Source organism: Pinus tabuliformis, chromosome 2_1 (genome assembly GCF_031772625.1).
Source record: "Pinus tabuliformis cultivar Carrire ecotype Pingquan chromosome 2_1, CPIR1, whole genome shotgun sequence".
Lineage (NCBI taxonomy): Eukaryota > Viridiplantae > Streptophyta > Pinopsida > Pinales > Pinaceae > Pinus > Pinus tabuliformis.
Window position 1 is genome coordinate 36729003 of NC_142299.1, and position 144179 is coordinate 36873181.

At 39.7% G+C, this 144179-nt stretch overlaps 1 protein-coding gene across 3 annotated transcripts; it reads right to left on the minus strand.

Moving 5' to 3' along the window:
* Window positions 1–5011: 5011 nt before the first annotated feature.
* On the minus strand, window positions 5012–94664 carry LOC149198657 (uncharacterized). Of its 3 annotated transcripts, none has more exons than XM_089402100.1 (6): window positions 94351–94664; window positions 93395–94028; window positions 40753–40871; window positions 40400–40471; window positions 6689–6844; window positions 5012–6281 (listed from the first exon to the last, which is right to left on the minus strand). In XM_089402100.1, exons 2-6 carry the CDS (start codon window positions 93678–93680, stop codon window positions 5844–5846), a joined length of 1071 nt encoding a protein of 356 aa, XP_089258226.1. In that variant the 5' UTR covers window positions 93681–94028; window positions 94351–94664; the 3' UTR covers window positions 5012–5843. The 3 variants fall into 3 exon arrangements, with proteins under 3 accessions (XP_089258226.1, XP_089258224.1, XP_089258225.1); XM_089402098.1 differs by having other exon boundaries at window positions 6680–6844; window positions 94351–94658; XM_089402099.1 differs by lacking the exon at window positions 94351–94664 and adding an exon at window positions 94246–94267 and having other exon boundaries at window positions 6680–6844.
* Between the last annotated feature and the right edge of the window lie 49515 nt (window positions 94665–144179).

Sequence of the window (144179 nt, forward strand, 5' to 3'; positions counted from 1 at the left end):
GGGTTGGCACTACATGGGAAATCTCGATTTTTGTTACGTGGTCTTGCTTCCCGACACCACCTACATTGCTCCCTTTCCACCCACTTGAGCCTCATTCATCTATTTTCCCATTCGGGTCCACATGTGTCCACTAGGTCCACAAAGGGTTAGCCTCCCCCTCCCCTTGCCCATAGCTTGGATCGGGCCTGGAATGATGCCCGAAGGTTGATGCAGCTAAGAAGAGAAGAAGAAGCATAATTTGGCCACTCTGAACAAGAAATGTACCACAAAATGCAAAAGATAGTCGGGGTATACTAATTTAGCAAGTGGGAAAAAGTCAAACATGAGCTCTACCCCTTATCCATGGCCATCACCCTAGTTCCTACGGGCCCCAGATGAGCCCCCTCTATCATTAAAAAACCCATGATTCTCCTAACCCCTAGTGGGTAATGAACCGCCCCACCTTAAGGGGGTATCCACTACTATATATTACACATCATGCTCTCATCCCCTGGAGCCCCGAGCAATTATGAAGAAAAATCAATAAAAGGCAAAAGGCATATGAAAAAGAATGGAAAAACAAATATCGGCGTAACTCATGTACAACAGTTTGCTCCCTCCTATTGAAAAGTGTAACTAGGTTCGGTCTTCATAATGACATGTAATTGTGATTTTATGTAATTGATGAAAAGAAGAAAAATATAATTATTATTGTAATGCTTGTCTCAAGGGTTTCATGAGCAAGGAATTTTATTTTAGTGGTGGCTCCCATTGTGAGTCTTTAAGATAAAGTAATGTAGTCATAAAAGTCAAATTGAGTCTATGTCATGTAAGAAGGACCCTTCTTGGGCATGTTACATTTTATATGAGTCATTTAATAGGTATGAAAATCCCTCCAAGACAAGCACAAGACCTCTCCTTGATGTCGGCTACAAGATAGAATTAATTATCTCCTCCAACAGACATGTCGACTCACCCTCTTCATGTCAGCTAATTTGAGGGGGAAACCACTATATATAAGCAGCTCGGCCTCAGTTCAGATCACCAAAAATTTCAGAGAAGTACAAGTTTACAGTTTGAAGTGTGAAAGGGTAAAAGGAAGAGCCTCCCAACCAACGAAGTAACTAAAGAGGAGAGTGAAGTTCTTAAGGGTATTTTTGGGATTGTTTTTAGGACAAAAAAACTTCTATACGTGAAGTCTGTTGCAGTGGTAAAGGAGAAGTATGTTGCAGCAATGAAGGAGAAGTTTGTTGCAATAGTGAAGGCCGAAGTTAAGTTTGTTGCGGTGGAAATTGAGGAGAAGTGTAGTTCTCCTCAGAAGCCGAAGTGGAAGAAGGGCTAGTCAAGGAGGCCGAAGTGGTCTAAAGCAGAAAGAAACCAAGGTTGAACAAGAAGCCAAGTAGGAAGAAGGAGCTGAAGGATGACTATCATTGACTAAGGTTCTTGTGTCTTCGTCTTGGAGTGGCAAATAGGTCAAGGGTCTTGGTCTTGGTATTCATCAATTAGAATCTCTATAAGAAGAAGAATTTGTTCGGATTTTCCCCTCAAAAAGTGAGAGGTTTTGGCCTTGGTTGATAGCCTATATTCTGTGTCTCTTATCTCTTTATGGTTTATGCATTGGTAGTTGTTTGATGAAGAACACTAATAACCTAAGTAAAAGAAGATCCTAATCTAAAGAAGTAAAAATCACTCACAAGTAGTTACTAATAGAAGAGAAATCATTTAATCTTTATGCCCTATATTTCTCAACACCTCCCACATTCACATACCCAGGTGTGGGCTTCTCTCATTATAGCTACCTATGAACCTTGACATGTGGTCTGGATGATTCCTCTCATCCCCATTCCATTCCGTTATTATATCATTAGCCACCTACCTCTTCAAAGATGTATCATGGACATGCCACCCACTTTAGAAGTTGAAACCACCTAATAAGGTCCTTGGTTAACCCCCTATTGAGCTTGGAGACACTTGTACATGCCAAAGCCCACTATGGAAGGACATGCCACCATGAAGTGCCCCATTTACCCCATGATTTGTAAGCATTATTACTTGATTATTTTAATGATTTGTTGTATTGGAGGGCAAGGGGACGCATTAGATCTTATGCACGATTGTAGGTGGGTCTTCATTTAGGGCTTGGTTTCCCGATATGGGGTCCAAGCCCTCCAAAGAGCCACATTGGCATTTGTAGGGTGAGCGTTGAGAGCCATGGGCCTCCACCATAGTAGATATTACTTTATGGATCCCCAACAATGTTCATTGATTGCATGTGTTCCATTTTTGGATGAAGATGATGCACCTAGTCTACCTTGCCTGACATGCTCCACAGTTGCACCATACACTTGGAAGATGCCTCCCGCTGCAAAAGGAGGGCTTATGTCATTACTCCAACCCTTACAGATTGTCTACAGAGATATTTGATCCATTTGGAGACCCATGAGGATGTCCTTGTGCCCCCACACCCACATGGGAGCACCATGGGTTCTTGATTGGAAAACAAGGGGCCACCCCTTTGTCCACCATGTTTTGAGTCCATTTCTACATCATGGCACCCCTTGGACTTCATTAGGCCTCCACAAAGGCCCAACGACTCACTTTGTTGATCATTCGACCTTTTTGAGAGGCTTATCTTTACATTATTGAGTTATTTGGTGGCCTTGTCACCAAAAGTTTTGTTATTATGCACATTATTTTATTTGAGGGACTAAATTAGGCCTAATTAGCTAAATCGAATTCAATAGGAAGTGTATAAATATAAACGTGATGAATCATTTTGATCATCATCACTTGGATTGGATCATTCTCTCTTGTGAGATTTTCGCTATTCTTTTTGGAGGACGAAATTGGATGAATGGATGAATATATATGTTTGGATATCTTTATTTTTGTCTTGGAGCTTCACTATTGGCATATAATGATGATTGGATATACTTTTTCTTACATGTAAGTACTATTTTAATGTTATTTTGTCATTTTCTTATGTCACATGCATGTTGCTGGGGATTTTCGCTATACTAAGCTGAAATTTATTGTTTTTCTTATGTGAAATTGTGGAAATTTGCCTTTTTATAGTGTTGCATCATGTCATGGGCCATGCATGAATAAGTGAATATTCCTAGAGATATTTTGTCAAAATCTTATCTCGATAAGCATCAGATATTGCATATCGAAGTGTAAAGACCTTTAAGCAATTATACCACGCCATAATTGCCATGCGAAATTGTTCTAGAGGCCTCCTTGACTAAGTAAATTAATTCCAAGCATTGAAACATCCTTGACCCCATTTCTTCCAAAGGATTAGGCACTGATCCTCCATAGGTGATCACCTAAAAGCGTATTTTTCTCACCCTTTTGTCTTTCTTTCTAAGCCTAGCCTCCATAAGTGACCTAGGGCATCGTTTTTCTCGCAACTCACCCATCAAAAAAATTTGATCTCTTGCCCTCTATTGTGTTGTTGTATCTCCTAGGAGCCCCTCCAAATTTGAGGCAATTCTAACGGTGGGATCTTGAGATAATCCAAGCACTAGCTCTGAGATCGATTTTTGCCCTTGGTTTCCCTTGGTTACATTGGGATCATTGCATCAAAATTAGTGAAAATTTCCCCTTTCATCCCCTTCTCCCCCTCAACTAGGTCAAGAACACCCTTGATTGATCAACTCTACCCCCTTGACCTAATTATGGGTCTACTTGGTCCCATGTGGTCCCACAACTTACTAAAGATAATTTCACAAAGACCATTTGAAAACCAAGTTTTCACAAGGGTTTCTAGGACTAGGTCCCTCCTTTACGATTATTATTTGCAAACCCTTGCCCTTCAAATCCCCTTGGCCCTTCTTAGAGAACTTTACACTTGCTTCTCAAACAAGTAAACCATGCAATTGAGTCTCTCTTGTGAATATGTCGTACGGATCACTCCTTATCCCTTCATTAATTCATCCATCTAGTGATTCCCTTCATACTGGGTCTCCTCCCATCAATGAAAGTCCGAAAAGAGCAAGAAACCTTTGCTGAGGTGACAACGGGCTATCGCTCCATTGTTGCCCTTGACCTAGTAGTTGCCCTTTTAAGATACCCTCCTAGGACACCCGCTAGTTTGAGCAGTCACAGGCAGTAAGATACACCAATAACATAAGTGAACTAGACTGACCCCACATGGATCCCACACATGTGGCTCCTTGAGTGAAAGAATACGAACCCAATAAACTTCAAAATATTAAAATACGTCCCTTCAGAAATTTAATAGCAAATGACAAAGTAAATAAATAGATCAAGAGTATGCCAACTCATCCTAACAAGGCTAGAATGTCTAGTATCTACTTGCAACAACATAACATGGTCCTAGTTTCCCGGCAGTATGGTATACAAATAAACAATAACAACATATCATGTAAGACACCTCCCAAGGGAAATTAAGCTGCTCACACCTATTTACCAGTGGAATCAAACAAGCAAAGCCCTGGACTTTAAATATGCAAACATACATATTTAGATCACAAGCACCAAAAGAACCCACATGACAAAGTAGATCAACTTCCCTGCGATTATATTGTGGGAACTTCACAACTGATGCCCAATCATAGGAATCAGATTTAGCCTGCATCTACAAAAGACGGAGAAAATGAAACGAGACCTTAGTGAAACGAGACTTTAGACTGCTCATCTTGTTTCCAACTTGAAACAACCTTGATATGTTTCTCTAAGAAAGTAGCAAAGCTTTTTCTGGATGAATAATCAAAAGACAGACCAGCACCATTTCAAAAATTCTTATATGGCTAAACCATTGAACTTTGTTCTATTGAATAGTGTAACCAAGAATAAGATGGGCAAATTAAAGAATGTTAAATGATGAATATATCATATAGCAGAGTATATAATCCAAAGAAGCTGTTGCTTGAAATATATTGCAGAGAGACAGTGGATAGCATTAACGCCTATTTATATACATTCAAATGCATTAAGAAAATACAAGACACAAAAACGTGGATGACTAATGGAGCTAATCAAGCAAGCATCTAGCCTGACACATTGGTCAATTGTAAGTCCTAGAATATCATAATAAAGCATTATATATAACTGTTTTGTCCCATATACATGTAGTTTACATCATAACAATGTTATCACAATACTTCATATCATTCTGAATCTAAGCACACATACCATAAGGTTAAAAATACATACCATGATGTCACACCAAATACTTAAGTCTTCACTGTACTGATCATGCCATGAGATAATTTTTGAAAAAGAGAACTACTCTTCTGTTGTATGTCTAGTTCTTTGATTACCATGCCCTCACTATGGTAATTGTGTATGCCACTGTAGTCTTAGAATATGTGCAGATAGCAACCCGTCCAAACATCAAAGTGTTAATCATACTTTCCTGAATAAAATACTTTCTAATTTAAATCGTGACATGATCAATGTCTAACGGTAACCAGCCAAGAATGATTTGCCTCTTAGAAATACCAGATGGTGTAGGTCAATTTATTGACCAACACTGGAACACTAAATCACAGTACTACTGACAGTCAGCATTGTATCAGAAACATGCTCAATTGTAGCAGGTATTCCATCTGGTTACTTCCATAATCAGGCTCTCAAATGCACAAGGATCTGACCAAAGCTGCCAAGATATTTTTACATCAAACGTCATCATCCCAAAAGAAACCTGAAACAGGTTGCTTTCTGATATGATAACATTGGAAAACAAAAATAAATCTGCAAGCTTTAGTTCAGCTTCCTCCCCTCCCAGTACCATAAGTTTCACTTTCCTTGAACTGAAGTAAAATTATCTCATACTCCAGTGTTATAATTATATGAAACATGATACTGAAACAAATGAGAGCCCAACCAAACTGATGTCAAACTTTCATTGGATCACAGCAGTTATCTGCTGCAACCCATTTGATGCTATATCCCATACCTTGCCCACTCTCTACTTCACCACTTCCATCTGAAAGAGGACTGAAACCCAATAAATGGAAATGTGAAAGATACCCTCCATTCCCTTGATTATAGCTGTAACCTGTTCCATCAGGGCATGATTCTGACATGCTTGTAACTTCTGATCCTGACAGACCTGAATTACCATGTACCTCTGAAGAATTCATATTTCCATTTTCAGACTGCAAAGCTTCAGTGCTTGATGAACTAACAGTCTGTGCATGTTGTCCATCTGTTAATTTCCCATTGTCAGCATTAACCTTTTTTGTCTCCAACAATTTTGTATTTAGGAAGCGACCACCACATCCCCTTGCTCTTCGCATTGCATGAAGATGACGAGATTCATGGAGATAGGGCTGAAGAGCAGACATCATAGTATGAGAAACAATACATTAAAAGACAGAAAACGTGCCAGCATATCAATAACTAAATATGTTGAAATGCTTACTTCAGAAGATGAAATCAATACAATTTGGCTAGCCAAAAGAGGATGAGAGAAAGTGCATTTGAACCAGTGTTGTGAAGGAGCAGGGATTCTGACACCTGGGAGTGGTCCTTCCCCAAAAAATCTAGGGAACATGCCAACCCAGGAGCATTCTGTAGATATGATTACTAGAATGTGTGTGTGTGTGGTCCTAGGAGTGGTCCTGGGAGCAACCGGGAGTGAGAGATCCTCAAACACTTCAATGCAACACTGTTTTGAACAAACATGTTAGGTATTTGAGAAACAATCATAAACACAACTGTTCCTTACCTTCCTTACTTTGATGAGCTTATTTCCTAATTCTGCTTTGGCTCGAGATTGTCGACGTCGCAAAATTCCACGGTATTGTTTAGCATTGACATAGACAGGTTCGTCTTCAATCACATCAGATGGCAGAGGCATGCGACCCTGATGGAACCCAAGTATTTGAGGATTCTGTAATGATAAGTCAATACTGTTGGTTAACACAGACAAACAACATATATTGAACTAAAAAGATAACTTTTAGATTAAGAGCTGAGGCACCTATTAGTTCTTGAATGTACAATATATCTATAATAATGATTTGGTAATAGTAGAAGTGATCACATTATAAACCTTTTTATATAATCATTAAAATAATTTTTTGCAATGGAATTTAGAGCAAGCTTTAATAGCCTTTGCACTATATCTATCATGATTCCAGTAAAGAAAAAAAGCAGAATTATCATCTGACAAAATTAGCAGCCAAATATTTGAGCTCATTCCCTGGGAAATACATTTCATATTAAGAAAATAGCAAATATGCACTAATCATGGTAATAGGAAATACATGTTATATCAAGGACTGTATCAAACTGAATCATTATGAAAATCTGCAATTGTCAACATCCGGATGCCAAAGATGATAGAAACAAACTACTGATCTCAAAATTAATACCATGATTTCAGGAAGTTCAATCATTGGTGCTAACGAGGATAGGCCAAGGGCCACCATAACAATTTAGCGTTCAGCAACAGAAGAATCAGATGTTCCATGACAAAATAAAACAATTTGAGATACAGCAGCATTTCATCAGAGAGGTGTAAGATGGTGAAATCAAACTCAGATACTGTTTCACACATGATCATAGTTGACATCTTCACCAAGCCTATAGGAAGGGATAAATTTAGAAGGTTTAAAGATAGGCTTTGAGTTGGAAACTCGGGAGGCTTCACGATTAGTTTAGATTTTCCTTTCAATGATGCTTGTGAAATTAGTTGGCTTCATTCCCTCTCAATCAGGGAATAAATCCTTGCTCCTTTATCATTTAAGGAGACTTCTTACTCCCTCAAACATAAAGGGGATTCCTTACTTCCTTTCAATCAGGAAGTCATAACCACAAGAAGTTCTTTTATTGTGTCTGCATCAATACATCAGATACTAGTTCTTCATGGAGATATTCGAGTAGCTGCATGGCTCCTCCTTTCCCTTTGTATCTCAATATGTAGAGTTTTTATCTTTCTGGAGCCAATCTGTGACAGGGTTCAGGCCATCAAACTTTCATATCACTTTCTTCTAGTCATCATCAACAGAGGCATTATATTGTGCCAATCGAAGTAGAGCTAACCATAGCTCCCTTTAATCATGAAAGTGATCTTCATCATCATTCAAACATACACATCGGGTTATCTTCTTGTACTGCACCTTTCAATCCCAAGATGATGTAGACATCTTGATCACATAATCCCCTTCAAGGATTACCAAAGCCATCCTCAATCCATGAATTCATTGAATTGATTCCAAGAACAAACAGTTGTAGATACACTTGCCTCAACTACCATTATGCATTTCTGCAACATTTTTCCAGGTAGCAAAACCATATACCAACCAGATAACCAATGTTGATTTGAGGTAGCATCGGATGTGCTCTAGCCACAAAAATTGGTGGAGACGCTAAGGCACATGAGATCTCCAATACCCAGAAAGGGTTTGGGCAGATTCTAAACAGTTTGGGAGATAATAAAATAATTAATATTTTTAATGAAGTCCCTAAGTCTAAACTTAGGGAAATAAAATATTAATGTGAATTAATATAAAACTGTGTTAGAATGCTCCAAAAGTCATGGATCAAGCCAAATATAATCTTAGCCATTGATTAGGGACTTAATCTCGGCCGTTGATTTGTCAACGAGAAAAGTATAAGAGGAGGCTTGAGGGTCACTTGGAGAACACACTGAGGGAGACCAATCAGTTCAATTTCTGGAGCGGGGTTAGCTGAGAAATTGAACCAGTGGTCTGGTGAGCAGTCAAGAGGCAGCAAGTACGGAACAAAGAGATGGGATTAGCCACTAGAAATCAGCACTGAGGCAGGAGAGGTAGGCGCAGGACAATTTAGGCAGACGCAAAGGCAACAGGAGACTGCGCAGTCATTAACGAGGCCTGCCTGGGTGACGCAGAGAGGCCCAGGGCTGACGCAGTCAAGAAGGGGCTAACGCAGAGGGTCTGTGAGCCACACAAAGGTCAGTCGAGTTGACACTAGGATTGGGAGAAGTGTTAGAAAATTTTTCCTCTCTGTGGGTAAGCCAGTTTGGCACCCTGTTGTACTGAAGAATTGTTGAATAATAAAAACCTCCCTTGTTGCACCGATTTTCCCACATTGGGTTTTTCCGAGGACTGTCGTCCAAAATAACTGTCAAATTTCAATGTGTTGATTCTTGTGCATATGTTTGTTTCTGTATTATGGTGTGATATCTGCAGCAGTATTTATTTTAATGTTTATTGAAGTAATTTCATAGCTAACTTATTATGAAATAAGTAGGAAAAATAAATTAGTTGCTGCAGTGATATAATTTTCACAACCAATACCAAAACATCAATATCCTAATTACCTCAACATGATGGTCTTTTGTCAAGATATCAGATTTTGCTTTGTTTTCTTTGAAATCAACATCCTTCCATATGGTGTATCTCCATATTGTACAAGAATCCTTCTCCATGCTTTCACTTTTAATCAAAGTGCCCATGGAGCAAGTTGCAATCTCTTTCTTTCTTCATAAGACCATATCTTATGTTGATCACTATCATCAAACAAACTCTCCTTTAGCCTCTTCACATGCTTTCTGCAATATGTCCTACCAGGGAGCCAAGTCATATTCCGAGTAGCTCATCAGAGTTGTCAAATGATAATATCCTTTAGTCAGAGTTTCATATCAAATTCTACTACTTGCTCCCTCGGAAGTCAACATTCCTTTGCATGCTTTATCTTCACATTGCAACAAGGTCTCCTTTATTTGTCAATCATCAATGTGTTCTTGAAATGAACTCATCAATTGGAAGCTTCCACATCATTTCCTTCAAGGTCCTTACAATTCTATCTTTCCATCATACTCATCATTTTCAAGGAGTCATCAACAAGCACGAGTGCAGCTTTGCTTTGTTCTTTCATTCTTCAATTTGCTTCCATAGTGTCTTCATTATGTACCTACAATTCTCAACAACAAGTACAACCAAGCAAAATAAACAAAGACAAGAGCATGATGTTAATTCTGTTAATCTGGGGTTTCCATGGATTCTCAAAAGTGTACTTCTAGAGTTCTAGTTATAAACCCTATATTTCTTAATCTAACCCTTATTAGGGTTTTAGCGGAAACATTAGCCCTAGGGTTTCGACTTTAAAGCCTAGAATGTATTTAATTCAACCCTTGTTAGGGTTTTACCATATACCCTAGATTATCCTTTCAAAATTAGATCTACAAACCCCTAGATATTATTTCCAAATGATAGGGTTTTCTAAGAGGGAACAACCTATTAGGGTTTTTCATTCCTAGGGTTAGTTAATTCTAGGGTTTAGAAACCCTAAATACCAAAAGCTTTCTAAACTTCATAAGCAAGGCCTACAAACCCTAGATTCTCAAGATATGCAATATATATTAACTGCAAAACCCTAAGCACTTTTACAGACCCTTTCTTAAGATCATAACCAAGACACTTAAAATGAAATGCACATAAACATTGTACATATCTCTGCGATATAACCATACCTTCTATTGACAAATGTAACTAATATCGGTCTTCATAATTGTTTTCTTGTGAAATTCTTATGTATTTGTCAAACGAAAGAAAAAGAAATATTATTTATAAGCATGGGTTTCATGCTTCATTTATTTTGTTTCTAGGTCAAAGCACCCATTGAGTGCTTCTAGGGTTTATGTCACGAGTCATTGTCCTTGTCATCATGTAATAGACCCTTCTTGGGCTTTGTATATCAAGAACGAAATTTGCAAAAATGTAATTTATGCCTCTGTTGAAGTATGTAACTAATTTCAGTCTTCATAATTGTATTTGTCTCATGACATAATGTAATTATTGTTATACTTGAGAAAAAGGAATTCTATTGTAAAAGAAATTGACTTATTAAAGCATGGGTTTCATACTTGGGTCAATGGTCAATAGGTCAAGCACCCATTGTGTGCTATAGGGGTTTTTGTATTAAGTCAAGTCAAAGTCATAATGTAAAAACCCTTTGAGGGTTCATGTATCTGTTGATTTTGGGTAGTATCTAATGCGCTCTAGCTCCAAAATTTTGTGGAGGAGCTAGAACACATGAGATCTTGAAGACCCAAAAATCATTTGGTGAAATTCCACCCATATTGTGTTTTATTAAAATAATTAATATTTGTATTGGGGTTCCTAAGTCTAAACTTAGGAAAATAAAAATATTAATGTGTATTAATGAAAATATGGGTGAGAAGCTTCTAAGTGACGAAGATCAAGTCTAATTTAATCTTAGCCGTTGATTAGGGACTTAATCTTGGCCATTGATTCATCAACAAGAAAAGTATAAGAGGAGGCTTGAGGGTCAGTTGGAGATACACCAAGTTGATCAGTCAGCTCAATTTTTTGGGGCATGGTTTGCTGAGAGAATCGAACAAGTGATCTAAGTTGCAGGGACAGGAGCGGAAGTAGAGATTTGTATCGGAGAGGAAGTTCCAAGCCATAGAGTACGTAGCAGAGAGGCAACCTGAGCATCAGGGAGGCAGCGCAGAGGCCTACGCAGCCCAGGAGAGGCTCACGAAAAGCTGATGCAGTCTAAAGGGGCTCTTGTAGTGGCAGTGTAGAGTATTCGTCAGTAGTCCCAGATTTTGCTGGAGAAGCGAGGTTCTGAGCCGAGAGGGCTGAACAACAATCTTCATCCAACAAATCAATCCAGCAGAAGGGGTGACGCAGTCTTCTAGAGGCAAGACGCTGGCCCACGCAATGATTGCATAGGGACTTCGCAATGTTTGTCGAGAGGGGGTAAGATCACTCATTCAATTAGCTGTGACTTGGGGAACGAGGTAAACCCTCGTATGTATTTCTTGTTGCCGTAATTTCTCTGTAAGGTTAGGCGGTTTGAGAGGCAACCTGTTGTACTCAAATTTTGCTTGCTTAATAATACAAACCCTCTATTTGCTGCACCGTTTTCCCAAGTTGGGTTTTTCTAGGGACGTGTTGTCCAAAAAATAACAGTGTCCCTTGTGTGTTTGTCTCATCTATTGTTTCAGTTTATCATTTGTATATCAGTGTAGTCTGCGGTAGTGTTTACATCATTGTTTATCAAATTAAATAACTTGTTGAATGAAATAAAAAGTAGATGTTAAACCAGTAACTACAGTAGGATCTCTGTTTGTAAAGATTCAAAAAATTTCATGGTATCAAGAAGAGAAAAATATTTTTTTATGTAAAAGCATTATCTAGAATGTCACCAAGACCAGGTCAGCTAGTCCTCATCTAGTCGGCCTAGAGAGGCCTCATCTAACCCCAACGAAAGGTATAAAAGGACTTCGACCTCCTCAAAGACACACTTAACACACACATTTCTTGTATGGTTCTACAGTCAAGAAAGAAATGCAAGGGTCCTAAAAGACTAGAAAACAACAAAGAAAGAAGGAAGGCTAATTGGTCAAGTTTTTGGAAATTTCTCTAAATTAGTCCACAAATGTGAGATTTCTATGGATGACTAGGGTCTCTACAAGTCCGAACTTTGCAAAAGACAGAAGCAGACTTTGTTGAGGAGCAGATCTCTTGGTTGGATAGCTAGCCTGGTCTTGGTGTGTTGGTCTAGGGTCTATGGTCTTGGAACTCTACTTTGAATTGATTCTAAAAGGAGGAGTTCTCTAGGTTTTCCCCTATTGGGGGGTTTTGCCCTAGCTTGGAGCCTATCTCTGGTGTTCTGCTTGTTGCTTTTGTGATCTTCTATGTTTGGAATTTTCATGATGATGAAAGAACATAATAATCTAGAAGAAGAATTGATAAATTATCACAAGAACTCGTCAAAGCTAAAGAGAAATCAATTGTAAAAACCCTAAACAGTTAGCTCTAGATTTCTCAACAGCTTCCTCCACCAAGTCGGCCCCAAGAGAAGACAAGTCGTCCTCATGAAGAGATTCGACCACCTTGAAAAATTCAACCTAAATAAAAAGGAATTCGACCTATTTGATAATCCATCCATTAAGAGTTCGATCTGCAATTAGAAGAGAGCGCGAATGCAAGAAGAGAAGGTAGAAAAGGCTTAAAGAAGGAGAAGAATCCCTAACGAAGAAGGAACCCTAGCAAAGGAAAGGAGCTTGTTTTTCTCTTCTTTTTGCCCACACGTGAGATTTCAAGAGTTGCAGGAAGGCCAAAGTTGTGGGTCTACAGTACAGCTGAAATTCTTGATGTAGTAGGGTCGAAATTTGAGTTTGATGCAGTATTGAAGCAATTTGACTTGAATTGACCTCTGAGTTTGGCTAACTATCTTCGAGGCTGACTTGGTGGATTGGAGGAGATATTTTGTCTTGGTCAAAGGTCTTGGTTGTCTCATTTGATTTGGTTCTAAAGGATGAGGATAATTTTGGGTTTTCCCCAAGAAGAGGGGTTTTGCCCTAGCTAAGAGCCTACATCTTATGTCCTTGATCTTCATGTTCATGTTTTGGTAATTGCTTGATGATAAGAAGATAAAAGAAGACAAAATAAGTTAATAAATATCACTAAGAAATCACAAGTAATTATCAAGATAAGAAAATATTTCTACCTTTTGATTTTCTAATGCCTTCAAGGATTCAATCCTTTCTTTATGTGTCAACACTTCTTCAACAAATGTCTCAATTTCTCCTATGTTGATCTGCCAACTTTGTCTTCACGCAGAGTTACGCCAATCTTCAGATATTATTCCTTTCTTGAACTAGGTCATCACACTTCTTGGGGATGATATTTCCATCCGGTTACTGCCATATTATAGGTCACAATCATCATAATTCTCCAAGATTACTTGTTTATGCACATTATAGCCATTCCTCACATATGCCACCAAGTCATTGACATCATGGATCATGATAATTTTGTTTCAGATCACCATCATGCCTAATCATAGTCATCATGATCACTTTTCAGCAATGTTATTGATTTGAGTTGTCAACAGAGTCTTATGAGCCTCGTTGATATGAGCATAGCAACATTCATTGGTAGGATGGCTTCATTTTATACTTCAAGACACAGCCATAGCTCATCCTTCTTTTATAGAGCATTGGTTTCTTAAACAGGTTGGCTTCTTATATATAGACAATGTCTTTCGGTTGTTATACATACTTCATAATTTGTCAATTTCATTGCCATGTTGTTGTCATTGTTTTTCTATCTTATGGCTTCATTGTCAACTTACCAATTCAAGCCAAATAGTGGAAGCGTGTCACATACACGAGTTCCAAACTAGTGTGAGTCACAATAGATGGTGAACCATATTGGAAATGTGATCTATACACATCATAGAGCGACCCTTAATTATATACTACATAGATTGAGCCAACGACAAATATGAAGTCGTGATACCATCCTAGCACATATGATGTCGCAAAGTTTTGATGCCATTCAAAGCCACCCATCAGCGAGCCTTTGAGTTGTTATGTGATACCATCAACATAATTGACCAACTATATGTTGCCATTGTGTGATTAGATGCCACGTAAATCAAGCCACAAAAAATATGCGAGCATTGTTATTGTTGATTCCACTGTATGCACTCTCAAGCAATGTGATATGATATACGGAATACCATGATGTTACTGTGTAACAACTATGATCCATACCATGCAAGCTATGCCATGCAATCCTTCATACTGTATGTAGTTAAAAGAAAATTACAAGAACTAGAGTTATGTATATGCGAGCTCTTGTTTGTGTGAACCATCATATGAACCTTAGAATTTGTTACGTTAAATTGATCTGAGCTATTTCTTGTTGTGGATCATAGCCACGACCACAGAGAATCACTTGTTGATCCAAGCCATTGCAATATATATGAAATGTCATGTGAAGCAACCACAGGTATTGTGCGATGTTAAGCGAGTCATTATAGAGTCATAAAGTGTAGTTGACCGAACCACAGAGGTGTGCGAGAGTCATAGACAAAGAGATAGTGGGCTAGCATAGTCATTATTACCGCTCAAACTATAAGGGGTCCTAGGAGGGGATCCTACAGAGCAACTACTAGGTCAAGGGGTGACATTGGAGCTATAGCCCATTGTCACCTCAGCAATAGCTCCCTGACCTTTACGCACTTTCATTGATGGGAGGAGACCCGGTATAAGAGGAATCACAAAGATGAATGGATCAATATGATGGGACGAGGAGTGATTCCTACAGCCTATTCTCAAGAGAGGCTCAAAAAAATGGCTTACTTGCTTTAGAAGCAAGGTGATTGGCTCTCTAAGAAGGGCTAAGGGGATGCCTAGGCCTAGGTTTGGAGAATATTCCTTGAGAAGGGGTATTCTAAACCTATGGATCCCTAAAAAGTAACTTCTATGTAGTCCTTGTGTATTTTTGATTTGTAGGGTCGTGGGACCACAGAGAACCCAAGTGAACCTGAACTAGGTCAAGGGTATGGAGTTGATCAATCAAGGAGGAGCCTACCTAATTAGGGAAGAGAATAGGATCAAAGGACTAATTTTCTTTTGAGAATTGAACACAATGATCCAAGTGAGGACACTAATCCAAGCCAACCTAGGGGAAGGATTAGTCTTATGTCTAGGGCTTGCTCTATCTTGAGATTCCACTGTCGGATTTGCCTCAAACTTGGAGGACCTCTAGACAAAATCCCAGTGCAGTAGTCGACCAAAAATCGAAGGGTTTGGATGGCAACAATGAAATCATTTGATGCCCTAGGTGACCTACTAGGGTTAGGCCTAGAAGGAGAAGAAAAAGGCGAGAAAAATATTCTTGAAAGTTGTTGAAAAATGTGTAACTAGGTTCGGCCTTCATAAATATGAAATCTACTTTTGATTCTTGTAAATTGTAAAATGAAAGAAAATTATTATTATTACTTTTGGAGCATGGGTTTCATGTTCAAGGTCTTTTATTTTATAAGTCCAACACCTATGGAGTGCTTCTAGGGTTTGTCCTAGGTCAAGAAGTCAATTATAGATCAGAATCAAGCAAGTTGTATTAAGTTGTATATGTTGGTTCACCTAGTCCAAGTAGCGTATACAAGCGAGTTCACAGAACTGAAGGAGCGTATACGTGTGCATACACTTTCACAAGAGGAAAAGCGCGTATGGGATGGAAAATTAAGGTTAAAGAATACTAAGGGTCCATACCATGGTATATCCCACAATATTGAGCGGAATAACGATTACTTGGTCCCGTCTAAGAATACCACCGGTTCTAAGTGTTGTTTTGGTTCGAGGTATTGAAAAAGGCTCTAAGTATATAAGGAGGTGAAGATCAAAGTGTAAATTTGTGCAAGTAATGAATATCTTATGAAGAGTTAGATTAAAAGAAAATATGCATGTTATGGGTTTTTGATGCTTTGCTTGATCTGAACCAAGTATGCACCTGAGTGTTTGATGATGGACATGATCTAATGATGGATCAGAATCATAAGACCTTAAATGACTTATCATTATGTGATCTGATAATGGATAGTCTAGATCTAATTGCTAATGCATGTTTTATCCTTTACATTTTATGATCTAGGTATATCTGAAGTCTGGAATAGTTGCAAAGTTATAAGTTATTATTTGCAGATCTATTCATTGGTTCGCCTTGGTGAAGGCGCGTATACACGCTGGTTCGGCACTTCTAAGTAGCCTATACATTCTGACATGATTTTGAAGCTACAGTTGGTTCTGGTTGTTGATGCAGAGCTGTGGGTTCAGCTCTGTGTTCTGTTGACAGTGATATGATTGTTCAGATTGATTGATTGTGATTTGCTTCAGAGTTGATGGGTTTTAGTGATTGGTTGTATTGCAGTGGTGATTGATTTTGAGCTTCAATGTTACTGATGGGTCAGTACGAAAATTTGATGAAACATGGCCTACATATTGTGTTGTTGTGTACCAAGAGTATCCAATCTGAAAATTTATGAAACGTGGCCCTGGAGGAAGAGTGAAGGTGGTAGCCCTCTGTAGGTCGACACCTACGTACTCGTAAACATATAAGCCAATACAAGAGCTAGGGGGTTGGAGCTCCCTTCCAGTAGCAGCTGGAGAATGAGTGAAGGTTGTAGCCTTCTGTAGGCCAGCGCCTATGTACTGGTAAACATATCAGCCAGTACAAGAGCTAAGGGGTTGGAGCTCCCTTCCAGTAGAAGTTGGAGAACGAGAGAAGGTTGTAGCCTTCTGCAGGTGGGTGCCTGCGTATTGGTATGAGACTGCGCCAGTACAAGACTGTAAACAGGTTTTTCTTATATTAAAAAGAAGACAGAGACAACAGCAACAGGTGGTTTTTCTCCCGCATTGGGTTTCCACCTTAAATATTAGTGTTCATGTGTGTTTCTTATGCGTGATGGTTTATTCTGTTATTTCTGCACCTAGTTACTATTAATCTAATGTTTAACAAAGATCCAATGCACTGGCTAAAGACCAATACATGATGAATTAACTGAATCATGAGTTCACTAGATATACACTAACTGACTTAAACACAGTCGCGTACACACGCTGGTTACTTTCAGTAAAGTCGCGTATAGAAATCTGAATATGAAATGTAAAAGGTTATTGATTTGGAAAAACTGATTCACCCCCTACCCCTCCCCCACCCACCCCCTCTTAGTATTTTTCCCAACACTAAGGAGCTTTTGTATCTTGCCTCACAACTAGCCATGCTAGTAGCATCATGATCAACCTCGGTCATGCTATGGACTTCTCATCCAAGATATCATGGCAGATCTAATACTAAAGCAACATCCAAATGTGCTTATCAACAATACATCTATGCAGACACATCACAGGAGAAATATCCCATTCTCAAAATATAATACCTCATGCAAATACTTCAAATCATGCTCGGTGGCAACTCTATGTGAGTGAAGTAGCTCAATTATGAATTTATTCAAGTTCTATGCACATCATATATATACAGATGGTTGTTAAAAAACGGAATCAACAATACTTCAATCAATTGTCGGATGTTGTTATGCTCTTGACCTGCGAGAAGATACCAGAATACCAAATATGTGAAGAAATATACCCAGAACATAGAACAATGAGAATAACAACATGTTTTTATTATTCAGAAAGAAAAGCAATGTTCACTTGCCTCTTCAAGGGGGCAACCTCCAATAGAGTTGGGCTTGATTACAAAATAAGACACGACGCTCCTCAAGGGGAGTCTCTATCCTTTATATAGGATTCATACATGCAATACCATGAGTCAGTACCACAGTTCTTATTAATACCATCTATCTAATACCATAGCCCATTTGCAACTAACTGTGGTCCCTTCTTTAAATGCAGGTCAACCACTTACAATTATTAATATGGGCTTTATTGACTCTTTAACTAACTATAACTATGACTCGACCCTATTACATAAATAAGGGGGTTAGGGTTGGACCCCAACATGCCCTCCCCCATAAAAATAGCCTTGTCCTCAAGGCTGAAGCTGCGGAAGCTACTGAAGAACAATTGTTGGTTCCCAGGCCGCATCTTCTGGAGAGGTGTCTTTCCACTTGACGATGACTTCCTTGATCATGCGGTCGCGCAGGTGCCGTTCTCACGCAACAAGAACCTGTTCAGGTTGGAGCCAGATTGAACCTTCTTCATCCAATTCCAGTAGACTGGTTTGAATTCTGCAATTGTTCCTAACCACCTTCTTAAGGCATGAGACATGAAAGACGGGATGGATTTTTGCAGTGGGTGGCAAGGCTAGTTTGTAGGCTACTTCTCCGATGCGCTTAAGTATTTGATACGGTCCGTAGAATTTTGGAGATAATTTTTGACAACCCTTGTCTTTGAGTGGCGTTTGCTTATATGGTTGCAGCCTCAAGAATACCTAATCCCCTTCTTGAAATTTGCACTCTGAAAAATGTTGGTCTTCCTGTTGCTTGATGCGATTTTGAGCTTGATGGAGGTTCTCTTTGAGGTGGGCAAGCATGGTTGCACAGTGATGTAGGAGTTGACCATAAACTGCTTCATATGGAGTCATCTTGGTGGTGGCATGATAGTTAGTATTATACCACCATTCGGCCAGAGGTAACCACTATACCCATAGATGTTGCTTTTCTGAAGTGAAACACTTGAGGTAGGTCTCCAGACATTTGTTGACTGCTTCAGTTTGACCATCAGTTTGGGGATGATAGGAAGTACTGAGTTGTAGTTGGGTACCTTGTAGCCTGAAGAGTTCCTGCCAAAAGTTACTGGTGAAGATCAGGTCACGATCAGACACAATGGAAGTGGGCATGCCATGCAATTTGAAGATTTGGTCCATGAAAGATTGAGCCACCAAAGCGGGTGTAAAAGGGTGGGGTATGGCGCAAAAATAAGCATACTTAGAAAGTTTGTAACTTTGTCCACAACCACCATGATGACTGACTTGTTGCCTGACTTCGGAAGACCAATAATGAAATCCATAGAAACCTCCGTCCAGATTGAGGCAGGGATGGGCAATGGCTGTAAGGTGCCTGGGGATTTGACTGTTTCTCCTTTGTGGCGCTGACACACATCACACTCAGCTACAAAAGTAAGAATGTCCTTTTTCATGCCTGTCCAAAAGAATGAACATCGAGTGCGAGCATAAGTCTTCTGAAAGCCTGAATGGCCTACAGTGGGAGATGAGTGCAACTCTGCCAAAATGCGACTTTTGAGGGTGGATGTTGGTGATATCACTACTTTGTCCTTGTAGCGAAGAATCTCATCCTGCCAAGAGTAGCCTGCTGTGGAATTTGGATCTGCCTGCAATTTATTAATGAGTTGGGAGAGCGAAGGATGTGAAAACCATTCCTTGCGAGCCTCTTCAATCCACTCTGGAATGGGAAGAGAGATTGCTAGCAGGGTGCTTTCCTCCTCAAATTGGCGTGATAAAGCATCCGCTACAACATTTTCACGCCCTTTCTTGTAAATTATCTCATAATCATATCCCAACATTTTGGCTAGCCATTTATTTTGTTGTGGCGAGGATAGGCGTTGCTCCAAAAAATATTTAAGGCTTTGATGGTCTGTGCGGATTTGGAAACACCGCCCCAATAAGTATGGTCGCCAGGTATCCACTGCATGTAAGATGGCCATCATCTCCTTCTCATAGGTAGATTGTCCCAAATTTGTCCCACTTAGTTGTTGGCTAGTGAATGCCAAGGGTCGACCTTCCTGCATTAAGACAGCCCTAATACCCGTACCTGAAGCATCACATTCAATCACAAAAGATTTGGTGAAGTCGGGTAGTGCCAATACAGGAGTGGAACACATGGCATGTTTGAGAGCTATAAATGCCTGTTGTGCTTCATCATTCCAGAGGAATAAATTTTTCTTGAGAAGGTGAGTGAGAGGTCTAGCAATGCGACCATAATTGCGGACAAATTTGCGATAGACCGATGAGACCCAAAAATCCTCTCAAACTCTTCAAGGTCTTTGGTTGAGGCCAATCCTGCATTGCTGGATCTTTCTGGGATCCACCCTGACACCTTCACGCCCCACAATGTGGCCCAAATACTCGACTTCTTTCATGCCAAAAGAGCACTTGGACAATTTGACAAATAATTTATGCTTTCGGAGCAGTTGCAAGAGCAGGTCTACATGCTAAAGATGTTTTTCCCAAGTGAGGTTGTAGATGAGGATGTCATCAAAGAAAACAAGGACAAATTTTCTGAGATATGGTTTGAGCAGGTGATTCATGAGGCTCTGAAAAGTGGATGGGGCATTACAGAGACCAAAAGGCATGATCAGGAATTCATAATGGCCTTCATGAGTTCGAAAAGCAGTCTTTGGAATGTCTACTTCTTTCATGCGAATTTGGTGATAGCCCCAACGAAGGTCGAGCTTAGTAAAGAATTGAGCCCCATTTAGTTCATCCAGCAAATCATCAACAACCGGGATGGGAAATTTATCTTTGACCGTCAGCTTCTTGAGGGCCCTGAAGTCTGGACACATACGCCATTCCCCATCTTTCTTGAGCACCGTCACAGGTGATGAATAAGGACTAATGCTAGGACGAATGACACCGGCTTCCAGGAGTTCCTTGATGATTATTTCAATTTCATTCTTTTGGGCGAAAGGATATCTATATGGGTGCACATTTGGTGGTTGTGCCCCTGGGACCAAAGTAATGCTATGATCATGTTCCCCTCTCGAGGGTGGAAGCTCCTGAGGCTTGTCAAAGACCTGCAAATGGTTGTTTAAGACCTGTTGCATCTCAGGATGAATATGAAGAGAAGTCGGCTCGAAGACTTGGAGGGTATGTGTGTGGTCATTCTGCTTAAAGCTCATATATAACTCCTGGAAATCCATTGTGATTGGGCCGAGTGTGCGGAGCCATTCAGCACCCAAGACAATGTCACACCCACCCATGTTGATGGCAAACATGTGGATCTTTAGGTGATAATCCCCCATCTGAAGTTTGACATTTTCAAAGCAGCCTTCACATTTCATTGTCCCCCCATCCGCAATCTGGACCTAGAAATTAGACACTGCTCTGACAAAACAATGCACTGCTTCGGTGACTCTTTGATGGATAAAGTTATGCGTACTGCCACTATCAATCAAGATTACTACAGGGCGATGTTTAATAAAACCTCTGATTTTGAGGGTTTGGGGAGAAGAAATTCCTGCCAAAGCATGGAGCGAGATAACTAGTTCTTTTGTTGTAGCTGGTAGCTCATTGTCTAGCTGGTTGTCCTCATCTTCCTCCTCTGGTCCCTCAAATGGCGAGGCTTCCTCAAATGAACTGTGATCAGTAGCATCAATTTGAAAGAATTTGGGTTCCTTGCATTTATGCCCCGGGGAGTATTTCTCATCATAGTAGTAACACAATCCTTGCTTTCTTCTTTCCGTCATTTCCGCTGGTGACACCTTTTGAACCTTAAGTGTTTGGGTAGTGCTCGGAGCCTAGGTGGGGCATCCCTTGGCTATGAAATTTGGACGAGTCGACTGGGCCGCTAACGCGCGTTCTACTTCACGAGCTGTCGTGCAAGCTGCCAGCCATGTGACTGGGTGGTGCATCCAGACGTGGGCTTGTATGGCGTCTTTGAGACCACTGATAAAACATTCCAAGTAGAATTCATCTACTAGACCTCTTGTGCGGAAGGCTAATGCTTCAAAGGCTTTAATATATTCTTGCACTGTGCCTGTCTGTCGGAGCTTAGTAAGACGACCCAAAAAGTTAGATTCATGGTCAAAGCGATCAGAAAGGGCTTTTGAGAATATCTGCCAAGTCATTGGCCTTGCATAGCAGCATTGATGCCACTGCCACCATTGCCATCTTTCTTGGTCCAAGTACAGGCTTCCCACACTTAGCTTAGTCGCATCATCTCTGATGTGATTCAATGTGAAATATTGCTCCATTTGTGATAGCCATATGGCCGGATGAGAGCCATCAAATTTATACATGTCCAGCTTGGGTGGTTGAGGCTGGGACTATTGGTGGTTTCCATAGAAGTGAAGAGAATGGCTAGATTCGCCCTCAAGGTTTTCATTAAAAGCATATGCCTCCGATTGTACCCCCGACTTGCCCTTTGTGATTGTGTCATTTAAGGACTGGATCTGCTTCGTTAATTCCTCCAACTTTTGTTCAGGCGTGTCTATCTTCTCATTGGACATAGCTTGAGCTCTGGTTTGTACCATGCACAAATCCGGTGCACTTGTCGTTACTGTGAAAAAAAAATATTTGGGACCACCAGAAATTTTGATGCTGACAAGTGAATGGTACCACCATGCTTATAGCCCGTCGACCTGATTCTTAGTCTGCAGTAGCCGATTCCCAGAAAAGTTAATTCTGCCCAATGTCCTGCGAGAATCACGCCCAGGTATAGGAGCCACAAGTCTCCCTGCACAAATAGTCAGATCTGTCGGCGAAACCCTCAACTGCAGAGTATGAGTAGGAATGTGGCAGTGATCAAACCCCTGCTGCTAGATTTGAATGGCAGATCTGATTGTTGCGGCTGCAACAGAACCCAACCTGCTAGATCTGATCTGGAAAAGATGATGCGTGATCTAGAGAGAGACAAGGGAACTATGGTCTCAAGGAGTGTCAGGTGCTACAGATCGCAATATACATAAGGGTCCAACAGTAGTACTCAGCCCAATCTTTCAGCACACTAACCAAGGAGGATCAACCGTACCCTTAGCCGTACTACCCGACTACCCTATCGTACGCGCGAGTAATCTCCTCGATCGTTGTTCTCGATGTACTGTAGCAGCAAGACGACCGACGGTTTATCCATGATAAGGTTTCAGGTGAGCCTAGGGGGCTTCCAATATACCCATAGGGTACTTGGAAGACAGTCCGTGCGCGGTTCTGTCTATTGTGCTACTACTCGAAGGGGTACCCACAAGGGTTACAAGGGAGTCCAACAAGCGTGATCACCTCATGTATTTCCTGCATGCATGCCTCCCCAAATCCGCAGGTTTATGCGCTCAACAACAGATCCCGTGGTTTAAAGACGCCAGAACACGTCTCTAGCCAAAAAAAAAATTCTGTTAAAAATACCGGCCCTGGAAAGTGCTCTGATACCACTTATTATGCTCTTGACCTGCAAGAAGATACCAAAATACCAAATATGCAAAGAAATATACCTAGAACACAGAACAATGAGAAATAACAGCATGTATTTTATTATTCAGAAAGGAAAGCAATGTTCACTTGCCTCTTCGAGGGGGCAACCTCCAATAGAGCTGGGCTCGATTACAAAATAAGACACGACGCTCCTCAAGGGGAGTCTCTATCCTTTATATAGGATTCATACATGCAATACCATGGGTCAGTACCATGGTTCTTATTAATACCATCTATCTGATACCATGGCCCATTTGCAACTAACTATGGTCCCTTCTTTAAATGCGGGTCAACCACTTACAATTATTAATATGGGCTTTATTGACACTTTAACTAACTATAACTATGACTCAACCCTATTACATAAATAAAGGGGTTAGGGTTGGACCCTAACAGATGTCATGCCAAGTTCAACAACATCTTTAAACTTCAAATCAGAGTATCAAGGATTTAAAAAAACATTTTCCAATAGCTTTGCAATATGGAATTTCTTTCCCAAATTCCAGAAATCAATTCATCATGCCATAATACATCATTTCGAGCTTTAGAAGCCATCTCCCTCTGATTTAGATCATCATAGGCTCGTCACCTGTCATAAGTAGATCATAAGGATATAAAATCAGAACCATAATCAATATCAAAGCCATATCTTGGAACTCATCATCCTGACTTCATCAAATAACTGTCAAATATGGACATATCTGGATTGCAATGCTCTAAGCATAATGCCTTGCTAAGCCATCATAATCATCCTTACATAAATCAATGTTGTATCATCATATTAGCAAAATCATCTCATCAAAGTTTAGAAGCCAAATCATGACCATTATAGAAGTCATCATTATCATAGTATTAATACTTTAAACCAAGAGACAGGTAGAGCTCATATCAAGTCTGAATTCGATTATTATCATGTCAACAAGTTGTAATCAGCCATGCAATATAAATCTAATGCTTCAACAAGTCATTCTCATAATCACAACTATCATTATTTCAACCATTGTGCTAAGAACAAGGAGGTCGATTTCTGAATACCCACACGAGTCATAGTGTCCACGTAGCATTGACATCTGGGAAAATCAACAATCATCAGATCGAATTATTAGACTCAAGTCAAGTCCAAATTTGCTATCGTAGTGAGATCTATATTCAAAGCATATCTCAATCATCAAAGTCAATGTCAAGCATCATGACAAAACATTGTTCATTTATATCAATCAGTCAAATTGTGACATATCTATATGTATGTCCTGGTCACCTACAAACACAAGTTCAATTTGCATGTTCATGTTATGGAAAATATTCAAGCTTTTACTGCTAGCAGATCTTGCTGTTATTTGCAATACATCTATGGTACTGACATCTTCCAGGTGACCATCTAATTTCATGCACAATACTTCATTATATGATCGGCAATTTTAACTCAACAATTTAAATCAGGTAATAGTGGCAAAATATGTCAGGGACATCATGATTCAGAGTTCAGACAGTTTCAGAAAGCTTCAGATGATGGTCAACAACAGTCAAACATCTGGTCGCTCCCTTCAGGGTAGCATGAGAGCGAATTTTGCTGCCTGGACGCTGTCTATGCCTTAGCATGCGGGTGTCTAGTGACGAGATCTCCTAGATCTGTGATTGCGTCCGGAGCAGAAACCCTAATTTTTGTACGGGCTTCAGATCTACGACTCTACATAAATCATACTTCAGCAACATAAATACAAATAGTAATAAAGCTAAGAATCTTGAGAAGAGATTCCCCCTCTGAGTGGGGATCTACATCAATTCATCTTCATCCATGTAAGTAATTGGTCTCGACTTCAGTCATGCAACAACAAATCTTTTAAATCATAAATATATGGCTATCAGCATCATGACATCAATCTTTCATCAAAGGTTTAGACTCAAAGCAATAGATAGATGCAGCATCATATCTCAAGGATTATGAACACAATAGCATTTTCTATCAAGTCACTTCATCAAGTTAGGATATTCAATTTAACCATGACCATAGTTAGTAAGAGATCTACTTATCAATCTTACACTTATACTTCTCACATCAAGGTTACCATGCTCTTCATGACCAATGAAATCAAGTTAGATCATTCAATAAAGCTTTATCAAAACAACAAGAGTGTCAATCATTCTTTCCATATGCTTTCATCATGCTTATCGCAAGCATTACTAGCAGACTCATGTATAGGAGTCAATGAACTATTGTTCTATATGAATCCATCATGAGAAGTATCAAGAGTATCATTTTCTAGAGCCAAGGTGTTAGCCTTCTTTATAGGATCAAGATATCCAACAGATAGATCGTAGTTGTTAGCCAAACATCAAGTGTACCAATGTATCAACATTAGATAGCCTCAAAGAATTCAGATCAAAATGTTCAACACCAAGTGCATTATTTCATCACAGGAAACATAGATCCAAGTCACTTTCATGTGTATGTATGAGCCATTAAAGAAAGAGACATTCTCATCATACCTTAGGGCTTACCAAGCCAATAGTTGAAACATACCATGCATACCTTGTGGTATTACCTATGCACCTTTTCATTAGACATACCCTGCTTGAAGAACTTTGTCATCTTTGCATCAAGTAACTCTTTATCTATTTCCACACCTACATCTCACAATGATCCTCAAGAAAGATCTACTCATCACATCTCATCAAGCAGGTTAGAAACATCCATATACTCAAATACATATGCAGGAAGTACAAGAAATAAACATAATCATCAGATCTATAAGTTTAACAAGTAAGAAGCATCATAAGTCAAGAAATACTTATCTTTAATGAGAGGTGATCCTCCCCCTCTTGAACCAATCTTCAAGAGCCATCAATGTCCATGGTTCATATACCAATGTTGCTTTCAAGTATCCAACTAGGTCTATTAGGGATTATCCCATCTAGGGCTTCATCAAATCTCCCACAAGTGCTTGACATAAACCATGCTAGAGTTTCATATCTCAAGTCTTTGCCATAAACCAGGGTTTTTCTCTTCACCCTAACCTCATATAATCCATCAAACCCTAATCATCAAGATGCCTAGGGTTATCTTCAAACTCTAGAATTCTTTTAGGTCTCCACCATCCTCTTCTTGCTTCCATTAAAGGTGTCATCATCGGGGTGATCTCCATGACTTTTCTTCAGCCCAACTCTAATTCCATGTTAATTTTTCATAGGGCGACATTGTTCTTTGCTATGATAGTTTCATTTCATCATTAATACATTTCTTGCTTCCATTAAAGGTGTCATCATCGGGGTGATCTCCATGACTTTTCTTCAGCCCAACTCTAATTCCATGTTAATTTTTCATAGGGCGACATTGTTCTTTGCTATGATAGTTGCATTTCATCATTAATACATTAAGTTCACCCCATGTCATCATTAATACAACGGAACATAAAAGGAACAGTAGAAGAAAGCATGCACACATATAGAGACACCAGGATTGGTATGAGACTAGGGCAAAACCCACTATGGGGAAAACCCTTGCAAATCTTCTTCTTCTTAGATCGTCATCAAATGATGCAGCAAAAGACAGTACAATGATCCATAACTTTATCTATGTAGCAAAACAATAATGATATTCATGAAACAGATCTAATCATGCTAGGAATCAGAATCCTCACACTGATGGTTGTAATGCGCTGTCGCAAATTGATGTCAACTGTTGTATACTGTTGTCACTGTGCCGAACATTGTTGAGCACTAATGTCACTGTCAATGCGCCCAATACATGTTGATTTGGGGTGCTCATCAGATGTGCTCTAGCCACGAAATTTGGTGGAGAGGTTGGGGCAAAATGAGATCTCCAATACCCAGAAAGGGTTTGGGCAGATTCTAAACAGATCAGGAGATATTAAAATAATTAATATTTTTAATGGAGTCCCTAAGTCTAAACTTAGGGAAAATAAAATATTAATGTGTATTAATATGAATCTGTGTTAGAATGGTCCAAAAGACATGGATCAAACCAGATCTAATCTTAGTCGTTGATTAGGGACTTAATCTCGGTCATTGATATGTCAACAAGAAAAGTATAAGAGGAGGCTTGAGGGTCACTTGGAGAATACACCAGAGTGATTAGTGATTCTATTCTTTAAAGCGGGGTTTGCTAAGAGAGAGAGAATTAGTGATCAGGAGTTGCCGTTGAGGGGCATTGAGTACAGAGAGATAGAGAGGCAGAGATGGTGCTGGGAAAGCAGCGCAGTAGCTGGGGAGAGTGACACAGAGCCAGCCAGGGCTCACGCAGGGCCACGCAGAGGCAGCCGAGAGCTGCGCAGAGCCTCAAAGAGGCCAGTGTTGTTGACGCAGAGGGCCAGAGGGTTGACGTAGACCCATCCGGGGTGACACAGGGCTAGTGTGAGGCAAAGAGGCGCTGACGCAGTCTAGAGAAAGGCTGACGCTGGGGTTTCTGGGGCAGATTAGTGCTAAGTAGCTGCCGGAAGGATTATCTGGGGTTTTAGCCAGAAGATTTGTTAGAAACTGAGAGGTATTACTACCAAGGAAATTCTCTGTTGGGTAGACCAGTTTCGGCACCCAGATTGTACTCTGATATTGCTTAATAACAAAACCCTCAGATAGCTGCACCGGTTTTCCCACATTGGGTTTTTCCGTGGACATTAGTCCAAAAATAATGGTGTCATATGGTGTGTTTGTTTCTGTTTCTTTTAGTTGCTGATCTGTAATATGTTGAGCATGCACTAGCGTTTATTTTCAGTATTTACATTGTAAATAACTTGTTAAGGAAAATAACAAGTAGGTAGGAATAAATCAAATAAAGTGCATGGAGGGTTTCTAACTAAGTAAACTTAGAAACTTCAACAATACATATGTTTGCAACATATACGAGCAAATCAGATCTACAGATCTACAGATCTACAAATTTGTATAACAGCAGAGAGAAACCCAGATCTACCAGATCACTGAAGCCAAAATGTCTAACCCTACATATGAACTTTGGTCGCTCTCATCATCACTGTTTGTGTGCGACCGAAACACCCTGGTCGCTCTCTCAGATACTGTGTGAGGGTGACTGTGACTGCAAAGTCGCTCTCAGAATTTTTTATGCGTGTGACTGTGACGCAATACACCTAAATCTCAGAGTCACTCCCTTACAGTTGTTGTGCGAGCGACTGAGATGTCCTAGTCGCTCTCAGGGAAACCCTATGCGAGCGACCGGGAACCTGAACCTTCCGATCTGCCTCTGAAGCCATAGTTTCTGCCATAAGGCTCTGTGCCAATGTCCAAGGGTCTATATTCACTCACATAGGCTTATGTGCCAGCGTCTAGGGACCAGAATGCCCTGTTTTGCCCCAGCGACCAAGAGTGAACCTTTCACCTATGATTTCGAACCCTTGAGTGAACTCCTTCCGTCGAACCTATGCAAACCAAGACAAAAGAGAAGAGAAGATGTGTCCAAATGATCTTGAGGTCTCTTCTATTTATAGGCTTTCTTGAGGGTTCCATTAGGGTTAAGACTGACCCAAGCAGTTACTCATGTGGTTAAAGCTGACCCATTCCATAATACATGTATGAACAAATTACAAAACAATTCATAACTCAACTTCCGCTTAACCAAATTGGGTGATTTTAGGTCAATTTATGTCCTCTCAAAAAGAGGAATCCAATGCAATCATTATCTCGGTCATTTGAGTTGTCCAAGGTGGAATTTTACCGTAGTTGCAAAAATTAACACTTAATTCCCCCTTCATATACTTTGCTAGAGCTTCAGCTTCTTCTTTTGGTAGTTCAACAATTGAACCCTTAATATGTCCAATGACTTCATTTTCTATGAGGATTAAATTTGTGCTCTTCTTCCATGCAAGGAAATTTGATGACCCAACCAACTTATTGCTCTCCTTGCAAAAATGAAGTCATTTTGATAGTTGATTCAGTGATAGATACAAGGATACTTACTTGTCAAGTGAAGATCTTCCTTTGATGGTGATATCTTCAACTTGATTCCTTCGTGATTTTGATGATGATGTTTACTTCCTTGAAGATGGCAATGCCTCTTCTAGAGATGTCCTTCTTCAAATATGCTTGTGATGAGATTCTTGATTCAAAGAGAGGGAGATCACCTTAATTCGTTTGGATGATGATGGCAATGCTTATTCTTTAATGTAGAGACTTCGAGATGTTTCAATGTGTATACCTTCTTTCTTTGAGTAGAGGTGGGGTCCTTGTTGTTGTTGCTTCTAGATGGTGTGATCCTTGAAATGAATAGTCCTTCTTGATTCTCCTTATAGATTGTTCAGCCCTTATGTATCCTTTCTTGATGATTCGATGTCCTCTTTGATGTCTTGACCTTTCTTGATACTCCTTCTCATGGTCCTTCTTCAAGTTGCTTCTCCTTGTCTTGCACCTTAGCTCTGGTACCATGTTGAGGAATCTAGGGCAAATAGATTAGGTGATTTCTCTTACTTTAATAATTGTTTGTGATGTATTTTTACTTAACTTAATTAGCTTCTTCTTTCTCTTGATTATATTGAGTGTTCTTATCATCAAACAGCTACCAAATCCTAAAGAACAATGAGACAAGAGGACACAAGATGTAGGCGATCAGTTAGGGCCAAAACCTCTCCTCTTGAGAGGAAAACCCACAAAAATTCTTCTCTTCTTATAGAATCTTCAAATGACGAATTCCAAGACCTAAGAACCTTGATGAAGGCCCCTCCAAGTCCAAGTCAACCTTTCTCCTTGATAAACTTTCTTTCCAACAATTTCGACTCCAACAACTTTGACCCAACAATTCCTTCTGCAACTTTGACCCAACATTTCCTTCAGCAACTTCGACCCAGCAGTTTCTTCGGCAACTTCAACCCCAACAGCTATCCAGCACTTCGAATTTCCCAGCAACTTTCCAGCACTTCGACTTCCCTAGCAACTTTCCAGTACTTCGACTTTCCCAACAACTTTAGAAACCCTAGCACAAGAAAGAGAGAGAGAAATCCAAAAACTTTGATCTTGCTTTTCTTCTTCTTTTTCGTCCTTTTCTAGCTTCTTCCTTGAGGAGATTGAACTTGCTTGTTGTGTGTCCAAATGAGGTTGAGTTCCTTCTTATTTATAGGCTTTCTAGGGGTACGAATTGCTTCCTTGAGGCCGACTTGATCTTTCATGTAGGTCGACTTGCTTGAGGCACCATGACAAGGTCTTAGAGGGTCTTTGACTCTAATTTGACTCAAATAATTTTTTCTTTACAATATGTAACATGCCCAAATAGGTCTTTCATACATGACAATGACTCTTATAACTTGTTGACTCAAAGACAAGCCCTAGAAGCACTCAATGGGTGCTTGACCTAAAAATAAATTTCCCTTGAGCATGAAACCCATGCCTCAAGAATGACAATAATAAATTTATTTTTCTCTTTACAATAAATACATAAAATCGTGATTAAATGTCATTATGAAGACCAAACCTAGTTACATATTTCAACACATTCAACACTTCTACATAACTATATATATGTTCTATCATGGATATTTTCATATACCAGATCTTATACTTTGTTTGTAACAATGTTAATGTGTATCTGTGTCGACAACAAGACAATGTAAGAATGTAGACAAAATAAGATTTTTAAATTACTAAGAGATGTGCAGATGATAATGAAACTGTAGTGATGCTTTGCATTGAGTTGAACCCTTCTTGTGCCAGGGTTTCCATAGCCCCTGCTATTGTTGAGAGGGAATCAACTCAATCAACCTCACAAGTTGTTTGTGTGGACACTAAACTTCAATCAGTCTTGTGAGTTTAAACATAGAGGTTGCTGGAATTTTGAATGCCATACCTGCAAAGAGTTTTAGGTGGGAGATAAAAAGGGTGGCCCTTCTCTTTCTCAGGTGGAGGCACTCAAATCTCCACTTAATTCCCTGAATCCAGTGAACAGGGAACATTTGGTCCAGAGCTGGTTTGTTAAAAAGGTAGATGTCATTCCTCAGCTGGATATTTCACCATAAGAGATGAGAGAAAAATCCCTTCTTCAGAACGAGCGAGCATTAATGGGAAAGTTCGCCGCCCTTTGGTCCTATCCTCAAGCAGTAGAGTCATGGATATCAGACCATTGGGCTCCCAAGATCCAGGGTAAGGTTTAATTTGTGCATGTAGTCATCGATATTTTCTGTTCATATTCATTAACAAGGAGGAACAAGTTGCGATCTTTGGATTTGGACCCTATTTCTTGGAGTCCAGGGGCATGTCTATCACATTGGTTCTTTGACTTGATCCGAAAATGGAGATATGTGCAGCCCCTATGTTTTTCAATTTGCCTCATCTCCCTTTGATTTTCTAGGATGAACCTTCTCTCAAAGCAATTGTAGATAATCTAGATCAATTTATCAATCGAGCAGAACCCAGAGAAAATTTATATTGTTGTGCAATTTTTTTGTGGAAGTAGACTTGGAGAAGGGCCTTTTAGAGGAAATGCAAATCAACGTGACTGATCTGTGACACCTGCAAGCCCTAGACGATGAGTAGCTTCCTTTCAAGTGCAATACTTGTCATGATGGACATTTTAAAAGAATTGCCCTAGAAAACAAAAGGCTCGGCCTCATTCAAAGAAGTCGATGAAACTATCCAATGAAAGCAGGGCTCATTTAAGTAGGTAAAAAGACAACACAAAAATCTACAGCCCAAGGAGCTGTAGAAAATAGGCAAAACTATGATCAACCCCTTGATCACATCCAACAACAGATATGAGGTCCTTGGATTAGATGATTTCGACGTAGAAAGTGAGGGAGCATGGAATGCACAAGAACAACTTAAAGGTAGCGCAGATCCATCTAAGACCCTCCTAGTGAATCCAGAGATATCTTACTCAAAAGTCAAGTAATAGAAGAGAACCCCATACAAAAAACAACAATAGAAGAGGACCTTGTCCAGAAACAACTAAGGAAACTCTTATGGAAGAGGAGGAAGCTCGCAGTCAGGAGAATTCCCCAGTGTAGTATGCTCACTCATATGCAACATTTGAATCTCATTCTTATGTTGGAGCTAAAGAAAACCCCTCATTGCTCCCCTCCTCTTACAAGGGCAAGAAAATCAAATTAGGATTAAGAGAAGGAAACAGAATCACTTATTTATTGGGCCATCAGTCAACCCTAGATTCGAATTTGTTTGAGGTTGGTGGTAGGGGAGTATTTGGTTGTGGTGTTGGAAAAGAATATTTAACCGTTCATGCAAAGTGTTGTGTCCATGCACAGTTTTCCTCAAACGCCATTGATTGATATGTGTGCAACTATTTTAAAAAGTTCCTTGTGGTCATTTTGGCTCCTTTCTAAAGTGAAATGTCCAACATCTCTTGGAATGTGATTGGCAAAAGTTACCCTTGGTGTAGTTGCATAGAATTCTTATCATTATAATAATCATTAGTGATAATCACTAAAAATGATGCGAGCTTTGGAAATCTAAAAATTTTAAACTTAGACCAATTTTTACCAAGATCTTTTCATCCTACACTGGAGCGGACTAGCTCAGCGATAGACAAAAATACATATGTTTTTATTAATAATTGAATGACGATTACAATGAAAGAGGGATTTGGATTTAAATATAGCCCAAGAGCCATTACATGAGGGGGCACGATCTTTGATTGTGCCCCTTAGTCTAAAATGAAGTTAATTTAAATTAGTAAAATAATTTTATACATAACATTGCCTCCCTCTCGAAAGAATGTTTTGTCCTCAAAGCAGACGTAACGATGGGTATTGTTGACAAAACGCTTCTAACTCCCAAGAGGCTTCTTCTTCTGGTAGGTTCTTCCACTTGATAAGGTACTCTTTAATTACTCGAGATCGTAATTTCCTTTTGTTGGAAATATTGAGAGGGAGGGTGAATCAGTGTTCCTTAACAATTAGCACCTTTAAATATTTTCAGAGCATTAGTTAATCTTCAATTATTATTAATGTTTATGCAGTAATAATAGTAAATAAAAGAAAACAGTAGGCACAAAAATTTTAGGTGGAAAACCCCCTCCGAGTCAAAAACCACCAAATGCTTTTCTAATAAATTCTTTAATCTTCAGCCCCAACTGAAATGAAAGCAACAACTTCCTAGAATTCTAGAAAAGCATTCTTCTCCAACTCCCACTGGAAGGACGCCCCAACGCCCTGGTTTCTTCACTAATCAACTGAATGGATGCCCCAACACCCTAGACCAACCTACCACCCTGAAGTGTTCACAGGATCCAACTTGTAGGCAACTTCATGCACCTGCCTAACACCTCCCTGCCACCCTATAATGACTGAAATGAGACAAGAGTGTGGATTCCCATACCAAGGACAACGATCCACGATATAATATGATTTACAATGATTTTGACCGAACACCCAATCACACTATGACCTGCAACCCAACCATGACATCATCCCAACAGTGACTCCTATACCTCCCAACACTGCCTCTTCGACTCTAGGCAAAATGACTCTTTTACAATCTTTACAATGATGACTCGTTTGCAAATGACTCTTGGCATTGGTACTTCTTCACAATATGCAGATGGTTGTCATGTCTTCAAAGGATGTCCCGCTACAATGCTTCCTTTGATTTGATACTTCAGCTCTTGAATGCTTGCTTGATGTTGTGCTTGAATCTATGCAAAATTTGCCCAGCGAAACCAAACCCAAAACAAAACAAAATACCCTTCAACTTACCTATGCCTGCGAAACACATGTAAGTGCATAATAGTGAATAAATACAAATTAAAATTACAATGCGTACCTGAAGTGTGCTTGTCACTTTTGTTGTTGACTTGTTGCAGCAGTAGACAAAGACTCCCACTATTGATATAGGCCTGGACTCTATGCAAGACTATATCCAAAACTGACCTAACAAGAAGCGTCCCCAAAAGCACGACTCCAAAATTCGGAAACGCGGTTCCGGCTATTTTGGATGCTTCCTGGAAATTCTGAAAGTGTCCCTCTGAAGCGCGCTTCCGAATCTCCGAAGCGCACTTCGTACGGCGCTTCGGCTGTACGGAGCGCGACGCTTCGGAGGGCGAAGCGTACGGTTCCGTACACGCTTTCGGAAAAAACGCTGCAGTTTAGAAAATCGGAATTTTTTTTTTTTTTTTTTAGGTGAGTTTGCATATTGGGGGTGGGTCCACCTTGGGTTAGGGTGAGGAATGAAGGCAAAAAAAATATAAATATAGCAGATACTCCCTCATGGTAACGTTAAATTCTTAAAGTAAAAGGATGAAAATGAAAAATAAAGGACTTTTACTTAAATTTTTAACATTAACATGAAATGAATCAGGATGTTTGAGAGTGGTTCCAGCCTCATTGGACTTGATATGGAGAAAATAGAATTTCATAACCTATTCAAAATTCAGTAGACTTAACAGTTTTCAGGAATTCAAGATCAATGGGATTGTGGCATTTCATTAGATTATATCAAGTATGAAGGTATGCGATTAGCATTTAATCAAGAGCACCAAGCCCTATATGTACCCTAGTGTTGGTGGTGTTAATTGTTGAACTCCTTTGTCACACCCTTAGCAAAAAGCTACCTTTCATTCAAGTCAAAATCATCGATCTAGCATGTTAAGCTTTTTCTACCATATTTTAAGTCTTGAATTAGGTAGTTTGATCAAAATTGGGCAATGTTGACTAATATCCCTAGATAATCGAGGTAGAGGCAAAGGCTAGACAAGAGGAGAAGAACCTAGATTCTAGATGGTTGATGCATCTAAATGGTTGATGCTCGAATAATTAATCATTAATGTACAATGGATGCTATATCTATCTTGATTTATGCAAAAATATGCATGTTTTCATGTCTTCTACAACTAATTTGGTATTTGGGATGTTTGTTTTGAGTATAAATGCAAAAAAATATAAAATATATATATTATAAATATATAGCAAACGCTTTGCTTCCTAGATTTTTGGAAAATGACACTTCCGCGTCCTTGCTTCCAAAAAACGTCCCCGTTTCGTTCCTGCTTCATGCAACATTGTGTAGCATAAAATATGTAGTATCAAGAATAGGACAACCGAAAAAACTAATTGTGCCATATAGAGACATAGAGATATAACCGAGGCACTGTATATACTTACGTTGTCCTGCAAAAACATATGTCAGAGATGATACTTAAAATTCAAATGTAACCACTAATCATACATACCTTGATGTAGGAGACTTACCCTTGACTGTTGATGTGTGGTCCTTATTGTAGTGATCCTTGAATGCATGCTTTTTCTTGCCTTCTAGGAGCTCGATATTGAATCTGTTGTATCTATGTAATTTCGGATCTCCAAGGTCTAAAATTTCTTCTTGTGGTAGCCCTCTACGTCCTCTTTCCAAACCCACAGGTTTGATCAAGATTGGATTCTTCAAGAAAGAGTTATGGTCAATCTCCCATGATGACCTGATTATAGACTGGTTCAGTAGAGCGAACTTGTACGAAGTGCCACGTGTCACTGTTGCGACCTTCGGCCCTAAAAACACTACTCAACAAACTACAATCTGTCCTATTTCTATGACTATTTACGAAATTTGAATCCAATGCTCAGAGAGAAAGTTATGACGATTTTCCCAACATCACCTGTTTGACATGGAATTCGGGAGCCTGCAAAAACCCTAACTTCCTCAGATCATATCTCCGAAAATATAGCGAACCAAGATCTGAAATTCGGTCACGAGGTTCATCAAGATTTCAACTCAAATGGGTTTTAATTTCAACTTCTGAAGCTTCGTAGAAAAAAAGTTATAGCGAAAATGCCACGATGACCTGTTTGAAACCACAAAATCCCTTCTAGAGGAGGATATGAAGTTCATTATTTATATGAATGTCTTGAGTTGAGAGGGTCCTCAACAAGTGAATGTTGGAGGGATTTTAGGAGAAATTTTTTTATTATTAATTATTGACTATTCAATGACCACAACCAATTATGAGTTCCATGCCACAACCCCATAGGGTTTTAGCCCACTAAGCGGGCTTACTAACTTCAAACATGAATATCTCTCAAATCGCGAAGAATTACTTAGAGTGCCATATATCAACGGAAACATCTCAACGAGTAGAATCCATATAGAAGATCCTTGACTCAGAATAGAGTAAGTTGTCAAGTCAAAATGCCCATGCAAGATCGAGGTAGCCCCTGGTGCTGCTTGGGTTGACATCAATGACAACCACTGATCAACACCTTTCCCTGGTGGTAACAATTCCTTTTGGTTCTAAGACGAACTTGCCTTCATCATCTAATATAGAAAGCATTGTCTGTTTTGATTGGTGTTTTCCCAATGCTTTTTTAAGACAAGACACATGGAAAATGTTGTGAACTCAACTATTATCTGGAGGCTCAAGTTGTATGCTACTTAGCTGATCTTTTTGTTAATCTGATACGGTCCATAGAACTTTGGTGCCAATTTGTTTTTTCCCTTTTGCTTTAGGGATAATTGATTTTAAGGTTGAAGTTTAACAAATACCCGTTCTCCAACTTCAAATTCTTTCTCTATTCTGTGTTGGTCAATTTCTTACAATACTTAGATTTTCTTTTAATGCTTGAAAGATTTTTTGGGTTTCTTCTAATTGATCCTTAACTACTGGAATTTTTGTCTCGATGATGGCCAAGTCCTTCCATTTAGGAGGTTGATATCCACACAGAGCTTGAAATGGGATCATTTTTGTGGAAATGTGATAGGTTGAATTGTATCACCATTCAGCGATATATAACCACTGAGCCCACTTGCTGAGTCCATCTAGTATCAAAGCAGTCGTTCTCAGCCAACAATCACTTCCAACCGTTGTTCCTCGTTGTTCTGCCTCCCACTGTTCCACTATTGTTTGTTCTTATTGTTCGCGTGCTCTCCGTGCTCAATCACCGTCATCAGGCTCCCATCTTCCCGCTGCCTTTGTTTTCCCTGTCATCTTCTGCACTGTTCTTTTCTCCACCATCTGTTGTCTCAAATTCTACCGTTGCTCGCTCACCTCGCCCATGTCTGCACTTCATACTCAGTCAAACCACGGTCCCTTTCCCCCGCTTCTGCTCCTTGCTACTGCCAACTGCGTTCATTTCTTCAAGTCAACATCCCTTTCCCACTGTTGTTTTGTTCATCAGCCAAACCCAACATCTCAACTTGACTCCATTCCGTCCACCTCCAGCACCAGCTGCCCCACACTTGTCCAATTCTTTTGACCGCATCTCTACAATCGTCGCATACTGTAAAATCGTTGTTGACACATTCGCATTCATCACCACATTTGAAGTGAATTCGTCGGAAGAAGCATCTCGAAAATAAAAACGAACTTCAATATATATATATATATATATATATATAGTTAAAGTTGTATTATTATATAGTGTTTATATGATTATATTAATTTCTTATATAATTTCTTAATTATATAATTAATTAATATTTATATAATAACTATATGATTTTTTATATAAATATTTGACTATATAAATATACACCACCATATACCCGATCAATATCTGCATCAATGTCGATCGCTGATTTTAGTAAAAAATCGATAAATCTTGAGAATAAGGTTACCAAACATTCTAATGAAATCAAGGAGCTCCAGGATACAACGAAGAGAATAGAGAATCAGCGCGAGCATAATCATAACGAATTAAAAAGGATCATGCGATCCTTCCAAATAAGGTGGATTGAAATTATATTGCCACATTAATAGCTCATAATCAAGCAATGGCGATGTTGAACTATATTTGTGAAAAGTTGAAATTGCTCTTGATCAAATACCCCAGAATAAAGAAGCTACTCAACATCCAGATTCTTCAGATACATCAAACTCATCAGACTCACATTTGAACCCTGAGTCTCCAAAAGCACCTTCCATGCCCAATCAACAAAATAGTAACACGAATTTTCAAAATATGCAGCTCTGATACCAGATGGAGCGAACTTGCTCAGTAATAGACAGAAATACATATGTTTTTATTAATAATTGAATGACGGTTACAATGAAAGGGGGCTTTGGTTTTAAATATAGCCCAAGTGCCATTACATGAGGGGGCATGAGCTTTGATCATGCCCCTTAGTCTAAAATGAAGTTAATTTAAATTAGTAAAATAATTTTATACATAACATAGGCAATAATTATGTTTTGTTTCTGCATTGTTCTGTCCAAGCAATTTGTAAGATTTTATCCATGTTCTCAGAAATCAATAAGAAAGAGTAACTGTAGGAAAAAGTGCTCCCTGATCTTCAATGCGAGGAGGTGAGATCTACAAGTTGCGATTACTCACAAAAATTTTGTTTTACTAAGCTGTCCAGTTCAGCCACTGCTTTTTAATACAATTTCTAACTGTTATATTAAATAAAAGAGTTACCAAGAGATCTGAGTTACATAAAGAAGTGTAAGTTATTCAAAGTTGGGCATAAGTTAAAGATTTGTGAGTTATGAATGTGAAGAGAAGTAGAATTTTAAGAGCCAAGACTCATAGGTCACAAGTTACAAGTAAATTTGTAATGTCAGATTGATCTCACATAGTGTGATTTTGATTTTCATTCTTATAATACACTTCAATTTCTTTTGCACTCTTGGTGGTCACCTGCCTCCAAATGCAACAACCCAGATCTCAGAGGCCAGTCAATTCCTTCTTCTTGTTAAGATGCAAGATTAAAAATTAAAATCACTAGAAAATGTCCAAACAGAAAATACATCCCTACCTTGCAAACTGATTAGAAATTGTAAACAATTCCATTCACAGAAAAGCATCCAAGTTAACCTACAATCCATTCCCAGAAACTGCAAATAGGCTGAATGTCTCAATTTCCTTGAATAGATAAATATTTGTTGACCTAACCAGCGAAGAAAAGCAAAAGATAATCCATGCCAACAACATAGAAAGGTGAAGGAAACCATCTCTTAGCCTCCCAACTCCTAGATCTTTGATCTAGAGTGCTAAGGCACTAATTGAATGGCTGTTTTCAAGGGGAATTGCTGTTGTCCCTGCGGTTTTCTGCAAATTTTACAGTTACAGTCACAGGACAGCATGCATTTAAAGTTTAAACAAAGTAACCCCTCTAACCAAAGCTTTAATCACAGAAATAATCACACATTTGGTTAATGTCATCTAACGTGTAAGCTATTTACATTGGTATATCTCTTGAAATTGAGTAATTTATCTTGCCGGGTTACAGGTATTTGTTGAAGCTTTTTATACCACAATAAAATGGTAAGACAACAAACGATTAACTCCATTTCATCCATAGACCCCATCTAAGGCACTGATCCTCATTTGGTTGAGTGAAGTATTCAAAGGGAATTCTCCCATAACCTTTTCGGAGAAAGTTCGGATTAAAGAATGGGGATTTGGGCCAAGGTGACAGTGAACCCTCATCCTGCGTATGCCAATCATAGCATGTTGCACAGGCCTTAGCAACCCTGCTAAATTGATCAGTAACACATCTTGAGAGACGGAACATATGCATTTCGATAGAGACACCTTGACACTGTCAGTACACTTTAATAACCCGAAACATCTCAGTCCTCATCTGCCATGGACTGGGAATCTATGCCTCCGTATCAGAAAAGTAAGTTAACTCTGTTCATAATCTTGTTCAGTAAGCTATTTGAATAAAAGGAATTAATTCTTAAACAATAGAATAAAGATAAAACGAAACCCACAGGTTCATCCCGTTCTAGAATAAAAATTTTATATTCGTCTTCAAGAATGCTTGGATGGGTATGAAAATTTAAATGCAACAATGCAACATCGTACCTATTACCAACTATTAGCAAAGCTACAGCTATTGGTACACCTTTAGTGAAACTAGATAAATTCTCATAAAAAATGCATTTTAGAGTATGAATGGTTTTATGCAAAAAAGGAAATTTTATTATGTATATCAAAGAATCCAGTGCCATTGTACAGTCTCCTGTAGATTAAATATTTCCGGAGTCTGAACTGACTGTCACAATTGGATAAACACATCATTGGCATAGATACCCTACCAAGAAAGTAAACACTTGAAATATGTATCTTGAAATTGTCAAATTTCGATAATTATTATTAAACTGAGAATTATCAGGGTCGTAGAGAATTTACCATCACGTGATCTCCATAAGCATCGACGATAGCTCCAAAGTAAGGATCAGCGCAAGGATATGTTACATGAGCCTATAAAACCATAGAAAGAACTTCACTTTTCAGCATTTCATAAATAGGAACCCTCAAGTAACTTGACCAGACTGCATTGTGGTAGCTGATTATCTATGCTGTAAGTATATTATCCCTTGTATAATATAAAAGGTATCTCCCCAAAAAATAGATAAATTGAGAAGTGTTCCTCAAAAACTGTGGCTCAATATTTAGAAAGAAAACCTTCGAAAAACAACACTACTTCAAAGGAATACATCAAATCAATAGTCAAACGAAGTTGAAATGACCATAGTACTTACAATGGAATGACCAAGTTCCAATTGAGTACGTGGCACATGGTACTCTGGAGAAGTTGAATGGAGAGTTGATGCCACATGTGGCTGATGGTGCTGGCCATTTGCAATAGTAACACCATATCCTGGATATAATAATTGCATGTGAATAGGAAAACTAAAAACTTGATTTAATAATTACAGACCAAAAAGCTTTACTGGAATGGCACAGTTATCAACACTAAAATAAATCGATAACATTAGATAAGTAAATCAATAGGAGAATGCCAACAGAAAATGCCCCGTAAGATAAAATATTAAGGAAATGATAATAAATTAAGTTGATATAACCCTTAGAACCTCAACTATGACACTTTAATTATTTGCAAGTCTACTCAATGCCAAAGCCTGGATGCAAGCATTGATTCTTGTCTATAACCACCTTTGCTGGAAAATAATATAAGCAATAAATAAGATATCGAAATAAACAAACCTCAATGTATGGAAAAGTATACCAAGTAATTGGAAAGAACAAAGATGATATTATGATCTGATGCACATAAGATATAATAGAGACGGAGAGAAGACGTGATTATAACTGAGAGTCCATAAAACATAACACCATCCTCTGTATGAAAAAATGCATATTATTATCAAGCTATGACTCTGAAGTAGAGATATGATGAGCCTCAACAGGAAATCCCAGAAAAAAAGTACTAATCATGGCATAATGCATACCTGAATATATGAATACCAATCTTCTGGAAAAGTAGAGATGATACAACTAATAGTTCTGGATCTGAGTAGAATGGCAATATGCAACTATTCATGACCATGAAGCAAACCCTGGAACTTTTTTGCAGGTTTCGTAAAAATGAGAGAATGAAAAAACCCAAAAAACAAAAACAAAAACAAAATTTAAACTGACTGAATTACATGCCTCCAATGTTAGTACAAATTGAATCTGCTAAGTGTTCAAACTCAGGATATCAAGGAGAGCAGTCAAAAGGCATCTGCTTTGGCCAATCTTTCAAGCTGTGCTCATATGGCATGCTCAAGAAATATAGCAACTATACTGTATGTGGTTTGATGTAAATCAAAAGTTGCAGAAAGGCTGCCCTTTGCCACTGAGACGTGTTGCCACAATCTAGTAGGGGTCCTAGGAGGGGTACCTAGGGACAACTACTAGACCTAATTACAACCATGGGACAAAGACCCACTGTCACCTCAGTCAGTGTCCCCGGCTCTTTACGGACTTTGACCAATGGGAGGAGTCTCGGTATGAGGGAAATCACTAGAATAATAGGATCAATAGCAAGGTATAAGGTGATTTCCAAAGCACATTCAAAGAAGAGGCTCAAATAATGGCTTGATTGCTTGATTGTTAGGAATCCTTCCGATTTGGCAGTTACACTGAGAAGCTTGAAGGAAGAGATAAGGAGTTGTAAGGCAAATAATGACCGGATCATACAGGCACAAGAGAAGCAGGCAGAGGTTAATGCTATACTTCTTCAGAGTTTGTCAGAATTGCAGCGACAAGGGCCGCTTCGAATCAGCCATGGACATGAGGATGGAACTAATGGGGCATATGGCAGTAGGTCTCCTGGTAGACACAGGTCAGATAGATCTGACACAGTGAGATATGGCAGGTTGTTGGACACTCTAGATAGGAGGGGCAATGAGTACAGGTACTATTCTAGTTCTGGTTCTGATAGACATCATGATCATCATCGCTATCATCCTTATAGGAGGAATGATAGGGGATACTTGTCGGATGAATTCAAGAAAGCAAAACCACCTACTTTTGATGGAGATGTGAAGAAGCCAAAAGAGGTAGAGGCTTGGATACTTGGGATGAACAAATTCTTTGAGTTGCATGAGTACACAGATAACATGAAGGCCAGAATAGCTATCTTCAGCTTGAAAGGTAAAGCAGACATCTGGTGGGAAGATGTTAAACGGGTCAGAGAAATCAGGACAGATGACTTGAGCTGGCAGGAGTTCAAGAGGATTTTCAGAAAGAAATACATGTCAGAAAGATACTACGACAGTAAGGCTAAATAATTCCATGAACTAAAGATGGAATCAATCACAGATGAAGAGTACACGACCAAGTTTCTGGAGCTATTGAGGTATGTACCATATCTTACTGATGAGAAGGCTAAAGTTCAAAGATTTGTTAGTGGTTTGCCAATAGAATTTAGAGATCGGATTGAGTATGATGAGCCTCAGTCACTCGAGGAAGTCATTGGGAAATTGAAGCATTGCTATGAGCAATCAAAGCATAAGAATGAATCTCAGCATAGATGGAAGGGAAAAGATAAAGGCAGAGGCAAATGGCAGCCTAAGAGGACAAGGCCTCAGAATGCAGATGGAAAAGAAAATATGGCACCGCAAAAGAGATTTAATGCAGCTAGACAGGGACATGGGTCACAACAACAGCAGCAGCATAGAGGTGAGGGCACTGGTCGGTTGGAGTGTTGGACATGTGGTAAGGAACATCTTAGGAGAGATTGTCCGCAGCATCAAGGTGGAAGGCCTAAGATATACAGTGCACAGGAGACGCAGACTGTTGGGGATGTTGGTGAGAGTATTCCACATATCTATGTAGCAATGGACAACAAAGAGGCAAAACACCAGGCATCTATCATTGAGATGGACGGTAAGATTTGTGATCAAGTTATTTCTATTTTGATTGACCCTGGATCTATTTATAGCTATGTTAGCCCTGACTTGGTGGATAAGTGTGGTTTGAATAAGGAATTGCATGCAGAGTCTTGGTTAGTGCAGCTGGCTACAGGTACAACGAAGCGAATTCAAATGCCATAGTAGCAAATGCTTGCTCCTTTGATCCCACATCTTCCTTTGCTTCAAGTCTTGTTTCCTCTATCATGCATAGAGACCACATTTCACTTAGTGGGGTGGCTTCCTTCTTGGCATATATGCTTGATGTGAAGTTGCCCCAATCCTCAGGTAGAGCATTGAATACTACAGCTATCATTTCTCTGTCAAACATGACTTCCCCTAGCTCTTGAAGTTGATCCCTCGTCTCAGAGATCTTCATGAAGTAGGGAGCTATTCCTTCCTTTGATATCTTCATCTTGTACAATTCATTTCGTAGAGATATCACTTCTCCAGTTGTGCTTACCGAGAATAGCTCTACTAGTTTACCATAGATTTCTTTTGATGTTTCAAGTTTAGAGACAAAAAGAATGAGAGAGTCTTTGATGGATTCTATTAGAATCCTTTGAGCTCTTATCTCATCCGTATTGTACTTGGCTAAGGCTTGAGTTTGTTCCTTAGCAGGGATAGTGATATTCCCTTTGATGTGTTCTAGGAGTTCATTTTGCTTGAGAAGTAAATCAGTCCTCTTCTTCCATGCAAGAAAATTATTGGTTCCTACAAATTTGTTGCTTTCCTTGTAAAAAGACATTGATGTATATTCAGAAGGGGACATATACTTACTTGATAGATTTTGAGATGTAGTGGACTTGCTTTCTCCTTAAAGACCTGATGGCTTGCCTTCCTTGGATCTTGATGTTCTTCAAGTTGCTTTCTCCCAAGTGGGCTTGCTTGATGACTTGTAGCTTGATGTAAGTCCTTTGATTTGCTCTTCTTGTAGGTGCCTTTGTGTAAGGCTCTTCTTCTTGCTTTGTAGTCTTCCTTGATGAATGATAGATGGTAGACCTTCTTGTCCTTGATGTGATAGAGACTTCTTGGCTAGATGCTTCAACTTTTGTAGATGTTCTTCCTTAATGAGTGTTCTTGAGATGCCCTTTCCTTGATGTGTAACCTTAGCTCTGAAACCATGTTGAAGAATGAAGGGCACTAGTGTTTGTTAGGATTCTTCACTGCTTGATAACAATTTGTGATGCACTTTTACAATTATCTTAGCATGATCTTCTTCTTATTATTATAGTGTGTGTTTCATCAAACTACTATCAAAATCAAAAAGACAAGAACACAAATGTTGGCTCTCTGCCAGGGCCAAAACCTCTCTCTCTTAGAGAGGAAAACCCTTCAGTAAGTTTCTCTTATTGAAGCTTCTTATTGACTAATGCCAAACCCTAGACCCTTGACTAGGATGTCCTCCAAGCACAAGTCAAGTCCTTCCTCTTTTCTGCACTATGTTCCCCAACACATAGACTTCCTTCTTCCAGCACTTTGCTCCCCAGCACTTCGTCCTTTTTCTTCATTACTTTGTCTAGAGATAGACCTTCATTATGTTAGTTTCTTGATGAGATATTATTCTTCCTTTCTTCGAGATGTTCTTTCACTTAAGGAGACATCCTTCTCTTGATCCAACGAGATTCTTCTTGAGATAGGTCTGCAAACTTGATGTGACTGAACAACAACCCTAGTTTTGCCATGTATGGTAGGAACCCTAGAGAATTAGGGTCCTTTTCCTTCGCTAGAGAGATAGGCTCCTTCACTAGGCTTGGGAGTCCTTGTAGACTTGATTTCTCACCCAAACAATGATATTTCATGGACTGTTCTCTAGTTGTTGTTATGCTGCAGACTTACCCTCCTCTTCTTCACACATGTGATTGTTTCTAGCCCTAGAAACAGTCCTCTTCACTTCGGCCTTCTTCCTCCTTCCTTCGCTTGTCTTGGAGACCCTTTAGACTAGGCTTTTCCCTCACTTTCTCGGCTACTTTACTTTTTTGATTTCAGAGATTGATGGAGGACGTTGAGGGGGAGTGGACAGCCTCTATATATAGAGGATTGTCCCTCCTTTAGGCCGACATTAGGCAAATGATGTCTTTAGGCCGACTTCACTGTTTCTTCATCATGTTCATCGTTTAGATTCCTTTTGGAGGACGTTGTTGCATGGAGGAGACTTACACTTGTCTTGGAGGTATTCCTTTGACCTTAAACAATATTATACATAGTGTAACATGCCCTCTAAGGGTCTTACATAAATAAATTGACACTTTGACTTCCTCGAAACACTTAAACATGTGCTTGACCTACTTCAATGAGCAAGAAACTCATTGACAAATAATATAAAAATATTTTCTCTTTTCTTGAATAAATACAAATGTCAAAATTACATTTATGAAGACCGAAACCTAGTTACACTTTCTTCAACAATATCATCATTGAGAAGTGAATGTCGGGGGCTACTAGTTGGTTGGATGTCAAATGTAGGCGAAAAGTTTTCTCTTATGAGGTTACCCATTTTGGTGGGTAACAAGGCACATGTGCCTGTTTTATGGCTTGATCTATACAAGGCACATGTGCCTGTTTTATGGCTTGATCTATGATATGTTGCTCCTATACAAAAAGAATTGTCTTTGTCCATTGAAGAGTATCTTTGGCTTTTTACTCACACTTATGGTTCATTTTAAAGGCTTTATCTTATGTTTTAGCATTGAGATGGCTATTTTTGTGGTTGGCATGTGACCTTGTTAGCAAGTTTCAAGGATTATAGTTTTGGCGACTCTTTTATCCTTTTTGGAGGGAAATCAACTTACCTAGCCTTGTATAAGAAAGGAAGTCAATTCCTCCCTTGGATCATCTTGTCACACATTAGATATTCATTTCTTGACCTCTTTTTACTAGCGTGCAATGGAGGCCTAGTTGAGCGACTAGGCCTAAGGTTTTTCTCTGTGGACTGAACTCTTCTCAAGTATTTTAAAGGTGAATCTTGGCCTACGCATATGAAGTAAGTTGGTTTATTTATTTTTCTTGGATAATGTTCACGGGAATTGTTGTTATTATGATTAAGTAGGTTAATTTGGCAATTTTGTGCATGTCCCTTGTTGAGATTATCCCCATTCTCTAAAGATTTGAGGAGTTACGAAAAGATCATATAATTTTATTAATGTCCATCAAATGACCACAAAAGTAGGTCCATGGAACTAAAGAAGAGTACAGTCACTATGAATACAATGTGGGAGTGCAAGTGCAACTCCTAGAAAATGTTGAAAATAACATAAACAAAGAAATAAGTGGTAATGTTGCCACGAACTTTTTTTGAAGGAGAGCAATGAGGGAGCTTTGCAAGACCGTTGCGGTCATCCATGGAGGCCTCGAGGGCCATAACCTCGGGGATTGACTACTACAGATTACGCACTACGCCGACCTACTTCACAATTCACCGCCTTCCCGCGCGGTTACACCATCCCTGCTATAGTCATTTTCTTCAAGACTCGCCATGAAGCACACCTGGTGACCTAGCTCCTAGTTTTGCTGCCTCCGCAACATTTGTTGTTCCACTGACCATGACTATCGGTTCCGATGGAGATGGACAATGTAGATTACGAGGTGGACCCCAATCCCGACCAGGACTAGAAGCACCACCGAACAGGGATGGGCTCTGGTCCCTTTGCTGCCAATCTACGATCACTGACAGATGCCCAGTCCGTTCCGTTCTATCTGAGCCCGTCTGATAAGCATCCTACGCCCTCCGTTCACATTGAAGATTCGCCCAGCTTAGACTGCCCTTCGCTCTCTCCTGCAACCTTAAATCTCCTGGTGATCCGGATTTAAACAGGAACGCAACAAATTACAGAGATAACCATATACACAAAGATGCAGCGGAAATAATACTTCATTTCATTAATGGAAAATACTGAAATATGCTTACAACCAGAAATGGAAATAAACCAGCTAGGGCGATGGTAGCTTATCTCTAAGAAGAGATGTGGTGGCTACATGCCTCTGAACTGTGTTACAATGAGGCTCGAAGGCCTATTTATTGTTGAGAAACAATGGAAAACCCTTAACATTCCAAAACCTAACCCTACGAGATGAAACGCCAAACTGTGGGCCCCGTTTGGGTAAATTGGTACATCAACTTCCCGGGGTCGTAACTTTGGCATACGATCTCCGTTTGACGCGTACAATAGCTCGTTAGAAAGATCTATCCGAGCACTACCACTTTGGGAAGGGCAACATCGGTCCATGGACCCATGTTGCCCCCAGATTTCCCAAAAAACGTCGTTTAGGGCCTCAAAACGGCTCCAGAAGTTCAGGACCCGAAAAACTGCTAAAAATAGTAAGTTGTGCTACAATTAAGGAAACTGAAAATGTTAAGAGAAACAATGGTGGGGGTCCAGGTGGACTTGGCAAGTGGCCACCAATATCCACCTGGATCATTCCTCCCCCCTTAGGAAGCAATGGTCCCCATTGCGTTGAGTTCTTCCATGAGATGAGGAAACTTTTGCTGAACTTGTTCCCTGGTGAACCACTTGCCCTGCTGAAGGAGTTGGCCTCCTTTGACAACTCGATACAGTTGGATATTCTGTTGGCGAGTGTTCTTGATCTGTGTGTCCATGATCCGATCAGTTGCAGCTTGTTCCATGCAATCTGGATTTAATTCTGTGGGTTTGAGTTGTTCTGCAATGTCGGATGTGTCTAGCAATGGTGGAAAGTATGGCCGAAGGAGGTCCACATTGAACACTGGGTGCAGGCCAAGGAATGGGGGAATGCTGAGCTCAAATGCATTGTCTCCCATAGCCTTAGTAATGGTGTAAGGACCATATCGGAGTGGTCTCAATTTCCGATAGGCTCCAGTAAGGCGTTCCTTTTGCAAATGCAACTAGACTTTGTCACCCACCTGAAACTTGTGTGGCACCCGATGTTGATCATGTCGCTGCTTGTACTTGGCATTTGATTTCTCAAGAATTTCATGGACATGCTGGCGAATATGTTGGATGCGCTCAATGAAGCTGGTGGTGTTATCTGTTTCGGACTGGACATGAGCTGAATTTATGTGAGTAGCTGCAAGTGGCATGGCCACATCAATGGGGCATAGTCGCTGGAATCCCAAACCCACCTGAAAAGGGCTATGGCCAGTGGAGCTGTGAAGAGCTCGGTTGTAGCTGTGCTGAACATAGGGGAGGCTCTCGTCCCATGTGCGTGGATGCTTTGAGTTATACATGCGCAGAATGTGCACAATCATCCTATTGACAACCTCTGTCTGGCCATCAGTTTGAGGATGGAAGGCTGTGGACTTCGTGAGTTTGGTGTCCAGCATTGACCAGAGACTGGACCAAAATGTGCTGAGAAACCAACTGTCCCGATCTGAGATGATAGACTGTGGGATCCCAAAGTGCACCCACACTCGTTCAAAGAAGAGTTTAGCAGTGGCTTCTGCTGTGATATTCTTCTTGCAGGCCGCCATAATGGCCATCTTCGAGAACCTGTCGACGACCACAAAAACACAGTCATTTCCATGCTTAGTGGAAGGAAGGCCTGACATGTAATCCATGGAGATGGATTCCCAAGGTCGACTAGGGGTAGGCAACGAGGTATAGAGGCCGTGCTTCTTAATGGTCAGTTTGGCAATGGCACAGGCAGTACATGATCTGATGTACTTCCCAACATCCTGTCGAAGATTCGGCCAATAGAAATAATTTTGCAGTACTGCCACTGTTTTCTCGACCCCAAAATGCCCAGCAGCCCGACTGTAGTGTGCTTCCCAAATCATCTTGGCACGCTCGCTTGAAGGAACACAAAGGTGACCCAGGTGGCATAACAGGGCATCCTGGAGGTGAAAATCTGGAACATGTCGACCCTCCAAGAGTGTCTAGTATGTGTGGCCGAATTCTGGGTTGCTTTTGTAGAGAAGTGGCCAATCAGAAGTCTCGTGCCAACAAGAGTTGAGCACGGTGGTTAACGCCATGATCGGTGGTCGACTGAGGCAATCTGCAACATTATTGGTGCTACACTTCTTATACTTGATATTCAAGTGGAACTGTTGCAGGTATGTAGACCACTTCTGATGGCGATCATTCTGCAATTTCCCTTGGGTCTGTATGAACTGCAGGGGTCGGTGGTCTGTGTGGATGACCGTTTCCTTCCCCAAAATGTAATGCTTCCATTGTCGGCAGGCCTGTACAATGGAATACATCTCTTTATCATAAGTGGGGTACTTCCGGACTGTGTCTGAAAGTGTTTCACTGTGATATGCCACTGGATGTCCATGTTGAGTAAGGATTGCCCCAATAGCATAGTCAGAGGCATCTGTCTCGACCTCAAATGGTTTTAAATCTGGTAACGCGAGCACTGGTGCCGTGCAGAGGCGATCCTTCAACTCCATGAATGCCTTTTGTTGAGATTCAGACCAAAAGAATTTTGCTTTCGCCCCTCCCTTGGTGACTTGACTCAAGGACCAAGTAATATGAGAAAACCCCAACATGAACCTGCGGTAGAAGTTGGCAAGACCTAGAAAGCTACAAAGCTCTGTTAGAGTGGTTGGAGATGGCCAATCCCGAATGACTTGGATCTTGGCTGGATCGACATGCACCCCCTGTTCATCAATGATGTATCCCAGATACTGAACCTGGGTCATGCCAAAAGTGCATTTCTCCAAATTGGCACATAGCTTGTGTTGCCGCAGTGTTTGGAGAACCTGTCGGATGTGGTGGAGGTGCTCTTCCCAACTCTGGCTGAAGATCAGAATGTCATCCAAGTATACTACTACAAAGGAGTTGGTGAATGGCCGCAAGATGTCATCCATTAGCCTCATGAAGGTTGCAGGAGCATTCGTCAATCCGAAAGGCATAACCAACCATTCGAAAAGGCCCTCCTTGGATTTGAAGGCAGTCTTCCACACATCAGAGGGTTCGATTGGTACCTGGTGATATCCTGACTTCAGATCGATCTTGCTGAAATATTTCGCCCCCTTTAGTTGGTCCAGGAGGTCATCAATCCGCGGGATCGGGTACCTATTACGGACAGTGATCTTGTTCAGTGCCCGATAGTCAATACAGAGTCTCCACGTCCCATCCTTCTTCTGTACCAACACGATCGGGCTCCCACAAGGCGATGAACTCGGACGGATGTGACCTTTCTGCAGGAGCTCCTGAATTTGCCTGTTGATTTCATTGTTCTCCAGAACGGAGCGCCGATAAATTGGTCCATTGCGTAGCGACGCACCTGGGGTCAGATCGATGGAGTGCTTGACCTGACAATGCAGAGGAACCCCTGCAAGGGAGGTGAAGATGTCCTCGTATTCCTCCACAACCTTGTCCATCTGTAGTTGTCGTGCAGAGGGACCCCGTCTGCAGGCCGCGGCCACCGTCTTCTTCTTTCCTTGAGGGCGTATCATCAGGAAAACAAATTTTCTGGTTTTGGAAATGATCTTACTGCATTGTTTTGCAGTAATCAAAGAGATGGCGGTAGGTGGTGCTACCTCTGGTATCCTGTACAACTTATTTCCCAATGTAATAATAACAACACGGGGCCTTGATTCATGCACAGCATGTCGCTTCCACAAGTATGGTTGTCCTAATAATACATCACAAACTTCAAGGGGAGCAATGTCACACAATACCTCATCTGTGAAGGGCTTGATGTTGTACGGAAGGCGACACTACTGGCTCACACGAAGATCTCGTCCTTGGTGAAGCCACCCAATGGTGTATGGTTGTGGATGAGCTGTGGTAGGTAAGCCCAACCGCTTCACGACCTCTGCCGAAATGAAGTTCTTTTGACTCCCTCTATCAACAATGAACTGTATCGGGGAGCCCTTTACCCACATCTGGGAGTGGAAGAGACGCTCCTCCTCCTCTGGATCTTCGGGTTCATTTTTCTGGATCTTGGCGGTAGCAACAGTGGCATTGGGATCCGCATCAATGATCTGCGTCCCTTTTTCATTCCCCTTATCGGGTTTTGACTCAGAGTCGGAACATGCATCTAATTCTGAAACCTTTAGCTCAGCCACCAGTGACTGCTTGGCCCGACACTCACTTGTGTTGTGAGTGGAGCTCTTATGGAACTCACACCATTTTCCAGTGTCCTTTTTCGGCTTCGCGACACTGTTCTTTGCTTGCAGCTTCGGCGGGTTGTCTTGGGTTGTCCTGCCTTGGCTTTGTCCTTTGTTCTGTGGTTTAGAGGCACCTTTCCCCTGCTTTGGATTCGCAGATCCAAAGTCTCGCTTCTTTTGTTTAAACTTCTGCTCGACCTTGACAGCATATCGGTATGCTGCGCCAAGCGAGGAGATGTTCAGGAATTGTATTTCTTCCTGGATGTACTTGTGCAGGCAGCCACGGTATTTGAGTATCAAATGTTGCTCCGAATCCTTGATACCCAACTTTGTGCGAAGGGTATGGAAAAAATTGGTGAACTCCGGCACGTCTTGGTCCCTTCCCTGCTGCAGCGTGGTCCACTTTATGTATTCATCCTCATAGCTTCCGACAGGGTAGTACTGCTCCTTGATGGCATCCCGGAATGAATTCCAGGTGGGTGCGGCTGAAAATATGTTAAAATTGGCAAGAAGCGCAAAACTTCATGTGGGTCATCTTATTCATGGCTAATAATATTTTTATTAGATTCCTCTCGTCGAGAGATGTAGAATTGATATAAAGATCATCCAATTCCAATAAGTATTCATGGAAATATGAATTTATTTTGATTATGGAATTATTATCAAGCCGACCTACAACTCATGTAGGCTCAGAAGCCCAACAGTCGCATCTATTCACCCACCAACGTTGTGTATAAATATAAGAGGACTTTTCCTCATTTGGACTCACTCATCTCATCACATCTCTCTCTCTCTACTGCGCAGATATGAGTCTCTTCTCTACTGCGCTGAAATGGGTCTCTCTCTCTCACACACATGTGAAGCCGAAAACTGTTGAATTTGAAGCTGCAACTGCAAAAGTAAAGATTGACTTGCGTGGCCTAGAAGATCTCCTCTTTGGAATTGCGTTGTAGGTTCATCTGAACCTCCTTTGAAAGCCGCAACTTTTGGTGGTGGAATGAAGTCAATCCGACGAACGGTTTGCAAGATATCGACTACCCTAGTTTGAAGCCGGAAACTGTTGAATTTGACGCTGCAACTGCAGAAGTAAAGATTGACTTGCGTGGCCTAGAAGATCTCCTCTTTGGAACTGCGCTGTAGGTTCATCTGAACCTCCTTTGAAAGCCGCAACTTTTGGTGGTGGAATGAAGTCAATCCGACGAACGGTTTGCAAGATATCGACTGCCCTAGTTTGAAGCCGGAAACTACTGAAACTGAAGCTGCAACTGCAGAAGTAAAGATTGACTTGCGTGGCCTAGAAGATCTCCTCATCTGAACTGCGTTGTAGGTTCATCTGAACCTCCTGTGGAAGCCGAAACTTTTGGTGGTGGAATGAAGTCAATCCGACGGTCGGTTTGTGAGATATGGTCTGCCCTAGTTTGATAATGAAGCCGCTAATGCTGATGTTGTTGATCTAGGGTTTGCTACTGCTGATATGAATCAGATTTATTGTACTATTTCTCTCTGCTGAATTATTGAAGATAAAAGAAGATTTGATCAAAGGGTTTCCCCACACATTGTGGGGTTTGTCCCTGGCTAGCCGCCACATCTTGTGTCTCTTGTCTTGGCTTGTTTTCTATCGATCGTTTAATGTTCTATCTGCACTTTACTTTATGTACATGTGATGGTTATTCGGTGGAATATAATAAGAAAAAGAAGTAAACTGTTATAAGCATAGAACATACCATAACTTAACATGGTATCGGAGCTGAGGTGAAGACAAAGCCCGAGCAAGAGCAAGAGCAATCATCGAAGAGAATATTGGCAAGGCTATTCTAAAAGAACTATGGGGTCCTCAACACTCTTTCATGCCGAAGACAAGCTCCGTGAGAAAGCTGACTATCACGGATGGAAGATGTCTATTGATCTAACCCTTGAAAATCAAGGAGTGTTGGAGGCAATATTATTCAGCCTCCATCAAATGCATCCGCTGCTTCCTGGAACAAATGGAAAAATGGAGAAGTCAAAACCAGTGTTGTTAAAATCGCGATTTTTTCAAAAAATCGCGATTTTATCACTATCCCGCATAAATCGCGATTTTTATCCCAAAAAATCGCGGGCTTTTTTTTATAACGATTTTTTCCGAAAAAATCGCGATTTTTATGGAAAAAATCGCCGAGGCGCGGGGCAGCGGGCTTATAACTTATGAAAATCGATTTTTATTTAGTCATTTCTGACTGTCGCCGCGCGGAGGAGGAGGAGACGCCTTGTGGAGGAGAGCTGAAGGGTTTGGGAGCGAATCCAAGTGGTTTTAGGAGAAATCCAAGACAAGATCACCAATTTGTCCATAAAAACAGTATGTAGATTAAATTTTTTTTGTTTTCCTTGTTATAAACTTTGTTTTTCATTGTTTTTGGTTGAGAAATTTCATATGGGCACCATTTGTTTTCAATGTTCATTGTTTTTAAAGATTTTTTTGTAATTTTTCATTGATTTGGGATGGGTAACTTGGTATGACTATGGGAACCAATTTTTTATTTTTTTTTTCATTTTTTTTAAACATTGTTTATGTTTTTTTATTTTCATTGTTTTTTGGCATTTGCCATTTGGTTGGGTAACTTGGGATTTTGTAAATTTGTAACTTGTAATTTTGTAAATGCTAAATTGTAATTTGTAATCCTAAATTCCTATTTCCTAATCCTTATTTTTCCATAGGTTTGCAAATTCAAAATTCAAAAACAAACATGCCAAGGAAATTGGATCCTTTCTGGGAATATGGTGAACCTAAAGCTCCGAATGATAGACAAAACTTGTTTTGCAAGTTGTGTGGAAAGGAGATAAGCGGGGGGGTGTACAGGTTGAAGTTCCACCTTGCACAAATCCCTGGACGTGATGTGGGGCCCTGTATAAATACAAATCCTGAAATTATCCAAAGAGCCATGAGAGCATTGGGAGAATTAGAGCACACTAGAGAGGCCAAAGAAGAACTCAAAAGGCAACTAAAAAGGTCAGCTGAAGGAAGTGGGCCAAGTGGCACTGATTCTACTGCAGCGTCAGTCAATCCGGTAGCTGCATCATCATTTTTTGTTCCTCGAACCACACCTGGTTCACAACCAACTATCGGTTCAATGCTAAAAAGAACTGAAAAAGAACAAGCTGATAGGTTGATGGCAAAATTTCTCCTCTGGAGTGATATTCCTTTCAGCATTGTAAGGAATAATCCATTTTTCCAACCTACTGTTGATGCTATTGCCAGTGTTGGCCCGGGGTACAAAATCCCTTCTCTTCATGATTTCAGAGGCCGGATTCTTCAAGAGGAAAAGCGTGACTGCACCCAAAGATTGGAGGATTTTAGGGCATCATGGGCACAAACAGGATGCACTGTTATGTCAGATGGTTGGACTGACCAAAAGGGGAGAACCCTTATAAACTTCTTGGTTAGTTGTCCCAAGGGGACTATGTTTATCAAATCTATTGATGCAACTCATCAAATCAAAGATGCAAGAACTTTATGTGATTTGCTGGATGTGTTTATTTTGGAGGTGGGTGCAGAAAATGTTGTCCAAGTCATAACGGACAATGCTACAAATTATGTTGCTGCTGGTAGAATGCTTATGGACAGGCATCCTACTTTATTTTGGACACCTTGTGCTGCCCATTGTATTGATTTGATGTTAGAGGACATAGGGAAAATTCCCTTTGTCAAAGATATTGTTGACTCATCAAAAAGCATCACAAAATTTATTTACAATCACACATCTGTGCTTAGCTTGATGAGAAAATGCACCAACAACAAAGAGTTGGTGCGCCCCGCCATTACACGGTTTGCGACGAGTTTCATATCTCTTCAATCCCTCTTGAATTCTATGTGGGATTTGAAGAGATTTCTTTCAGAGGAGTGGCGTGCTTCGTCAATGAGCTGCAAACCAGAAGGAGAGGCCATGTGCAGACTAGTTTCATACCAGGAAGACTTCTGGGCGGGAGTGCAGGAGGTGTGCGCTGTTACTGAACCTTTGGTAAAGGTTCTTCGGTTGGTTGATGGTGAGAAGCCCGCAATGGGCTATTTGTATGAAGCCATGGACAGGGCCAAAGAAGCCATTCGGTCCTACTATGATGATAAGGGAGATGATGGGTTTCAGAGACAACTCCTTCTATGGGCAGTGATTGATGAGCGATGGAACAACACACTCCATCGTCCCATTCATGCTGCTGGGCTTTTCCTGAACCCTGCATTTTCTTATGCATGTGGGTTTGATTTTGATGCTGAGGTCGTGGAAGGATTATTAACCTGTGTCCAGAAGATGGTGAGATCTCCAGAACAACGTATAGAGATCTCTAGACAAATTGAGACATATAAGATGTCAGGTGGCACATTTGGCTTTGAGATGGCTGTCACTGATAGGACGATTAAAATGACAGGTATTTTTTAGTTTGTACTTTGTAACTTTGTTTCAAATTTCATTGTCTCTTCAAATTCCATTTTTTTCTTATGTTTATTTAAAATTTTATTTGTAATTTTGTTGTAGACGCATGGTGGAAGATGTATGGTGGCAGAGTACCCCTTTTGCAAAAGCTTGTCGTACGCATCCTCAGCCAAACATGCAACTCCTCAGGATGTGAGCGCAATTGGAGTGTATTTGAAAAAATACACAACAAGAAGCGCAATAGGTTACAACTTAAACATTTAAAATATTGCAAATTTCCAAATAAATTTTTGAATTCATTAAAGTTTTAAACAATATTTTTTTTATAATATTAATTATTAATTATTATTTCATGAACTTTGTACAGGTTGGAGTCCCATAGACTTAATGACATGGTCTATGTCTACTACAATCTTCGATTGTGGGTGAGGCAACTAGAGAGGACACCTGATTCGGAAGCCATCTCATTGGATGGGATTGACACCACTGCTGAATGGAGGGTTGAGACCAAGAGGCCTCTCATGGATCCCACTGATGATTGGTTAGTGCAGGATGAGGGGGAGGAGGAGGGGGAGGAGGAGGAGCAGGAGGAGCAGGAGCAGGAGCAGGAGGAGGAGCAGGTGGAGGAGGAGGAGCAGGAGGAGGAGGTGACACCGCCTACCCGGGCTACCACTACCACCAGTAGAGGACGTGGTTTCCGTCTACCTCAGCCTCCTGTAGCTGCTACTACTAGTTCTTCAGCTTCTAGAGCACGTCAGACTCCACTGCCATTTCCACCACCACAGGCACCAGCTTCTACATCTAGAGGGAAAGAGAAAGTTGTGCCATTTTCTCGCAAGAGGGGCAGAGGAAATCAATAGGATTAGACTTTCATTTTATTGTATATGACATTATGACATGATGAGATACATTATCATATTTTTTGTTGATATTTTGAGGCTGAGTTGGGACTCAGGACTTACTATTCAGGACATGATTCAATGTTATGTGTGATTTTAGCGCTAGAAATGATATTAAACATCTTATATATTAGTTTTTTATCATATTTATGTGTCAATGTATTTATTTTATGTTGTAGATGGTTTAGATATTAAAAAAATTGAAAAAAAATGAAAAAAAATGAATATTTTTGTGCCAAACGCTTTTTTCCCGCTTTTTTCCGTTTTTTTCCCGCTTTTGCCGATTTTTTCCGCTTTATTCCCGGCGCTGATTTAATCCCGATCGCGCTTTTAACAACATTGGTCAAAACAATAGAAGATCATCCGGGACTCTATCAACAAGCACTTGGTGGCCTACATCTCTGAACTGGACACCTCCAAGGAAATCTACAATAGACTGGTGAGTTTATTTAAAGTTAATGATGCAAATCAAGTTTTGTTTCTTAGAAATAAGCTGAGGTAAATCAAGAAGAGTAAGGATGAAAGTATGCAAGCATACTTCTTAAGAATCACCGAGATCAAGAACGATCTCCTATCTATTGGGGGAAACTATTACTGACAGAGAAATGGCACTCACAACTCTTGGAGGATTACCATCCGAATGGTACGTGTTCAAAACTACTCTTCTGAACTATAATGTAATTCCTGGTTTCGAGGAATTAATGGCTAGATGCATTCAAGAAGAAACAAGGGAAGAAGTGCAAGAAATGCCCATGCCTAAAGGTCCTCCTGCTGCCTTTTCTTCTCATGCAAAGAGAAGAAAGGACTCACACCGGGACAATGATCAAAATCCCTCTGATGGCAAATCAAAGGAATGACAAATTCAACAGCATAGGTAAGAGGAGAGCTGGAGATCGAGGAAGAGGACAACCATTCAAGAAGGATAGAAAGTCTAGGATGTATTAAATGCACTTGACCTCAAAAGGAACCTGGTGTCCATCTTGGCAATGGAAGACAGAGGCTACAAGGTAACCTTCAGCAATGGCAAGGTATGTATATAATGTTAAAGATGCCTTTACTCTTGGGTTTAGTTTCGATTCATTATATCAGGTCGATGGAAGTCCGCTAGGTGTCATGTCTTGTGACACAACTCTTTAGTCCGAACTTTGGCATCGGAGGTTTTCGCACCTTCATTACAAAGCTCTACCCGATGTAAGACAGATGGTAACAGGGATGCCCGAATTCCAAGTAGAGAAAGAAGGTGTATGTCCGGGATGTGCCAAAGGAAAGCTCAAAAGGGGACCATTCCCCTCAAGCCAAAGCAAGACCTCCGATATATTACAGTTGGTTCACTTAGGCATACCTGAGGTTGCATTAAGAGGGAAACTACTACACCATATACTCCTGAACAAAATGGTGTGGCAGAAAGGAAGAACCGCACAATTATGGAAGTTGTCCGGGCCATGCTACATGATCAAAGTCTTCCTAAGTTTCTATGGGCTAAAACTACAAACACTGTCGTATATGTACAAAATTCGATACCCTCATCAAGCATTGGGTTCCAAGACTCCTGAAGAAAAGTTCACTGGTAAGAAACCTGATGTTTCTCATTTCAGAATTTTTTGAAGCCCTGTATATTTTCATGTGCCGAAAGAGAAAAGAAATAAATTGGGTGCATCTGGAAAGAAGGGAATTTTCGTGGGCTATGGTGAAAATACTAAAGGCTATAGAATCTATGTAGTCGGTCAAAGGGAAGTCGTAATTACTCATGTGTCACCTTTGACGAAGATATGGCTCTCAGCAAGGTGAACAATCTTTTGACTTTGAGGGGCTCTCAAGAAGCCGACAGCAGGGAACCGAAAGAAAACGCTGATGAATCAATGCCTGATGTAGAAGAACCCATGGATCCAATTGATCCTCCTCCACATGAGACTTCCTCTTCTAGGAAGAGGCCTTCATGGCTTAGGGGCCTAGTTTATGATGCTGAAGGACATGCTGCACCCCGTGAAACCTTTTGTGAAAGTAACAAACCTAATAGGTATCAGGGATACCTGACCATCATGAACACGATCATACAAAATGAGCCTTCATCATTCTCAGATGTCGTCAAGCATTAACTATGGAAGGGTGCTATGACCATAGAATATGAGTCTATTATGGAGAATGAAGTCTAGGAAGTAGTTCCCAGACCCCAGGGCAAGATAGTTGTTACTTCCAAATGGATTTACAAGATATAGCATGTAGCAGATGGAAGTATGGAAAAGTATAAGGCTCGTTTTGTTGCTCATGGTTTCTCCCAGAAGGAAGGTATAGACTATGATGAGATATTTGCACCTGTTGCCAGATATACGACCATCCGCTTGATCATAGCTCTTGCCGCTTCACAAGGATGGAACCTACATCAGATGGATGTCAAGACTGTGTTCTTGCATGGCTCGATCAAAGAAGAGGTCTACGTGGAGCAACTCGAAGGATTTGAGATTTATGATCGAAAATCTCATGTATGCAGGTTGAAGAAAGCTCTCTATGGGCTGAAGCAAGCACCCCGAGCATGGTATGAGAGGATCGATAGCTACTTGATGAAGCTGGGATTCACTAGGAGTGAAGCCGATCCTAACCTTTACTTTAAGGTTGAAGATGACAAGCCTCTCATACTGGTGTTGTATGTGGATGACCTCTTTCTAACAGGTGCAAACCCTCTCATTCACAAATGTAAGAGGGAGGTGGCCTCTGAATTTGAAATGAAGGACCAAGGACTTGAAGTGTGGCAGAAGCCAAGGGAAATTTTCCTATCTCAAGGAAAATATGTGGTAAATATATTGGAAAGATTCGGTATGATGGACTGCAAGCCTGTGACTACCTCGAGGATCTTAACTTTTAGAAGTTATATGGTAGTGATGTCGGACCAGACTTGGGAAATGCCTCTGAGTTTCAAAAACTCATTCGCATTGATGTTCTTGGTGAACCTCCGTCCGAACATATGTTTTGCAGTTAGCATTGTGAGCTCATATTTGGTTGAGCCTCACTGGATTGATGCCAGGAATCTTCTGAGATGTCTTCAGGACACAATCTCTCATGGATTAAGATACACTACTGGAGATGTGAGACTACTTGGATATACTGATGTTGATTGGGCAGGCAGTGTGGTGGACCGTAAGAGCACTTCCGGGCACTTCCGGGTACTGTTTCACCTTGGGGTCTGCTTCGATATCCTGGATGAGCAGGAAGCAGAAGTCAGTGGCTTTGAGCACCGCCGCAGCAGGATATATTGTTGCTAGCATAACCTCGTGTGAGGCAGTCTGGTTGCGAAAGCTCTTCAGTGAGCTGTTTGGTTTTACATTGGATACCACTGTGATTCTCTGTAACAACCAGAGGTGGGATTCGATTATTGAAGAATCCCGTATTCGTCAATTGCTCCAGCAGATAGACATCATCTGGGATATGGTAGTCGATGAGCAAGGAAGCTCCATCACATTAAGATGATGTACAAGTTGATACACCTTGTCAAAGCCCCGAGGAAAGATCTAATCTGTGATTTTCCCAAACGACATGGAGTCGGCAAGAAACCCTTGTACAAGGGCCCTGCATGTTGCATACATTGAGCTCTGGGAGCTCTGAGGGCTTGCGGTTCCTACTGGAGCAACATATGACCACAGGGTGACTCACCCTCCCCTGGTGGTGCACACTGGAACAAGATGATTCGCTCTCTTGTGGGACAAGATGATTCGCTCTCTTGTGGAACAGGATGATTCGCTCTCCTGTGTAGCAGGATGATGTGTTCTCCTGTGAGGCCTGGATTGATGTGTTCTCCATGGCAGCCTGGATTGATGTGTTCTCCATGGCAATTGTAGCAGGATTGATGTGTTCTCCTGTGAGGCCTGGATTGATGTGTTCTCCATGGCAATTGTAGCAGGATTGATGTGTTCTCTTGTGAGGACAGGATTGATTAGTTCTCCTGTCGAGGCATCCTACCCATGCAGTCTGGGACTCATGGGAAGTACCTCTCATCTGATCAATGAGCAGGGAAATGAAGTTAGGGACCATAGTAGTACCGATGGACGCATTGTTGTAACTACCGTACTCCCTACGCTAGGATGACCTCCATTGATCTGGGATCAATGATACTGGTCTGGGACCAGTGGTAGGAGTTGTACCATACTATGACGCTGACTTCGGGTCGGTTGACACTGGTCTGGGATCAGTGGTACATACTCTGAGACTGACTTTGAGTCAGTGGAGGATGATATTGGTCTGGGACCATTGGAGTTGTACTCACTATGACGCTGACTTTGGGTTGGTTGAGACTGGTCTGGGACCAGTGGTACATACTCTGGGACTGAATTTGAGTGAGTATGATACATCCTCGATCATTTCTTCTTCTTCATAATTCGGACAAAAGCAGAGTAGAACAGAACAATGCAAGAGCAGAGCATAACAGAACAAAACAGTACAGATCAGTGCAGGGCAGAACAAGACAAAGCAGAACAGGCAAAATAGAGCAGAGCAGGGCAAGGGTCAGGCTGTACAAGGCAGTGCATTTGATGGATGAATAGTAACGACCCATAGACAGATTGCAGATGAAGTTCTCCATGGTTGAGAGGGAGTGTTAAAATTGGCAACCATAGTGAGGTACTCGCAGTAGGTTTCCCACCAGTCCTTGACGTGGGGGGCTGCTTTGAGAAGAGCGAAACAATCTCTTCCCGACCCGAAAATTCATGAACAGAAAAATAACCCTCTAGCAGATTTAACCATTTATCTACGGCATCTGCGTCTATCTGACCCTCGAATATGGGGATTTCAAAATTAACTTGTACCTTAAAGGGCGTGGCGTTTTCAGAGTAGCTGCTGGAAGCCGATGCGTCGCTTCTGGGTAGCCGCTGAAGGATCTGGGCAAAGCTGTCCATCATCGCGTTCTGTTGTCGCTCGAGGGCTTCTTCGAGCAAGATTTTGATGGGATCTCCTACCCCCTCGTCTTTCTTCTCATCCGCCATGGGAGGCCGTCGGGATTTGCGAGGCTGGTCTTGCAAAGGTTCAATCAGTTCAAGCCCTAACTCCTTATATCCCGACCTTGTTGGGGACATGCAAAGAAAAACAAAGAAAAAGCAGACCGCTCTGATACCACTGATCCGGATTTAAACAGGAACGCAACAAATTATAGAGATAACCATATACACAAAGATGCAACGGAAATAATACTTCATTTCATTAATGGAAAATACTGAAATATGCTTACAACCAGAAATGGAAATAAACCAGCTAGGGCGATGGTAGCTTATCTCTAAGAAGAGATGTGGTGGCTACATGCCTCTGAACTGTGTTACAATGAGGCTCGAAGGCCTATTTATTGTTGAGAAACAATGGAAAACCCTTAACATTCCAAAACCTAACCCTAGGAGATGAAACGCCAAACTGTGGGCCCCGTTTGGGTAAATTGGTACATCAACTTCCCGGGGTTGTAACTTTGGCATACGATCTCCATTTGACGCGTACAATAACTCGTTAGAAAGATCTATCCGAGCACTACCACTTTGGGAAGGGCAACATCAGTCCATGGACCCATGTTGCCCGCAGATTTCCCAAAAAACGTCGTTTAGGGCCTCAAAACGGCTCCAGAAGTTCAGGACCCGAAAAACTGCTAAAAATAGTAAGTTGTGCTACAATTAAGGAAACTGAAAATGCTGAGAGAAACAATGGTGGGGGTCCAGGTGGACTTGGCAGGTGGCCACCAATATCCACTTGGATCACCTGGGTACCTGCCTCCAACCCTCTCCTACATTCGATGCTCCCCTGGTTCACCCTTTGCAGTCCACTGTACCCACCTGTGCACCCTCTTCCTCTCACATTCCCTCGTCCGGACCCCCTCCCCTCTCTATCCCAGCCTTCACCAGCACAACCCTAGCTCCCAGAAGCTCAAACCCTTATACTCCCATTCGTTCAAGGTGCTTCAGTTCTCCCATTCCTAAAACCCCAAATCTACCCCGTCCACCCCCCACACTGTCAACCAGGGCTGCAGGGGCTTACTTAAGGAACATCTGACTGCCCGGCGCTCAGATAAGCCCAAGAAGGGAAGGTGCCTTAAAGCCGTGGACAAGGACATTAACCTAACCCTTGGCGAGGATATTCCAATGGGGGAAGTTGCAGACACGGCAAAGAAGGTCTTGGTTGGATGTGTAAGGGGCAGAAACTACACAGTGGAACGTCTTCGCCTCTGGACCTCGGAGATTTGGGGCTCCCTACTCAAAGAACTTCCCATCATCAGAGTCTTGGCTCGTGGTTGGTTTGCCCTTCGCTTCCATAGGGAAGAATACACTGATTGGATTCTCTCCCATTTCTGGCATATTGAGCTTGCACCTGTACTGCTCAAAAGATGGGACCCCTTATTTGACCCAAAGCATGAACAGTTGGGTGTTGGGCCGATTTGGGTCCGTTTGCCAGGCCTACCAATGCAGTTCTGGACCCCTGTTGTGTTCAAGCGCATAGGAGATGCACTGGGGACTTATTTGGAACATGACCAGTCCTTCGAGAAATCTAGGATTATGACAATGGCGAGAATACTTGTTCATCTGGATACCAGGGAGGGGCTGGAGGAGAAAATAACACTTCACTGGAGGCACTTCTCGTGTCGCCAAAATCTGGATTACGAAGGAGTGCCCTTCTGATGCCGAAGATGCCACAAGGTCGGTCATCTATACAAGGATTGTCCATTGCTCTCTACTTCTGCACAAGAGTCTGCAAGGGGTGTAAAACATCGACTGTCTAAAGAACCGAATGTGGACGAGCAACCCTCGGGTCTAGATCACTCTAAGGAAGCGGATGGAGTCACTGCACAGCAAACCAGTACTCCAAGGATACCACCTACATCCCCTCCACTGACTCGATCTCAGACTGCGGTGGAAGTTGCTCCTACATCGGGTAATGATCCTCTTTCTTATACCTCTGCTCATCTTTTTAATCATTTACATTCATCAATGCATTCTCCTGTGTCACACTCGGATTCACTACTGAGTCCTCTTCCCCCCATCAACTATGATATTGAACCCCCCTCACCCATCTTTTCCACTACCCCACCGTCCCTACAGGCACTGAACCCTCTCCTTCATCCATCTTCCTCACCTTCTGCATCGGGCTCCCACTCCTACAACCTTCGATCTCGTCCATTGAATAGCATCCCCCTGCTTGGCCTCGACATCCCCTCTCAACCTTCAGAGTCTAAACCCACTAGAGGCAGACCCTCCAAGATTGCAAAAGCCATCAAATCTGCGGTGGCAAATGTGGCACAGGGTCGACAGACCACCATCGAAAGGGTACTTAGAGCATCCTAACCCCTTGACTCTATTCCCTAATGATTTGGCTATCTTTCAATTGCAGGGGTTTAGCCAACCCCAAGAAAAAACTGGCTCTCAAGCGTCTCTTAACCCGAACCCCCTGTGACATATTATTCCTACAGGAAACCCTTGGGCCCTCTTAAGCAGATCATTAAAATCCTTCACACTTTACTACCTCGCTGGCACTTTCAAGGCCTGGATGCAGTGGCAGATCTGGGGGTCTTGCCATGGGTATCAACCCTAAATCTATCAAGGTGCTATCCTCTTAGGGTGGGTTGGGCTTCTTAGGCGTGGACATTCTAGCAATTGATTTAGGCAAACATATCCGAATTATTAATGTCTATGCCCCCAACCAAAACAGACTTGCTTTTTGGCAATCCTTACTAGATAACCCCCTGATCAACAATTCCACCATTATAGGGGGGAGACCTAAATTCTTCCATTGGGAACGAGGAAACCTGGGGCCATCACTCACAGATTGACTCTCTCTCAGATCAGCTGAGCTCCCTCCTAAACCAACATGGGCTTATAGATGTCCCCATGAACAAGAAGATGCCCACATGGCATAACAAGCGTACTGGTTATGTTGCTCTTGGAAGAAGGCTAGACAGATTTCTTATGCATGAAGAGCTCCTCCAAACCCTAGCCCTATACAGACAATGGGTTGGATCGGGAGGTATCTCGGACCATTCCCCAATTTTCTTGGAGGTGACCGGCCCATTCAGGAAACCTAAGGCCCCTTTCAAATTTAATTCTACTTGTTTAAAAGACCCGGACTATGTCAAATTGGTCTCGGATTTCTGGCAAGCCCAGCCTCCCCTCAGAGATCAGAGAAAGGCCGAGGATTTCTGTAGAAACCTGAAACAGCTCAAGAGATTAACTATTGACTGGTCCAAAAGGAAAAAGGAAAGGGATGAACAATCACTAGTAGATATTGAAGATCAGCTGGCCTCCTTAACTGATGACAATGGGCTTGGATATTTATCCAATGAAACAAAAAACTGTCTGATGGAATTGGAATCTCAGAGATCCAAGATCCTTCTGGATAGGGAAGAATTATGGAGGCTTAGAAGCAAAGCAATTTGGCTGCATGCAGGGCATGGCAATACAAAAATTTTCCACAATTTTGCCAAAGGAAGGAAAGCCAACAATACCATTTGGCAAATGCCCATGGATTAGGAGAGATTGGCTGCCACTCACCCACAGCTCGCCCAGCTTGGAATTTCTTACTTCAAGCAGCTTTTCAAAGCCCCATTAGCCCCCTCTCTGCCTGAAATCATCAATCTTGCTGGCCACTTCCTTAGATACCTAGACCCGGATGGCATTGATGACCTTATCAAACCTGTCTCCATAGGGGAACTTGAAAGCACATTAAAATGGTTCAAGAGAGATAAAAGCCCCGGCCCGGATGGCTGGCCTATGGAATTTTATATTGCCTTCGTGGACATCATTGGCCCGGATCTGCTTGGAGTGATTGAAGAAAGTCGGACTCTTGGTCGTATATATGCCCTTCTCAACTCCACCTACATAGCCCTCATTCCTAAGACTGACTCTCCATCCTCCTTCCATGAATTCCGTCCTATTTCACTATGCAATTGTCTATACAAAATTATAGCCAAGATCATAGCCAATCGTATTAAGCCTATATTATCTGAACACATCTCTCAAGAACAATTCGCCTTCCTCCACAACAGACATATCCATAAAGCCATCGGCTCTGCCCAGGAAGCCCTCCACTCTATTAAATTAAAAAAGCTCAAAGGGATGGCTCTCAAAATTGACTTATCCAAAGCCTTTAATAAAGTAAGTTGGCTATACCTAAGAATGATTCTCACCCATCTGGGTTTCCATCTGGAATTCATTAGATGGATCATGGGTTGTATTACATCTGTATCCTTTGCAATTCCTATAAATGGGTCAGCCTCCCACGCCTTTCAGGCGGAAAGGGGTATCACGCAGGGATGCCCCTTATCCCCCCCCCCATCGCTCCTCCTTGTTATGGAAGGCCTGAGTAAACTTATAGACTCGGAGAAGCGATCTAGGAGACTCAGGGGACTGAAGATTACTGATCATTTCCTATTGACACAACTTCTCTTTGTGGATGACATTCTCATCTTCCTCAATGGGCGCGTACAGGATATTATAACTCTAAAGGAGTTATTAAAACTCTTCAGTGCAGCTACAGGAATGGAAATCAACAGGGAAAAGTCAACTATATCTTTCTTCGAATGCTCCCGATGGGAAATTCAACTTTCTCTACAAAATTTTCCCTATCAAGTGTTGGATCTACGGGTCGGACTGAAGTATCTCAGCTTTAGAATTAAGGCGAACAGATACAAAATAGTAGATTGGATTTGGTTGCTCACAAAAGTGGAGAAAAGAATAAATATCTAGTGTCATCGCTTCCTATCCAGGGTAGGAAGACTGATACTCATCAAAGCAGTATTAGAAGCTACCCCAGTTTTTTGGATGTCCTTGGCTTGGATTCCCCTGGGGATTCTTACATAGGATCCAAAAAATTTGTAGCCATTTCCTGTGGAGGGGACAAAAGGATGGGAAGCCGTTTGCTTGGGTCAAATGGAGCAAAATTGCAACTCCCAAAAAATGGGGAGGTTGGGGATTAAAGCACCTTCCGGCTTTTGCACAAGCTCTAGCAGCTAAACAAGGTTGGTTACTCCTAACCCATAAGAGCCTCTGGTCGGAGGTGGTCTCCCACAAATACATTTGGCCCAATACCATAAGTGAGTGGATAAGACGACCCTCTTGGAACAGAAAAGGAATCTCAGTCATTTGGAGGGCCATCCTAAACACCCTGCCCATTATCAAAAGAGGACTCATCTGGAAGATTGGAAATGGGGCATCAGTGCGCATCGGGATTGATCCCTGGACCGGTAGTGGGAATGTATATCAACTACCACCGGATTTGATCACATTCCTTAACAACATTGGTGTCCTGTACATATCACAACTTGGAGACCAATGCAACTCAACTTTTCTTCTACAAGCCTGGCGCACTGGTGAGGAATGGAACATCCCGATCCAATGGGAAAGACAGTGGAAAAATTATCTACAAGCTTTGACAGAATCCCATGTCCGACTCAATGAAGACAAGGATGAACTGATTTGGGGTCTCTCCAAAAAGGGTCATTACTCATCCAAGCAAGGGTATGACCTCATTCAAGCAGAGGCTAAACCGGACAGACTAAAGAGTTGGTGGATTCAGCTATGCTAGTTAAAAGCAACCCCGCGCACAAAATTATTAATGTGGAATATCATTAAGGATAAAACACCCACAGGTGCAAATCTAAGGAAAAGGGCATTCACAAGCCCTACTTGGTGTGTACTCAGTCATCAGGAAGAGGAATCAAACCAACATTTATTCCTCACATGTCCTACTTCAAAACAGCTATGGTCGCAAGTATTGCACACTCTTAATATCAACCAAAGCTGGCATGGTGTGGATATCCCTAGTGCCTGGCCTCTTGGCACATATGCATGTGTCGAAACAATATCATCTTCCGGGACCGGCTTATAAATTGGGCACTGATTCCACCAAAGATCTACTCGGGCTATGAGGAACTTCCAGCTGAAGAATATAACAACAAACCCAGGATCATCACTCAAGAACAGATTGACAAAACCAGGCCCTGGGCATATTTTGATGGGGCTGCACAAGCTCAGGGTTGTGGGGGGGGGGGCATAATTCTCCACCTATCAGACACACATTTTTTTCACATATGCATGGGCTTAGGCGAGGGCACAAATAATTATGCAGAGTTGATCACCCTTCGACACTTGATACATTTTGCCATTCTCAAAAATTGCAGACATATCCAAATATTTGGGGATTCCAAAATAGTCATAAATTGGTTTAACAACACAGCTACATGCCATGCATATACTCTAAGAACTATTATGGATGATATTGTTTTTCTCAAAACACATTTTGATCATATTTCATGCACTCACATCTACAGGGAGCGTAATGAAAGTGCGGACAAGCTATCGAAAGAGGCAACGCATCATCCTCGAGGAGAATGGCTGATCACAGAACATTCACCGGAAAGGACCTACCAGTACTTTCACAGGCCATACATAGATCAGGAACTTCGGCGAGCAGACAGCCCCTAAGATTAACAGCACTTTTTGTTTTTAACAGCTTTATAACATGTATATAGCACTTTTGGGCTTCTGAACAGTGATCACCCACTAGTGATTTTTTGCATATGTAATTATTATAGATGTACAGCAACCCTACTGGGTCTACACACTACTTTTTTGGAAACTATATCAGCTGACTAAGGTCACAGTACTTGCATATGCCTATGGGCATCTACAGCATGTAATTTTCAACATATAATGGAAATTACAATATTTTCTCCTCGGGAAACAAAAAAAAAAGTGGTAATGTTGCCACAACATGTATATAAAAGACCGTTGGCACGATGCAAATAATCAATACCCTACCAAGAAAGAATGAGTGAGATAGGAAGATCTAGTTGTGGAGTTAAAGATGTCAATGGCTCATGAGTCTAACGACAGATGGCGAGGGGCACTAGCTCACTGTTGAAGTCTCATGGAACCAACTATGGTTCTAACCGTATGACCCTAGGCGGGATGTAGGAGCAAGGGATGCTCCTAGCATCCAACGTTGAAAGAAAAAAACTACGAATAGGTCTCTAACCACTCCTATGGAATTGGGAGGTAATCAAACAAACCGAAGGCACCCTGCTCTGGATCTATCTGGAGTTGGTCCCTCTATTTCTCTGAGACATGAGAATTGATGTATAGTTCGACATCACCAAACTAGTCTCAATGATATCTGTCAATCCATCAAAAGTGGAGGCTAGGAAGAGATCGAATATATCACTCTTCTCTTGTCTGGTGCACCTTGGACTTGGACTTTTCCCATTACTTGTGGTTCTGGTCTAACGAATCCACATGAAAGTATGAGGTGATCGTCCTAGTCATGCCACGGAGGGGTAGTGCAAAAACTGAGATCGGTGGCTAAAAATCTCCCTAATGAAGAGGGTCAAGCATTGTTCATCCTGGTACCTAAAGAAGGTAGAAAGGGAGCCTCTCAAATACCAATATAGGCAGTGATAACGTCCTTTAATCTCATAGTATAGGGAGCATCTAAAAATGAGGTGCATCTTTGTCTCTAGCTCCTGTAGGTGGCACGTTTGGCAAATCCTAACAAACTGTGGTATATGGTGGTATGTCTCTATCTGAAGTTTGTGAGAACCAACTTGAAATTGTTCCAGCGAGATCCTAAGTGAATGCATCCAATGCCTACGTGTGTGAGGGTGGCAGACTATGAAGGCATCGTGCAGTTCCAAAAATTGCTCTAGGTAGAAGGACAGCTTTGAGCCCAAGCTCGTCAAAATTGAGGTCCAAGTGACCTGAATGTACAATCTATAAACATCCTCTTCGATGGCCCGATTCAGTACTTATTAAGTTGGCAAGAGATGGCTCAGCACATCAAGGGAAAATTTGAATGGGGGAAGGTGCTCTAGGGAGATAGTTAGCGACTAAAGAAGCAAAGATGCCTCTAAGAACCAACCTTGAGCACGTCCACTAGGAAGGGGAGGGGATTCGAGGTGAGAGCCCTCAATGAGCAAAGAGTGAGATAGGGGGATCTCTCTCCCCAAGGGGAAATCTTTCAAATACTTGACCCTATGAAGGAAAGAGACCAAAAGAAAAATGACCTCGACATGAAATAAGTGGACACCAAACTCTGCTTGAATAATGGGCTTAGAACTAACCACTTACAGTGGTTGATGCATCTGAGAAGTGGGATCTGGACTCTCTCCAAGGTGTCCCAAACTGTGTACAACAAGCTCAACCCCCAAACTTCAAAGCCATAAAGAATTGTGGCTCTAATAATTGCCTCCATGAGATGAAGTTTGGACAAGATCTCTTGAAACTGACTCTAGAAACATTATCTCTCAATAAGGGCCAAGGAACCATATCCTTTCCTAAGCCAAGGCCGGAGAGCTTGTAGAAAAATTTTAGGTCCCAGTAGCCCCTCTGATTTTAGTTTGTTTTCCACATCACTGTTTAATGCCCAACCTCATGGCTCACTTGTACATTTAAACATGAATCTAAAATTTCAACCAAAACTCTACTAGGCTACTTCTACACTTTCCTTTCAGCTGATAAGAAACACAAGCATGCACACATAAATGAACTCTGATATTTTTGGTCAAATTCTGACCCTGGAAAAACCCACAAGGGGAAAACCAGTCTAGGAGTTTTATTTGTTTTTCACAAAGAACTAATTACAACATTAAATTACACATCAAACGACTTATCTCTCCCTTAAAACTCGTGCCAAGTTCTTCAAACACTTGAGCCACATTCTAAAACTCGTCCCACAGTCAGCAATCTCTGCCCCTCGAACTGTGTGCCACTGTCAGACTCCTTCCCTCAAATTTTGTGCCACAAAACAGCTTCTCAGCCCTCAAATTCCGTGCTCTCTGCCAAGAATTTTCTCCTCAAAATTTGGACCACTTTCCAGCACTCCTTTACCTAGAATTTTGAGCCACTTACTGCAATTAATGCCCAGAAAATCATACCACTCACAGCCCTTTTTTCCTCCTCGAAATCTGTGCAGCAGCCTCCTAGATTTATGTGTTGTGGCAGCCTTGGAATTCATGTTATTAATCTCAGAATTTCAAGTTGTTGTTTTCCTAGAAATTCGGACCTCCACAAATTTCGGATTCTGACGCCTCCCCGAAATTCTTGCTGCCCCTATATTTTCAGTCCTCCACAAATTTCACACTGGTCTCCTAGAAATGTGTGCCAAGTCTGCAGCATAGAAACTCGGGCTATGAGAAGACTCTCCTTGCTGTTGTGCTGTGAAATCTCTCCAAGCTGCTGTAGATTTGTCTCCTTGGCAAATGTGTGTCAGCCTCCTTGTACTCTTCCTCCTCTCTTCACTTCTTCAACAAATGGACATGAAGAATATGAGAGCCTCCTTTTGTAGAAGTTGTCTCATCCTCCTTGCTATCTCAGCCATCTCTTGAAGCTATCTCAGCCTCCTCTTCTCTTCTTCATCTCCAACTCCACACTTGAAGAATGAATGCTCTCCTTTGCCTTTTCTCCCTTCGTCGTCTTCTCTAATGAAGTGAAGTCCTAACGCTATGATCAAGGGCTGCGATTAGATCTCAGCACTCCTTGATCAAGGGTGAAGATATAATCTCCCATTGACCCCCTTTTCATGTCTCCCCATTCATTAATAGCCTCCCTAGTCACTTTGACATTGTTTTTGTACCTTGTACCTTTTTCCACAAAAAGTCACTTTATAAATGGAAAGTAATTTTAATAATATAAAGTACCATGTACTTTTTCTCATAAAGTCACTTTAAAAACATAAATTGACTTTGATATTATGTGCTAAGTACCTTTTGAACCTCATAAAGTGACTAAAAGTCACATGACTTTAATAACTCGTAAAGTCACACTAAAAAGGTGTCTCATGTGCTTTCCTAGGCCAAAGGCAAAAAGCACTAGGAAACACTTCCTCTGTACCCTTTTTCTCAATACTTCCTCTTACCGAGGATGGTGTTTCTCATCACTCCAGAAGTTAGTGATCCTCCCAATCCCTGTGCACCTCTTGAAGATTTTGAAACCTGTGGTGTGCTCCCCTGCTCAGGCGCCTGCTGCTCTGTAACCCTAGTGGCTAGACTCACAACTAAAGCAAACTCTGTATCAAACTTGGTGGAAAACTCATCCACCTCAGCTGATACTACAACATCCTTATTCTTCTCCTTCTTGTTAGGACACTAAAAGGCATAAAGACTGTTGGGTCCCTATAATACTAGTGATTACCCCATTACTATTGTAGTTTCATCCCTTTATTAATATTATTGTGCCCTTATTATCCCCATATTGTTATTACTGTGCCCCATAGAATCCCTCTATTGTTATTTTTGTGGCTTTATATTATTATTGTTAGGTCAGCTGGGTTATATTGTGACTCCTTAGACTCCTATATATAGAAATGAGGTTTTGTCATTTGAATCATCCAAGAATTGTTCTTTTATGTAATGTAAAGGAGGTTGCCCCCTCGAAGAGGCTGAATTCTAAGGCGTTGATCTATCATTTCTATCTTTTCTTGAGCTGGTTTCATAACATTTGGTATCAAAGCTTTGGATTCTACGGTTTCACTGCTCCAAATAGGTCATCGTAGCATTTTCGCTACAACTTTTTTCTGCAACGTTTCAGAAGCTAAAAAAAACCCATTTGAGAAGAAATCGCGTTGAACCTCAGGTCTAAATTTCAGGACTTTTAGCGCTATATTTGAGGAGATATGATCTGAGGAAGTTGGTCTTTTTGCAGACTTCTAAATTACATTCCAAACAGGTGACCTAGGGAAAATCGTCATAACTTTCTCTCTGAGCATCGGGTTGAAATTTCGTAAGAAGGTACAAAAAGAGGACGGACTATAATTTCTTGTATATATTTTTCAGAGCCAAAGGTCGAAACAGTGACTCGTGGCACGTCGTACAAGTTCGCTCTACTGAAATAGTCTATAATCAGGTCACTATAGGAGATTTCGCATAACTCTTCCTTGGAGAATCCAATTTGGATCAGACTGATGGCATTGGAAAGAGGACACAGAGGGCTACTGCAGGTTGCAATTTCAAAACTAGATGATCTGAAAATACAGAGATACATCAAAGGGAATATCGAGCTCCTACAAAGTGAAAAAATGTGTGTAGATTCTTTTAAATTTTGCTTAAGATTGGTTTGAAAAATTATTTTGAAGGAATTCAAAGAACATAATAGAGCATTATTATCGATAACTGATGCCCCGAGGAAAGAAAATGCAAACACCTAGTAAGCAACCTGAAAGCTCTAGCATGACTCATGAAGAAGAGGAAGAAATGTTGCATGATATATCAAAATTACAAGAACAAGTGCAACAAATGTCACTCTCACAAAAGCTAACAGAAGTTAAGATAAATGGCGTGGAAGCTAAGATAAAGGGCGTGGAAGCTAGGATGGACGATTTGAAGATAGATTTGAAGACAGACATGGCATATTTGAAGGCAGATTTGACAAATTTTCTACAAGAAATACTTACTAATGGTGAAAAGATAGTAAAGGAAACTCATGATGCGAACAAAAGAAATGTTAATCATGATTTCATAGACTCTAATGTGGGATCGAAAACCCACCATATTCCAAAAATCAATATGAGGAAGTTTGATGGCAAAGATCCCGCAACATGGATATTACAGATGGAGCAATTTTTCAATCTCAATAATGTGAAAAACACACAAAAGGTACACATTGCAACTTTATATTTGGAACCAAATCAGTTTGTATGGTATCAATGGCTTTGCTCTCGTAAACAAATTATCACTTGGGTAATTTTTATGGAAAAATTGCCAGCACATTATGAGGATACAAAAAGCAACACTTTTTTTAACCAATTGATAAGCCTCAAACAAAAGGGTTCAATAATGGGGCACATTGAGGAGTTCCAAAAATTGAACATAAAAGTAAAAAATATTCCAGAGGAGCATAGGATTGATGTGTTCATAGAGACTTTAAAGGATAATATCTAACATGATGTTCGCCTTTGGGAACCTAATTCATTAGAGAAGGCATTCAGGTTAGCAAGAAAAATGGAAAGCGAAATTATGGCAACCAAGAAGCATACCACTCACAACTATAAAGATGGAAGTGTTGTTGCCCCTAGTCTTCCACAACTTATAAGGTTGACACCACAACAATTGGAAGAAAAAAAAGCAAAAGGGCTTTGTTATAGTTGTGATAGAAAATACACTAAAAGTCATAAGTGTGCTGAGAATAAATTATTCTACATAGATTGCGAAGAGGAAGAAGAAAAGGAGCAAGAAAGGTCAAAAGTAGAGGATATACTCCAGGAACAAAGCCTAGATAAAGAAGAAATGAATCCGACCATATCTTGTAATGCATTGGCGGGAATTACCACTCCTCAAACCATCAAGATAGAAGGACAAATCAAGAAGAAAAAGGTAATAGTGTTGATTGATTCAGGAAGTACTCACAATTTTATTCATTGCAATGTAGCAAAAGAATTGAATTGCTTCTTGTATCCAGCACCAGAGTGTCAAGTGATGGTTGCAAATGGAGGAACAATAAATTGCTCTAGAAAGTGCCATAATATCAAGCTATCGATGGGAGAATATGTATTGACTAGCCCAATGCTTTCCATTCCAATGGGAGGTGTTGATGTTGTACTAGGAGTCCAATGGCTACAATTCTTGGGTACAATAGCTTCTAATTTTCAAGAACTTTTCATGAAATTTTCTGTGGAAGGAAAGGAAGTTGAATTAAGGGGTATTATAGGGAAACCGGGAAAGATAATCAGCTCTAACGGTATGACAAATCTTCTAAAAAAGGAACAAAGGGGTGTAATTGCACAATTATGTTCGCTAGATGTTTCCACATTGGAATCATCTATTTCTCTAGATCTCCAAAAAGTCTTGGAAATTCATTCCAAGGTATTTGAGACTCCCAAAGGTATCCCACCTATTCGTGATCATGATCATGCTATTCATCTAATTCCAGGAAGTGTTCCTCCAAACATCAGGCCATACAGATATCCCTATGCCCAAAAGAGTGAAATTGAACGTATGGTTGCAGAAATGCTAGAGGTTGGTATAATTCAACCGAGTCAAAGTTCTTTCTCTGCTCCAGTAGTATTAGTGCACAAGAAGGATGGATCATGGCGCATGTGTCCGGATTATAGGGAGCTCAACAAGCTCACTATTAAAGATAAGTTTCTCATTCCTGTCATTGATGAATTACTAGATGAATTGCATGGATCAATTTACTTCACCAAGTTGGATATTCGTTCAGGATATCATCAAATCAGAATGAAGACTGAAGACATTCCAAAAACAGCGTTTAGAACTCATGAGGGTCATTATGAATTTTTGGTCATGCCTTTTGGCCTTACCAGTGCACCTTCAACATTTCAAGGTTTGATGAACTCCATTTTCAAACCATTCCTTAGAGCATTTGTGTTAGTATTTTTTGATGATATACTAATCTACAGCAAGTCTTGGAAGGATCATGTTGAACATGTTGATAGGGTGCTACAACTATTGGAGGAGAAATAATTATATGCAAAAAGATCCAAATGTTTCTTTGGAGTACAAGAGGTGGAATATATGGGTCATATTGTATCTCATGAAGGAGTTAAGGTAGACCCTAACAAAATTAAAGCCATTAAGGAATGGAAAATCCCCACATCCATAAGGCATCTGTGAGGATTTCTTGGGTTGACAGGGTATTATCCAAGTTTGTTAAGAATTATGGGAGAATAGCAGCACCTCTAACAACATTATTGATGAAAGACGCATTTTCATGGACTCCAGAAGCAACAAAGGCCTTCCAACATCTTAAAGAGGCAATGTGCCAAGCACCGGTCTTAGCTACACCGGACTTCACAAAAACCTTTATTATGGAATGTGATGCTTTAGGAAATGGAATTGGTGTTGTTTTAATGCAAGATGGAAGACCCATTGCTTTTGAAAGTCGTCCAATCAAGGGAAAGTTTTTACACAAAGCTATTTATGAGAAGGAAATGTTGGCAATACTCCATGCACTTAAGAAATGGCAACCCTACTTAATGGGAAGACACTTCAAGGTAAAAACAGATCATGATAGCCTTAAATACTTTTTAGAACAAAGATTATCCTCTGAAGAGCAACAAAAGTGGGTCACAAAGATGTTGGGTTATGACTTTGAAATCATCTACAAAAAAGGGAAGCAAAATGTGGCGGCAGATGCACTCTAAAGAAAGGATGAGGATGTGGAAGCATTGTTGTGCGTCATTTCTATTATCCAACCAGATTGGATAAACGAAGCAAGGGAGGAATGGAAGAATGACGAAGAAGTGTGGGCACTTATTCGAAAGTTACAACAAGGTTCCAGTACGTCTGATACATTTAGCGGGCAAAATGATTCTTTATGGTACAAAGATCGCTTATACCTCTATAATAATTCCCAACTAAAACAAAAGATTCTTATGGAATTGCACACTTCTCCCTTAGGAGGGCACTCAGGATTTGTAAAAACTTACCACAGGGTTAAGAAGGAATTTTTTTGGGATGGCCTTAAATCAGATATTCAAAAATTTGTGGCGGAATGTTTGGTTTGCCAACAAAATAAAGTTGAAACAATTAAGACACCGGGTCTATCACAACCTTTATCCATTCCAAGCCAACGTTGGGAGGAGGTTTCAATGGATTTTATCACAGGTTTACCCAAGTCTGAGGGAAAGACTGTCATCATGGTGGTAGTTGACAAACTTACCAAATATGCACACTTTTGTGCATTATCACATCCATTTAAAGCCAGTACAGTTTCTACTGCATTTATGGAAACAATTACAAGCTACATCGAAACCAAAAGATTATTGTAAGTGACAGAGATCCCATTTTCACTGGAAATTTTTGAACAGAATTATTTTCTTGTCTTGGTACTCAGTTAGCTCATAGCTCATCTTATCATCCTCAATCTGATGGGCAAACTGAGATAGTAAACAAATGTTTGGAAGGATATCTTTGTTGCTTTGTATCTGATAAACAGACACAATGAGTCAAATGGTTGCCTCTCGCTGAATGGTGGTATAACACTTCCATACAGCAACAAAAATGACCCCATTTATGGCACTTTGTGGATATTAGCCACCATCCATCACATCATATTTAAGAGAAAATTCTAAGGTTCAAGCAGTGGAACATCACATTGAACATCAACAAGAAGTCCTCCAACTATTAAAGGATAACCTCGTGTTGGCACAGAATAGAATGAAACAACAGGCAGATCAACATCGCAGCGAAAGAAGTTTTGTTGTAGGTGATTGGGTATGCCTACGGCTACAACCATATAAGCAAATGTCCCTCAAGCAAGCTAAGAAGGATAATAAATTATCACCAAAGTATTATGGTCCGTATAAGGTGTTGCAAAAGATTGGTACTATGGCATACAAATTGGAGCTTCTTGTAGCTTCTTGATTGCACCCAGTTTTCCATGTTTCATGTTTAAAGAAGGTTATAGGCGACAAGCTCCTAGTTCAAACAATATTGCCAGAACTTGACGAGGAAGGAAAAATTATATTGGAACCGGAAGCAGTCACAGAAACAAGAACTCGAAAGCTACAAAATCGATCAACTTCGGAGTATCTTATCAAGTGGAAGAACTTATCCACCGAAGATTCCACATGGAGGATGAGAATTTTATATAGAAGCATCTAGAACTACTCAAGCGTTGAGGACAACACTTTTTTGAAGGAGAAGTGCATGTTGGGTCCCTATAATAAGAGTATTACCCCATTACTATTGTAGTTTCATCCCTTATTAATATTATTGTGCCCCTATTATCCCATATTGTTATTACTGTGCCCCATAGAATCCCTCTATTGTTATTTTTGTCGCTTTATATTATTATTGTTAGGTCGGCTGGGTTATATTGTGACTCCTTAGACTCCTATATATAGAAAGGAGGTTTTGTCATTTGAATCATCCAAGAATTGTTCTTTTATGTAATGTAAAGGAGGTTGCCCCCTCGAAGAGGTTGAATTCTAAGGTGTTGATCTATCTTTTCTATCTTTTCTTGAGCTGGTTTCATAACAAAGACCCATCTTATTACACGCAAAGCATCCCACTTTACTCATGTCCTTCTCGGATTCCTGTTCTCCCTTCTGCTGCTTGGCCCCACTTGTGGACCCCTTCTTCTTCTTCTTTCCCTTAGCTGCAAGGGCTACATTCTCCTCCTCATCCCCACCACCATGTTGACTGCCACTCTTGGCATTCCTCCTACTCTACTGGATGAAATCATCCCACATCCCGCTCCAACCAAGAAAGTGCTCTTTGGCAACAAGGCCATCTATGAATCCATCCCACTGCTTGGGAAAACGATCCAATGTCGTCCTAACCAACTGGTCCTCAGGGATAATATCTCCCACTGCAGCCAACTCATCTCCCACCTGTGTGATCTTGGTGAGGTATGAGGTCACTGTGTCAGTCTTGGTCATCTTGGTGTTTCTCACACAACACCATCTTCCGATTCTCATTGTTGCTCTGGTAAAGTTTTATCAGGAAATCCCACATCTCATAGGCATATTTCTTCCCTGATACATGAGGTATAATGTAGTCCTTGATAACATCTAGAAGGATCCTCTTAGCCTTCACATTTCACTTGTTGAAGTCTGCCAACTGAACTAGATCAGTGGGTGGTTGCACTGCACTCTCTACAATATCCCACACCTCAACTCCCTCAGGCAGTAAGAGTATCCTCTCCTTCCATGGGCCAAAATTTTCAGCCCCACTTAGAGTATACCTATCCTCCACCCTCAACAACCCAATAGCCATCTAACCCTCCAACCAACACAAATTCTTAACTCTGGAAAACAACAAAGAACCTCCCTCTCAACCACAAATCTTTGGGTATATGGGCTGGTTTTTCTCTGCTAGTCATTGTTATTAGCAGAAGGTTTCTTCCTAATCAGTTTTATCAGCTGAAGGTTTCACTGGCAACTCTGATACCATGTAGAAAGTTTTTAGGTCCTTGTAGCCCCTTTGGTTTCAATTTGCTTTCCACATCACTATTTAATGCCCAACCTCATGGTTCATTTGTACATTTAATCATGAATCTAAAATTTCAACCAAAACTCTACTAGGCTACCTCTACACTTTACTTTCAACTGATAAGATACACAACCATGCACACATAAGTGACCTCTAATATTTTTGGTTAATCTCTAACCTTGGAAAAACCCACAAGGGGAAAACCAATCTAAAAGGAGTTTTTATTTGCTTTTCACAAAGAATTAATTACAGCATTAAATTGCACATCAAAGGACTTGTCTCTCCCTTGAAACTTGTGCTAGATTCTATAAAAACTTGAGCCACAATCTAAAATTCATCCCACAGTCAGCAATCTTGCCCCTCGAACTGTGCGCCATTGTTAGACTTCTTCCCTCAAATTCTATGCCATAGAACAACTTCTCAACCTCAAATTTCGTGCCCTTTATCCAAAATTTTCTCCTCAAAATTTGGGCCAGTTTCCAGCACTCCTTTGCCTAGGATTTTGAGCCACTGGTTGCAAAAATGCCCAAAAAAGCATGCCACCAACAACCCTTTTTCCTCCTCAAAATTTGTGCAAGAGCCTCCTCGATTTTCATGATGTAGCAGCTTTGAAATTTGTGCTGCTAATCTTAGAATTTTGAGCTGTTGTTTTCCTAGAATTTCAGGCCTCGACAAATTTCGCACTAGTCTCTTAGAAATGTGTGCCATGTTTCCAGCTTAGAAACTTGGGTTGTGAGAAGACTCTCCTTATTGTTGTCTTGTGGAATCTCTCCAAGTTGTTGTAGATTTCTCTCCTTGGCAAATGTGTCTCAGCCTCCTTGTACTCTTCCTCTTTGTTGAAGAATCTAGGGCAAATAAGTGTAGTGTGATTCTTCGTTACTTGATAACAATTTGTGGAGTCTTTTTACTTTTTCTTGTTAGCTTAATCTTCTTCTTCTTATTATTAATGCATGTGTGTGTACTTCATCAAACTGCTACCAAAACATAAGAACAAGAACACAAGATGTTGGCTCTTTGCTAGGGCCAAAACCTCTCTTCTCTTGAGAGGAAAACCCTTTGGTAAGTTTTCTCTTATTGAAGCTTCTTTCTTGATCAATGCCAAACCCTAGACCCTTGACTAGAAGAACCTCCAAGCACAAGTCAAGTCCTTCCTTTTCTTTGCACTATGTTTCCCCGACACTTTGTCTACCTCCTTCCGGCACTTCGTCCTTCTTCCAGCACTTCGTTCTTCCTTCCACTGTAAGTAGATCTTATAGAAGAGATACGTTGCCTTAGTGATATCCTTCACGTAAGGATACTCATTCCTTCTCTTGATCATCCAAGTTCCTTCTTGGTGTATGGTGGAAGGCTTAGCGTGACAACACTGCAGCTCTAATTCTTGCACGTGTGAGAGGTACCCTAGAGAATTAGGGTCCTTTTTCCTTTGCCATAGAGATAGGATTTTTCGCTTGACTTAGGGGGCCTTGTAGGCCTAATTTCAAACCCAACCAACACTAATTCATGAACTGTTTGATCTTGCTGTTATACCCGCAGACTTACCCACCTCTTCTTCACACGTGTGACTATTTCTAGCCCTAGAAACAATCCTCTTCACTTGGGCCTTCTTCCTCCTTCCTTCGCTTGTCTTGGAGACCCTTTAGGCTTATGTTCTTATTCCAAATAATGAAGTTTGTGTGACTATAATAGAGGGATGCTATGACAGCAAAGAGACCCTCTCCTTCTTCGCACGTGTAACTGTCTTTTAGCCCTAGAATAGACTTCCAAGGCTTTGGTATTTCTTCCTCCTTTTTTGCTATACTTGTAGACCCTTTCTTCGTCCCTTCTTCACCCTTTTTCTCAGCTACTTTCGCTGATTTCAAAGAGATGGATGCCGTTATAGTGGAGTGGACAGCCTCTATATATAAAGGATTGTCCCTTCCTTTAGGCCGACTAGAAGACAGTTTGTAGGCCGACTTGTTGTCTTACTTCGGATGGCTTCTTTGGTGGTGTAACATGCTTGAATGAACTTCTTTGGTGGTGCCTTTGCATAGGGGGAGACTTAACTTTGCTTGGAGGTATTCTCTTGACTTTAATGCATATTCATACATGGTGTAACATGCCCTTAAGGCCTTCAACATTTCCTTTTGACTATTTGACTCACTTATAGCATTTAACATGTGCTAGACCTACTTCAATGAGCAAGAAACTCATTGACATATATTATAAAAATAATATTTCTTTTCTTGAATAAGTACAAATATCAAAAGTACATTTATGAAGACCGAACCTAATTACATTTTCTTCAACACTCTCTTCACTTCTTCAACAAATGCACATGAAGAATATGAGAGCCTCCTTTTGTAGAAGCTATCTCATCCTCTCCTTGAAGCTATCTTAGCTTCCTCTTATAGCTATATCAGCCTCCTCTTCTCCTTCTCCAACTCTACACTTGAAGAATGAATGCTCTCCTTTGCCTTTTCTCCCTTTTTAGTCTTCTCTAATGAAGCGAAGCCCTAATCCTATGATCAAGGGCTTAGCTCGCCTTGATCAAGGGTGGAGATCTAATCTCCCATTGACCCCTTTTCATGTCTCCCGCTTCATTAAGAGCCTCCCTAGTCACTTTAATGTTGTTTTTTACCTTGTACCTTTTTCCACATAAAGTCACTTTATAAACATAAAGTAACTTTAATAATATAAAGGACCATGTACTTTTTCTCATAAAGTCAATTTAAAAACATAAAGTGACACTAATATTATAAAGTACTAAGTACCTTTTGAACCTAATAAAGTGACTAAAAGTCGCATGACATTAATAACTCATAAAGTCACCCACTGAAAAGGTGTCTCACGTGTTTTCCTAGCCAAAGACAAAAATCACTAGGCAACACTTCCTCAGTACCCTTTTTCTCAACAGAGCCTGTCACATACCAAAACGAGGCCCCATGAAGTGTGCCCCTAGGTAGGTGTAAGTTGTGGTGATCTCAATATCGACGCCCTAGTATTCTTTGAGAAATCTAGGGCATTAGGTATTAGGTGATTTCTCTTCAATTAGTAATTGCTTGTGAGTGCTTTTTACAACTTTAGATTAGAACCTTCTTTACTTAAGTTATTAGTGTTCTTCTTCATCAAACAGCGACCAATGCATGAACATAAATAAACAAGAGACACGGAATGTAGGATATGAGCCAAGGCCAAAACCTCTCACTCTTTGAGAGGAAAACCCGCACAAATTCTTCTTATAGAGATTCCAATTGATGAATACCAAGACCCTTGACGTAGTTGCACTCCGAGACAAAGGCACTATTTCTCTTAATAGTCTTTTGCGCTTTTCTTCTTCTTGACTCCTCTTCTTCTTTGACATTCTTAGCACTGAGATTATCTCCTATCTGAGAATACTGTGATAGCAATGAATTGTAGACACACTTGAGATGGCACTAAAACACATCACTGTAATGTCATCGAAATGTGATCACTATAGCAGCACCGAAAAACTTTTTCCAAACTGTGTTCCTCCACTGTAGCACCAAGACTTTCTCTCAGAAATCCGAACTTTTGTTTCAGTGATTAGCCCTATAGATTCTTGTTGTTCCTTCGTCACCTATCCGAGTTCTTCTGCAATTTGACATCCAAACTTTAGAGATAATCCGAACTTCTTTCTGTACTTTGCCACTGCAACTGTGATCCAAATTACAGAAGTAAACCGAACTCCTTGACTTCTCACCGAATTGTAGTCTTCTCACTGAACCGTGTGGCACTGAAACTTCCTCTTTGAAATAGTCATCCGAATCTCAGAGGTGATCCGAATCTACCCCTATAGAATAGGCCGAGGTGTCTATTTATAGTAGTCTGCCTATGAATATAAGCCAACATGACCTTATGAAGGGATGTGTCTTTAATTAGGTGAGCCAACATGAGTCTTCTACTTCATCTTGAGGCCGACTTTGAAGAGGATAAGTTATGCTTGTCTTTGGAGGGCTTCTAGACAATCCTATTGACTTGTATACATTGTAGCATGCCCAAGAAGGGTTCTTTATACATGACATTGACTCTTTTAGACTTTTATGACTATATGACAAATCCTAAAGGCTCTTTTAGACCTGCCTTTAGGGCACTTTAGGACAGCAGCTTAGGGTCTCTTCTAGACCTGCGTTTAGGGCACTTTAGGATAGCAGCTTAGGGTTTCTTCTAGACCTGCGTTAAAGCCTCTCCTTGTTGCATTATAGAAGCCTCCTTGACTACGTTAAAGCCTCCCCTCCATGACTACGTCTAGATCTCATTAGGGCAACGTATTCTCCTCTAGATTTCTCCTTCCACCAAAACCCAAACAAGTGGAGAGAGATCACAAGAGAGATGAGTGTGTAAAATGACTTGAAGACCTCTTCTATTTATGGTGAAACGTTGAGGATAGGTTGGGGTAATTTGGTTGTTGGCCGACCTTGACGAATTGTCACATAACACAAATAAATTCATATCTCCATGAATACATGTCGGAATCAGATGATCTTTAGATCAATCCTACACCTCCCGATGAGAAGAATCCAAGAAAAATATCAACTGCCATAAATAAGAAGACCCACATGGAGTTTGGCCCTAGTTGCCAATTTTAACACATATACTTCAAGGTTGAAAAGGACAGGCCTCTCATTCTGGTTCTTTATGTGGATGATCTCTTTCTAGCAAGTGATGACCCTCTCATTCACCTATGCCAGAGGGAGTTGGTTTCCAAATTCGAAATGAAGGACCTCAGATTGATGTACTACTTCCTTGGGTTGGAGGTCTAGCAAAAGCCAGGTAAGATTTTCCTTTCTCAAGGAAAATACATTGTGAAGTTGCTTGAGAGATGTGGGATGGTGGACTGCAAGTTCATGTCTACTCCGATGGAACTTAACTTCAAGAAGCTATGTGGAAATGTTGTTGGGCTCGGGTTAGCGGACCCTTCCGAGTATTGACAACTTGTGGGGCCCTTGATGTTCTTGGTAAACTCACGTCCTGACATATGCTTCGCTGTGAACACGTTGAGTCAATTTATGGTCAAGCCTCATCACATTCATTGGATTGTTGCTAAGAATCTCTTGAGATATCTTCGGCGCACAATCTGGATCGTAAGAGCACGTCTGGGTGTTGCTTCTCTTTGGGTTTGTTTCAATATCTTGGATGAGCAAGAAGCAGAAATCGGTTGCTTTAAGCACCGACGGGGCCGAATACATTGCTGCGAGTATGGCCTGTTATGAAGTTGGTTGCTTGAGGAAGCTCTTCAGTGAGCTATTTGAGCACATGCTAGATACCACCGTGATCTTCTGCGACAACCAGAGTGGGATTCACCTTTCAAAAAATACTGTGTTCCACAACCACTCCAAGCACATTGATATCAGGTACAACTTTATCTGGGATATGGTACAACAAGGGAGCAGTAAGGCTCCAACACATCAGGACAAATGAGCAAGTCGTAGACATTCTCACGAAGCCCTTAGGGAAGGTCAAATTCTTAACCTTCCGAGAGAGAGACTTGGAGTCATGGAAAGACCCTCCTATGAGGGTGGCATCAGTTGGACATTGAGCTATGGGAGCTCCTGGGGGCTTGGGGCACTTCTTAGAGCTATGAGCGACCATAGGGTGAGTGGTTCACCTTCCCCTAGTGGTGCGCTATGTACAGGGTGAGTGGATCACCTTCCCCTGTGATACCCCATGATGGTTGACATGTGTGTAGGATGAGTGGTTCACCTTCCCCTACGATTACGGACACGTATGTGGGGTGAGTGGTTCACCTTCCCATACGATTGACATATGCATAGGATGAGTGGTTCACCTTCTCCTATGGCATATGAACAGGATGAGTGGTTCACCTTCTCCTGTCGATGCCCCAACATACATCCTACCCACGGAGTCAGAGACTCATGGGAAGTACCTCTCATCTGACCAATGAGTTGGGAAAAGTGGTTAGGGACCATAGCACTACTGATGGAAGCATCGTGTACTCCCTATGACTAGGATGCATGGTGCTCAACAACTTGATATGGGATCATTTGAGGTTCTACCTCTGGACTGACCTTTGTCAACGGAGAATGGTAAGGTCTTGTGACTCACTCTTGATCACTTCTTCTTCATTATTACTTCATGGTTCAGTAGAGCAGAGCAAAGATGACAAAGATGGTACATGACAACAGGATGGCATGATGATGACAGATGGATTGGCAGGTGGAATTCTCCCTAGTTGAGAGGGAGTGTTAAAATTGGCAACTAGGGCCAAATTCCACCTTGGGACAACTCATATGATGGAGATGATTATTGCATTGGATTCCTCTTTTCGAGAGGTCCAAGATTGATATAAAGATCATCTCATTCGAACAAGCAGAAGTGTGATTTTGAATTTATTCTCTCACATGTACAAATTGTTCAGGTCGGCCTCAACTTAATGTAGGCTCAAGAAGCCCAATAGATGTGTCTCCTCGCCCACAACAAAGTGTATAAATAAAATAGACCTCACACCTCATTTGGACATCATTCACTCACACATTTCTTCTCTCTATTCATCAGATTGGTTCGTACAGCTTGGGCATCTTCTCTCTCTCACACGTGCGGCTAGGAGCAGTGTTTTTCTGGGCTAAAACAAAACCAAAAATTTCAGACTGTTGACCAATGTTGATTTGACCGAATTTGAATGTGTTTTTGGAGGCAGAATTTTTCTCTCTTGAGGCCGCATTGATTGGCACGAAAATTGAGGCATTTTGGGTTGTTTGACCTGCGTTGACCACAGGGCTGACTGTTGTTTGACCGAGTTTGAATAGAGCTTGTGGGACTGTGTTGGGTTGACTTTGACCCTTGTTGGAGGCCAAATTCGACTGCCTTTGACCAAGCTTCAAAGGAGGTGTTTTGTTGTTGATTTGACCAACGTTGACTTTCTGGTTAAGGTTGAAGTTTGACTGCAAAATTTGACAGGGTTGATTTGACTTTGTATTGGGCTAGTCTATTTGATTTTTGTACTCTCACTCTCTATTGAACTATTGAATAATAATAAGAAGATTTTATCAAAGGGGTTCCCCACATTGGGGTTTTTCCTTGGCATCTGCCAAATCTAGTGTCCTCTTGTCTTATGCATTTATTTTATGTTCTATTTGCATTTACTGCTGTCAATGTGATTAATGGTTAATGTGATTGCTACTAGAAATAATTGGAAATTGTTATTGGGCTACTAAGGAACATTGAAGTAAACTGTGTTAAGCATAGAACACACCATTGTTATCTAAAATTAACAATAAGGCACTATGCTCATAAGTAATTCAATCTAATCCTTTTAACGGCTAAAATCAACCAAGTGGCTAAGCCATTCAATCGTGTCTCCCAGACTTGTTGGTTGCCAATAACTCTTGAATTCCCTCATTTCATAGGGACTACCCCCATAGCTTGTTGTTGGGAGACAGCTAGAAGGGAGTGGGCGGTGATCAGAGTGACAGCCCTCGTCCTAAGTCGTTGTCGCACCGTGCCTGTACAATCTAAGCGACAACAGAGTTCATCTCAGAGCCAAGGTTAAATTTTCTCATCTGCCAATTCGACAACCTCATTCTAGCTTAGGAGCCTCTAGTTTTAGGCCTAGTAAGAAAGCTAATATTCCTCCAAAAAAGAAGAATGCTCAAAAAACTCATGTAGTCAAAGCTCTCTTCAAGAATCCATCTACTTAGACACAATGACTAAGCCATGGTTCACAAATGCTTTTAGACCTTTGGATATGAGCGCCATTTAAGGATTCCTTAACAAGATGCCTGATATAATTGAGGAATGGTTACCTAAGTTCACCAGAAATGATGTTGCCAAAACCAAACAACATATAGATCTATTTTACTAGTATGTTGGTGGTCAACATATCAAAGAGAAAGATGTCGTCGTGAAACTCTTTGCTTTATCTTTTGAAGAAAATGCTAAATTATGGAACCTAATCTTACCTAATGGAGAGACCAAGGATTGGGACCAATTCCATGAAACTTTCAACAAGAGACGGCCAACTACGAAAGATGGAAGACTATTGACGGCTTAGTTTCATGAAATAAAGAAAAAAATAATGTGTCTAAGACTTTAATCAGTGATTTGATATCTTAGTCAAAGAGATAACAACTAATTTTAAGCCCACTGCAAATATTATACTATTGTTTTTTATGAGCACTTTAACTATGCTCTTGAAGACAAGGGTCCTACAGGCTTGGATCAAGCAAAGGAATATGTCATTTGTGTGAAAGATAACCTTGCAACTTCCAAGGTTGATTTTTTCTTATATCCTAGAGCCAAGATTGAACCCAAGTCTAAATCTATGAATCATGATGACCCAGCTTTACACACCTTTGCCCAGAAGTTTAATAAGGTAACTAATAAGCTTACGCAGGGTCAAATTGCCATGACGAACAAGTTGACTCTTTTGGATAAAAAGAGAGGATCTCGTTCAAGTTATCCTCCTTAGCCCCATTATAGTAATGACAAAGGAACCTAGGCCCAAGTAATAGTAAGCCTCATCCTCAACAGAATTTTGAAATGGATCCAGAAACTTTCAATGCGTTTTTGACCCATTGATGCCCCAATTGAATTTTCAATGAAAAGCTTCCAAAACCCTAAACTCCTAAACACCAAAACCCTATTATAGCCCTTTTTTCCCACCTTATGTCAAATAGAGGAACCCTAGCTCAAAATCCTAAGTTGTTGGCCTGAATGCATCCTTCTCCCTCCCTAATTGTGCTATTTTACAAAACCATCCCTCCCATAGGCCTATCATCCTAACACCCATCGCTCCATTATAGTGGGGGTCGGAGCAGCCTGACACCTAAGTTCCCTAAATGTCTTTGGCTGGGAACAATGGAGGTCAAATTTCTAGAATGGGTCACTCTTGAGGAGATTAGCTTGACTCACTTGTCCCTGAGTTGGTTGGGGGTCAATTATTAGAGAAGATTCCTAACTTCTCATGGCCCTACCTGTCTTGATACATTTTCCTAAGTTCGGAAAAAGCCTATATATAGAGACCCTATCAAGAGGAGAAGGGAGTGATATAGAGAATATAGCTCAATGATGCTAGTGGATTTTTGCTAGAACTTCTCTTCCAAGTGAGATGAGCCCAATCTTCTTGTAAGTCGAGGGAAGGATAGTATCAAGAATCGGGGACAAGATCACACTATTACTAAGGTATATTGTGCCTTGTACTTTTAGTCTTTTTATATTGATATGAATGCAAATTATTTCCCTTCTAGTGTCTTGTTTATGATATGGAGAGCTTGATCATGTTTTTGTATTGAGTTTATTTGCTAAGCTAATTTGCCTTCCACAGAGGCAAGCATCATCTTTGTATGTTTGTGCTTGTGCAAAAGATCAGGTCCAGCAGTTTGAGTGGGATCTCCAGGTAGGAGCAGGATCTTCAGCAACCAAGGATCTACAAAATCTACACCAAGCTGTGAGGGTTGAAGCACAAACTCTTTCCTCGTTTGTCTCTTGTGTGTATGTGGATAGTTGTTAGGCCCCTATACTACTAGTGTAACCCCTTATTATTATTAGTACAACCCACTTATTATACTGATGTACCCATGTAATGCCCATATTGTTACTCTTGTGCCCCATAGAAGCCCACTATTGTTATTATTGTGCCCTTACATTATTATTGTTATGTCGGCTCTGATTATGTTATGACCCCTTAGACTCCTATATATAGAAAGGAGGTATTTTCATTTGTATCATCCAAGAATTATTCATTTATGTAATGTAAAGGAGGTTGCCCCCCTCGAAGAGGCTGAATTCTAAGGCGTTGATCTATCTTTTCTATCTTTTCTTGAGCTGGTTTCATAACATTTGGTATCAGAGCTTTGGATTCTAGGGTTTCGCTACTCCAAACAGGTCATCGTGGCATTTTCACTATAGTTTTTTTTTGCGACGTTTCAGAAGTTGCAAAAAAAACCCATTTGAGAAGAAATCGCGTTGAACCTTAGGTTCGAATTTCAGAGCTTTTCGCGCGATATTTGCGGAGATATGATCTGAGGAAGTTGGTCTTTTTGCAGACTCCTGAATTACATTCAAAACAGGTGACCTGGGGAAAATCGTCATAACTTTCTCTCTGGAGATTGGATTGAAATTTCGTAAGAAGGTACAGAAAGAGGACGAACTGTAGTTTCTTGTATATCTTTTTCAGAGCCAAAGGTCGAAAATTTGACACGTGGCACTTCATACAAGTTCACTCTTTGGGAAAGGTCTATAATCAGGTCATCTTGGGAGATTGTGCATAACTCTTTCTTGGAGAATCCAATTTGGATCAGACTGGTGGCATTGGAAAGAGGACACAGAGGGCTACTACAGGTAGCAATTTCAGAACTTAAATATCCGAAAGTACAGAGTTACAGTCGTTTCAATATCGAGGTCCTAAAATCAAGAAAAAGCAAGATGAGGAAGTTTGATGGCAAGGATCCGGTAAATTGGATACTTCAGATGGAGCAATATTTTGATCTACATGGTGTACCACTGTTACAAAAGGTATGTATTGCATCTTCATATTTAGAACCAGATCAATTTTTATGGTATAAAGGGCTTTGTTCTCGTAAACAACTTGTTACGTGGTCAATTCTCACGGAGGAAATGATAGCACATTATGAGGATACAAAGAGCAACACCTTCTTTAGAGCAACACCACAACAATTGGAAAGAGTAAAAAGTCTTTGTGACATATTTGAAAGTAAAATTATGGCAACAAGGAAGTCTACCCCTCACAACTATAAAGATGGACGTGTTGTTTCTCCTAGCTTTCCACAACCTACAAGGGTCACACCACAAAAATTGGAAGAAAAAAGAGAAAAAGGGCTTTGTTACAATTGTGATAGCAAATGCACTAAAGGTCATAAGTGTGCTGAGAAGAAATTATTTTACATAGAGTATGAAGAAGAGGAAGAAAAGGATCAAGAAACATCAAAAGAAGAGGATATATGCCAAGACCCGACCCCAGAGAAAGAAGAAATGAATCAGAACATATCTTGTAAACTATTGGCAAGAATGACCACTCCTCAAACTCTTAAGATAGAAGGACATATCAAGAAGAAAAAGGTGCAAGAAGTGAAAGATCACATCAAAAAAGAAGAAATGAATCCAACCATATCTTGTAATTCACTGGTCGGAATTACCACTCCTCAAACTATCAAGATAGAAGGACATATCAAGAAGAAAAATGTTCAAGAAGTGAAAGATCACATCGAGCTTCAAGAAATGAATCCGACCATATCTTGTAAAGGATTGGAAGAAATTACCACGCCTCAAACTCTAAAGATAGAAGGACATATCAAGAAGAAAAAGGTTCAAGCAGTGAAAGATCACATCGAGCATCAACAACAAGTTCTCCAACTTTTAAAGGATAACGCCACTTCGGTGCAAAATCAAATGAAACAACAGGTAGATCAACATCATAGTGAAAAATGTTTTGATGTAGGCGATGGGGTATTTTTACTGCTACATCTAAAGCAAGCTATTTATGAGAAGGAAATGTTGGCAATACTACATGCACTTAAAAAATGGCGACCTTATCGAATGGGAAGACTCTTCAAAGATGAGGATGTGGAAGCATTGTTTTGTGCTATTTCTATTATCCAACAAGATTGGATAAATGAAGCAAGGGATGAATGGAAGAAAGACAAAGATGTATGGCCACTTATTCAAAAGTTGCAAAAGATCCCAATTCAGAAGGAAGGAAAAATCATATTGGAACCTAGAGTAGTCACAGAAACAAGAACCTGACAGCTACGAAATCAATCAATTTCAGAGTATCTCATCAAGTGGAAGAACCTCCCTGCTGAAGATTCCACATGGGAAGACAAGAATTTTATACAGAAGCATCAAGAACTACTCAAGCGTTGAGGACAACGCTTTTTGAAGGAGAGGGGCATGTTAGGCCCCTATACTACTAGTGTAACCCCTTATTGTTATTAGTACAACCCACTTATTACACTGATGTACCCATGTAGTGCCCATATTGTTACTCTTGTGCCCCATAGAAGCCCACTATTGTTATTATTGTGCCCTTACATTATTATTGTTATGTTGGCTCTGATTATGTTATGACCCCTTAGACTCCTATATATAAAAAGGAGGTATTTTCATTTGTATCATCCAAGAATTGTTCATTTATGTAATGTAAAGGAGGTTGCCCCCTCGAAGAGACTGAATTCTAAGGCGTTGATCTATCTTTTCTATCTTTTCTTGAGCTGGTTTCATAACAATAGTGGTAGTATAGCTACTTGGGATTGAGTTTGAAAATTCACACACTTTCTGACGGATTTGGACTCTGGAGGCAGAATCCGTGAAGTAATAACTCCTTAGCTTCTAAGTGAAATTTGGGCTAACAAACCCTAAACGCCATTCCTAATCAAGGTCTGATCTCTCCTAATGTCAAGACCTGCTCTCAAGATCTGACCTATCAAGGTCTGCTTTATCAAGGGTTGACCTATCATTATGGTCAAGGTCTGCTGTCAATGTCTAAATCTGTCCTTATGTGCTAGGGTGTTGCTCACTACACTGACACCGTTATTTCTTGCCTTAGCCTTCAAGAAAACCACTTTATCCACCACTGATATGCACATGGATGTGGCTCACAAAAATACTGGTGTGACCTGCTACATGCTAATGCTGTGATGGCCTTCAAAGTTATCAATGGTCAATGATGGTTAAAACTTATCAAATTATCAATTATGGTACATGAATGGCCAATAGTAATATGCATGATAACTATCTTTTTTGGTTTTGGTTATAACCTGTAGTTCTACTCTTCTGATTCCTGAAAGGTCCTGAATCTGGAATCTTTCTTTCTTTTTCTTACTTGCCATTTTCCTCGCCATATCTGGATCCTGGCTTTTCAAAAATCTGGCAGATCCATATCCTGGTAACTTAGCTTTCTAGTTTCTAAGTCAAGAACCACCCGTTTCTAATTTTTCAAAATTTGAAAAATGTTTTCATGTTACAGAAATAGCATTTCCTTAACGGAATCTGTCGGTAATGTCTAGGAAACATTTCTCGTTCATTTTCATACAGGAAACTTCCAGAAAACATTTTGCAAACAAATGGTTTGCATAGTGTTTCCACATGGAAAATTTTCCTCTGTGAAACTTGACTCAACTCCTTTTTTCTTTTCCTTTTTTACTTCTTGTTTCCCCACCATATCCGGATCCAGGCTTTCCAAAATTCTGGCAAATCCATATCCTGTTAACTTAGCTTTTTAGTTTCTAAATCAAGAGCCCACCCAATTTCTCATGCATTTTCATGCAAGAAACTTCCAGAAAACATTTCTCAAACAAGTGGTTGACATAGTGTTTCCATATGGAAACAAGCCCCAAGTCAATTGTTTCAACCACATAGCTATCGCGTATTATGAAGGCTAGTTTCTCAAACACAGACTGCAGATATAATCAGATAAAACATCTTGTGAAAGCAATCACTGAAAACATCTCAGAGCTACTTCATCTCCTCATCCGATTACTGATTTTATAACCGTGAATCAAGGATAATAACGAAGCCTATGGTCTATACTGTAACAAGGTTACACTGCTAGAAGATAATTCAGCATCTTGTCTCTGTACAGCAACAGTTTGTGTCCATTAAAACGTGCTGTTTTAGCATTAACCTATCTCTTGACTTCGGATTGCATACTGTTACCTACGAACATGCAGTGAGAGGGATCTATTACTGCAACCCACCAAGAACTTCTAAATTAGACATTGCTCCTGCATGCTATCACATTATACTCAATTTCAATAGAAAGTAACAGTAAGGCAGGCTAATCAGCTGACATGTTACTGCTGAATTGTGTTTAGAATAACAACTTAACTCAGAGCCGCAAGGGTCAGCTCAACCGGTAGATGCACTTGTGTGAAAGTTCACAAAGGACTTGGGATTAAATCCTGTGGAGTCCCTTGGGGTTACCAGCCAGTATTTCAGCTGGCAGTTACTACCTTCATCCATCCAGAAAACTGAGGAAAAGAGGGGAAATCAGCAGAAGGCTGACAAGGTACCAACAACCTCACTTGGACCGCTTAATATACGGGTGATTCAGGGACCATATTTCTACAGAAAAACAGCCGAAGTCATGAGAAACTCAGCTTCACACAAATTTAACTATTACTGTAATTGGAAAGTAGTGTAACCCCCAGAATATGAAAAGTGGTGACAAACTTTCATCAAAAACGATGATGCCCATTGTACATCAAGCTAGTCTTTAATATTTCTTGGCAACATTTTAGCTTAAGTTTTCTATAAATTTTTAGATCAAGTATTCTGTGACTTGTACTCTTCGTTGTAAAAATGTGGGATTAAAATCCATAATCGACGGGGTACAAGAACATAAGAAATATCACTCTTTTCTCTTTCAATTTAGAAACATTTCATCAAGGCTGTACTCTGCCACTTTCTGCATTTAGAAACATGCCACACTTCAAATATATTTTGTGTTTAATGTGTTTGTATAACCATCTACTACAACCATAGTTGCAGATGTTTAGTATCATGTTCTTCACTATTCAATATTCATAAAGAAATATTGAGCCCTTCATAGCAGACTTCAATATTTGTGCTGTGTATTTTTATGTACGGCCTTGAGCCAAAGTTTCGGTAATTAATGTTTTATGTGGTAGAGGATTTTGTATTCATACCCTACCTTATTTTTCCAAGGGACGTATTATAAATACCTCTTTATGACTGTGTGGCTGCCTGTATTTTTGTAAAATGTTATATGTACATGCTGCCAGGATTTATATTTTATAAAAAGATATTGAACGCATACCGGATTTAGTTGGCGAGAGTTGCATTCTAGTCATTCCCTTATTCACGCCTCCACTCCCCGGCTGCTGCAATTGAGCCAATACTTGCAGTTGCTGGGATTGGGCAGCTGCTTCTTTTAGAGAAGCATCTAGTGCATTTGAGCGGTCCACAAAACAAGCAGTGAGCAGATTATACGATCCCGCATTCGTCATCTGGGACCCAGCCCCATTTCCCCAAGACATGAGAGATGACAGTGGACTACACATTCCCACAACTGCACCCTGTACTTTTTGGCTTACAGTATGCATTGTAAAGGGCTGAGAATGAATCTACACAGCAGGATTTCGTTACGCTTCTGATTAACTTCACTTTTCAATTCCAATTTTGATTACAAGCAAAGAGGTCATAAAGACTAGGCAGACCTCAAAGGAACTTAAAAGGCAACCATAAACATATCAAAGCCCAACTAGGCCTCTGCTGAGCATAATCTCCCCAGCTCTTATGCCCTTTCGTCTCGGAACAGATCAGTCCTAGTCTTTAACTCTTCCTCTCTTGTGCTATACTTCAAGGTCCACATGATATTACACTGCTTGCTGCATGATACTTCAAAATCCTTAAATATTACTTCATCTTCACTTGAATCATGGAGCCACCTTCTGGATCAATGCACACAGTGAATGAATGAAGTGGGTATTAGCTCAGATTCACATAATATGTGAAACTACAATATAATTGCAAATGGCCGGAACAGGCAGCTAATTAATTAATGTAACACAGAGACAAACGAAAACTTCCATCATTCCAACTAAAATCCGGCAATCATACAAATTGAAATTGACTTAAATTAGTCTATAAATGAGTTTGCAATTGAACCAGAAGTAAATATGCAAGGTCGTAATTTCAGTTTGATGTGTGTATTTTGCTCTAAATAATCAGTGACATAAAATATGACCATGAGAAATTGCAGAGCAACTTCACCTGCAAGCGTAAAATCCTTTGCTCCAAACCCTAGCAACTCCTTCCCAAGGCGGTTTCTATTTCTTACATGTGTGCCTTATCCATCCAACCAAGTTCCATCCATGGCTACCTTTCCCATAAACAAATAACTAACAATATAATTCAATCAATCCTACCCATCATTCCACCCACGCAATTCCCTCTAATCACCCACTCCTCCTCACTACCCCACATATATTTGATTGGGCCATAAAATAATTGCATTCAGGTGGGTGCCCTCTACAGTCGGTGGAGGCCATCCATCAACTGTGTTTGATATATGTGATAAAGAATGAGTGTATCTTATAAGTGGTATAGTTTAGATTCGATATGTCCATTTATGTATACGACGTTCAGTCAGTACACTTGTTTAATATATTGGCAGATTGCTAAATTCCTTAGGTTGTGAATCTTACATTTTTGAAATTTATGTAGTTTCTAATTCAAGTCGATGTAGACAAAAAGTGTTTACATTAAAAAAGAGTACGGACTATTTTGGAAAGAGCGCCTGCTTTAGGAAGACAGGATTCAGAGATTTGCAGACTTAAAAGGTTTGATGGAGAAGGATCGTTAAACGTTTTTCTCAAGCAATAAATTCTATGACATTATTAAGCCTGACAATTCTTAACTCAAAGTACATGCCACGTAAAAAGAGCACAGGTTCATCCTTTTGCTCCTTGAACATTGAAATAGTTTGAACTCATTCGGCTATGCAAATAGTTTTAATGGTTAAGAACATATGCTTTGTTCTAAAAAGTTAAATCTTTAATAGTTAAGAACATATGCTTTGTTCTAAAAAGTTAAATCTTCATTGAAATAGTTTGAACTCATTCGGTTATACAAATAGTTTTAATAGTTAAGAACATATGCTTTGTTCTAAAAAGTTAAATCTTTAATAGTTAAGAACATATGCTTTGTTCTAAAAAGTTAAATCTTTAAATTTTGAGTAAAGTATGTATTTTTGTAAATTTGTCTTAAATCTTTAAATTTTAAATTTTGAATAGAGTATGTATTTTTTTGGTACTTAAATTGTTTTATGGAGATGGGTTTTTTATTATGAATAAAGTTATCTCACACTATCAATTTATTGTTTAAATTAGTTGTAACCTTAAAAATAGATTAACATTTATTTATTAATATTATTATAAATGATGAGTTTATTATATAAATTAGTTTTAATTTTAAAAATAGATTGATGCAGGAGCATGAGGTTTGAAGACAAAAGGCTTCATTTTTATTCCAAAAATCCAAAAAAAGTTTACAAGCAAAGGAGTGGGATCCTTTAGCTGTCAATTTACAAAGTTTTCTAGATGGGATTTGAGCTAGAATATAGGTAATTGAATGATTTTGTAATTAATTCAAGTAGTTCAAACTTAGTTGAGATTCTCAAGGAGAATATCAAGCAGTTTAAGTATTTATCTAGGATTAGATAGATTCGATCCATTGTTTGACAATGGGATTGTTGGATGTAAAGTATTTATGTAAGTTTTGAACTATTGTAAGGGGATTTGGCAGGATTTCGCTCGATTTGGCTATGGAGAACTAGACTGTAAAAGAATTGAAATATCTTTGTATCTTTGTGTATCCTGCGCATGAATGGTTAAATCTCGGAGGTTGAATTCCTTCGAAATATCTCTGTGTATTGTTGAATTCCAGTTTGGTCTATAAAATTAGAGTTCTATATGATCTGGTGTTATCGTGCTTAATTCCTCATTCACTGCGTATTAAGTTAAATTGAATGTGTTTCGAGCCACAGAGTTTTAGCTAGCTAAGCTCTGAATTCCATAAAGAAGAACTAAACTTGGCGGAAACGCTAAAATCACAGCGGAAGGGAAAACGTCTGATAAATTCATGAGGGAACCTGAAGAAGCCTAGAACCGTCTGATCGACAGAATCGTCAGATCTACGGTAGCCGCATGCAAACAAGCGTCGGAGTTAAACAGAGGAGTAAAGCAGTCTTCATAGGCAAAAGTTGTTTTCGCGCGGGCTCAAGGAGGTAAGCGGTATTTTGGGATAGTCACACGATTCCATTTAGCAGCCGACACGTAGCACGGAGAAACTGTGTTTCTCGCGTGCTCTCAGCTTGATAAACATCGGCAAGAATTCCACGCGATATTAAACGTCAACCGTTGGATCAAGCAAGCTTGATCAACTGAACTGAAATGGGGGGCACTAAAGGCTTGTTTTCAGCTTACAAGAACCTCTCCCACTCCAAAGCTTAAATATTCCCAAGATCAATGCTTATGATTAATAATTTGCGGCATTAAAAGAACTTGAGATAGGTGTATGCTTGTGTTTTTCCTTAACTGTTTATGTGTTTTGAGTTCATTTTCTTATGCTGAAATTAAACTGAGATAACAGTAAATAAAGCAGCAAAACAGCAAACACATAAGACAACAATATAATTAGGAGTTCACCCAAACCTCCTGGGCTACGTCTCCGTGAGCTCTAGTCAACTCGACTAAGCTCTATGGGATTATGGTAATCTTTCTTTTACAAGTTCCACACTCAACTCCATTGGTTTACAACTGAACCTATGGGTTTAGAATACCATCTTTATCCCTAGTCGTTTGGCACTCTGGCTCTCAGCTCTCGCTCTCGCTTGGGCTCTCGACTTTGGCTCTCGACTCTGGCTCTTGGCTCTGGCTCTGGGCTCTGGGCTCTGGCTCTCAGCTCTGGCTCTCGCTCTGGCTCTCGCTTTGGCTCTGGCTCTCGGCTCTCGCTCTCGCTCTAGCTCTGGCTCTCGCTCTCGCTCTCGCTCTCGCTCTCGCTCTCGCTCTAACTCTCGCTCTCGGCTCTGGCTCTCGCTTTGGCTCTAGCTCTTGGCTCTAGCTCTCACTCTGGCTCTGGCTCTCATGAGCCTCTGGGTTCGCTTGACCTCCAAGCGACTCCCGTCCGTTGAGCTCTCTGATTTCGCTCGACCTCTAAGTGACTCCAAAAACTCCCTTTGTCAATTGTGCTCTCTGGCTTTTGTGAGGCATCCTTCCGTCTCTGTGACTTCTTGTCTGTTTCTCTATGTGTCATCATTCCTCTGCCTCTGCGTTTCTTCGACTAACCCTCTGGCTCTCTAGCTCTGTGGCTCTGTGACTGGCCATCTGGCTCACTGGCTCTGTGGCTCTGTGTATTACATAATGCATCATTGTTACAGAAACGCCCCATTACAACGTGGAACCAAAACATTGTAGGAATAGGGACCGTTTCACAATGAAAAGAAGCAGGTGGCCTTTCTTCAGACAAATTCTCGAAAACAAAACAAGATTCCAATACACAAAGATAATACACGGAAATACACTATCGAGCGCAAAAACCGGACTTCAACTGGAATGCAACCACATCTATAAACCTATCAAGTCTGTTTCCTTATCGCATATCACCAACCGCATGGCGTAGGCCAAAACAACCCAATACACAGGAAATACATAGAAATCTCGTAATTCCGGATTTCAGAATTTATGAAATCGCGTCCATAATTCTATCGGGTCCAGGCTCTTTATCGCATGTCGCACGGAAAAAATGCTTAAAACCCATGAATTTGACAAATACACGAAAACATAAAGGAAATTCGCTATCGGGCGCCAAGCTGGATCTCAAACGGTATGAAATCACGTCTATAATCCTTATCGGGTCCGCGCTTTATCACAAGTCGCAATCGCAATGTGCATTGGCCCTTTGTATCGGGGATCACCGATTGTCGATCGCCGATATCGATGTATCGCTATCGGCCCCATCGCTATATCGGCATATCGTAATATTGTTGTCGCAACGGGCCCGAGGGTCTTCCCTTTGACTATGCTGATCGCTGATCGCCGATCGCCGACGTTGATCATCGCATATCGCAATCAACTCCGCCTGGGTCCCGATATCACATTTAAGCCTTTCCCCGATGCGATATGTCAGAGATCACTATCGGGGGAGTCCTTTCGCCTTTGGTCTACGTCCTCCTTTTAACCCTTCCGATGCAATTTTTCCATATAAGGCCTTAAGCCCATTTTTATAAGAATTTGCCTCCTTTTCAAAGGACAATGGGAAAACTTCTTATTACAATAACTTCTTCATCCAAAGTCCATTTTAGCCCATTCAAATTGCATTAGATTCAGATTGAAAAGATCTATGCAATGGGACTATTTCCAAGAGCATCCCTTGACTTTCATTTTCCTTTGTGAGGAACATTTTTAGACTTAGAAGTCTATTCTAGATCCATTATGGATCATCAACGATGGAGGATCACCTGGCTAGTTTGCGAGTGGGGAAAGCGTCGACCGTTGGAATGAAGAAAGAGGATCAACAATGTAGAATTAATGTGATAAAGGTTAGGAGAAAGGCGGACGTGAGAAGTTTATTAACAGCAGCGTTGTTTTCCTTTTGGTTCCGGGGTAAGTGAAGTTCTGCTAATTTTTCAGGTAATTTTAGCAATTTTGTTGTTTTAGTAGAATATCTAAGTTTGGAGGTGTATGACTGAAACTGAGAAGGAAATTTAAGAAGAACTTCCACCTGCACTTGAGGAGATAGTTTCTGGATTTGAACGATTATCCCATACACCTACAACCAAACCACCATTTGTGGTATCAAAGCAGCCTACTGACACTGAACAGGATCTCAAGGATCAGAAAAAGAAATCCAACATGGCTTTTAGAGTTGGAGGAAGAAATGGTGGTTGAAAAAGAGGAAGACCAGTTGCAAATGTTGAAGTATTAGAATCTATGCAACAGATGGAAGCTAGATTAGAAGCAATGGAAATGGCAAGAGATGAAGATGCTGGAGATATCAGTGAGCCTGAAGTTGGAGCTGCAGAAGAAGAGGAACCTGCAGATGTAACTCCTAAGATGAGATTCTTTAAGTCAATATTGAGATCCACATCTAAACCCAGACTGGAAGTTTCAATTTATATAGGAATTTTAAGCCCTGAGGAATTGAGAGACTGGATTAATGATATGGAGAAATTCTTTGATTATGAAGAAACAAAAGAAGGAAAGAAAGTGAAGTTTGTTGTCACAAAATTGAAAGGACATGCAGCACTTTGGTGGGATGGAGTGCAGGTAGAAAGAAGAAAACTTGGTAAACAACCAATTGAAAATTGGAACAAGGTGGTGGCAAAGTTGAAGGGTAAGTTCTTGCCAAGTGATTATCAACACACATTATTTAGACAGATGTAGAATCTTAGACAGAGGTCTATGACAGTAAAGGAATACACAAAGGAATTATACAAAGTGAGCATAAGAGCAGGACAAATCCAAGATACAGATGAGAAGGTTGCAAGATATGTAAATGGTCTCAGAATGGAGATCCAAGATGAGATAAGTGTGTTGTCTCCTAAAATAGTAGAAGAGGCTTATCAAATGGTATTGAAGGCTGAAGAAAAACTCATGAGGAAGCAATCTGCCAAAAATAGAGGTACTTTCTGAGGAAGGGGAGTCAATGTGGTAGAGGAAGGTCTACAACACCTAGAGATGGAGCTAGCAGCAGCTCAAATCAGCACGAACCCACAAGAGGTGATGCAAGTGGCAGAGGGAGTTTTTCCAGAGGAAGAGGAGGCAAAGGCAGAGGAAGAGAAGTCAGATGTTATAGATGTAACAAGCTGGGACACAGAGCCTATGAGTGCCCAAAAAATATAGGAATAAATCAGAGAAATGCAATTGTTGCTAAGACTGAAGAGGAAGCAACAAAGGTAATAGAAGAAGAAAATGTACCAGAGAAAGGGGAATCTTTGGTAGTTAACAAAGTTTTGTTAAAGCTAGCTAAGGAAATTGTTGAACCAGCGCAGAGAAAGACCTTGTTCAGGACTGTGTGCAAGGTTCAAGGGAAATGTTGTCAGATGATAATTGATAGTGGTAGTACAGATAATTTGGTCTCCACGGAAGTGGTGGAGAAGTTGAAATTGAAGACAAAGAAACACCCAACACCTTACAAGGTGTCATGGCTTCAAAAGGGATATCAGTTGATAGTGAATGAGCAGTGTGAAGTGGAGTTACAGCTGAGCAAATACAGAGACAAAATTCAGTGTGATGTGATACCTATGGATGTGTGTCACATATTGTTGTGAAGACCTTGGCAGTATGACAGAGGATCTATGCATGATGGAAAGAAGAATACATACAAATTTAGTAAATATGGTGTCAATCATACATTATCGCCTATGGAAGAGGAGGATGCATCAAGGAAACATGATCCAAAGACCCTATTGTTGAGTGGAAAGGAGTACTTGCAGCAGATTGAAAAGGGTGAGGTAAATTTTGCATTGATTTGCAAACCCAAGGTAATAATTACTTCCACTAAAGTTTCTGAGTTACCAATTGAAATTCAAGAGATGTTGGACAGTTATTGTGATATCTTTGTAGATGATTTTCCTGATGAGTTACCACCCATTAGAAAAATCAATCATCCTATAGATTTGATTCCAGGAGCAAATCTACCAAATAAAGCAGCTTATAGGATGACTCCCATAGAGAATGAAGAAATCGGGAAACAGGTTCAGGAACTATGAGATAAGGGATTGATTAGAGAGAGTTTGAGTCCTTGTGCAATGCCAACAGTGTTGAGCCCGAAGAAAGATGGAGGTTGGAGAATGTGCACTGATTCAAGAGCAATCAACAAGATAACAATCAAGTACAGATTTCCTTTACCTGGAATTGAAGATTTGATGGATTGTTTGAGTGGAGCAAAATATTTTACAAAGTTAGATTTAAAAAGTGGTTATCATCAAATTAGAATTAGAGAGGGAGATGAGTGGAAAACTACTTTTAAAACAAATGAAGGATTGTATGAATGGATGGTAATGCCTTTTGGGTTATCAAATGCTCCTAGTACATTTATGAGGCTCATGAATGAAGTTTTGAAAGAATTTATTAATAAATTTGTAATAGTATATATGGATGATATATTAGTTTATAGCAGATCAAAAGAGGAACATGTGAGACATCTGAATTATGTCTTACAGAGGCTACAACAAGAGAAGTTACTATTAAATTTAAAGAAATGTTCATTCATGAAGGAAGAGTTGGTATATTTGGGTTTTGTTGTTTCTGCTGATGGGTTAAAGATGGATCCAGAGAAGATCAAGGCAATCATGGAGTGGCCTTAACCAAATGTGTCTTTAAGGTAAGAAGTTTTCACGGACTTGCTAGTTTTTATAGGAAGTTCATAAGGAATTTTAGTAAGATCAATGCTTCTATTGTTGACACTATAAAGAAGGACAAAAAGCCATTTAAATGGACTGTTGAAGCATAAAGGAACTTCCAGCTATTGAAGAGAAAGATCACTGAGAAACCTATTTTGATTTTGCTTGATTTTAATACACCTTTCCAAGTGAAGTGTGATGCCAGTGGAGAAGCCATTGGAGCTGTTTTAAGTTAGGAGGACAGACCTGTAGCTTATTTCAGTGAAAACTAAATGAGTCAAAGAAGAAATATTCTTCTTATGACAAGGAGTTTTATGCAGTGGTGCAGTCTTTGAAGAAGTGGAGACATTACTTGATGTCTAAGGAGTTCATACTTTATTTAGACAACCATGCATTGCAGTACATTATGCAACAGCTAAAGCTTAACCAAAAGCATGCAAAATGGGTATAGTATCTTCAAAGTTTTAATTTTGTGTTGAAACATATAACTAGCCAATCAAACAAAGTAGCAGATGCCTTAAGTAGAAAAAGCATTTTAGTTCAAAAAAGTCAAATTCAAGTGTTGGGGTTTGATTTCCTTAAGGAATTATATGAGAAAGATTTAGATTTTAAAGAGGCATTTGAAGCTTGTAACAACCCTATTTTGTTAGACAGAAGTAAGTGGCTGGATTATTTCTTGCAAGAAGTATTGTTGTTTAAAAGAAATCAGTTGTGCATACCAAATTGTTCTATGAGAGAAAATTTGATCAAGGAGAAACATAGTGGTGGACTTGGAGGAAATTTTGGTGCAGTTAAGACTTATTAGCAGTTGAACAAGTTTTATTTTTGGCCGGAGATGAGATCTGAAGTGGAAAAGTATGTGAAGAATTGTAAACTCTGTCAGTATGCAAAGGGAAGGAGCCAAAACACAGGTTTGCATGTTCCATTACCTATTCCAGATAGGCCTTGGGATATGGTAAGTATGGACTTTGTTTCGGGTTTACCAAAAAATTAGAGAGGCAATGATTCAATTTATGTAGTAATTAACAGATTTTCAAAAATGTCACATTTTATTCCATGTTATAAAACCAGTGATGCTACTCATGTTGCTAACTTGTTTTTTAAGGAAATTGTAAGGTTGCATGCGTTACCTATGAGCATTGTTTCAAACAAAGATACCAGATTTGTTTGTCATTTATGGAGGACCTTGTGGAAGAAACTTGGTACTAAACTGAGTTTTAGTTCTGCTTATCATCCTCAGACTGATGGGCAGACTGAAGTTGTAAACAAAATCTTAGGTAATCTTCTAAGAAGTCTTGCAAGTGAACATCTGAAACAGTGGGATCAAGTTTTGGCACAGGCTGAATATGCTTATAATGATTCTCCTAACAGGAGTACAGGGCAGAGTCCATTCCATATAGTTTATGGAATGCACCCAAGAGGAGTGTCTGAATTAAGAGATTTGGGTAAAGTTGAAATGAGGAGTGCTCAAGGAGAAGATTTTGCTTCAGAGATTCAAGCAGTACATGAACAAGTAAAACAACAATTATAGGACAGCAACACAAAGTACAAGAACAGATCAGATTTGAAGAAGAGAGAAGTTAATTTTGAAGTTGGAGATTTGGTTTTGGCACACCTAGGAAGGAAAGATTTCCAAAAAGGGAGTATAACAAGTTAAAATTCAAGAAAATTAGACCATGTAGAGTCTTAAGGAAATTTTCTGCAAATGCATATGAAACTGAATTACCCCCTGGTATTGGAATATCTCCAATATTCAATGTTGCTAATTTGTACAGGTATGAAAAGGGATAGGCAGATGACACAACAGAAGACAAGGAGGAACAACAGGTGGATTGGGTAAAATAATTACCTACAACAAAGGCATTGCAACCAGAGAAGATATTGGATAAAAGAGTGTTTAACAAGACAAGGGGACAGGAGTATTTTCAGTACTTGGTCAAGTGGAAAGATCAACCAATTGCTAATGCTACCTAGGTGATAGATACCATGCGACAAAAGTTGGGTAGTTCTGTAGAAGAGCTCATGGACAGGAGCCCATGAAGAATTTTGTCCTCAGGAGTCTGATGCAAGAACATGAGGCTTTAAGACAAAAGGCTTCGTTTTTATTCCAAAAATCCAAAAAAAGTTTACAAGCAAAGGAGTGGGATCCTTTAACTGTCAATTTACAAAGTTTTCTAGATAGGATTTGAGCTAGAATATAGGCAATTGAATGATTTTGTAATAATTCAAGTAGTTTAGACTTAGTTGAGATTCTCGAGGAGAGTATCAAGCAGTTTAGCTATTTATCAGGATTAGATAGATTCGATCCATTGATTAAGGATGGGATTGTTGGATGTAAAGTATTTATGTAGGTCTTGAACTATTGTAAGGGTATTTGGCAGGATTTGGCTATGGAGAATTAGACTGCAAAAGAATTGAAATATCTCTATATCTTTGTGTATCCTGTGCATGAATGGTTAAATCTTGGAGGTTGAATTCCTTTGAAATATCTTTGTGTATTGCTGAATTCCAGTTTGGTCTGTAAAATTAGAGTTCTGTATGATCTGGTGTTATCGTGTTTAATTCCTCATCCACTGTGTATTAAGTTAAATTGAATGTGTTTCGAACCATAGAGTTTTAATTAGCTAAGCTCTGAATTCCATAAAGAAGAGCTAAACCTAGCGGAAACACTAAAATCATAGCGGAAGGGAAAAAGTCCGATAAATTTGCGAGGGAACCCGAAGAAGCCTAGAACCATCCGATCGACAGAACCGTTAGATCTACGGTAGTCGCGTGCAAACAAGCGTTGGAGTTAAACAGAGGAGTAAAGCGGTCTTCATAGGCAAAAGTTGTTTTCGCGCGGGCTCAAGGAGGTAAGCGATATTTTGGGATAATCAGGCGATTCCATTTAGCAGTCGACACATAGCACGAAGAAACTGCTTTTCTCGTGTGCTCTCAGCTTGATAAACATCGACAAGAATTCCACACGATATTAAGCGTCAACCGTTGGATCAAGCGGGCTTGATCAACGGTGGAGGATTGATCCAAAATGGATCTTAAACCCTCTTAAAAATGTAAGTCTCATATATATTAAACTGTCAGAAAACAGAGATCGCAGAGGAAAACACTAAGGAATGGCGGAAAACAGAGTGAAGCGGAGAGTAAAGTGTCATTGCACAGGAGCCGTCGGATCAGACAGATCAACGACCCAAACTAAATCAGGATATCGCATCGGGAGAGGCCAGCGGAGTATACCAGAGGCATCCCTAAGGGAAATGTGAGTAAGGCCAGCAAAGTATATCGGAGGCGGCCCCGAGGGAAATGCGACTGCGATCGGCGATTTAACGTGGACCGTTGATCGAGTGCATAAATCAACGACGGAGATTACAGATATCACATCGCAGATTCCAAAGGGGAGGACTTAACTCGCAGGCCCGAAGACCATGCGATATGCGATTTGCAACTTATCACATTGCATAGAACCAAAGGGGAAGGACCCGAAGCATAGTAAAGGTCCAAGGTGCGATAGCGATCAACGATATGCGATTGTGATATATCACATCGCAACAATGCAAAAGGGGTGATGCCAATAGACCCGCGGGTTATGCGATATGCAATGGGCCGATGGCGCCGATATCGACGATCGACGGAGGAATGGGATCGCAGCAATACAAAGGGGCTATGCCAATGCGATTTGTGACTGCGATCAGGGCGGACCTGAAAGGGTTTATAGATGCAACTTTATAAAATTTGAGTTCCGATGTAAAGCTTTTGTCTGGATTTCCTATGTTTTTTGTGTATTTCCTTTAGGAACTGAAAAATGCGTTATTTTGAGGATTTATGCCGGGGAAGGCCAAATGGCCGGTTCCACCCATGCTCGCCAGTATTTCGTCCTGTTAGCTGCCTTGTGCCCCAAGCATTTCGACAATGAGTACATGAACGCTCGACGGGAGCCATAGAGCCCGGAGAAGAAGGGAAACAGATGGAAGCCAGAGAGCCTGAACATGGAGGCGAACAAACAACGTTGATAGGCTTAAAAAGCCATCCCATGACAGAATAGAAACAAGTCAGAGGTCAGAGACAGAGGGGAGATAGAGAGTCAGAGAAAACACACAACTACGAATAGTTGATCAAAGGCACTAAGAGGGAGAGTCTGTACACTCTTTAAACTCAAGGTTTTCGAGTGAAATCCTCGTGTAATATCATTGTTTCTTGTGTTATGGCTCTGATTGATCTCACACCTGTAAGCTCTATTCTTGAAGACATAATATAGAGGTCGACACTAAAAGCTGGACTAGGAGACGTAGCCAGGATGTCTGGTGAACTCCTTGATTATTTGTTGTGTTGATGTGTTGAATTGTTATGTTTTCCAATTGTTAAATGTCTATATTATTCGCAATATTTTCGATCCATTGCACTAAATAATATAGGCATTCCTGCACATGAGTCTATAATACATTTTCTTCTTGATTTAGTATCCATTTCGGATCAAGGATCACCTAGCTATTTTGCGAGCGGGGAAAGCGCCGACCGTTGGATTTAAGAAAGAGGATCAACAGTGTAGAATTAATGAGATAAAGGTTAGGAGAAAGGCGAACGCAAGAAGTTTATTAACATCAGTGTTGTTTTCCTTTCGGTTCTAAGGTAAGTGAATTTCTGCTAATTTTTCAGGTAGCAATTCTGTTGTTTTAGTAGAATATCTAAGTTCGGAGGCAGATGACTGCAACTGAGAAGGAAATTGAAGAAGAACTTCCACCTGCACTTAAGGAGATCGTTTCTGGATTTGAACGATTATCCCTTACACCTGCAACCAGACCACCATAGATTAACATTTATTTTTTATTATTATTATAAATGATGAGTTAAAGAAATGAATTATATGAGGAAATAATTTGCTGGGTAGGGAATGTTCTTTTATGATTAAGTGATTTTTTTGAAATTTTAATAATTTTATTGTTTTAAAATGCATTAAAATTCTTAAAAAGTAAAAGTTTTATTAATGGTGTAGTCTAACTTATAGATGAAAATGGTGTAGTCTAATTTATTAATGGTTTTTTTCACGACATTTTTTCTGGTTAATTTAAACCAAAATTTGCTTAAAAACTTGAGTTTTGGTTGTGTAAGCCATAGAATTCGAGTGCCCTAGGGGTTTTTGAGGGTGTTCAATCCATTCATGCATTCAAAAAATGTATTTAAATAATAAAAAATCAAATATGGCCGAATTCTCTTTATTAATTATGTAAGAGTATGATTTTTTATAAATTTCCATTTAAATTTGAAAAAGAAATTGGACCATGAAAGAGTTGAATTCATCTACTTATAATAATATTTAGAATCTAATTTCAAGGTCACAACATGCACATCAAATTGGTGTATGAGACTTTCGTGTTTATCAGACAAGGGATTTGCCTCTACACAACAATTTCACTATTAAAGTCTATGCAAGTATACATATTATATCCCTCTTTGAATTTGAATCTATAAACTCTTACTCGTTTTAAAACAAAACAGTTGAAGAAATTTCTTTTTTCTTTTAATTTTATATGATAATCCAAGGAGACAGGGGCGCGGAGTGCTCTGCGTGCGAGGAACCAGACAGTGGGAGTCTGGTGCTTTCGAGGTCAGTAGGAGCGATCGGGAGCCCTGGGCATGCGTGAGGAGCCACAACCAACCGTGAGACTACGTGCAGCTCCAGAGCCATGGCCCCAGGAGGGGGCTGCAAACTGGATCCTCCCATTCCACCTGAGCTAGCTGCATTTCGAGATCTGGTTGTGGCATGCAATAAATGACTGGCAACCGAAAACCAGCAGAAGTTTGTCAAAAGAATGGATTACATCCCCACAGTTGATTTAGCGACTAAAGAACCCTACAAAGCGGCATTAAACCTAGCTGAAAGGGGGCTTATTGGACAATTCACTGGGCTATGGCCCTTGCCTAAAGCTGTAGATGTGTGGGTGCAAAGGAACTGGCGATCTCTGGTCAAGGAAGCAATAAAAAGTCATTTCGTCGGCAAAGGCTTCTTTGTATTCGTATTTGAAGCAACAGAAGACAGGAACCTCATATTTAGAAACGGCCCGTATTTCATGGGGCCTCAAGGTTTGTATCTGAATCAATGGACTCCAAACTTTGATCCAACATAGGATGTGCCCTTGGCTGTCCCGGTCTGGGTGTGTTTGCCTCATTTACCTCTGCATTGTTGGAACCGTAAATCCTTAGAAACCATAGGCAATAAACTTGGCAAATACATCAATTGAGCAGAAAGAAGAGATCAATACTCCTGTTTGAGAATTTGCGTAGAAGTATACCTAGAGGAAGGTCTCCCTGAAGCTATTAAACTCGCGGTGGTTGACTGGACACACATATAAGTGCTAGACTACGAGCAACTCCCATTTAAATTCCAGCATTGCCATGGCTATGGGCACTTTTCCAGGCATTATAAAAAGAAATCAAAGGATGGAGTCGAGAATGAGAAAGGAGATCAATGGACTCAGGTTCAGAAACCAGGAACAACTAAGCAGAGCAATAGGAACAAAGGGAAAGCCTTGTCCATGGGGAGGGGTGCTCCTCCCGAAGCCCAAGCAGAGGGAAGCTCAGTCCCACCAAGAGCAGACATACCCACAAATCCCTTTGAAATACTCAGCACACCAGAAAAACTCCAAGATCCAGCAGATAAAGAGGTTGAACAACAGGCCAACATCATGGAAGAAAACAAAAGGCAAGAGGAAACAGTCCCTCTCCAAATCGAAACTCCAAAAGGTGTCTCTAGCTCCCCAACCTATGCAGATATGACAAGGAAGAAGACCCCAGAGATTTTGGGATCCTCGGAAGATGAGACAACTGAGAGGCCCTCGAAAAGAGTGGGGAGGAAATCTCACAGAGAGGCCAGAGAAGAAGAGGCAGAGAGACAAAAAATGCAAGGCAGCCAGCCCACTATTGAGATGTCTATCAGCAAAAATACTAGAAACAGGCCTCCCAAAGGAGGTGCTGCCCCACCCTCTGCTAATAAATAATGCGATTAGTCTCTTGGAATTGCAGAGGACTAGGGAATCCCTCAAAAGCTGAAGCGGTCAAGAACCTATTGAAATCAGAACTCCCCAAGATCCCCATACTCCAAGAGACTGAAATAGAAGGTGAAGCCCTTCTAGAACTTAGAAAGTAAAATGGAAAACCAAAGTTGGAAAAGCTGTAAGTGCTAGAGGTACATGCGGCGAGCTAGCCACTCTCTGGGAGGTTGACAAGTTTCAGCTTGAGAGCTCCTTTCAGACGCAGCACTGGATTTATACCGAACTCTGACATCTTCCAAGTAAGATAAATTTTGCTCTCTTTAATCTCTATGTACCTATCCTCTATGCAGAAAAGAAAAAATGCTGGCAAACTCTGACCAATTTCCTTGAAGCTTACTCCCTCAAGAATATAATTATTGCAGGAGACTTCAATCTAATCCTCGACCCAAAGGAAAAAAGAGGAGGAACCAACAGCAAGGACCACTTCCTTCCCTTAGTGGAAGACCTGATTCAACAATGGGATTTATTGGATTTCAAGCCAAAAAAAGGGCTTTACACATGGACAAATACCAGAGTAGGGGCGAAGCATATTTCAGCCCAGTTGGACAGCTTCCTTCTTCAGAGTACCTTCCTCTTCGAGAAGAAGATCATTTCCACAAAAAATCTACCAAAATGGACTTCAAACCATAAACATATCCTCCTTCTGCTGGAAGAAGAAGAAAACTTGGGGCCAATCCCCTTCCGGTTTAGCCCTCTGTGGGAAAATACAAAGGGGTTATGGATACAGTCAAGAAGGCTTGGTCCATCCATGTTCTTGGATCACCCAACTATGTCTGGGAGAAAAAGATAAAAGCCACCAAATCAGCCTTGAAACAATGGATAAAAATCCCACGGACTCCCCCACTACCCAACGAAAATAGAACACAAAGCAGCTGTTGGATCTGCAAATGGGCCTGGAGATGCAAGACATTACCTGCTCAGAAATTCAGAGCGAGCAAGAACTCCAAATCAACACCCTCCGGTCATTCAGAGAGGAGGAAGAATCCTTGAGGCTCAAGTCACGCAATCTCTGGCTTGCGTCTGGAGACAAAAATTCAGCCTTCTTTCACAAGCAAATTCGAACCCGTCTTTCTAGAAATCACATTGCTAAAATCACCTCGCGAGATGGGGCAGTTCTCAAAGGCACAACTCTGATAAAAGAGGCAGCAACCTCTCATTTTCAGCAATTATTCAAAGAAGAAGGTTTGGAGGATGATGAGGAAGCTCAAGACTTCCTCAAGCACATTCCAAGGATGGTTAATGAGGAGGATAACTCAACACTCTTGAAGCCCTTCACTAAAGACGAAATCAACAATGTCATATGGAAGATGGAACCAGACAAAGCTCCAGGACCCGATGGGTTCTCCATATACTTTTATAGAATCTGTTGGGACATCATCAAGGCTGATTTGTACCGAATGATCAAAGGCTTCCTTTGAAAATCCAAAGTGGGAGGAAGCACAATATCGACTTTCCTAGCTCTAATTCCTAAAGAAGCCAACCCGGTGGCGTTTGACCAATTCAGGCCAATCTCGCTATGTAATGCGTCCTACAAAATTCTCACCAAGTTACTTGCAAATAGAATAAAGCCTCTATTGGAAAAACTCATCTCGCCCAACCAAGGAGGGTTTGTCAAAGGTAGGCATATCCTAGACAACGTGATACTGGTGCAAGAAATCATCCACTCCAACCATTAATGCAAAGAGCAAGGTATGCTCATCAAGTTGGACATGGTGAACACCTTTGATCGAGTAAGGCACTCTTTCCTCCTCCAAGTTCTTTCTGCATTTGGTTTCAATTCTGAATTTATAAAATTGATTAAAGCATGCATTGGAGAACTTTGGATGGCCCCTCTAGTAAATGGCAGGCTAGCAAAATACTTCAAAGCTTCGAGGGGAATCAGGCAAGGCTGCCCTTTGTCCCCCTTCTTGTACATTCTGATGGCAGACTCCTTAAGCCGAAAGCTCTCATCTGACAAGCTCAATGGGACACTTCCAGGCATCAAGGCGATAATTGGAACAACCCCAATCAATCATGCCTTGTTTGCCAATGACTTTATCCTTATGGGAGGAGCCGCCATTAAAATAACAAGGGCCTTCAATGGAGTAATCCAAAGCTTCTGCAAAGTCTCTGGAGCTATGGTTAACAAGAGTAAAAGTGCAGTGTATGGCTGGGCGGTAGACCAGCAAACTATTCTCAGGATTGCCCAAGCCCTGGGCTTCATCGACTATGTCTCTTGGGAAAAATTCAAGTATCTTGGCCTGCCTTTAACTTTGGGAACCAACAAGGTCCCTTATTAGATGCAAATTATCAGCAAAATCAAGGCAGAAATTACTGCATGGGGCGGACAATGGCTTACCATAGTCAGGAAGCTCACTCTTGTTAAGTCAGTTCTCTCATCCCTTCCTATCTACTAGGCTTCATTCCTTTTAGCTCCAAAAATGATCAACGAACAACTAGCAAAGTTGATTCGAAATCTTCTATGACAATGAGGAAAGGGGAACCAAAACAAATTTCACCTTGTAAGCTAGGACACAGTGAAAATGCCAATATTTGAAGGTGGACTATAGGTAAGAGATCCCGGGTTGGCCAATCTGGCTTTGGGAGGTAAGATTCTCTAGAAAATCTTCTCAAATCAAAGACACCCTGTAAGTCAAGTTCTAATTAAAAAATATCTGCACAGACTCTCAATAAATAATATGGAAGAAGGAGCTTCCCACAAAGGAACCACGTTGTGGAAGTTGTGCAGCCAAGGTTGGGAGTTCTTTAAAGACCAGCTCTACAGAATCCCAGGAAACAGGAAAAGAATTGCACTGTGGGAAGACAAGATCATGGGCCTCCAACCCCTAAATCTTGCACCGGAAATTGCAGATTTGCGTAACTGGCTCATCCAAAAAGGTATCCACAAAATTGTTGACATATGCACTTGGGATTCCACAGGGAATTGGAGTAATTGGACTCTCCATCGCCCCCCTGATTGGATAGTCCCTCAACTCCATCTTTTTCTAACTAAGCTCTCTGGTCTGGCTCCTATGCATATCCATTCAAGGGATAAGTGGGGCTGGGAGAAGACCGAATCTTACTCAACACGACTGGGCTTTGCAGCTCTTCAAGAACAACAACATCAGATCCATACTACAAAGCTTTGGCAACATGTTTGGGACCCATTTGGCCTCCCAAAAATAAACTTCTTCTACTGGATTCTCATCCACAAAAGGACCCTCACTGGATATAATTTAGAGAAACAGGGAATTATTGGTCCCTATAGATGCCCTCTCTACTGCATGGCTCAGGAAAGGATTGAACACTTGTTCATTGAATACCCCTTCTCTCAAGAAGTTTGGTTGCAAGCAATGATGGGGCTCAATGCCCAAATCCCTGAGCAAATTTCAGTAGTTAGTCTCTTCGCCTCATGGAAAGAGCGCTAGGGAATCTGGTTGGCAAGGAATGAAGCCATCTTCAACAATAGACTTCAATCCACCAATACAGTGACTGCCAAGGCCAAAGCTTTGTTGCTGGAAACTTTTGAAAATAGACCTCACAAGCCTGACAATTCTCTACTCCCTGAGGAGCTCAGCTGGCTAGGTGAATCCCTAAGATGGGCCAACATAAAAAAGAACCTCTCCCTGCCTAGCCACAATCCAAGAATCTCTAAGGCAAACATTTAAAAGTGGTGAAAAAATCAGGGCAAAGTCACGATATTCTTCGACGGAGCCTCCAAAGGAAACTTGCGGATATCAAGGGCAGGAGGAATAATCTACTCCTCAGACGGACACAAAAAGGACAGCTTCAGTTGGGGCCTAGGATAAAGCACTAACAACTAGGTCGAGATTCTCGCACTGCTTAAAGCGTGTCAGCTTTCTCAGAGGAACAGAGGGGAAAGCCTTCAAGTCTTCGGGGATTCCGAAATCCTGATTAAAATCCTTAACACTGGCGACCAACTCAATAGCTCTGCTCTTAACAGGACCCTTGAAAGAATAAGAAATATGATACAAAACTTCACTTCCTGCTCATTCTACCATGTCCTTCGAACTCTGAACAAGGAAGTTGACATAATGGCTAATAAAGGATGTCTACTAGCACAAGGTATTCTGGCAAAGAACAATGAAGAAATTGAAAGGCACCTAATTCCTTAACAGAGAAGGATAGCTGAGCATGGACAGGGCAGCCAAGGCAATGGGTCTGTTTCACAATCCCTATGCATTAGTTCTATCTCCATGAAAGTGCAAACCTTAGTGATCACAACATCCACCAAAACCGCATTTGAATGCAGAAGAACGACGTTGATCCAAGGCTCTGGCATAGGTAGACAAACACTGATTGGAAAGACAAGCATCGCAGTCTTGCAGGTTATACTCATCATTGCTCCATCAATCCAAATAGAACCACACAACTGGCATGCTCAGCTAATGCATCTGTCACAGGTTGACAATCGTTGTTGGAAAGTCAACACTGCTCCAACAACCCAAAACGTTGCTCAAATTACAGGTCTTGATCATTGTTGCTCCAATAGCACAAATCGAACCACGCATCGGGCTTGCCATAGCTAATGCACTCGAATAGCAAGTCAGAGGCTACAATATTTGAGTTGCTGGAAATGAGTCTGGGTAAGTCAGGCTTGTCTCAAATCATCAAATAAAAGCGGAAAGGAAAAGATAGGTTATTTAGAATCTAAGAGCAAAGCAAGGAACTCTCAGCCATCCCAAAAGAATCAAATGCAACAGCGAAATACCAATACAAAAGCCAGATTATGTGGAATCTAAAAAGCCAGAAATCTTTCAATTGACTGTAATAGAGGTTGTTTGGCTCAGTCCCAACCTTTTCTTATAAATAAATTTCAACCATTTATGTTAAAAAAAGAAACAACAAAACGGTTTCACTTAATTTTAATAGAAATTTCAAACTAGTGGACAAATCAAGAGTATTATCTACTATGAATTATAGGTTGTAATAGAAGATGAAAGACAACTTCAATAGTTAACATCAATTTTAATGGATTTTTGGAACTTAATGGAAGTGATCATTTACTTGATTTTACAGAATTAGGAACTTAGGTTTTTCTTTTAAAATAGGTTGTGTAGCCTTTAATTTAGTTGATTTAGCAAATTGTTGATTGTGCAGGTAAAGTTGAACTCATTGAATTTTTAGAGACGTTGAGAACTTCCCAAAACAATTTATATATGATGTCATTGCTAATTTTGAGCTCTTTGATATAATCACCTTTAATTTAGTTTATTCGAGGGTGTATATTCTTACTTTCAAGCCTTGAGGGTTAGTTAATTCATTGAACTATCTACTCCAAATATATTATCGCTAGGAAGATCATAGGTCACAAGTTCAAGTTTAGTCAATTCCCAGGTCCCTTAAAGTTACAAGTCATTATTGTGGTTGGACATGGTTGACAGTGCCTTCCATTTAAAAATTTCAAAGAAGAAGGAGAATCCTTCAAAAGTTTCAAGAGAGGGGAAAAAACTTGCACAAGGTTATAAATTATTAAAAAATATTATTATTATTATTTAACAATTAGTGCCACTACTTTGAATCATAATTCACTACTCTATTATTATTTAATAGTTAGTGTCGCTACTTTGTCTCATAATTCACAATAAGATTCAAAATGTAGTACTTTACCTTGGGGTGCATCAATAATCTTTGTTAAGATGAGCTTTTAAGGGATCATTTCATTGGAGTATATTTATGTTGCTTGAATATAAGTATACACTCAGAGGGTTAATGTACCTTTAAGAGACCCATTACCACTCGCATTAGCAGCCTTTTCAAGGTCATTGTCAAGGTGTTGGGGTGTAAGCACATTGGAGATATGCCCACTATCACCTCAACACAATCTCCCCACACTTTAGGCCACCTCCTAAAAATTCACGTGTGGTGTCCCAAATCTACACACTTCACCAACAAGTTAGAGAGATTGATGTCAAGAAACCCCTATGTATGATGAAGGTTATGAGTTAAGAAAACAAGTGTTAAATATAGTATATTAATAAATACAAACCAACACTTGAAATCCCACTCAAATATCATAAGAAATTATTATTTTTTATACTTAAGAGTGAGGGTAGGGCACATGCACTGAGTAAGATGATTATCCTTTGATTACCACTTGATAATATGCTCTGATTTGAACAAACTTGCTACTATCCTACACTTCCATGTCTACAAAAAGTCCAAAAATGTAGAAAATTCCATATTTGGATTGCCTTACAAGCAAACCAAAAGCATGGAAACACACAGGATGAAAATTCCTTGGGTGTTTTTTCTTGGGAACTAAGTTAGGAGTGAAATAACAGCCTAGCAATGAAATTATTCAAGTAAATAGGAAGCTGCAACAATCTGGAATCAAACTTGCATAGAAAAGAGGGTTAATCCCCCTAGGATCAAGCTTGGAAAGTCTCCAAGTCAAAGCAAAACAATTTCCAACACTTTGGAAGGTACTAAACAAATCCAATTATGGATAATATGCACTTAAAAAAAAATGAAACTAGGTTTAACTAGGGTTAGAGACAACATTTCTCCACCAAACCCTAGGTTTAGGGTTTCACCAATCCTTGAAAGAGTATTGTTGCATAATAAACACCTTAAACACCCTAAAATTAATGTGAGATCAATCTTTTATGCACAAATAAATAGGGAAAATTTTATCCTCGATCAGATAGATCAATCATTTAAGCACGATTCCCAAGGCATCTAGCTTTAAGATGCAAATTAAGCTTCAGCTAGATAAATATTTTTCTTTAATTTTATATTTTATATTTTTTAATTTTAATTTTTTTTTTCTATATGATTTTGTCTCTTTGAATTTATGGAAAAATAAATAATAATTAAAATTTTAGAAAAACAATTGGTTGGTTGTTGGAATGAGGGCTTAGGTGCCTTATCTCTACTAGAACAATTGGGGTCAAGATGGTTGCCCCTCTTAAAGTTGGTTATCTAATGTGTGTGTATCAAAGAAAGAGGCTAAAATCATAGAAAATAAATAAGCATCTTGTCTAATCAAGACAAGTTATGAAACCAAGGCCCTGTTGGAAGGATACCTCCAAAAGGGAAACCCTTCAACCACAAGATCAATTATGGCATGAAATAAAATCAAAGTCCTTAGTAAGGAACACTTAAAGGTATGGCCAAAAAAGGAGGATTAATGTTTAGCTCAAACCAATAAAGGAAAGAGTGAGAGAACAAACCCTTGGTGTCCCCTTCCAAGTGACAATGTTGCCCTTCAACGAACCAATCTTATTGGGCTTGTATTATCACAATAATGCCTTTGAAAATATAGATGAATAACCAAGAAACAAAAATTTCAATAATCAACATTGATGCTTCATGAAAATAATTACATTATGGCATAATGATGTCCAATAATTCACAAGCATTTGGGAGGAGAGTGAGCCTTTGATTTATAAAATAGGCTTACAACATCTCTCCTCCTTTTTCTCCCTAGAATTTGCTTAGAAACTTGAAATAACAAGTGACTTGTCATCCATAATATGCTTGGAGACTAAATCATTACATGATAACTTTCTTTACATTGCTTAAAGCCCTCAAAAGAGGGATGATGTATCATGAAGAGAGGTTCGACTTGCTTGAAGGAGGCATGATTTACTTGAGGAGAGGCTAAATTGCCTTAGGAGTATAATGTTCCACTTGATTCAACCTTGATTTAGTTTGAGGATGCTTGAAAGATGGAAATGTACTCCAACATTCACATTTGTGGGGGGGAATGTTCCTTTTGGAAAGTTTAACATTCATCTTAAGGTAGAATTAGAGACTTGAGAGATGGACGCCACCTTCTTTGTACATGGATCTCTCAATGTCTTTCTTGAAATGGGATTGGATTGGCTTGAATGATGTAATAGATGCCTTCCAAGGCAAGGGAGGATCTAACATTCACTTTATTACTCCTGTAGAACCTCGATGTTCAGCTTAAAGGTGGACAAATCCTTGAATTATGTATAATCATGCTTGATTTAATGTTTGAAGGCTTGATTTCTTCACTTTCAGGCTTGAACGTTGTCCATGGTCCTTGCCAACTCATGATTGATGCATGTTTCACCCATAAGTAACCGAAATGACTTGCCACACTGTCTTTTAACCTTATGGCTACAATAAAAGAGAGGTCAACCCCTCCAAAGGGTATAAAATAACTTCAAAGTGTACTTTGATAAGATCATTTTTCATGATTCGACTTGATAGCTTGGACTACATATGAGAGTGTGATATGCCTCTTTTTCTTACCTTGGAGAACATGACACATGCCTCGGGGATTGTAAAATGCATTGTAAATGATGATACTACCATGTAGAGTGTCAAGTAATACAAACCATGGCCAAAGGTGTGCATACATATGATAAAATGGTCCATGTGGGGAAAATAGTGGTGTGTTAGAACATGGGTGTTCACACCCTTACATAGTGAAAACACCTTTTACATGGCAATAAACATATGTGAGTAACTAAGGCCTTTTGTAAATCATATGTCTTAGCAGATCCACTTCCAAGACCTCCCAAGCACCTAAGACATTAAAAATTCGCAAGGCAGAGAATTACCACCCACCCAATAAGTACCATAGACCCAGAGGCAATGAAGATGGGAACAAAAATGATCGACCATGACCATCCACTTAAGGGGATATAGGACACCACATAGTTAACACTTGTACATATCATCTCACATTCCCTTCCAAGGAAAACAAATAGACACATTTGGGTTTATAATGGTGTTGACCCCAACCAAAAAATGTAGTGTACATTGAAAAAGATACAGGGTGTAACAATACCTATGTTGTTGTATGATGTTATGTGTGTGTGTGTGTGTGGTCAAAAAACATGTCATGGTATCCAGAAATGTTAACTTTAACATTTAATGTAAGAAAGATAATCAATGTATGTGTGTTTACATGTGTTATTACTCATAAACGATAATATAGAGTATAATTTGAATTTAGCTATTATCTATATTTTTCAAGGAGGTAAGATATCAAATTTTAACACCATAGAGTTTCATTTGTCTTGAATGGTCTTCCTCAATCACAATAATTGGTTCAAGAATAAATGTTTTGATGTTAATTATTATGTACATTAGGTCTAAAAATGTTATTGCACACAATATATCCAAGAATATGATAGAAAATCCCTTTACTTCATTTTATAAAACACCCTTAAGGCATGGAAACACCTTACAATGATCCTTTTATGGAAGGACAAACTTCTCAATGATCTAAGCTCTAATACATGCTCCATGAAAAGGACTCTATCCTTATTTCATGATAATTAGAGAACCCTAATCATAACCACCTCCTAACTACCAAGTGGAACTTCTTTAGCGAGGCCACATTACCTTTACTCCATGCTAACTAACTAGTGGGCCTTATGTTATGCTCTTAACCTGCAAAATGATACCCAAATACAGAATATGCGAAGAAAAGATACCCAGAACACAAAATAGCAATGATTTTATTATTCAGAGAGTAATGTTCACTTGCCTCTTCGAGGGGGCAACCTCCAATAGAGTAGAGCTCGATTACAAAATAAGACACGATGCTCCTCGCAGGGAGTCTCTATCCTTTATATATGACTCATACATGCAATACCATGGGCCAATACCGTGGGTTTTATTAATACCATCTATCTAATACTACGACCCATTTGCAACTAACTGTGGTTCCGTCATTAATTGCGGATTAACCACTTACAATTATTAATATGGGCTTTATTGACTCTTGACTATGACGTGATCCCATTACATAAATAAGGGGGTTAGGGTGGGACCCAAAGATATTATGATAATAGAAATAACCCAAGAATAACAAGATAGAAATAGATAGAAATGATTCTTTATTGATCTCAAACCCTTAAGGTAGGGCAACACCATACATTCACTCCTTAAGGTAGGAGAGCACTCCACAAGCCATATGCCTGTTCATACAATAATCCTTCACTATTTCCCATGTGGAGTCTCTAGCCTCTATATAGGCCTCATACATACAATACCATGGGTCATTACCATGGTTCCCTCATACCATCAACTAATACCATGGGCCCATTACATTATTATTAACTACTTGTGGTCCCTTACATGACATGGGTTAACCACCTTATTTATTACTATGGCCCATCCCATTATTACATTATTACCATGGGTACCTCCCTTGGTACCCCATATTATCCCCCCTAGGTATATAACATTCCACCCCCCTAAGCATGTTTCATCCCCGAAACATGGGAAGAACATAAATAATAAGATCTACTCAAAAGAGTAGTCCACTGGTACCATGCACGTGCATCTAGCCATCCAAGAGAAAGGTGAACCCTCGATCTCGCTGGTGCCTCGCTCGCTTGAGATGGAAGTTGACCGTTGCAGCTCTTCAATGTTGATGTGTAGTAGGTGGATCTAGGCTCCTTACTATCCATCATATGGGGGTTGTTGTCCTTGTGGCTAGTTGGTTGCCATCGTGTTGGTTGTTTTCTTGCGGGGTGATGTGGGTGATGATATGTTGAAGTTTTAACCCACGGTGTCTTTTTCTTTAATTCACCCTGTTGTGGTGCCAGTTGTGGTGTCTTCTTTTCCAATATGACTTCAACCACTGAGCCCTCCTCTGATGTATCAACACCTGTAACCTTTTCTGCTTCCGCCTCTGTTTGTGTTTGATTGTCTATCATCACTGGCTCATCATCTAATATGTCAGACCCTGGAACATCTTCTACTTCAGCCTCCTTGCACTCTACCTGTTTATTAATGGAAATATCCTGTAATATAATTTTCTTCTTTTTATACCAAAGCTTCAGGAATTTCTTCTGTACATTAATATTGATAGTACCCACTGATTCCATCCAAGGGTATCCCAAAACAACATCTATGTTATCCATATTTGAAGCATAAAAATCACTATGCAACACATACTTATCCATAGAAATCTTCAAATCCTTGTACACTTGAACATTCTCATCATCAACCTGTGTATTTTCAATGTGTTTTGTTGGAACTTGCAATTTTTTTGCCAAATTAACATTGATGAAATTATGCTTGCAACTAGGATTTATAGAAACCATGATTTTCTCTTTCTGAATCAATCCATGAACCTGCAGTAAGGAGACACCCGTAGCAATTAACCCCTTATGTGTCTCATTCTCCTTTTTCTAGCCCAAGACCATTTGTCCAAAAAGACTTTTTCAAATTATGCATCTAAAAGTTTGATCAACTGCTTGTAGTCAAGTGATAGATTCCATTTTTGAGCATCATCTGTCATATTAATCAGCATTGGAATCTTCAAATGTGTCCCATGTGTGGACTTGTATCTTTGTATGAATTCTTCAATAGTAGGACCATCATCTTTCCTTGTAAAATATAGCTTCTTCATGAAGAGGGTTTGAGAAAAATTCACTTACTTGGCGAAAATTTGAAATTGTCACAGTTTCGTCAATATTGCTCAGAATCCTTATTATGACATGTTTTCTGAAATGGAACAATCATTCTGCATCTGCCCATGTGATAGAAATCCTGATCCAGACACTAGAATTCCAGATCTGCGCTGCAACTCTCCCACCGTAACCAAAATTTCTGCAAAAAGAGCTGATTTTAAATCAGCGATATCTCCCTCATCCGGACTCCGATTCGACTGATTTTTTTTTGAAGTTAGGTATTTTTTCACAAAGATTCCAGATCTACAATTAGATTTTGCAGATATTGCACCAGGACGTCCAGATATGTGCCGAAAACTCGCTGCCCTGAAAAATTGTCTGCAACCCCACTGATTTTTAGATCAGCGATATCTCCTTCATCCGGACTCCGATTCAACCGATTTTTTTTTTTGAAATCGGCTATGTTTTCACAAAGAATATAGATCTACAATTAGATTTTGCATATCTTGCACCAAAACGTACAGATCTGATCTGCAACTCGCCGCCCCCGAAATCCTGCAAAAAAAAAAAAAAAATTCTCCACTTTGGTGCCCAAGAAAGTGCTCTGATACCAATTGTTATAGCTCTGATACCACTTGTTATAGCTCTGATACCACTTGTTGTAGCTCTGATTCCACTTGTTGTAGATCTAACCTAAAGATATTATGATAATAGAAATAACCCAAGAATAACAAGATAGAAACAGATAGAAATGATTCTTTATTGATATCAAACCCTTAAGGTAGGGCAACACCATACATTCACTTCTTAAGGAAGGAGAGCACTCCACAAGCCATATGCCTGTTCATACAATAATCCTTCACTATCTCCCATGTGGAGTCTCTAGCCTCTATATAGGCCTTATACATACAATACCATGGGTCATTACCATGGTTCCCTCATACCATCAACTAATACCATGAGCCCATTACATTATTATTAACTACTTGTGGTCCCTTACATGACATGGGTTAACCACCTCCAAGAATAGGATAGAAAATCCCTTTACTTCATTTTATAAAACACCCTTAAGGCATGGAAACACCTTACAATGATCCTTTTATGGAAGGACAAACTTCTCAATGATCTAAGCTCTAATACATGCTCCGTGAAAAGGACTCTATCCTTATTTCATGATAACTAGAGAACCCTAATCATAACCACCTCCTAACTACCAAGTGGAACTTCTTTAGCGAGGCCACATTACCTTTACTCCATGCTAACTAACTAGTGGGCCTTATTTAATAATAATAATCTTGGTGGACGCAATCCACTTCACAATGAATTTCCACTATTATTACACTATTGTTACTCTAGCGTCTAGTGGACCCTTTGGCCCCCATTACACCCCTAGGGAGGATCCTGAATCTCCATCCCGACTTCGGAAAACATTTCCCTCAATGCTTGTAATGAGGATGTACAATAATAAACTAAGGTCCCATGTGTATGTGTCGATCGCAACGTTGAAGTAGTCAAGGAAACAAAGGTCCCATGTGTAAGGATTGGTTGTTATACTGAAGTAGTCCAAGGAGCTTGTTCATGAACCTAAGTCACCTGGATGGGTGTCAACCACCATGTTGGAGTAGTTAATGTCCCATGTGCAAGTACTAACTGCGATATTGAAGCAAACCAAGAATCTCATCCATAAACCCAAGTCTCATGTCTAGATGACCATGAGGATGTCCCATTGAAGATACCTTATCTCAACAAAAAGTTGAGGATGGTGTTACAAATTCCTATTGCATTCACATATATCCAAATAAATAGAACCCTTTGTATCCATAAAATCATCCATATAGTTGTCAAAGGTCAGCTGGGGATCTAGAAGAAATGCTACCATTAGTGAATTGTAGACATAAAAATAGTTGTCATAACCATCTATATATTTCCCTTAATGATGTTGTCTTCATATTGTGGGGTATAGTCATCAAAGAGAAGTTACCTTCCCAAAATGACAATTGTCCATGTACTAGTCATCACAAGCATCTTCTAAATTCCACAGGGAAAATATATCTAAAGTATACTCTAATTGATGTTACAATACACACCAATAAGGTCCCAACTCTCTTAAAATGCTTATATTATCTATGAGGTTTGATCCCCCCATTTAATGGCCATTCTTTGGTGCCATTAGTGTTTGGGTGTAGAAAATTTGCAAGGGTTTTAGTACAATGAATATTTATTAGAAGCCTAACATGTAATATATCAAATCAAATCCCCAAAATACCTTTATTCCACGGTGTTGGTTTGGTTTCAATTTGGCTGCTATGTCAAAAGACATATACTCTAGAATATTTATGATTATCACTGAAAACCATAGAATAATTGATTTTAAATTAGTAAAATATTTACTTCTTGATTTGATTAGGGTGATTGTTTTTTTTTCAACTTAAGGAACTCAAAGTTGAACATGGTTTCTTCAAACTTTGCACAAAATTCTATAGGAATGGATTTGAATGTCACAACCCTTACTTTTCTCTGAAAAATCTACAAAAAGAAAAAAAAAATTATGATTCCACTTTATTGCCCAAGAAATATCTCTTGTGCCAATTGTTATGAGCCTTAACCCTTAAACTTGAATCATAAACAAGATATTAAAAAATGTTCACACTTTGTTTAGAAAAATACCCTTAAAGTAGGCAATACCTTGTTGGAGAATCTAATAGGGCAGTTATTTAATAAATTATCCTTATCCTTAATAATTGTTTGTGAGCTTTAGTTATATTCTTATTGTTCTTTATTGGAATTTTTCATCAAACAATTATCAAGAGCATAAACAATAAAGATAATAGAAACAAGAAGTAGGCTCCAAGCCAGGGAAAAACCCGTCTAAGGGGAAAACCCAAAAATAATCTATTCTCTTCTTATGAAATCAATTCAAATAAGAAATCCAAGACCCTAATACCAAAGTCAAAACCTCCTCCAAGCACCAAATCAACTTGCCAAGATTAACTTTCAAACAAGTCAAAGATTGACCAAGTCCACAAAGGTCAAACCTCTTCCAATCTGCTCCACTTCATAATTTTAGCCTTCTACTTCAAACTTGCAACTTCAGCCTCTAGGAATAATAGAAACCTTATCCTTCTTACATGTGTCAACCTTCCGAAAAATATTCCCTCAAGCAATTCAAAGTCTTCCAAGTCAATGAAAGTCAAACTTGACCAAATAAGAGTCTCGACCCTCTATCTAAGTTTGCAACTTCGACCTGCACCTTTTGACCCCACAACAACTGCAGAAACCCTAGAATCTTCACATGTGTGAGAGAGAATGATCACAAAACTTAGATTTTCGGTTTCTTCTTGAGATGCTTCCTCTTCTTAGACCTTCACTCATTTTTCCTTCTTCTTTCTCGCTTGATATTGAACTGCAGAAGTGTGTGTCAAAATAAGGTCAAGCAACTTCTATATATGTGCTTATGTGGAGGTCGAATAACCTCAAGCTAGACCAACTTCCTATGGCAGGGTCGACTTGGTATTGGAGGTTACTATTGAATTTCTAGACTCAAACATAATATATTTTACATCTTACAAATTGCCCAATAGGGTCTTATGCAAATGATAAAGACTCTTTTGACTCTAGAAAAAGATTATTTTGAATTGAACAACCCTAGGAGCATGAAATGCATGCTTGACCTAGTTGACCAACCAAATGAAGCATGAAAAACGTGCTTAAAAAACAATATTTTTCTTTCTTCTTTTGCTTGTATCATAAGATATACATAAATATATGAGTACATTGACAATTATGAAGACCGAAACTAGTTACATTTTCCAACACTCCCTCTTAACTAGGGAGGTATTCATAATTGTACCATCAATACAAGTTTTTTCTCAAACTTAAGAGTTCTCATCAGAAGAGTCAGATTGGTAAGGCATATTTAAGCATCAACATCATAACCAACATTATCAACATAGTAAGGCCTTAACTTGACAAGCTCTATTTATATTAGAGCATAATGTTGGGAGACTTTACATGAGACACCACACTACCTCTTAAGGTACATACCCCATTTGGATGTTCACTAGGTATGTACTTTTAGGACTATTCTTATCTTGGATTGCCAATCCTCAAAGAATATTGGTCCTCTTTAACCACTCTTGTCTTTGATACCTTTTCAATCCTCAAAAAGAGTATGTCAACAAGACTACGTCCTATCTTGGATTCTATATCCTCGAGGAGTATTAATCTTAAATGCTTATCCAATCCTCCATTCTCCTTCCTAGTGCCTTCACTAAGACTTACGACCATTATTTATGGTCTAGTGCATGACACATGGAGAATATGATGTCTTTAACATCACTCCCTCCCAACCTAGAGAGGATATCCTCATTACCCTCTTGATTGGGGAATAGATCCTTCCTCCTTCTAAAAAATTTAAGGAGACTTCTTACTCCCCTAAAGCATAAAGGAGATACTTTTATTTCCTTTCAATTGGGAAGCTTTCTAGTGTGCCTTCATCAATACATCAGATACTAGTGCTTCATGGATATCTTCAAGTAGCTACATGGCTCCTCCTCTTCTTCGTATCTTCATGAAATTGAGCTTTCATCTTCCTGAATGTACTAGAGTCAAACTGTGACAAGATTTGGGCCATCAACCTTTCATATCACTTTCCTCTAGTCATCATCAACAAAGGAATTATATTTATCCAATCAAAGTAGAGCTTAATCATAGCTCCCTTTAGACATGAAAGTGATCTTCATTGTTCATATGAACATCAAGTTATCTCTTTGTACTACTACCTCTTAATCCCAAGATGATGTAAACATCTTGACCATAAAATCCTTCAAGGATTACCAAAACCATCCACTCAATCCATGTGTTCATTTAATTGAGTTTAAAACCAACAATTGTAGATATACTTGCCTCAATTTCCATTATGATTTTATGCAATTTCCTTCCAGATAAAAAAACATATATTGACTAAATAACCAAAACCAAGACATTAATATCAAAATTACCTCAATATGACGACCTCTTCATATTCTACTTACTTCTTATATCAACGTCCTTCCGCATGGTCTATCTTCATCTTTTACCAAAGATCCTTCTTCATTCTAATCACTTGTAATCAAAGTACCCATGGAACAAATTGACCAACAAGCTGAGATTTCTACTTTTTGGAGTTGTTATTATCAACTCTCTTTTTTCTTTAGGAAACCATATTCGATGTTGATCAATATTATCATGTCTAAATCATGTCACTTGTGGAAGAGTCTTGATCCTTAACCATTCTAAAACATGCCAAACTCATTCTTTCAAGTGTTGAGTAATTACATGGAAGCCTTTTCATGCTTATGTTATCGAGCACATTCTCATGACCAATTCTTTCTGCAGAATTCTTGTAGATATGAATTCTATACCATTGACCATCTAGCCATCCTTTCTTTGAATGAGCTTGATTCTTTCCTTATCGAAGACAAGTTTCCCTTAAGAGGATAAAGACTTTAATTTTGTCACTCAAATTGCAACTTAACCATCATCATTCCTTCATCCTTCAATACTATTTTTTCCATACTAGATGAAATATCAATCATTTCATAATGCTTCTTCAAGAGACTTTCTAAATGATATTTCTTACTGTAGGATCTTCATGATCCTTTTTGCAAGATGACTACCTCTACCATTATGTTAGAAAATACTTGGATGAATTATGATGTAAAAGATGGTCCAAAACTTCTCATTCTTGTTAGCTAGATGAATTTTTCCAAAGCAACTTGATCATGTAGATTCTAATTCCTCTACTATCATATGCCTCTTTCTATGATGCCATGCTTTAGAAAAACCAAGACTCTTCTAGAGAATAAAACGATGCAAGCTACTCTACTTTCTACTTTCTAATAAAGGAAAGACAAATTGAAAATGAACCTGTTAGAGGTGGAGTTTCCTTCAATAATAAAGTTCCTTGGGATCTTCTCCTTTTGTCTCCTTCTCAGGTCTCCCTTTTCTTCAATTATGTGAGCTTCACTCCTTTCCTTCCTTTTTTTGTTTTTCTTGTTTGGACAATCCCTCTTTAAATGTCCATACACATTTCATCCAAATCGTTATATCTTGGACATATCTTGTTTTCCTTTGGACTTTTCAAACTTTCCTTTCTTCTTCTTCTTAGACTTTACAACAAAAGCTTGAGATTTTTCATTTCATTCGGTGTCATCCTTTTCCTTTATCCTTGTTTCTTCCAAGATACATTGAGCCCATATTTCATCAAAAGGAGTAGTGTCCTTTCTTGAGTAGACACTAGTTGCAAAACTACTCAAATTAGGTGGAAAAGCATTTAATACACAACTAATCATTTGTGAATCGGAAATGACTTCACCAAGCCCTTGCAAATTTTCCCTTATTTGTGAGATCTTCATAAGATAAGTGGGAATATCTTCGTCCTTTGACTTTGTTATTCTATATAGTTGATTCCTCAAGGATATATTTTGACCTGATGTACTTATAGAGTACAATTTTACCAACTTATCATAGATTTATTTAGATGACTTTAAATCAACAACAAAGGGAATGAGATGATCTTTTATGGATTCAATAAGAATCCTTTTTGCCCTTCTTGTATCTTTCTAATGCTTGAGTCTTCTCTTTGTTTGGTTGAGTCACTTCACCAAGAACATATTCCGTGACCTCATTTTATGTGAGCACCAAATCAATCCTCTTCTTCCATGCTAGGAAGTTTGCTGACCCAACAAGCTTGTTGCTTTCCTTGCAAAATGTAGCCATTTGATATATATATATATATATATATATATATATATATATATATATATATATATATATATATATATATATATATATATTGAGACATGGAACACAAAATGGTACTTGTCAAATGAGTGTCACTCTTGATGATATATCCAACTATATTGCTTCTTTCAAGACCTTTAAAGAGACTTCAAAAATGCCCTAGAATGATGACTTCTAGCATGCATTCAACAATAGTGTCTTTAAACAACTTCAAAGAGTGGATGGTGATGCTAAGATTATCTGAGGCTCACTTTTTATCAAGATCATGAATTGTACTAGAGAGCCTTGAATAGTAACTTATTCTTCCTTCCTTAAATGAGATCTTGATCCTTCTTAAGATGATGGGGTCTTCAATGAAGCTTGATGTAGTAATATTCCTTCTAGGTCAACATGTATTCTTCTTCTTTCCTTGTGTCATTTTTCAAATGATTCCCCTTGACAATCAATCCCTTCTTATGTAAGATGATCTTCAAGATGCCTTCTCTTTGTTAACCTTACTCTAAAACCGTGTTGGAGAATCTAGTAGGGCAACTATTTAATCAATTCTCCTTATCCTTAATAATTGCTTGTGAACTTTACTTATCTTCTTATTGTTCTTTATTAGATATTTTCATCAAACAATTATCAAGAGCATAAACAATAAAGACAATAGACACAAAAAGTAGGCTCCAAATCAGGGAAAAACCCCTCCAAGGGGAAAACCTAGAAATAATCTCTTCTCTTCTTATAGAATCAATTCAAATGAGAAATCCAAGACCCTAAGACCAAAGTCAAAACCTCCTCCAAGCACTAAATCAACCCTCCAATATTCACTTTCAAATAAGTCAAATATTGACCAAGTCCATAAAGGTCAAACCTCTTCCAATCTGCCCCACTTCAAAATTTCGACCTTCTACTTCAGACCTACAACTTTGGCTTCTAGGAACAATAGAAACCCTAGCCTTATTACACGTGTCATCCTTCCAAAAAATCTTCCCTCAAGTAGTTCAAATTCTTCCAAGTCAATGAAAGTCAGAATTGACCAAATCAGAGTCTCGACCCTCTATCCAAGTCTGAAACTTTGACCTACACCTTTTGGCCTTGCAACAACTGCATAAACCCTATAATATTCACACATGTGAGAGAGAATGATCACACAACTCATATTTTTGATTTCTTCTTGAGATGCTTCCTCTTCCTATACCTTCACTCATTTTTCCTTCTTATTTCTTCCTTGAGATTGAACTGCAGAAGTGTGTGTCCAAATGAGGTCAAGCAACTTCTATACATATGCTTTTGTGGAGGTCAAACATCCTCAAACTAGGTCGACTTCATCTAGTAGGGTTGACTTAGTCTTGGAGATCACTATTAACTTTCCAGACTCAAATATAATATCTTTTACATGTTACAGATTACCCAATAGGGTCTTATAGAGATGATAAAAACTCTCTTGACTCTTGAAAAATATTCTTTTGACTTGACATACCCTAGGAGCATGAAATTCATACTTGCTCTAGTCAACCATCAAAATGAAGCACGAAACCCATACTTAAAAGATATTTTTTTTCTTTCTTCTTTTGCTTGTAACATAAGATATACATTATGATATGAGTACAATGACAATTGTGAAGATTGCAACTATTTACATTTTCTAACATACCTTACAATGATCCTTTCATGGAAGGAATTCACTCTTGTTCACTTACCTCTTAAGATAGGGAAACCTCTAAATGATTTAAGCTCCAATACATTCTCCAAGAGGGGAATCTATCCTTATATATAACTAACTAGAGAAACTCAATTTTAACCTAACTATCAAAAGGATCTTCGTTAACGGGACCACATTACACGTATTCCATGCTAACTAACTAGTGGGCCTTGTTTAATAAAAACAATCGACCTATTACATTTTATATTGAATGACCATTATAACTACACTATTATTACTCTTATGGGCACTTCGTATTCACATTACAGCCAAGGGAGGATGGCAACAATAAACCATTAATGATATGAGTACTTCAATGCACACGTGAGCGTGGTGTTTTGGTTAAAGTCTATATTCACAAGTAAAAGGCTATGAGTTTAAAATAAAGCAAATATTATACATGTAAAGAATAAAACATAACATATATCATAATATTGGAAGTAAAATTTTTAATGATAATATTTAAGAGAGGGAAACTCTAAAATGCCACTATGATATAAACTTCCTCGAGTGATGCCAAAGGCATGGGATAAAAGTCAAAACACATTTATGATGATCAATCACATCAACAACGATTGACAAGAGTGGTGGGTATGATTTTTGATTTTGGAGGAAATTTGGAAAGAATATCTGTGTGGAGTTTAGGAGAGATGTGAATCATCAAGCTAAATACTACACACTCTTATAAGTTATTTTCTCAGTAATTGATTCAGTATTTAAGCACTTGATTGACACAGGTAATTCAAGCACAATTATTAAACTAATGCTATCAAAATCCCCCCCTTTGGACAACAAGATTGCCTTCATTATAGCTCACTCATATAAAAAGGCAACAACTTTGAAAAAATATCATTTTACTAGGTCACCCAAGATCATAATTAACAAGAAATTGCATTGGCCACCGAGGTCACTTTGCTAAAAGTTGGGATGGTTATGAGAAAAGAGGGCTTTCTTTATTAATCAATCTCTTGATCATCAATATCTCTCAAATGAAGGCATGTAGCACCATATTAATGCACCACCTATTTGAACATTAAATGTAATAGATTGCATATGAGGTGTGAATCATGAAAAGACCCACATATATATCCTTCAGATGCCCAAACTTAATTTCAACCTATCATTTGCATATGCGTTATGGTTTATCACCAAGTTTGTAGGATAATAAATTTTGACCTGAGAGAGTGTAACAAGGGTTGCAGTAAGGCTTTCCTATTAGGAAACAAATTGGTAAGAATCTCCCTCATTTTGTGGATTATTTTATGGAATTCCCATATGAATAATTTAGTGTCATAATGTATCATGTCTGTGGGATCTCTAATGCGCTATCTTTTGAAATATCTATATGTTTAAATTTTCACAGTTAAATTATCGTAGGGTTACTTTTGGTACTTGTTCCTTTAGTATTATGATGGTTAATTACAAGGAGCCATTATATATTGGTACTTTAGACATCTTTATTTGGGTGTTTGAATCATTATTTATGTGTGATATATGGAATCCTAACCTTAATGGTTTAGAGGTGACTTGGTTGTTTTGTCTTATCATTTTGCAATGGTTTTAATGGTTCATTATATGCTTGTATATATGGTTATGGGAAATCAATATTCTCATCCAACTTAACCTAGGGTTGGAAGAGGCTAATAGTCATTGTTACCCACCAATAGTGGGTGACCCCATAGGATAATTTTTTCTCCCATCATCTCTTTTAATCGTCCAACCAATAGCCCCTGATAGCCACTAGTAGTTGATGGCGTTGTGGCATTCCTATCTCTGCCACCTGTATCAATCATATGTTTCTTCACCCATCTAGAAAGAACACATGTTGGAAAGTGGTATTTTGATCAAAAGGTACTTTATTCATTTTGCAATCACGTGGTTGTGCTAGTTTGTGTTTAGGAATTTTCCATAGATTATTGGGTAACTTGGAAGAAAGAAGGGTCTTGGTTGTGATATTGTTCCCTCACCTTCAATGGGGGGGTTAATTTTCAATCCTAATATAGTGGGAATTCCCCTAATGGCCCAATGGGTATAGGGGGACACTATTTAGGAAGCCATGGATGAGATAACATAACCCCATATCTCCCTATTCCATACTTATCACTTTCCATCTTACATTACATGCTCATATTACACCTCCATTCTCCGAGTTCAACCGACCACTGATTCATTGGGATTTGGCAGCCACACATCCTCATGCCTAGGAAGGGCCTGGAAATTTGTCTCGGGAGGTTGATGCAACTAAAATAAACAAAAATAACATATGATGGCCACAAGAAAAACAAAATAAAAATCAAAATGAAAAGGATGGTTGGGGTGTTCAAATTAACACGTGGGGAAAAGCTAAGCATGAGCTCTACCTCACTCATTATGGCCATCACCCAGTTCATGGGCCAATGTTTCCCTGTCATCATAAGAGAAAGGAACCCTTGCATGTCCCAAATCTTGATGGGTGATGAATGACCCCATCATCAAGGGGGTAAATAACTATTATACATTATACGAATCAAGCTCTCATTCCTTGAGCTATGAGCAGTAATACAAATAAAAATCAAGAAAAATAAAAGGAATAAGAGGGTGGAAAGAAAAAGGCCAAGTCAGTAACTCATGCATCCAAAATTGCTCCCTCCTCACATCTATACACCCAAGATGAGGATCCCCATCAGGTTGGTCCCTTTGACCATGGCACTTGGCCATGAAGCCTTTTCCCCTTCGTTGTATTATTATTCATAGGACACCTATCGATTGAATGGTGGACCAAAGACATGCTACTTCCCTTTGGGATTTGAGAACACCTAATAGGGTCGTTTATTAACCACTCCTACCTTGGGAGGTAACACTATTACATGCCAAAAACCATCATTTTGGAAGGGAAGCCTTGTATGAAGTGTTAATTTTCCCATTACTTTCAAGCTTGTTTCATTTAGATGCAATAATGGTTAAATGTACCTAATGGTGAAAGTTGCAGCATTGGATATTTTGTGTGATTGACAGGTGGTTCCATCTATGGGTATGGGCAACTTAAATGGGGTCCAATGCCTCCACAGGGACATATTGACACTCGTAGGTGAGACATTGAGAGCCATGGGTCTCCATGTAGTTGAAGCACATCACTTGCATCCTTGGGCACCTCTAACACCCATTGTGTTCCAACACTTTACTTGCATTATTGACTTTTATGGGATGATGCACCTAGACCAACATGCACCCAACCGAATTAGCACTGATCAAATGGGATGGTAGCTAATCTAGGGCTCAAATGAGGATGGTCTCACACATTGAGACATGGGAGGGCTAGCAGCGCCATGAGAGCCCTCGACGTTGGAGTAGAGACAAGCATTTTGGCCACTTGGAGACCCATGAGACCACTTTCGTCCGCCAAAGTTAAAATTGGGGTCCACAAAGGGAGATTGAGATATATCTAGGGGCCAACACCTAGAAGATGATTTTAGAGGGCTTCTACACACTTCATGGCACCTTTGACCCTTAACAGTTGCCTATAAGAGGCCTACACTAGCATGAAATTAGCATCTTCTCCTATATCAACTCACACGTTTGGAGAGTTAATATGTTTTTCATTGGCTATTAGGTTAGCTTGTGATCTAGATTGTTACTTGCCCATTATTTTATTTTTGAAGGGTTAATAGGGTAAAATGGGATTCATATTCCTCATATAAGTGGAGGAACCTTTCATTCTTGTTAGACATCATCACACACTTGGAGATTTCGGCCTCTCTCTCTCTAGAGAAAAATCAACCCTCTTTTCTTATGGTAGAGATTGGATCTATAAATGCACTTTGATATTTGGAGCTGATTTTGGTTATATTTGGAGCTATTCTCTAGAAAAATGGATGGAATCTTTGCATATTATATTATATTTGCACCTAATTGTTGAACATCTATTTTCTTCATGTCTAATATATGGAATAATGTTGATTATAGGTTATGTTAATTATGCCCTAATTTTTTGAAGATATACTTAATGCTATCTAGATGATCTATTGCATGCATTACTCATATAACATGTGAATGAATTGTCCAATGGGTAAACTCCTGGTAGCTCTCACATGAAAAATCCATTATTCATTGAGTAGTTAATTATTGAAATTTTGGTTGCTAGGGCATCAAAATCTCAACCTCTTTGGAAACTTATTGGCTAACGTATCACATTCTAGACTCCATTCGCCTAAGAATAAATCACTTTCCCTCCTTGGTGGTGATCATTTTAACTTTTATCCATAATTTCTCTCTCTTTTTTCCCATAATTCAGCCCCTTTAAGTCTAAGCAGCCAAGATAGGGCTTGGTGTGAATTCCTACGAAGAGGAATTTCTAGAGCCGGAGATTCTAAATTCCAAGAGGATAGTGGTTGCCACAAAATCCCTCTTTTTGATAGGTATTCACTTCAATTTAATCCATAAATTTATTTTCACTAGTTACTAGCCCTAAGCTAACCCTTGTTTTGGATTTAACTCCAACTCGGGGGCTTCTGGAGGGTTTCATGTGCCTTATTCTTATTGCCCACCAAAAGTGGGTACCCATGGGAGAGCTTTTCTCCATTTCATATTCTTCTAGATGGCAGTCAACAACCCTTGATAGCTTCCCTGTAGATGATGTGATGTGCCACTTTATATCCACTCCCTGTATCAATCACATGTTTCCTCGCCCATCTGTCGAAACCATGTGTTAGAAGGCGGGTAATCCGACCAAAAAGGTATGCTTTTCATTGTGTAATTAGGTACTTATGTTTGTTTTTCATTTGGGAATTTGGCATGGATTATTGAGTGACTTGGAAGAAGGAAGGGCTTGGACTGTGGTCTTGTTCCCTCACCTTAAATGCAGGGTTAATCTCCAATCCTAGTCCCATGGCATCTCCCTTATTGGCCTATGGCTTTAGGAAGGGCACTACTCCGGAAACCTCAATTTTTGTAGTGTGGTCCCATTTCCCCATTCCACATTTTTCACTCCCCTTCGCACATTATTAGCCCTATTTCACCATTTACCTTCTATGGGCCCACATGACCATTGGGTCCACAAGGCTCTAGCACACCCCCTCCCCTTGACTACATATTTGGGTCGGGCCTGGAAACGTTTCCCCATAGGTTGATGCAACTAAAAGAAAGTTAAAACCATATCATGGCCACAAGCAAGAAACAAAAGAAAAAGAAGATCACAAAACACAAAAGATGCCTGAGATATTTATATAGCGCGTGGGAAAAATCCAAACATGAGCTCCACCCCTTATCATTATGGTCAATACCTTCATTCCTAGGGTCCGCGAGTGCCCCTCACATCATTAATGAAGCCATTCATGTCCCAACCCTTGGTGGGCAATGAATTTCTCCACCTTAAGTGGGTAATAACTACTTTACATCATTGACATCATGCTCTCATTTCTTGGAGCTTTGAGCAACAATACAAAGGAAAATCAAGAAAAAGCAAAAGGAAAATAGAGAGGGGTGGAAAAACAAAGGCTGGGAAACTCATGTAACCACGATTACTCCCTCTTCACATCTATATGCCCAATATTTCGACATCCCTCGTCATTTCTATCCTTGTACCCATGGAATTTGGACTTGATACCCCTGTTGCCCCCCATCCCATCATCATTCACATGCCACCTATTTATTGAAGGGTGTACCAACGACCTGTCTTTTCCCTTAGGATCTAGGAACACCTAATAGGATCATCTATTAGCCACTCTTACATAGGGAGGTAACACTCTTATGGGATAAAAGCCCCAAATTCGGAAGAGAAGTCCCATATGGAGTCTCAATTTTCCCTTGAATAAAAAGCTTGGTTCACTTAGATGTACTAATGAATTATCAAACCTAATGGTGAAGATGTAGCACTAGACATTATGTGTGATTGGAAGGTGGTTTCATCATGGGTTATGCAACTTAACTGTGGCTTGATTCCATTAGAGGATAATATGACACCCTCCAGGTGAAGCATTGAGAGCCATGGGACTCATGTTACTTCTAGAGAATCATCATTCCACACCATTGGCACCTACAACACCACAACAATCTGCACTTTGCCCAATATTATTCACAATACGATGCACTTGGACCAACATGCCCCAAGTGGATAAGCAATGTACACATGGTTTGACAACTTATCAAAGGCCTAGATGAGGTTTGTCTCACCCTTTGAGACGTGGGAGGGCTGGCACCATTCTTTAAGCCCTCAACAATGGAGCATATCTAGGCTATTTAATCACTAGGAGACCCATGAGACCCATTTTGTGCCCCAAACACAAAACTAGGGTCCACAAATGATTTGCATGGAGATCTAGGGGCTAACCCCTAGAGGATGATTTATGGAGCCCTCTTGACTCAATTTGGCACCAAGGGAGCTCAACGCATACCTCCAAGAGGCCCACACAATGATGACATCAACATTTCAACCCTCTTGTGGGTTAATTTTTATGATTTCACATTGGCTATTTGGTTGGCTTGTAACCACAATTAGTTTTTTCCTTCCATTTGACAACTAAGAGGGGCTTTATGCCAAAATTAGACTCGATTGGATATGTATAAGTATGAGAGACCTCATTTAGTCTATTATCGTCATCTCTTGGATAGTTGGACCTCTTTTACGAATTTCACTCTTTTTCCTTGGATATTGGATATCTATTAGATGCATTTCAATATTTGGAAGCTACTTTTGATTGTCTTTGGAGCTACTTCTTTGGATAATGGATGGATATACTACATGTTGTCTTGTATGTGCTTATTGTTGAAGATATTCTATCTTGAAATTGTCTAATGTTGTGAATTGTGGCTTCTAGGTTATGTTATTATGTGCCCTAATTGTTGAAAATTAATTTTGAAAGGCTATATAGTTGAGTATTGTATATGTTATTCATTGTACAACGTGTAATGAATGTTCCTAGTGGAGGAAACCTTTAATCTCTCCATCAAACTCCATTTTTCTTTTGAAGTGAGTAAACACTAAAAGTTGATACCTGGGGAATCAATTTTTACCTTCCTTAGAAAGGACACAGCTTATCTATTTCATCATCCTTGACTCCATATGCCTAAAGGACAAGGCACCAGTCCAAGTCATTGGTGATCAATCCTAAATATTCTCTATATTTTTCTCTTCTAAAATCAGTCCTTTTAATGTCAGGACGAAAATCTAGGTCTTGCAGCGAAATTTTAGGGAGGATGTATTTTGGTGATTCGAGAGCCTAAAGATCAAGCTTAGGGTCTAGGCTACCTATTATCCAAGTTTGGTGGGAATCCACTCAAATTTCATTTCCCTAGGTATTGCACCAAGAGGGAAACCCTATTTCTTTCCCCCTCAACTTGAGGACTTCCTTGAAGGTTATATGAGTTCTGTACTCGTTGAAGTATATCACAAGAAGCCTTTTCTCCAAAGCCTTTACCTTGTGAATACCTATCATCATTGAAAATATCGAAACCCTAGGTCTTGAGCCTTTTTTTCTTGAGCTTTTCTTTGAGAGTGTCTCATTTGAAGCATTGTATCATTATTGAGCCTCTCTCTTGAATGAGCTCTAACTTGATCAATTTGTGTCTTATACCTGGCATATCTATTTTGAGTGATCTCCTTCCTATCGGGACTCCTACCATCAGTGATAGTTCGTAAAGAGTAGAGGGTTTTGGTTGAGGTGACATTGGGCCTCTACCCTATTGTTAGAACTTTGTATAGCTCTTGTCTTGTAGGGTTTCCCTCTCCAAGTTCTGTTAGATTTTGTGTTAACATTTTTGGAATCATTGCAGAGGAAAAAGCAAGTCTACCTTTATGAAATATTTATTTTCTTCCCTAACGACAATATAAATCATTATTTGGTGAATCCATTGGAAGAAGGAAGCCCTTGTTCTTCATTGAACCTCAAAGTCAATGCTTGTAGGGTGAAGCAAGCATTTCTCGAGGCATTTTGAATTCACCCTGGTGAATCCCCTTTTGGTTGTTAATAAAAAATTGAGGAACTAGATCATTTGGATTTGCATGATGTTGACATTGTGAATTTCTGCATATAGAAGAAGGAAAATGGGATATTGGTCATCGCTTTGACAATGATTCAATATATGAAATTGATGATGATCTTGTCTCTCTTTCATCCCCTTCATCATATAACTCTCAACATGTCCTTGAGGACACCAAGGAGATTGATATGTTTGAGGTTATTCTTCATCAACATTTCATGAGCTTGATTATTGAATTCTCCATTATTTGGTTACATGAAGGATTCGATGGCGCAAGTTGAATTCTCCTCATCCATGATTATTTTCCATGATGCTCAATTTTATTGTTTTCCCACTTCCCACCCTTGCCCTTCATCGAGCCAATTTTGCAAAGGATGATGTGATATCTTGATGCCCTATCTCACAAGAACTCATATGTATAAAAGATATTATATTGATATAATGATATGTGGGTTACATTGGTTACACGACTATACTTAGCTCTTGCATAATATGTTAGCATGCATGTTAGTATAGGTGCATTGCATATTATGTTTCCATAGATATTTACACTTAGATTAGATTTGCATCTTAGAATAGAATTAAGTCTGTATGGATTTATTATTTGATGAAAAAAATGGGCGATACAAGTACACCCAATGCACATGCTTCCAATAGTTTTTTGTGGTGTGTAGGAAACAAGTCTATGTCCCAGGATATTGTTGGAGTTCTCATGACCTCCCCATTCGAGTACATGCATCATGCACTCTAAGTTGAGCTCATGTCCTAGTTGGAGCCAGATGTTTCCCATCAAAAGTGGGTACCCTTAGAAGAGTTTTTCTCCTATTCGTCTTCTTCCAACTGAGAGCCAATAACCCCTTATAGACGCCTTGTAGATGATGTGACGTGCCACTTTATCTTCGCTCCCTAATTAATCATATGTTTTTTCGCTCATATGTTGAGAGCATATGTTAGAAGCTGGGTAATCCAACCAAAAAAGTACGTTTTTCAACGTGAAATTGGGTGCTTATGCTCGTTTTTCATTTGGGCATTCAACATGTATTATTGGGTGACTTGGAAGAAGTAAGGGATTTAACTGTGGTCTTATTCCCTCACCTTAAATGGGGGGTTAATCTTCGATCCTAGTCCATGGGATCTCCCCTATTGGCATATGGCTTTAGGAAGGGCACTATTTGGGAAACCCCAATTTTTGTAGCATGGTGTTGTTTTCCCGTTCCACATTTTTCACTCCTCTCCACACATTACTAGCCCGATTTGACCATCTACCTTCTTTGGGTCCACAAGGCTCTGGCACAGCCCCTCCCCTTGTCCACATATCTAGATTGGGCCTAAAAACATTACCACAGAGGTTAACACAGCTAAAATAAAGTTAAAACCATATCATGGCCACAAGCAAGAAACAAAATAAAAAGAAGATCACAAAATACAAAAGATGGCTGGGACAATTTATTATAGCATATGGGAAAAATCCATTCATGAGCTCTACCCTTATCATTATGGTCATCACCCTGGTTCCCAGGGCCCACGAGTACCCCTCACATCATTAAGGAAACCATGTAGTTTCCAAGCCCTAGTGGGCGATGAACTGCCCCACCTTAAGGGGGTAATAATTACTTTACATCATTCACAACATGCTCTCATTTCTTGGAGCTTCAAGCAATAATACAAAGAAAAATCAAGAAAAAGAAAAATGAAAATAAAGAGGGGTGTAAAAATAAAGGTTGGGGTAACTCATGTAACAATGATTGCTCCATCTTCACATCTATATGCCTAGTATGTGTACATCTCTCATCATTGCTATCCTTGTACCCATGGAATTTAGCCTTGATACAAATTTGGCCCCATGCATTTCATCATCATTCACATGCCATCTATTGATTGAAGGGTGTACCAGGAACTTGTCTTTCCCCTTAGCTATTGGGAACACCTAATAGGATCGTCTATTAGCCACTCATACCTAGGGACCAAAATTTGGAAGAAAAGCCCCATATGGAGTCTCAATTTTCCCTTGACTAACAATCTTGGTTCACTTAGATGCACTAATGAATTATTGTACTTGATGGTGAAGATGCAACACTGGACATTATGTGTGATTGGCAGGTGGTTTCATCACGGGTTGGGCAACTTAATAGGGTTCTGATTCCACTAGGGTAGCATATGACACCCTCCAAGTTAAGCATTGAGAGCCATGGGACTCCTGCTACTTGCAGAGTGTCACCTTTCCACACCATGGGCACCTACAACACCACAACGATCTACGATTTTCCCTATATTATTCACGAGATGATGCACATGGACTAGCATACCCTAGCTAGCTTAGCAGTGTACACATGGTTTGGTAGTTGATCCAAGGCCTAGATGAAGTTTGTCTCATCCTTTGAGACATGGGAGGGATAACAACATTCTTTGAGCCCTAACCGCTGGAGCAGATCCAAGTTATTTGATCACCAAGAGACCCATGAGATCCATTTTGTGCCCCAAACACAAAACTAGGGTCCACAAATGGTTTGCATGGAGATCTAGGGAAAAATCCCTAAAGGATGCTTTATGGAGTCCTGTTGACTCCATTTAGCACCAAGGGAGCTCAACACATGCCTCTAAGAGGCCCACATAGTGATGACGTTAGCATTTCATCCCTCTTGTGGGTTAATTTTTATGATTTCACATTGGCTATGTGGTTAGCTTGTAACCACAATTAATTTTCCCTCCATTTGACAACTAAGAGGGGCTTTAAGCTAAAATTAGACTTGATTAGACATGTATAAATATGAGAGACCTCATTTAGTCTCTCATCGTCATCTCTTGGACAATTGGACCTCTTGTATGAATTTCGCTCTTGTTCCTTCTTGGCTATTGGAGATCTATTAGATGAATTTCGATATTTAGAAACTATTTTTGATTGTCTTTAGTGCTACTTCTTTGGATAATGGATGGATATACTACATGTTGTCTTGTAAGTGCTTAGTGTTGAAGATTTTCTATCTTGAAATTGTCTAATGTATGGAATTGTTGCTTCTAGGTTATGTTATTTTGTGACCTAATTGTTGAAAAATAATTTTTAAATGTCATCTAGTTGAGTGTTGTATATGTTATTCGTTGTACAACGTGTAATGAATGTTCCAAGTGGAGGAAATATTTAATCTCTCTGTCAAAGTCCATTTTCTTTTGAAGTGAGTAAATGCTAAAAGTTGATACCAAGGGCATCAATTTTTAGCCTCCTTATAAAGGATCTAGCTTATCTATCTCATCCTTGACTCCATATGCCTAAAGGACAAGGAACTAGTCCAAGTCACTAGTGATCAACCCTAAAATCTTCTCCATAATTTTCTCTCCTAAAATCAGTGTTTTTAAGGCCAAGGTTAAAATCTAGGGCTTGCAAAGAAATTTTAAGGAGGATGCTTTTTGGTGATTTGAGAGCCTAAAAATCAAGCTTAGGGTCTAGGCTACCTATTCTCCATGTTTGGTGGGCATCCACTTAAATTTCATCCACAAAATCTCTCGCTATAGGTATTGCTCCAAGAGGGAAACCCTAGTTCTTTTCCCCTCAACTTGAGGACTTCCTTACATGTTGTATGGGCTTAGTACTTGTTGAAGTATATCATAACAAGCCTTTTCTCCCAGGCCTTGACCTTGTGAATACCTATCACGATAAAAAAATCTCAAAACTCTAGGTCCTGAGCCTCTTTTATTAATCTTTTCGTTGAGAGAATTTTGCTTCTTTGAAGCCTCATACCATTATTGAGCCTCTCCCTTGAATGAGCTCTAACTTGATTACTTTGTGCCTTATACCTAAAATATCTATTTTAAGTGATCTCCTTCCTATCAGGACTCCTCCCATCAGTGAAAGTCCGTAAAGAGCAAGGGGTTTGGGCTGACATGACATTAGGCCTCTACCCCATTGTTGGCACTTTGTCTACTTCTTGTCTTGTAGGGTTTCCCTCTCCAAGGTCTGCTAGATTTTGTGGTAACAATTATTTTTGAAAATCGTTATTTGAAACCATTTCTCTTCACCTGGACCTTTGGTCGCCCCAACTATCAATTCATTGATCAAGCCCTTAGTCTTAGTTTCCTTATAATTGGTCTCTCTAAGAAAAGTGCATTGCCTTATCTTGTAGCCTTGAGCCTAAAATTGTGTCTTTCCATTGTAGACCTCTTTGTGTCACCTCACACCTCAAACCTAGAACACCTATTAGGTGACATTTCATAAACTGATACTCCTCTCATCGATGAAAGTTTGTAAAGAAGGTTTTGGCTATGGTGATAGTGGGCCACTACCCCATCGTTGTCAATTAGTCTATTGTTAGCCTAGTAGGGCATCCCTCTCCTAGGATTTCTAGATTTTGTGGCAATAGTGACAATGCATTTCGCTAAATATTATGTTGTGCAAAGTAATTAGAAATTTAGATGTTTTTTCAGAATGTATATATGTAAGAAATAATGGGATGTAATACTTATGAACATATGCATACTCATGTTTTCAATAGATACAAATTTTGTAATCTCGCCATTTAGCTATTGGTATAACATTTATGAAACAAAATTCCCATAATTTCTATTTTTCTTTTTTAAGTAACTAATCACATCACCAATGAGCCTTGTTTAAAGATTTAGTCCCATTACATTAGTTAACTACCATGCACCTATTAATCTCATCACTTTACATAGTTATGGAGATCCATAACATTCCATTCCCCTAAGTAGACTTCCTTGATCACAACTCCATACATGAATAAAGAGCTAATGACATGCGCACCTTTTTTCTTTTCAAAAGAGCGAGTAGGCATTTCCATTTATATAAAGAATCGGTTTTAGGGCCTTAACCCATACGTTGGTCTACATATTCAATGATTAAACTGCCTTAAGATGTTGACACTATTGCTAGCTTATTCTTATAACTATTTTGTGTACTATTCCAGAACGATTCCTGCTATATGATTTACAAAAACGACCTATATATATATCTATATATCTATCTATATATATATATATATATATATATATATATATATATATATATATATATATATATATATATATATATATATATATATATATATATATATATATATATATATATATATATCACATTTAACAGATTATAGCCCCAAGGGTTAGCTCAATTGGTCGAGTCCTCATTGTTAAGTGCTTCACTGATCGGGAGGTCACATGGTCAATTCTCCTTGACGCCCCTGGGGTTAGGCCCTGCTAGTCTGGCCGACGGGCTTTAAAAGATTCCCTTCGAGGTTGATCTGCCCAGATTTTCCCATGGATGTAACGGTCACCGAGTTTTCGTGAATGTAAAAAAAAACATTTAACATATTATAACTATGGGGATTTATTTGGCATTGGAAGGCCATTTTGAGACAAGTGTTCCAAGCAGCTAGCGACTTTAGTCTTGTTCTGCTTTATTTTCCTCCTGGGCTACTCTGGCATTTTTCTCTTTTGGCTCCCCGTTGGCATTAGCTTCATCCTTCATGAATTAAAACTAGTTGCTAGAGCTCTCTTTGATTTCAAACACTTTGTTGTCAATAGTTTCCAATTCAATGCGAATATCAGTCTGAACGTCTCTACTTTACTCTACAATAGTTCAAATTTGGTGTTCATTAGGAGCTGATAAGTCTCCCTCTCCTTTTTTCTGCGGATCCTTTGTGATTCAACGTTGGACATGGGTACCTTTTCAAATTCCCCAATTTGGTGTTTTGATTAAGAACCCATATCCACAAGGTTATGAGTTTTGTAAGCACTCTTTCTTGATCACCACAACCATGTACACGAATAAATATTTAATGATGTGGATAACTTATTCAATGCTTTGGTTTGTCATTTTGGTTAAGGATCCATGTCCACAAATAAAAGGTTTTGAGTTCCATCATCCCTTAGTAGTCTTCCCTGTTAATGCCAACTCCATATAAGAATAAATCACTAATGACATGATTATATTTCCAATTACCCCACTGTGTCATGTTGGTTGAGGATCCATATCCATAACTAGAAGGTTGTGAGTTAAACCCCCAACAAGTTTGCCTCCTTGACTGCAACAACCCCATATAGGAATAAGTTGCTAATAATGTAGGTACTTACCAAATACACAAATTGGTGTTTTGATTAAATATTTACATCCATATGTGAAACTTTATGGGGTTAGTTCCCCAAAGTAATAATCTTTAAACATATTATTAAATCTAGCAAGGATCCCATGGGTCCTCAACAACATAAGGGAGTCTACCAGATCAATTGTTCATGAAACAACCCATATATCAGAGAGACAACTCATTCATTTAGTTTAGAATTAAGGAGCATGGTGTTGACATCCACCATGGGTGTATTTCAACCTCAACTCTCAATGAACATTCTTGAAAACAAAACACCACATTTGTTTATAGAATGTTAAATCACAAAGGAAGATCCTTGCTCAAAGTAACAATTTAGAGGAGCCTTTCAAATAAAGAAGCATCTCAAAAACCTGAATAAAAGTAAGGAATTAATAATTAGGGAGAATTAGATTCCATTGATCCAACATCATAAAAATACTCCTAAAATAAACTATCATATTATCTTATAAAAAGTTGAAATTCGGGCCTGGAGTATGCCCTAAAACTGCTTCTGCTTGGCTAAGAGCTCGTCTTCCTCGGACGTAAGGAAACAGGTTAACGGCCCAAGACCCAGAGGCATCTGGCAGGAGTGAAAGCCTGCTCCCTTACGGACCACCAGCGGGTTATTTCAGGTGGCGTGGTTTTCCTTGATAACAGTGATGTGTCAACTGACATTTGCGGATAGCACTAGAGATGGCTGTCCTCACTGTTGGTTTGACAAACTGAGTTTGATAGGTTTTTCCACCTTTTGAAAAAAAAAAAAAGAAGAAAAGAAAAAAGTTGAAATTATTTATTGATATTCTTTACTAACTATCATATTAACATCTTGTAAAAAGTTGAAATTATTTATGGGTGTTGTTTACTTACTCTAATAATGTAAATAAATAAGTGTATAATAATCCTCTTAAAACTAACAACCATCCAAATAAATTAATTAAAATACAAAAAATACAAAATAATGATCCTTACATATATATTTGAAAAATATATTAATAATAAAAACTATAAAAAAAATTCAAATAAAAAACAATACTTTTTCCCAACATTATAACTCCATACATTAATAAATAACCTAATAATATAAATATCTTACTAAATTATTAAATTCAAATGGTTAGTTAAAAATCCATATCACACCACCCAATTAAAATATAAGTAATATATTCTATGATATCAAATAACAAATCCGATTAAATCCATTTATGAATAGACTTCCATTGTGATAAAATCTTTTTGGATATTTTATTTGTCCTATTTGATTATCTAAATGTATTTTTTTAATGGTATAAATGATTTTTAATTAGTAATAATTGCAACAACGAAAAAGTTGACTGCCTTATATAGTTTAGAGCTTTCATAAAGAAAAAGAGCATGACATCAAACATGGTCCACTGGGACTCTCCATTTCCAAACTTGGGATTTGTTCCTGGAGGGACTCCATATTGTGTTCCAACATTTTATTTCTTCCTTTCATAAGTGGATCCAACTTGCACATTCGTGGATTGCCACAATCCATGGCCAATCATTACAAAAATGAGTGCAATCACAATATTCCTACAAAACGATCCAATGGGGGGAGCAGTGGCCTTCTGCAAACTAGCTATTGCCACTTATATCATGGTGGTGTGAGTGGTCATTAAAAAATTATAAATGTGTTATGTATGGTTCTATCGTCAATGGCATTTGGAAAGAAAGTAGCTAAGGACATTATAATGGAATTAAAAGGCATAGCCGTGCTTGGGACATACCAGCACTCAAAGATTCCTTTTGTTGATGCAACAATGAAGAAAA

Coding starts and splice junctions, on each gene's coding strand:
- LOC149198657 (XM_089402098.1), bottom strand. CDS start 93,680: ATGCATACTGTAAGCCAAAAAGTACAGGGTGCAGTTGTGGGAATGTGT. Junction 40,472..40,752: donor TGGAACTTGGTCATTCCATT/GTAAGTACTATG, acceptor ATGGTTTTATAG/GCTCATGTAACATATCCTTG. Junction 6,282..6,679: donor AGCTCATCAAAGTAAGGAAG/GTAAGGAACAGT, acceptor TCTGCTCTTCAG/CCCTATCTCCATGAATCTCG.